Source organism: Condylostylus longicornis, unplaced genomic scaffold (genome assembly GCF_029603195.1).
Source record: "Condylostylus longicornis isolate FDR11 unplaced genomic scaffold, ASM2960319v2 ptg000100l, whole genome shotgun sequence".
Classification (NCBI taxonomy): Eukaryota; Metazoa; Arthropoda; class Insecta; order Diptera; family Dolichopodidae; genus Condylostylus; species Condylostylus longicornis.
In genome coordinates, this window is record NW_026578068.1 from 4,207,673 (window position 1) to 4,314,210 (window position 106,538).

Genomic DNA, 106,538 nt, shown 5'->3' on the forward strand with positions numbered 1-106,538 from the left:
TCAGGGCGCCACACTTTTAATACAAAATACATCTTCATTGTATATAGAATAATACAACAGTTTTGTATAGAATAGTATATACTAACATACATGTCTAAGCACATACTATAATTTAATTTGTGAAATAAAATGATTTTGTTTATACTTATTACAATAAATTTTACTTTATTCGTTTTCTCAACTTATGAACATAATTTACATATGTTAGCTTCTATTCATTGTGTAGATATAATGAGGATATTACTTGTAATAGCAATTTCATTTTCTAAATTGTATCTCTACTTAGAATAATTTCATACATTGAATTCCAGAATTTGTGGTGAAGTCGTAAATTTATTGAATTATGAGTGATTTTTGTTTATGATTGTTTTTTCGTGTTTTTGTTTTTGACATTTCACGTGATATTTGTCATTAATGTCAACATTGAATCGATTTAGTTTTTTCATAATACTTAACGATATTGAAAGACAAGCTGCCAAACAACATTTTTTGAAGTTTTATACGTAAAATTTGTTAATAATATAAGAATACATTCAGCAAGCAAACAGCTTAACGTCTTAGATCTATCAATTATCCGTCAAGATTATGCGATTTGATGCTCCTTGAGGGTAAGTGAAATATATTGTTCACATCGAGCTTTCGACGTTTTTAACCAACGTGTAACTTCATAATTATGTGCAGTATAAGGTATGTTCATGTTAAAATTGCAATTTAAAAATAAATTTTGTCTAATGTAAGAATGTCTGTATTTTTCAATGTGTAATTTTTTCTAAAGTTAATAAAAAATTTATTCATAATTTAATTTCAAAATAATTATTTTCGATAAAGATCATATGACACCATATTTAAATTAATGTAAAATAAGTATTGTTATTTTTAAGCACATACTATAGCAGTTATCTACATTAATAAACACTCTAAAACTATTTACATATGTAGTATTTAAGTTAATAAAAAAAAATATTAAAAATTAAAATAGAACAACCACAAATTGTAGCTCAAATTGCGTCATAATAATTATTAAAACATAACATTTACAAAAGAAAAACAAATAAAAATAAAAAGTATAGAAAACCAAAAAAAAAATCTTGTTTTTTATTTTGTTTAAGTGGAAATTACTTGACTGACACTCTGCTAACAACTAGCTGACAATATTCTTTTATGTATACTTATATAAATTTCACACAGCAATTAATGAGCATATTATATAAAGAGAATGCGTTGATATTCGCAATTTAATTTTTGAATAAGTACAACCATTTTGTGAGAACTCTAATAACGCAACTAGTGTGTTTTAGTTATGAGAGCCAACAAAACGAAAAACATAAAAACGCATCTCACATGTTTACATTATTTAAGTAAAATAAATAAAACAAAATGTGCACTTATTTTCGCAATTAATCTTTTCTAATTCCCATTGGTTTCATTAAGATAGTACGAGCATTGCTTTGCTCGTATCTCTATGATATTAAAGAATAATAAGAATCTTTGAATATCTATGTAAGTTGTACATGTGCATATGAACGCAAAAGTAGATAATGACATAAAATTAAGTGACATTTTTTTATTACATGAGTACACATGTAGTACAAACAAATATTTTGTGGGTATAATAATCGTGAAAAAATTTAATATTTTATGAAAAAACGACAAAGAATATAAGTGTTATACAATTAAAAAAAAAAAAGAAATTACACCATGATGTTTGAGTATAAAATTAAGGGAATCTTATAAAATTCCATGTTTTAAAAAATCGAGTAATTTTAGGCAGGATAATTTCATTGGTATTCACATTTAATTTAACAACAATAAGCTAAGTAACCAATTAAAAAATAACCCAAAATAGCAAATTTTAATAAATTATTATAGTATATGTGTGTTTACATTGAACATGTAATTAATTTGTTTAGAGTGTTTAGACATTCACAGTACTTACACTTCTAGTTTTTAAATTTCTATTTCTCTTCACTTACCTACCTTTTACGCTTTGTAAATTTTTTAGATAAACTAAGACGATTTTTTTTTGTTTGATTTTTGTAATTCAATATTCTTATACTTACATACGTTGGAATTAAAGTTGGAAAAAAAGTATATGAAATAAATTTTGTTAGACTACCGCAATACTATTAAAACAGGTTTCCTTTTAAAAGGTTTTAATTATGTAATGCAACGTCAAACAAATCTATAATGAGGTTTCTTCCATCAGGTGATTCACATTCATATAAAGCTGAGTAATTATCTAAATGTAGCTAGTCAGGTGACCTTGAAAATAAATGTAAGAAGTAAAAAAACAAATCATTTCACGATTCATAAATAAGAAGTCCTTCAACATCCAAATTGGCAGCATATTTTAATTCTTAAATTTTGTCACAATAAAGTGTTCGCTCAATTTAAATTCGGTAACCTACTATGTCAAAAAATCCTTTATTTAACACTTATTCAAACAGAAACGCTATTTTTAATTCTCAGTTTCAAATAAGAACCATAAATTTCAAGAAAAAATATTTTTGTATGCTTGCAGCAATTAGTAATTTTGTACTTTATTAGTTTAACTAGTAAAATTAAAAAAAAAAAAAATTTTTTTTTATTAATAATAAATTTCTAAAGTTTTTCTCATGTTAATCAAAACCAAAACCCCTGCGAAAAGAACACTTTTTTCTTTATATTTATTAATTATATTAATGACGGCGGAATCTGAAACGATAACGTTTAGCTGTTCTATAACGATATCCATCATTTGATAATGACGCTGATTGATCTCCATTAACTGGTGGCAAATATTCAACTGGCGGTAAATATTCAGAAGAAGGTGTATTATCGGCACTACGACGATGACGATATCTGTATCTAATACGACGAACTTTTCTATATTCATAACCATTTTCACCTAATTTATGAGCCGGTGCCGGTTCTGGAGCCATTGGCGTTGATTCATCTGATGATGATGGACCAGAAGATTGATCTGGTGGTAAATAATCAAGATTTGGCATATCAGGAGCTTCACGACGATGACGGTGTCTATATCTGTATCTTTTGACTGTACGATATCTATAACCACTATTATCTAAAGGTGCTGAAGGAGGAGGAGGTGGTGGAGGTGGTGCATCATCTGATGGAGGTAAATATTCTGAATTAGGTAATTCTGAAACGTCACGACGATGTCGATATCTTAGACGACGAATTGTTCTATATCTGTAGCCATCTGCACCTAAGGGACTTGAATTTGATTCATCTGATGGTGGTAAATATTCTGAAGATATTTCTTCTTGTGCAGTTACATATGCAGTAAACGTTAAAACCAATAGTAGCAGAAATTTCTAAAATTTTTAAATCAAATAATAAAATTTTATTGAAAGGCATAATATGAATATATTCAAGATTAAAATCACTTACCATTATTTTTACAAAATTTTTCTCTTTTAATTTGATTAGATAATTTTAAATTGAAAATCAAATTGCTTGTGATTAAATTTAAGGATTTTCGCAGTATTTATTCTAAAATCTTGCTCTAATATAACTATAAAAAAAATTAATTTAGTTAAAACATAAGTACATACTTTAATTTTGCTATCCAAAAAAAATGAACTACTTAGCTTTTAACTGACCAGCAAAACAAAAATAACGTATAAACCATTTTGTTTTAACTTTCTTAAGTGTCATTTATCAAATTATTTATGTAATTGATTTATCTTTTTTTGTGTATAATCCAAATAATAAATCCGGAAATTTAAAAATCATATATGTTTCTATATATTGTATATGTACATACATACAAAATTATATGTACGGCCAATATAACATGTTAAAGCGGCGCCAAATTAGTATGATGAGTCAGATTTATAATAGTACTTAAGCTACATAAAAATAATTGAAACTAATTTGAAATATTCTTCTAATATTCATTATTATTTATTTATCAACAATTCATTCCTATTAAATGTAACAAAAAATTATTTATAAATTTTCAATTTACATATGTATATATACATTTCATTATTTTTAGAGCACTATATTTGAAGCTGTATCATTCAGAATATTTTGCATAAAAGTTTAAGGTTTACACATTAAGTTTATAATAATATTTAATGTAAAATCTAAAAAGTATCTAAATGGGTAATGTAATCATTATACAAATTTTCTATCAAACATTGTCAGTTCACCAAATCCTGGAGAAAGTACGTTGTTGTCCTGTGACTAGTACTCGAACACATTTTTTACATTCAAACCGAATACATTCATATCAAATATCAGGTACATACTTACAAATATTAATAAATTCATAATAGATTTATTTCGACACTTAAATCATGACAAAAAATATTAAGAAATTAAACTCAAATATTATGTAATAATTTAAATGAGTCTGTAACTGTGTTAATAATTTTTAATATTGCAATAATAATAATCACAATAAATACAAGAAGCATTAATAACCAATATTTTCCGTTCCAATAATTAATTTACAGTTTCGAAATATTTAAATTATTATAAAAGATTAATTTTTATATGAGTACTTAAGTATACATGCACATATATCTTTCTACTTCTGTTAATATATATGCAAATTATATACCCACATAAGTGTTTGACTTATTTTGAAATAAATAATATCGCTGAACTTTACTGCCAAGTATTAGATATCATATAAAAATTATCACTTACGTCTTATATAAACTTGACATTGCATCAAAAAAAAGAAACAGTAAGCTTAATATTTTCATATAGCTCTAGTATAGATCAAAGCCACAACAAAAACAAAAATTGTATAATAAAAACGGAAAGTGAGCGCAAAACAGTAGCATATAAAAAATACCTTTTTATATTTTTAGTTTGATTAACAATATAATAACATTATGGCTTCAAATTACATAATTGACACCAACCATACATAATTTTAAAAACACTGAAATATATTGAAAAGCAAAAATGCATTAAGCAAAAGCTTTTTATTGGAATATAGAATATTAAGATTATAGGTACTTAAACTACTTGGATATTTTCTGAGATAATAATGACAAAAAAAGAAAAAGAATTAATGTGCATGGCTGCTATCATATTTCAGGTGTGGGTGAAGTTTTGATTTTATTTATATTTTTTTCTTTTATTTTTGTGGCAATTGGCAATGACGTTGTGTAGTTTTAAAATACAATAAAAATATTATACTTTTGTTATCTTAAATAATAAATTACGTTGCAAATTTTTCATTTTTTACTAGATAAATTTTGTATATGCATATATATTTAAGTATAAGTAATTGTATACCTTAAAATTTTTCAAATATACTCGTATTCTTATAAGAATTCGAAATTAGCTTAAATATGAGTTTAATAAGAACTTCTGTGTGGGTCATATTTCATTTGCATTTCAAATCAAAATTGAAATTTAAATAAATCAAGAATAAGTCAAAAATTATCAAATCGTATCGAATATAAGAGTATTGATAGCTACTTATTTAAAATTTCACAAGTTTTCTATATATGGACATTTTTGTAAGTTGAGTTTTCTTATCAGTATAACATTAAATATTTAAATAATTCGAGAAAATGTGGCTAAAAACACTTAATTGTGCCCACAACTATAATACGTTTTTTATAATAAATCAGGTGTATAAACCAATATACAGGTGTATGAATCTTATCAACATTAATAGATGGCAAATTACTTAATTAAATTATAAAAGTTTTTTTTTTATGGGTGTTATTTATTTGTGAACGCGCAGGTGGTTGCCATTTAACGAAATAGCAATCCCACTTTTTTGTTTGTTTTATGAATGAATTCAAAATAAGTGTTCTCTTTTTTTTTATATTTACATACTCATGAATATGGAATGTATTTTGTTTTCCTTTCTACCTGCATATATTATTATTCAAACAGGTGCATAAATAGAAATTAATTATTTGGGTTGAAAATTACGCTACTTTTTGTTTTAGAATTTGATTGTAAAATTTGATTAATTATAAAATAAATTCAATTTTGCTTTATTTGAAATTGTTTTTGAATTTTCGTGACTATTTAAAGACAACTGTCTAAAATACCTTTATCTTAATTTTAATGTTTCATATTCGAAAATATTTTAAGTTACTTTCAGTAAAATTTAATTGAAGGAATTACTAAAAAAGAGCACCTAGAAACTGTTTACTTATTAAGAAAAATAATAATTTTGATCGATTTTGCGGTTTTTCGAAAAAAAAAATTTAACAAATCCCATTTGAGCTTAATGATTACTTGTTTCTGTTTTTTTTTTTTTCAAAGGTAAAATAATTTTTTTCTTCATAAAGTAAAATAAATCAAAGGTGGTTTCTTCATTTATCATGCACAAGTCATGTCATAATATTATTATACGAAGTATATACTTGTACAATCTTGTATAATATTATAAATATGAAAAAATATAGCTAGTAAAATAAAATATCAAATTTCATCCTTTTAAATCCTTACAAAAAAAAAAAAAACTGAAATTCTTATAAGTACTTATAGTTATTGTATTTATTTTAAAAAGTGGGTATTAGTTTTTTTCCAAAGTAAAACTAAAAAAAAAAACATTTTAGGGTTAATAACATTTTAGGAAAGAAATTGGAATTTAAGTCCGAACATGTTATCTATAATAAAATTTGTTAAAACGTGAGAGAATTACATAGCGTCTGCAATCTTAAAGTTTGAAAAGAATAAACCGAATGTTTATATTTTGTATAAATTTTTAAATCATATTAAACAAGAGTTATTTGTGGACGTATGGTACAATAATTTTGTATTATGGAAATTGTAAGTTTACTTCATATAAATATGATATTGTACTCTATACCCAAAAGTTAAACATATTCTATTTATTTGAAATATAAGTAATATATTTGGTACTTACGTTTTAAAGTAATTTATCTAGCACACGTAAGCCATTTTTCATTATGAAAATTCTCTGTTTAGAAATTCTCAGTTCTCAGTTCTCAGTTCTCTTAAAAGAAGATTTAATTCACATTTTAACAGCTTTCCTATTAATAGCTTTAATATTTAAATATTTTCAGTTGGTGCTGGCGCACTAATGAATAAGATGAGCAAAAAAATCCTTTTTTGCTGGAATTAAAGTGACATACTTATTATAATATGATATATAAGTTTTTGCTTATGTATTACAATACTCCAGTTTTAATCCAAAAATAAAAGAGAAATTTGAGACTTTTAATAAAAGCTGCTTTAATGTGTGTACATATATAAATGCAATCTAACAATTTCTGCAACAATTTTTAAAACTATAAATCTAAGATACTCTTAAACTTATTCATTTGAAAATATGATAGTCTTTAAACTTATATTTAAGCTAATATTTATAAAAATTTACGTTTAAGATGAATAGAGCTTGTGAGAATGGTGTTGCTATTTGTAACATGGAACCCAAGGATATGGAAAAGTTAAATATTAAGAGTTAAAGACCTGCTTCAAGATATTATTACAATAATTTTTAATATTCCTGTTATGTTATTCATCTTTTTTCTCCTTTTTTTTATAAGTATTCGATAAACCTACTAACTTTTTGACTCTTCCTTTTATGATTTGGTTTTCTATATAAAAATTTATATACATCTATGTATGTATGTATATTACTAATATGTTAATATGCACATTATGTTTAATAAAAAATGTAACATAATTCTTTTTCAATAAGAAGGAAATGCTTTATAAAGGATTCTAAAGCAAAAAGGAATAAACGTACACATAAACTTAATATGAAGATGAAAATAATTTTAAATGTGAATATCCTTTGAAATATATTGTAATATTATATATTTGACATTACACACTTTTCATAATAGAATTCAAGTACAATTCCTTAAGACTGAAAATGTTGCATGTCTCAAATTTGTCATTTGTTACTACTTAATGATAAAATTGTAGCAGTTAATCAAAATGTATTCAAATGTAAATTAGAGTTGAACAGTTTTAACTTGAATATGAAGCATTAAAAAAGATTCCTTTTGATAACGAGAATGCTGACAATTATATTTAGAACTACGAAAATGAAAAGAATTCAAAAAATTTCTAGTTTGAAATTAACTTAAATTTTATGATTCAAAATGAGTATTTATCTTTGAGTTTTACAATAATTTTCATGAGCTTATACTAAGATTAAAAATTCGTTTGTCAAGTAATTTTCGTCAAAAACCAAAAAAAATATTCTTATCCGACATTAACATTAAAGTACACACTGTTCTTGGACTAAAGTCTGTGTTACAGACTTACATACTCTCTTACATACGTACATATATATACATTTGCATTTATTTCTTATTGAATTATAAATATGCATACATGATATTTTCTTCCTTGGTTGCAATTATTTGTATAAGTTACATTTACCCATAAAATATTTAATCCTTAAGAAATAGCAAAAAAAAAATTTTTTTTTGTTTTTTTTTTTTTTGAAATATTAGAACGAATAGTAAATATTTCAGGGAGTTATGTATATATATTATGAATTATTATAAATATTGAATTTTATGTCCTTCGTTAGTTAAAAAATTTACAGTAGACATGAAGGTTGCAAATTTTCCAAAAAAAAAAATCTAAAAATAAAATAATCGATTGTGAATACAATTAAGTTTTTTGCCAAAATTAAATAAAAATTAAATTTCATAAAATTTTCTTAAATTAATGAAAGAGTTTTACTTACGTGATTATACCTAAGTATATACATGTATTTGTTATACGAGTTGCTTTTAAAATTAATAAATTTTAAAAATAGAGAAGAAAATGTGATGAAAAATGAATATTTAATTATTCATTTAACAGTGAATAAGTAATTTTGCTATTATGGAATTTTCATAATATTAATTATAGAAAAGAAAAATGGATACAGTAATTTTAAGGAAAGCAAAATCAAATCGTGATACGGAAAATTACGATGATCCAGGTAATCGTATAACTTAATTAAAGAGTAAATTTTACTTTTTTAATTTTAAATATAAGTTTTTCAATTCAGTTTTTAACTTAAATTTTCCAATTCGTTTAGACCCCATTATATAACACTGTAATTTTTACATTATGTAAAACAGTGGTTTTCAGCATTTCCAAGAATTTTCAACAATTATTGTTGTAGCAAACTTTAAATAGGAGTAGGAGTGTTCTTTTTTTTACAAAATTAATTTTTTAATAATTTTAACGTTATTTTTCATTTCCCATACATATATGTATATATATATATATGTATAACAGAATAACACAATTCAACAATCCCAGTACTTAACTGTAATTTTTAATAAAATTATTACTTTTTTTTTTGTAATAAGGAAATTCCCTAAGATTTTTTTTCTATTTCTTTTAAGTACTTATTTTGTATGTGTTTAGAATTATTTTTTCTCTTTAATTTTTATATTATCTAAGTAATAAATCAATTTAATAACTTTTCTCTTTAGACGTGTAAGAAAAATTCACATTTCTAAGTAAGTAGTTAAAATTTAATTTTTGCTTACATACTCGTACTTACTTATTGTTGCCTGTTTAAATGTATTCATAATCTGTTAAGAAAATGCACAAAGGTGTGCAATAAAATAATTTCAAGTTATTTAACAAAAGCAATTTATTTCCGAACAATGGCATATTACGTAACAATGTCGCGTATGCAGTGTCCAAAAGACAGAAAACGAAAAATTCTAAATAAAGAAAGAAGACGTAAAGAAAAAAAGAAATACATAGGTAGTATGTATAAAATAAAAGACAAAATTGAATAGACATTCTATTTTATAAGATAATTCAAAAAATATTGTTATTCAAACATATTCAATAAAATTAATAAAAAATTGATCTATTGCAACAAAATTATATAATGTACATATAGAACCATAAATTTTAAATAATGAAATATTAAAATTACTAAAAAAAAAACTTTAGAGTGAGTATAGTCTAAGTATGGCATAATCTATTTATACTTTATGTATTCATATACATAATGTACGTAGACAATATTTTCAATGAATATTTCAATAACTAAGTATTATAATAGGAATGGCATGGCGAAAAATTAATAATAGAAAATACAACCTGTACTATAATGGGACAAGACAATGGCCAAGATCTTGACAATAAAAAAGGTTAATGACATATTTATTATACATCTAGATACTTGCGATTAGAAATGCAAAACTTTTTACGATTACTAAAAGAATTGTCGTAAAAGTATAATGTAATTTTTATAGATTTTATAAAAGAAAAAGAATTGAATTTTAAGATGACCTTCCCTTCTATTATGTGAATGTATTTTATTATAATAAGAGCAATAAAGGGTTAAAATAATATTACAAACTGGAATATATACTTAAGTAATAAAATTTTTAAATTTTAGATTTTCGTAAAGTTTTCTTAAGTTGCCACTGAAACCTCCATTTATTTGAAATATTGAAATTCAATTTTAGATATAAATGGTATAGTTTTCAATGGAATTATTAAATATTTAGATTAATAGTGATTAAAAGTTTAATTGGAATATTTACGGGAAAATGGTGAGCAATTCACAATTCTAAAATGTTTAAAAGAATACAAGAATAAATATAAGCCTAGTCCAAAAATTTTAAACAAATCATCTTACTTAGAATGCATTAAAAGATATTGGCAAACAAATTCATAGTAAAAATCCTGATTACTTATTATTCAATTAAACGGAGGTAGATCTAAAAATTTGAAATTTTTTTTTATTTCTATTCGTTTTTTAAAGAGCAAAAAATCATAAATTGTTCATTCCGAAACACAAAAAAAAAAAGTTTATTAGTACTATGTTGCATTCATAAGTAATAAGGCCGCCTTATTTCATTTTAAAAATTCTCATAAATTTTTTCATTTTGAAAATTCTCTTTCCATAAATGAAGAGATTGAAATTTTCTAGAGAAAAGAAAAAACCTAATTTATAGTTAAATAAATAATAAATCATTTTAAAAATTAAGAAAAAAAAAATGAAAATCATTTTCACTTCTAATTTCTTTGCTAAAACTTTTCCGGGCTATTGAGTAAACTAATCAATGCATATCTGTTAAGAAGAAAATCTGTTAGAAAAAAGGAATGACTGAAAACATGCAATCATTTGTTATATTTGTTTAATGCTTCATCATAAATTTGGTATTATTTGAATAATGCGGCAAATTTCAACATAAATCGAAAAATTTTAAATAAACGCGAATAATATGTGTGTAGTAGGTACATTTATGTTGAAAGTATAGAAGTTCATTGAATCTATTGATTACTATTCTATTCGGTTGAATTTTAAAAAATGGAAAATAAGGAAATTATATTTAATAAATATTTATAGTTACAATGTATATAATGTGAACCTTATAGTTAATTCTGTTAACTCAAAACGATTTGTTCGATTCATTTAAGTTATCATTTAAGTAAGATTAGAGAGGTTCAATAAATTTTATTCAAAAAAAATTTAAATGTGGATTAGTTGAATTTGTAATTTTGATTTAAATCCATTACCCAAATGATTTAATGACGGTGATTTTAATTTGAGTTTTTATTTACATTTTGTAAATACTTAATTACATATAAAATGAGACTACCATTTAAAGAACGAATGTATTTTTGAGACAGAAGCACATCTAAAATCTCAAAATAAAAATGATTAATGTTTTCTTTCCCTGAAAATATAAATAATTAATAATTAAAAAAAATTTCAAATTCAAGTATAATTTAACTTTTAATAGTATTAAACTTCATTAATTTACTTAATATTCTAAATTGGTTACAAGCCAAGAGGTATATTTATACTAATTGGAAAATATAATTGGCTTTCATTAAGTTCATTATGAAAGTATTTAGATTCAATTTGTTTCAGAAGTATATTGTATTTCCTCTTACTTATTTCTAAAGATTGGATATTTTTCGGTTCAGAATATTTGTATTCTGATCACTGGCTTATTAGTATATTTTTTTATTACATGCTCTTAGTATATTACTTCAGAATATTTACTACCCGGCAGTTCTAATTATCTCCATCAAATAGTTATGGCTTAACATAAGGTACGTACTTTAAAATGCTTAAGTAGTTAAACTTGAGTGAATCATATTATAAAAAAATTCCTTAAGCTATGTAATCAATTAATCAAATATTTGCGTTTCTCCGAATAAATCGCTAATTTTACATTATGTATTTACCTAAACAATCTAAGTTTTGTTAATTCGCTAATTTTAAATCTCACATTTCGACACTATCTATCTAAGTGTGTGATTAGAAAGAAAGTTTGAAATTAAAATCAATTTGAAAAAATTTTGTTAAACTACTTGTTTGTATGCCAATGATTGTATTTAAAGAAGTAAATCGAATCTTGTTAAAAATAAAAAAAAAAATATTTTTTTTCTACGAATGGTGAACGTTTATAGTCCATCATCAATCAAATTTTAGGAAATTTTTCTATAGGCAATGATATTCACCTATATATAGGATAATTTAATTTTAAATAAAACCGGTTTTTGATTTGTTCGCTTTTACTTGCTGAGGAAAAAGTGAACAAAATAAAAAAATTGGCAAATTGTTAATACAAAATCTTTAAAGGCATAATAATATTAAAGCTTTGATACATTGGCGAATTTTAGCGAATGAAAATTTTATTTTGTAGATATTTAAGTATGTACGTATATGTAACTACATATTTCACTTGTGCAAAGGTAATTTATGAGTTCATTAAACATTTTATTATTCTGTTAACTATTTCATATATGTATGAACTTAATGCTTAAGGTTAATTTAAATTAAACTCAAGATGCAAGCATTTTATATAGTTAGAGTTTAGTCTAAACATTTACTTTGTATAAGTAGTATATTTCATTAAGTACATACCTACGTATCAACTCATTTTTGAATTGAAACAAGTAGTATTAATCTAGCATAAAGCGGAAAAGTATGAATTGATTTTGGAGTAAAATTTTCTTTCAATAATTTTAAAATTTCAAAGCAGTATAAAAATTCATTTTAAAAATATTATACAGTAATTTAATATGTATGTAATATTTGTTTTTTTTGTACACATTATAAGTCACTCTCGTACACATACATAAGTACCTATACGAAAACATGATTGCTATAATAGAAATTCCCCAGAACGTGACCTTATTCCTTTTATTAACAATTTTCCAATATAATGAGTAAATTAATGGGATGAGTGACCTAATTTTAAATTTTATTCTTTTGTTATGAATTAAATTACCGATAGTGATGATTGTTCTATTGATGATCTATGTAATTAAAGCTGTATATATATATATATATATATATATATGTGTACCATTATATAACAAATGATGTAATCTTTATTACATAGAGTATCACACAAATTAAATGTGGAATTACGCAAAATGTATATGTATATTCAATATATTTATAATAACAATAGTTGTAAAATTTAAACTGTAATACTGTTCTAAAAATAGATATCATGGGAATTTGAAAAAAAAAAAATCACCATATTCATTAAATGACAAAATAAATTTTAGAACATTTTGTAACTAAATGAAATACTATGTATATAACTAATAGTGGTCTCTTGAAAAGTGAAATGAATTTCAAATTATACGTAAGTACATATGTATGTATGTATGTATATGAATTTTAATTCAATGGTATATCGAGGTAAATGATATTCAATTCAAAGGGAAATTTGATTCAGTAATTGATTTAAAAGATTTGTTTATGAAAATTTAAAAAAAAAAAATAAGGTTGTTTTAATAACTTGAAATTTTTTAATTAAATAGAATAGTTATATAACAGTAATTAAGTATTCAGATGTACACGAGTACTTTACTGTGTCAATAATGATATTAATTGGGATGTGGTATAAGTGTTGCAGTTATTTAGTCAAATTTTTTAAGTAGAAAATTACTTGTTTATGAAACTTTAATTTGATAAAAGGAAACCTGGTTAAAATTTGGTACAGTTCGTTATTTCGAATATTTCCCATACAAAGATCTAAAAAATCTAAAGAAGAACCCAAAGAACCTAAATCAAAGAAAATGTCATCTGAAATTACAATTTTCTACATTTACTGTTTTAGTGTTATCTAATAAGTAATGCTATGTAACATAAGAATATATGTATAAGAATATATGTATATGTATACGTACGTTGACTTATCTAAAAATCATATACTTAAAAGAAATTATTTTTTAGCCGCGATCATAATTACGTATTTTTATTTTGCAATTCACATAATTGTACGTACATACATATATATACATGTATGCATATTCTACATAAATTATAGGGTAGTATACCTATAAACTTTAATATAAGTAATATGTAAGTAAAGTTAATTATGGGAATGAAAATTTCAATTTTACTTGCATATTCACACATAAGTGTGTATGTACATATACATGTATAAGTATGTATAAGTTACAATATAAATTTTGTAACAAAATTTAATATAATAAGTAAGAAATAATTGCATATAATGTGCGTATTTTCTACACACAAACTAATTATACATATGCACACATTTATGTACATACTATGCAAGTAATATAGTAAAAAATATATCCACTCTAAATAATTGAGTACAATGAACGGCGCGAAAATATTTATATTTAACTCGGCACATTATTTCTGAACGCATATGTGCATATACTTACATTTACATATATATCAAATAAATGTATGTCATATAATATTCAAGTTTATTTATGTATTATTCTTTTATGTTTTTACAATTCCCGCCATAATAATCACTAATTTAAAGTGACATTAATTTGATGATCTCGTAAAATATCGTTAAAATAATATACATATATATATGTACACATGTGTAGGAATATAATCTATGTTTTGATATCTTTTGTCGGCTATTCACTTCATTTATAAATGCATACAAACATTCACATATACATTGTATACGTAAAAATTATAATGTCTATATGTTTACGTTTAATAAAAGTTTATTGGTTTGAATAGGTACAAAAAGAAAAGAAAAACATTAAAATAAGAAAATTTAAATGTTTTAAGGCTATTTTACAATTTTATAATGGATTTTCGATTTTTAAGTTCGAAATCAAATCAAAAGTGGCATTTATATAAATAATAGCATTGGAAATCACTTTAAAATGTTCGATTCCAAAATAAACAATTTAGAAAAAAGAAAAATAATAAAAAAATTTAACAAAAACTACATAGATACTTATACACAAATGAATTAATAATCAAAGAAGATTATTTTAATCAGGGGTTGCCAATTCATCAAAATTTCTTTTAAATGAATTGATTTTAGTGAATACGGCAAAAGTTGCGTGTTTAGTAAAAAAACTAATAAAAATTTAAAGTGGATATCGAAACATCCGTACTTATTGTATTGTTGTACTTGTAACCCAATCCATAATAGAAAGTAGAAAATTTGGGCAGCTTATAAAAGATGCATGTCCTCTACAATAACTTCCTTGACACCCTATTGGAAAAATGAAGTAATTCTAACTTTTTTTACTATAGTTGTTTGCGCTTTTCATTTAATACGGGTGGTAGCCTTTTTTTATACAACCAATAGTAAAAAAAAAAGCAAATTTTATTGAACAAGAAAAGAAAATTCTTCTGTTTTTTTGTTTTTAATCACTGGTAAACGCTGCATAAACATAAATTTCAATGAAATTTATTGAAAGAGTATTAAAAATAAAGGTTTATAAATTAACAGAAAAAAAAATATTTTTGTCATTTTGTGTACATATATTTTTTTTTATACGTAAACTCTAAATTTATGTTTAAATACGATTTTTATTAAATTACTACTTAATTTAATTGATTTTTCTTATAAGAGTTTTTCTTAACACAAGTATGTGCGGTCATGTGTGTTCGTAAATTTAAGTTGTTACAACTCTTTAATACTCAAAATGTTGCAGCTTCACTTCAGTTACATTTACCATTAGTGTAAAAAAATATACATACATACATATGTACATATTTAATTAAATGTTTTTCTTTTAGTGAGAATAAAGTTTGTTGCTTATATTTGTTTATTAAGCGTTTTTACATTGATTTGATTTTAAAAATTGTAACTGCCAGGCAATTGAATAAAAAATTTAAAATAAGTAATTTCTATATGGATATATATGTATATAGTATGAGTTTTTATATAAACTAATATCTAATTCCTTGTATTGCACAATAATGTGCGAAACATAAAATAAATTCGCTTTGTAGAAGAAATTTTTTTTTACAACGAAAATTTTCAAATTTTCAATTTTAAGTCATTTACAAGTTTTATTCAATATGTTTTCTATTTTGTTAGAAGTTTTAAGTTAAAATTTAAATTTAAATAATTACTTTTTTAAAAATTTTAAAGCATTTCCATGGTTTTTCAAATAGTTTTTAAATATGTACGCACTGAAAAATTTCCAGAGCATCGACTAATAAGTAAGCTGAATTTTATATGAATTTTTAATAGCGATTAAATTTATAAAATGAATTTTTCATTTTCAGTACCTTTAAAATAAGAACCGGCTTGAAATATTTTAATAAATATGTTTGAGTGAACGTATGAAAAATTAATTTTAGAAGTTAAATTTTTAATAAAGCATGCGTAAAATTATCAGAATCACTATTTTAAGTATAAATAAAAGTCGTCAAAAGTAAATAAAACAAAAGGTACCCCTAAGTATAAGTAATGTTAGAAATATTTTATACACATACTCGTGTATACTTATTTACTTGATTATGTAAGTACTTAGTAATAAATGATTTTTATTGCCAGTTTTTCCTTATCGCTATATTTGGTAAAATTTAATCTATTATAAAAAATTAGATATCATTTTATTTTAATCTGCTACCATAATTTAAATTTCACAATATTTACAAAAAGCAAAATTATAATTAATTAAATATTAAATGGAAATTTTTGATTTTTCGTCCATTAATCACGTTTGAACTTAAAACTTTTATATTAGATATGCACGTATTTTGATTAATCATTTTGTAATAAATATGCAACATTTTAGAAAAGCTTATTGAGTACTGAAACTGAAAAATTTTTGAAATTAAATCTAAGTAGAATTCTTATATTATTTTTGAAATTTTTATTTTAAGATAATTTAAAATACAAGCATACCAAATAATTATGTGTATATATAAATACTTTTCCTCTTTTACTTACTATTTTAGTATACGGTGATAATTAATCTTAATTTTTACATCAATATGTAACATTCAGATATTCCAGTAATATACCATGAATGTCGTCTTTCGATGCATTATAATTAAGTTTAAAATATATAAAACTTGTCTGTCCGTTATTAAATTTGAAATAAAACTTGTCTCCTATGCATATTCATATACATTATACGACTTATGAATAATTAGTTTGTCTAAATAAGTTTGAATATATGCTGACAGATTATTAGAATATCAGTACTCAATCGGTACATTTACATTTACGTAAATACCAGTACTTACAATACACATACATTTTGCGTAATATAATCAGTTGCCCATAGTCCTGAATTAACAGAGTGAATAAGTACTGAAGATTACTGAAAATTATAGCTGATGCTGTTATTGTTATACTAAATTGTAAGAGAAATTGTAGTGGAAATAAGCCATTGAATTATATTAAATTTCGGCCAAAAAAATCAAAAAGAAATTGTATGAAAGGTATTATAGCCAATTTATGCCAAAAACCATTTTATTGCCACAATGGGATTTTCATACCACATTTATCGCCACATTTTCTCATAATTTAACTGTAATGCACAATATAATTCTAATATAAATTTATACTTATACACAGATTGTATAAATTAGTAGTTACTTGTATACTATCATACGACTTAAGTATATAAAAATGTAAACTATAAGAAATGCATCTAAATTTAATTAACATCTTTTGTAACTCTTTATTTTTATTGTTATAAATATACATATGTATATATACACATGTATTAAAATTACCTACTTCATAAGTTTCAATTCAATTTTTGCTCTTATATAAAATAAGCTACATTAAAAAGGTATTATAAATATTATATTCCATTTGGAGCAATTATTTATTCCTGTAGGTATTTTTTGAATGATACTAGTAAGTAATAAGAAACATTATTTTCATACAAGTAAAGTTTTACCAATATTTCGAATGAAGTATACTTACGAAAATCTAGACTGCAGAATCGATTCCAAATATTTTGTGATTGTAAACTAGCTTTTCGACTCGATGAAAAATGAAAAGTTATTAATACTCGCAATGAGAAAAGCCTTCATATTCCGACCCTTTACATCCCAGATTTTTGCTTTTATTTATTCTTAAATTATGAACCATAACATTTTAATTGTGCCGAAATTGTTTGATTATTGAAATGGGTGCCCTATAAGGCTAAGAAAAATTCAATCACTTTATAGTTTTTATGTTTTTTTAATTTAATTTGTTAATTAAGTATAGAATACTTACATACGTTATATATACTTATATGTATGTATACTTACTTAAATGTGACGAGAGAAGATGCTGGAAAAGTTAAATATTCAGTTGCTCTCCCTTAATATCGGTATATATCGGTTAGCAACTTGTAATAAATAACTATGTAAGTACATATATTGTATCTTTCTCTCAGCTTGTTTTTGTTGGTCATGATCTCATAACTGGTACAATTCATAGTTTTTTTTTATTACTTTGCAACTCAGTTGTCATTTATCCGGTGGCTTATGTAGCCCGCCTCTATTAAAAAACTTTTTAAGTGCATTTAAAATAAAAATTATTATTTTATTGTTTAAATTTTTTGCTTTTTTTTTGCGTTTTCAACTCTTTCTTGATCTTTTTGACACAATAAATTGTTTACAAAAAAAAAACAAAAATAGGAATAAAAATTTATTAAGTTTTTTGTTTTTAATGAGATCTACATCTCGGTTGTCGCTTTGTCTTTTTTTTTGTTTTTGTCAGGAAGATTACCAAAAAAAAAAATTAATTTTTTTTTGTTATGGAAAAACTTAACTAGGGACAACAAAAATCTTCAATTTTATTTCCATATGTGGTTTTAAGTTCTTAAATTTTATTTTCCCCCAATATTTTACAAAAAAAAATTTTCGTTTACAACACAGTTTTATCATTTTTGCTTAAATTATTTTTATTATAAGAATTTCTAATAAACCGATTCAATTATTGCCTAATTCGAGTCTTATATTGTATTAAAAATTTCTAAAAAAAAAAATTTCAAAATTTTGTATGAAAAAACGGGGATGAAAGGGCGTGAAAAGATTAAACCGTAACATTCGTATTATTTGTGTATCGTGTCAATATTTCTCATATACATAGATGGTGTTGTGCTATTTTTGTCATATCGTTTCAACGACATTTTTATATTATGTACATACTTACTTAACACAAAGTGTCAAATTAAGATCTGATCACACGAAACTTACTTTATTTCAAATTAAACGCTTAATAAAAATAGAAAATATATACAATGTAATTCTACATTGTTATAATTAGTATATATGTATCTATACATGTATGAGCATTTTCATATATGCTTAAGTACATAATAATTCGGTGCATAAAAAAAGTATATGTATGTATTTTAAAATTTAACACGATTATGCCGTCAGAAATCGAAGTTGTAAAATTATTTTTAAGGCCAATATCAGAGGGTGAGTAAAAGAATGAATTTTCTCTTGAAGAATTTGGTAAGAAAAATCTTTAAGAGTTCATTGTTTTATAAGCATATGTATATGTATATCTATATGTGTATATGCATGTACATATGTACTTATGCATAGTCAAATACTTTTTGATAAATTATTAAAAATATGTACATATTCGTTTTATTTTACGAACGAACAGATGTGCAGTTTTATATTATTTGTACAAATTTGAGAATTGATGTGTCTTAAATACAGCAATGTTTTTACGAATACCTAGATTGCCTTTTTATGTCAATTTTGTTTCCATATGATTAAAATTTAAAAAGAATAAACATTTTGTCATGAAACAGGCATTCTTGGTTTATTGAAGAAAATTAACAGAGAATCTTTGTTATATTTGTAAAAAGTCTCCAAATTCAAAATCACATTAACTAACTACTTATTAATAAACAATCCCGCATTTGCAATTCATAAGCTTTTTGGATTAAATAAAACATAGACTGAACTGAAAAGAGATTTGAAGAATGTGAATTTAGAATAAAAATATAAATTACCACATTCGATTTAATAATTTTTTTGTTGTTATTTAACGATTAAAAGAAATAATGCAATTAATGCCATGAATTCACTCAATAGTGTCTTGTTTAAATCGGAATAATGTCTAGTTATGTATGTATGTATAAGTAATCATATTGATTCCCCGAAAACAAAAATTTTCGTTTTTTACTTGTGAGTTATAATTTTTTGAATGTTTAAGAAATCATTTACGATACAAACTTGCTTGCGCCTTCTTGCTCAATTAATTTTTGATTAGTAAATATTTGAAAAAAAAAAATTCAACATTACACAAAAATATAATCATGCTCTATATAAATTTTAGTGTAAATAGTTTCGAATTAAAACACTTTTTTTATTTTTTTCCAATTTCAGATGAACGTCAGGATATACAGAAGAAAACCTTTACAAAATGGATTAATTCACAATTAACAAAAACAAAAACACCATTAGTTAAAGATTTATTTCAAGATTTACGTGATGGGCATCGTTTACTTGTATTACTTGGTACATTAACAAATAGCCAATTAAAACCAGAAAAAGGTCGTATGCGAGTCCATCATATTAATAATTTGAATAAATGTCTTCAAGTAATACAAGAACATGGTATACGTTTAGTAAATATATCAAGTGATGATATCTGTGAAGGAAATCCAAAATTAACATTAGGTTTAATATGGCTAATAGCTTTAGCATTTAATGGACAAAATCTAGTCAGTTCACAGGCAAGTAATGGTGTTGAAAAATCATTACTTTCCTGGGTTAATCAATTTACTGAACCGAATGGTTTAAAAATTAATGATTTTTCATCAAGTTGGTCTGACGGTCGTGCATTTTTATATATATTAAATAGTAGCATACCAGCACAAGTAGATTTACAAGCTAGTTTGAAAAGGCATCCAAATGCAAGATTAAAATTAGCATTCGATTTAGCACATAAATATTTAAATATTGAAAAACTACTGGATCCGGAAGATGTAAATACAAGTAAACCAGATAAAAAATCAATTTTAATGTATGTAATGTGTTTATATCATTCAATTGGTAATGTTAAGAAACCAGATGAATATGGTGGAAGTAATAGTAGTAGAGATGAAAATGATGAAAATAAAAAAATGATTTCACAAATAGAAACAAATTTAACGGTTGAGCATAGTGTAAGTGTAGAAGATATTATAAAATTAGATTCATCGTTAGAAAATGAAAATAATAGTAATAGGAATAATCATCAGAATAATAATAGAGCTACTGAACAACCAGATGGAAATATTCAAAATAAAAGTGTACGAGATAAGAATTTGAAATTAGAAATTATACATCCAGGTGATGCTTCAGATTTAGAAGAAATTTCACTGGGTAGTAGTAATGTTATTGTTACAACAGTAAGTGGCGATTCACCATTGAGTCTGACAAGAAGTTCAACATTTACTATTGCAAAGGGTGATAATACGTTACAATTAATGGATGTTAGTATAGATGATCCGAAAATACCAGATTTACTTGGTGTAAACGATAACACGAAACGTATATCACGTCCTTTGTCAACTGCAACAAACGCTTCTATAGAAATCAATAATTATCAAACAGCTCTAGAAGCTGTACTAGCTTTACTTTTAGAAGATGAAGAAACTCTATCGAAAGATATCCCAGATCCAATAAATTTTGCTACAGCAAAAGAACAATTTCACGATAATGAAGATTTTATGCTCAAATTAACTGAACACCAACAATTTGTAGGTGAAGCATTGGAAGAGGGTTCCAGTTTAATAAGTGAATCCCAAAGAACCTCTGGATTGTCAGCGGAAGATCAAAATGAAATACGACAGCAGATGGTATTGTTAAATGAACGATGGGAAACTTTAAGACTTCGTGCACTTGACGTTCAATCGAAAATTTTAGCTAGACTAGCTGAATTTCAGACTGAGCAAATTGAAAAATTACGTTTGTTTCTTTCTAATGCTGAAGATAGAATATCTCGTATGTCAGATATTGGTCCAACGTTAAATGATTTAGACAAACAGCAAAAAGACTTAGATCAATTGAGGAATGATTTAAAAGAACAACAAGGTCTTGTTGATAGTTTAAGTAATATGGTTGTTATTATAAATGATGAATCAGGTTAGTATAAATTAATTTAATTATATTTCAATAAATTTTTTTAATTAAAAATTGTTCATTTTAGGCAATTTTAGTGACCTTGAAGATAAATTATCAGCGTTAGGTGAAAGATGGGCTCATGTCATTAAATGGAATGAAACACGCGCTGAAAAACTTCATCAATATAAAATTATAACAAAATGGTTAGACGCTCGGGAACATGATCTTAAAACAATGGAAACAGTAGAACTTCAAGAATTGGGCACGATAACAAGACGTATGAATGACTTACGCTATTGTCAATCCGATTTGGAAGAGGTTGAACGGTATCTTCAAGATCTAAGACAAATGGTTGAAACATCAATGCAAGAAGGACAACAAACTCAAAATGTTTTACAACAGCTTGAAGGTTTAGAAGATCGTCTTGATGCTCTTAAACATTTGGTTGAAGTGCAAATTGTACGGATTGAAGAAATGGGTTTCAAATTTCCACAAAAAACTGAAGAACGTCGTATTGAACGTCCTGGTTCCTGGATTGACTATCAAATGATTATTAAATTTGGAGAAAGCTCTGATGATACAGAATTGTCACCACAGTCGAATAAAAAAAGAAAATTACATAAAACCGAAAAAATGTATTTACTTGAGGGTAAAATTCTTGAATCATTTAATTATTTAGAAAATTTGGAAGTTCGACTAAACAATATTAAACATCACAGTTTGAGAAATCAAAATGAAGCGTTAGAAAATGTTGAACGTGATATTAAAGAAAGAGATAGCTTAGTAAGAGATTTAAAAGAACTGTTAACACATTGTGTTGTTGAAGCAGATATGAGCGGTCATAATTTAAGTTTAGAAGAATCACAAGTTAAACAAATCGCTGACCGTTACGATAGTGTACTAAGAAAATTAGATCATCAAAGGATTGATACACAACACATGATTTCCCGTGATAAATTTTATAAAAGTTTAACTGGTTTTAAATTAGTTTTAGCAGATTCAAGAGATTGGTATCAACAGCATGCGAATACAGCGACAAAACATGAATTGGAGACACGTTTAAGTGATATGAATTCATTATCGAAAGAAATTTCTGAAGCTAAAGCAGCTACAGCAAATTTAACTGATGATTTAAAAGAATGGAAAGATGATTTCAATATATTTTATGATAGTTGGATGGATATGAAAAAAGCAATTTCAAGATTAATACAAGAGAAAGGTGGTTCAGAAGAAACTAATGAAAAATTATTTTTGTTGCAAGAGTTTGTTGCTGAAATTGATGATTTAAAAGTTTATGTTAGCGATTTATCCAAAATGAATTCAAATCTTGATAAATTAAATAAATTTAAAGTAAGACGATTAAATTTACAACCAGAATTTGAATATATTCTTGATCAAATCGATCCAAATTCAATTAAAGATTTTATTGATGTATGGGCTAAATTACCTGATTGTATTAATGAACGTATAATTAAACAGAATACTGCTATTGAAAATTTAAATCATTTCAATAATGAATATCAAAATATTATGAAAATTTTACAAAAAATGGAAACATCATTAAAGTCTAATCAATTTGTCATCGGTGAATTGAAAATGTTACAAAAGCAGAGTATTTCGTATGAAGAATATGCAAATGAATTGAAAAAAATTCATGTTGATGTAATAAGTATAAAGAATTTCAGTGAATTAATAACACAAACTGCTGATATTGAATATCATAATGAACTAAAAATCTTAATAAAAAATTTAGATGATTATTACGTAAAATTAAATAATTTACATCAAGATAATTTAAAAAAATTAAATGATATTTTACAAAAAACTGAAGACATTTTAAATAAAGTTAATAAAACTGAATCCTGGTTGAATGATTTAGAAAAGAATACACCAAAAAATAAAAATGAAGAAATATTAAATTCTAATGAATTATTTCAAATAAAATCAAAATTTCAAGGATTAAAAGAAATGTGTGAAAAGGAAACAATAAATTTTTGTGAATTAAATGAAATTGGTAGTGATCTATTATTACAAATCGATGAATTAATACCAAAATCAAAAGATCAAAAATATACATATTTGGCAAGAAAATTTACACGTTTAAATGCACGTTGGAATGATGTTACAGCATTGGTATATAATAGAACAGCAGTATTGGAGCATATGTCAAATCAATTGGGTGAATTTAAAAAATTGATAGCTAGTGAAACTGGTTATTTAGATAAATTAGAGAAAAAATTACGTGAAAGTCCTGAAAATGCAGCTGATGCCGAAGAAATTATTGAAGAATTAGATGACTTAGAGAATAATATACGTAATCATTCAGATGAAAGATTAGAAAAAATTCAAGAAATTGGTGCTGAACTATCTGAATTACAATTTATGAAGGATACAATTGAAGAAGAAGTTAATAATTTAGTAGATAGATGGAATCAATTAGAACATAAGGTGAGGAAAATTTTCTATGCGTTTAATTTTTATTTGTATAAATTTTATTTTTTATTATTTTTTATGTAACTAACACGATAAATATTTTGTATGTTTAAAAAAAATTCTATAATATAATATATATATGTATATAAGTATATTATATTTATATTTTATAATTATGATTAATAATATAAATGAATATGCGTACATGTTATATAATTGATTGTACTTACGAGTATAAGATTTTTATTAATGCATGATTTATTTTTACTTACCTTAATTTTTTTTTCTTTTTTTCTTTTTTTTTTAATTAAAATTCATGTCATATATCCACTTTTTGCATAAAAATTAATTTAAACACGCACACATGCATATAATTATTATCCTTTTTTTTATCGTAATCATACTCTTATTCATACATTCATATTATCTATTTCGCCTCTTAAATTTTGTTCATCATTTTGCCTTTTTTCAACATTTTTCTTTTTTTACTCTATTTTCAAATTTCTTTTATTTTACATTTTTTTTATTTTGCACCATTTCATTATTCATGTGTATAAAAATCAAAATTATTAAAAATTCACTTAAAATATAAAAATCCAAAATCTGTAAATCCGATCATCACAAAAAAAAAAAAAAAAACTACGGAATCAAACGAATTAATCGATTTCAAACAAATGTTCTTCGAAAAAAAAATTAAATACCTTATTGAAAATTTGGAATAGGCTAAAAAACGTACAGAAATATTGGAGCTGGAAGTCACCGAGGCTGAAAGATCCGAAGAATGTGTTTCTAAATTAGAAAAATGGTTAAGTCGCGTCGATGAAATATTAAGCGAACATTTAGAAAATGATGTTACAATTGAAGATTTACCGCACGATTTTCAGGTGAGTTTTTATTTCTAATTTTTTCTTATGTTGTTCTTGTTGTTTTTGTTTTCGACGTATTTAACTATGTGTAGGTGCAGTTTTTATTTTATATTTAAATGTTATAGATACTACTATAAGTATTAATTTAATTAATACAACAAGTATCAATTTGCGAGCAATATGAATAATTAAGTAAAATTTTTGAAAATGTTAAAAAAATCGTTCCTTTTTCGGGAAGTTTAACATATTAAGTACGAATTCAGGACTTTTATTAAAACTTTATTAAAAGATTTAATTTTATAAAAATTTAAAGCCTTTAAATAATTAAATTAAATCAAATTGTTTAATTTAGTAACGTTTTTTAAATTAAATGTAAATTATTAAAAAATTTACAATTTCAAGTAGTGTTTGTGTATATACATACAAACATGTATAATATATTTTCAAAATTATAATTTATTCGATCCGGTTTTCCTACTCCTTACTGTTGTACGTAGTAATATAATATTATGTTATTCAAATGTTTAATCTTAAAAAGGATATTCCAAGGATTTGTTATTTAGCATGTTCTATATTATATTATACATACATACATTCATAAATATATTTAGCTCTCAGCATTCATTCTGCACATAATTTTCCTCTGAATCTATTTGCTTAAATTTTATTGCATGTCCTTCAGAATTTCCATTTTAATTATAAGTGTTATGAAATTCTATAGTGTTATAAAATTTGTATATTTTGTACTAAAATTATATGTACATAGGAATTATCAATTTATTTGAACTAGGTATGTTAAATATAAATTATTTTATATATTTTTTAGATCGCCGCTGCGTCACTATTCCTAGTAAAAAAATTTTTATTTTAAATTTAGCAAAACATTTAAAAATCTTTCAATATGGTAATGCTTACCGTAATTTTGCTAAATTTGAATTGTTTCGTGTCTGAAGATTGTGTACTTAATTTCAGTAAATACTGCAACCAGAAAAATATGATTTTTAGCAAATGTTTCAATCATTTGATTTCATTGAGTTATTTATCGAAGTCACGAACCATATAAAATTCCACCACAATAAGAAATTAATTTTTATGAAAATGGTTCGTGAATTTGATTAGAATTTCTAAATAATATTGCAGACACATGAAATTTTCTGTTTTTAATAATAAGTTAAAAATTTGTTTTGAAATTATAACTCACATATATAAAAATAATTTTATATCCGTATATATCCAAAGAATTTTGAAGTTAATTTGTGTCGTTTTGAAAGGAGAGCAGTTTAGCACTCCCCTTGACAAGGATGGACACATAAATGGTCAGATGAGGCACAGACAAATATCTGGCCTAATTTTTTTTTTATTTTGAGTATTTATTTAATTTATTTCCTTTATAATTTTTATTCTATTAAAAATTAAAACTACTTTCGGAAATTTAGTTTTGTGTTTATAAGATTCATTCCGGTCCCATTTATGGTTTAAATTTGCTTGTTAAGGTAGAAGGTTATATGAGCTAAATTACTTAATTAATTAATTTATTCCATGAGAATAATTCTAGTGGCTTGATATCTCAACTTTCTTTTAAATTTTAAAAAATTTTTATTAAGTCAAAGTCGTATAAGTCAAGGTAAGGACATGATTGTTTTAAGTTTTTAATACAATGTGCTTCCAAAAAACGAGAAATATGTTTTTGTTTATATTAAAATTTTAAATCAAATAAGAATGATTAAATAATTCTTTAATTTTCTAATTTTTATATAGCGGCTTGCTGAAGAATTCAGAGATTGTGAGAAAACACTTCACGAAGTACGTGAATTAATTCAACATTATATGAAAAAAGGTAAAACAGAAGCCGCAAATCGTTTGCGTGAACAATATGCTTTACTTGAATCCCGTTTCAAGAATTGTCAAATGAAAATGAATAAATGTACAGCACCACAAGCTGCTTACGAATCCCGATTAAGTCGTGCTTTAGCTGAATTACGTAATGTTGAAAGAACAACTTTGGTACTAGATGTTGCTTCAGCTGGTCCATCATCAGTTCATGATCAATATTCACATTGTTTAAAAACTTATCGTACATTATCAGAAATTAAAAGTGATATTGAGACAACAATAAAAACTGGTCGTAAAGTATGTGAAGATAAATTTACAAAAGATCCAAAACATTTAAGTCAAAGAATTGATGCTTTAAAACATTTATATAATGCATTGGGCGAAAATGTTACACAATCAAAAGTGGCACTCGAAGGAATGATAAAGTTAGCAAAACAATTACAAAATCAATTTGAATTAACTGAACAGTCATTAAGAGCGCTAGAAATACAATCGGATAAAGCAGATAAAAATGCAAAATTCCAAGAAATTGAAGAGTCATTAGGTAAATGTGATGATATTTATGATAAATATAGTGAAACATGTGAACCAGTCTATATGGAAGATGTTCGACAAAGAATTGATATGCTAAAAAAGAAATATTTTAAATTATCAAGTGCTGATGTTATTAAACGATTAAATGAGATGAAAAGCACTTTACAGAATCTGGATAATATTTCATTGGAGACATTAAGGTGAATTTCAGAAAATATGTTTTTTTTTTCTTTTCTAAATTTTATTAATTTTAGGACGATGGAAAGTGATTTGCAACAAATAAATGTATCAGATCCAGCTATTGAAGAGCTGCATACTCAAGTAATTGGAATTGTAAAGGCAAGAAAGACATTAACATAAATTGCATATTTTTTTTTCATTTCAATCAACCACACTATATTTAATGTTAGAATTAGAATGTAAACTATGTTTGCCCAATAAAATATCTAAAGTTATTTGTAGATTTATCTAATTATGTAAACGTTGAACAAGATTTCTTTAATGTACTCTAATACTTAGCTGCAATTTTTTTAACATCCTTGGTCATTTTTTTTGTATAAAATGTGTAAATCATGTTATTTTGTGTTTGTTATGTATGTATGTACCAAATAGAATATAAACATTCATGCTTAAATCAATTTAAATATTAAAAAGATAGTTTTAAATATTAGTTATTCAATTACTACTAATAAAAGTGTTCACCAATAAGTGCATAACGATAGAAACAATACAAATCGCTTGTTTTTTATGTTTAAATTCATTTGTATGTTAAACCATTAATATTACTAAAAGTTCATTCATATTTTGAAAGTAATGTCGATTATTTTTTATCTTAATCATTTATTTATTAATTTTTTTACATTTTGTGATTGAATTTCAGTTAAAGTTTAATTAAGTAAACATGAATCTCTATTTAGATTTTCTGTGAAAGTATCTGAAAGTACATATAAGCTTTAAAATGCAAATCAAAATGTACATAAAATGAAGTTAAATACAAAATACAATTTATTTTATATAAAATATGAAAACTATTGAAATTACCTGATTATCAAAAATTATAAAATTAGTATAATATTTACCCATATAAAATTTTTGATACAATCACATTATTTAGAAAAATAAAATATGTACTAGAAAAACATGATATTTTACAGATAAATTTTTGTTAGTCACAGCTTCGCAATCAAAATAATATTAAGTATTAAAAAAAATTGTTATATTTAGAACATTTCCTTTAATTTTCTATGCACACATAAGTTTAAGTTCAATTAAATTCCACAATTTTATTTTTTTTATACCTATTTTTATGAAATAAGAATTGGAAAAGGATTGACTCTGAGTTGTAAATAATTTTCGAATCAAACTTCCATGTTGAGCCTTTTTATTAGAATGAACTTATTTCAATTTTATTTCCTTTGTTTCTCAATTTTAATCTTAACCTGTAAATAAATTTAATTTTTATATTAATAGTGTGAAATTTAATCTTAAATTGCATATTTACAATTGTTACTAACATTAAATTAATTTTTTTATTTTAGAAAAATTCACCTTTTTATAGACATATATTTTTAGTTTTAGTTAAGCAATTCAAAAAACATTTGATAATCTGGGTATATAAAGTTCATTAAAAAAACATTACATTACTTTGCTATTTTTGTAATTTTAAAATTGGAAAAGTGAAAAAAAATATTGAAAAATTCATCCCTCCACAAAACCTTTTAGGAACATGTAAAAAGAAAAAAAAATATATATATATAAATATAATGGTTATGGAAAACACAAGTAGGAAAAAAATAAACACTTCAGAAAAAAATAAAAAAAAAAATTCATCCTTTTTCTAACACATTTTACAACTTTAACACAGTCAAAAAATTAGCAAATAAAAAATAAAGTACAGTTGAATGGATCCTACCGGAGATTGGATGTTTTTTTTGTACACATTTTCATCATTGGGCTTCGCTGTTCTTTCATTTTGTCCTACATTTTTTTTTATTTATTTTTATTTTTAATTTTTTTATTACGTACTTTAAATTTATAATATTGATGGTGATTGTTTCAATGGTTCTCTTAATAAAAGTAATTTTCGTAATACAAAATTTTTCGTAAAATAATAATTTTAATAGAAAAAAATATCCTAGTAAACTTTCGAAAATTTCTAATATTTTATTTAAAATTGATAATTTTTTTTTTTATTTTGGTTAACGGGTTACCATTCCATTTCCTTTCAATCTGTTTTCATTTCATTTAATAAAAAATTTATTCATATGAAAAACACCAAAATAAAAGAAATAAAAAAAAATTTAAAATTTATAAAAAATTATTGATACCTAAATATATAGGATACTATCAATACAAGAACAGCACCACAAACTCCAACAACGATAACAGATCCTCAGGATCCTGATACTGAAATTGTAATTGTTAGCGATACGGTAAGGCAACGTCGTGCTAGAACTCCATCTTCATCAACCGTTGATTCGAATTCAAATAAAACTCCCGATCGATTATCAGCTTCGTCAACAACTAATTATAATGAAAATAATGAAATTCCAGCAAAGGAATCGGATTCAACACAAATATCAAATGCAGAATCAAATGCTGATTGTGACAAAAACATTGATTCTGATTCCGATCAAAATGGTAATGTAATGCCAGATTTATTACCAAAAACCTTCCATTTAGCTGAATCGAGTGCATTATTTTCACAAATATCAAGTGGGCAAAATATTCAGGAAATGCAACAGAATAAATTTGATCCGAAAGAAATTGAGAATTCAGTTCAGCAACGTCAACAACAGCAGCAACAACAGAATGTTGCTATTGTTGAAGTAGTCGAAAAAGATTTACAACATCATAAAATGTCAGTTTTGGCAAATGTTGTACAAATAGATTCATCTACATTAGAAAATGATGAGAACAGTGATAATGATGCAAAAGATAATGATAATAGTAAAAAGCAGGAAACTGTTTTATTAGAAACAGTTAATACTCTAGAGGTGGAATTTGTTGAAACAGTTGATCTATCTGATGGTAATTCTGATACAGATTCATCAATAAAATTGGAAGGTGGTGCTGCTAGCAGGAGTAAAACAAGTTTAGAAAATAGTTTAATTGAATATGATTCAGAGAAGGAATTAGAAGAGGCTTTCAATAACAATAATAATGATATTGAAATGAGAGAGGGTAATAATCAAGACGGTATTCTAAAAATTGAGCGTCAACGTATTAGTTATGATGAAAAGGAACATCAAAGTACTGATAACGAACGAGATATTTTAAGAGATTCTGAAGATGATGAATTTGTTTTAGTTATGGAAGTTTCAAATGAATTGGTAGCTGCACCAATATCAGCTGAACATGATTCAATTGAAACGTCATTTACACCTGTACATCGAAGTCCAAAAACACCAAAAAAACCGAAGAGGCTTAAATTATGTAATAATAGCATTAATAATATTAATAACAATAAAAATAATAGTAGTAGTAAGAAAAATAATGAGAAAGGTAATAATGAGCGTGATAGCTTTTATAATTCTGAAGAAAATTTAGATGAACCGCTTGTGTTTTCTGATGATGAAGATATACCCAGATTTTCATTTGAAATGCCAACTGGATCAGATAGTGATATGGTAATGTTATAATATTAATTATTTGCATATTATTAAATTGTGTAGTAAACTTTTTAACATGAACTTAATTAAATTTTATTAATACATTATATTATGATAAAATAAAAATGCATGTAGTAACTTTTTATTATCCACTATATTTGTTTAACTGAATTATTTAACAACGAACATGCATATTTACTTATTGATATGATATAAATTATAATTTTAATTATTGTTGATCTATTTTAGAGTCGTATTGAAACACCAAAATCAAAAAGTTCAAATATTAAATTTACAACAGCACCACAATCCCCATCATTAAATACTAATATCGGTGTTAATAGAGGTAATAATAACAATAGTAGTAGTAGTAGTCGTAATAACGATAATCATGATAATTCGAATATAACGTTAACGTGGCCACGTTATGAGCTTTATAGAAGTTCCACCTCTTTGGAACAAAGAGTACAGGAATTTGATAAAACTGCTAAATATATGATACGAAAGCTGGAAGCAACCAAAGAGAAAATTGATGCCAGCAACGATAACGAAAGGTATTCAATTATTAAAATTAACTTCATTTTTCATTCAGTTACTTTTCAAAAACAATTAACTTAAGTTAAATGGTTTTAAACAACACTTTGAATTAAATGCTTTTGTTAAGATACATTGTAATTTTTCTAATTGATACCATGAGACAGAATTAAATGTGTATAGTGAAATAATATGTATATCCATTTTTAAATTTAAAAATGCTAATGGTCATAATTTTGGTTCTATAAGTTGTGCTCGTAAATGCTTATTTATAATTAGTCGTACGTCGAAGTAGTGACATTACGACCTCAAACGGATCGTAAAATATACATACATATGTGAACATATTATGTATGGCATATATAAACTTGGGATGAAAATGATTGTTTTTGAAATATTGTTAAGTGAAAATTCAAATAACACTAAGACTTTTTTTTATCGTTTCTATAATTTTTTTTGATTCATATTTTCTTTTTTTTTTTTTTATTTAGTGTGATTGAAAATTTAAAATTATTAATTGCACCTGATGCAGCTACATTAATATCACAGGGTGATACATTAGTTTTAGAAACTCACGGTAAACCTGGTGGACTATCACAAATTGTTTTGAAAGCTCAAACAATTTTACGTGAAAAATTCCGTGAAGTTCAACAATCAAAGTAAGTCGTTTGCGAATCTACCTTCAGTATGATATATATACATATGTATATCAATTTTATTTTTATAGCATATATTTACTGAAATGTAATCGAAAATTTAATGAATAATTTTTGTAATTTTATGAAACAGAACTCCAAAATTATCAACCAGTGCGGAAGCGATAAAAGATATTTCAGAAGATCGTAATGATTTACAATCAAGCCCTATTGGAATAAAAGTTTCCAATGAAGAAATTAATATTGATGAATTAGTAGCAAAAGGATGTAAGAGAATTTATGATCTAATTGATAAACCATTAGACCGCAAATCGGAATCTGATCTGAAAAGAAGGATTTTTGAAATTAATGTAAGTTTCTTTATTTAAAAAATTTGTAAGGAAAAGATACACAAGAATTATTTCATAGTTTATTAAAGTTTGGCTCGAAAATGAATCAAACCAATGGTCAAAATTTTTAAATGAAGCTCTTTATGGAAAAAGTAAAGAAAAACAATTTAATATTGAATATAGTTAATATCTTTTTTGATAAATTAATGCTAAACTATTTCCTTGTTCATTAATTTTTCTTCTTCGAAATCCTTGACATTTTTGAATTTTTGTTTTCCCTTGCTGGAATTGTTGATTGCTTTTCACATTGTTGACTTGAATAACAATCTTTTGGACTTTTTGTTCACTATTATTACCGATTGGTAAAAACCCATTTGAATCTGTTATATTAGTTGCTTTACCACAGATTCGGCATCGAATGCGTCCACTATTCAATTTTTCCAATTTATCTGTGGACGGTTCCAATAGTCCTCTCCCATTTATTTTGAAAATAAATTCACAAACATGTTCAATTGGAATTTCTTCTTTATACATTCCAAGTCTTTTATTGAGTGTATATTTACTTAGAACATTAAAACAATCTTCGGCATTATTCAAACGAAATTTGTTCAAATCAGCAATTTGATCATCTTGCAACGATGTCAAAAATATGGCAGGATTATTAAAGTAGTCTGATAAAAGAAAATTTCTGGTTAGACATTCTTGTTGCGCTCTCCAAAATTGTTCTTTTGATAATTCATACCATTCACGTTGGCCGGTATGATTAATGGCATAAAATGGTGAATTTGTACCATCGTTAGAATATTTATTTGGTGGAGTTTTAATGAAATCATCTTTATAATTTGATACATTTGAAATTTTTGATACTGGAGTAGAACGTCGAGTTTGATTTGTATTAGTTTTACTGCCGCTATTATAACTGCAGCTACTTGAGCTTAATGATTTTAAACCAGAATATTGAAGACGGTCACATTTTGGACGTAACTGTCCATTTTCATTACGTATTTTAATAAATTTATTAATTGGGTTAGTAATAGTTTTGGGTGATAATTTGGTTATTGTCCTCGGTGCAGGTTTATTATATGAGTTCATATCACACCAACAATTTGAATAACAATAACATCGATTAACTCGATTCGGATTTAATTTTGGAATTTTACGAAAATCCATACTCTGTATATTTTTGTTTGCGTTAAATTTTCAAGAAAATCTTGTTTCACATTGAAGAATCCTTAGAACACTAAATGAGCAAAAAAAAATTGTTTCCCACAACAATTATTATTGTTATAATTTTACTTGGTAGTTATTGAAAAGTTTTGGTTTTCTGTTTTTGGTTTAAATAATTTTTATGTTGTCTTTTATTTATTTGTTTTAATAATTTTTTGTTTTGGCGTCAAACATTTTCAACAAGTTGTCATGGATATTAACTTTTAAACATTTTTTGTTGTTTGGGAAAAATATTGTAATGTATTATTAGTGAAAGTTTTCATGTTACAACAATTAAAGTTAAACATTTTTTGGTTAACATTTACATGATTTTTAAGGTGTAACGATATTTGTACAGGCAACAAAGCATAGAAATTATAAGAGTATTAAAAGGAAATGAAGGATATATGCGCCAGTGTATGATTACTATAGTAATGCCCCAATCATAAATGTACATACATACATTTATAAACCTTTTCTTATATATTTATAAACCTTTTCTTTTTGTAGTTCTTTTGTGCTTGAAAAAATTAAAAGTAAATTTTATTTCATGTGTCGAAAGCTATTGTTTACTTGATTTCCATTTTCTCCTTTTTCATTGACTAAGTCGTAATTATGTTAATGTATTTTAGGTTGCTAGATACGTGTTAAATATGTTTATTATAATTTAATTTATTTAAAAGTAAAAGTATTGAAATTTTTTGCTTGTATTATTAATTAATTTTAAAATAGTTTTAATAATTAAATTATCTAATGTAAAATTGTATAGTAAAAACGGTTTTTTAATGAAATAAGATAGGTATTTTAAAACCAGATATTTTTTTCAAACGGTATCATAGCTTTAAATTTTTGAGAATGTTCAGGAGACATTAAAATCTGTTTAATTAAATTATCACATATGTGTGTTTGTAAGTATAAATTTCTAGAATTTCATAATCAGAAAGTATATTCTGTTTCAATGCATGTCCTAATGGGTTTTAAAATACATCTAGAGTTTTCTATCAGAAAATAAACGATCCTTCACTGCTTTTTTTTGGTTGAAAGCTTAATTTTAAATAGCCATACAAAAAATATTCAATAAAAATAATTGCTAATTAGCCGCACATATTTTAAGCTTTCTAGGTGTCACTTAATGTATAAATTTCTAAAAGTTATTAATAATAATTTTATTTTACGCGTCTCTAAACGATATTTAAACAAAAATAAAATATAAAAATGCTTCATTTAATATCTCTAAAAATAAATATTTCAAAAATATTAGACAAAAAATTATTGAAAATGAGCAAAAAAAAAATTTTATTAATCACTACAGCCTTAGGAACTTTTCAAAATAATTGATATTCAATTAATTCTGTAGAAAGAATTACAAATCAGTATTTTTGGCTAAATTGATTTCACTTAGAAGGAATGTATTCAATGGAGCCTGAATAGTATCAGTACGTTTTGTTGACTTATGAATTTAAAGTAATCTAGAAGCATATATTTAATGTTTTAGAGAAATTTTAATTACTTAGATAATGTTAGATTAATGCAGTATTTAGACCAATATCTTAATGGGCTAACGTTATTAATGACAAAAATATAATTTAAGAATGAGAAGATTGATTACTTTTTAAAATAAACTAAAAAGTTTTCGATCTATTTTCGTACTACTTAGTGTTATAAACATCAGTCGCTGACTGGATCTAATTTTGTCCTGAATAAAGAAAGTTTTGTTTAAAAAGCATTATGAAATAAATATCATTCGCATAACAAGTAAAAAATTTGTGCTAAAATATTTGTATAATAAATTTAAAGAGTATTTTAAAATAAGAAAAATTTCAAATATTTTTTTTTATCTTTGGGTTAAGAGTAAAAATATTTATTTGAATTTTTACTCAAGACATTTTGTTTTTTGGGAGGAAAAACAAAAGAATTGGCCTTTGTTTTCTCCTTTAATATCATTTTTTTTCTTGCTTTTTATATTCTTCTAATATAATTATGGAGAATTCCAATTATTTACGTTGATACCTTGATAGTGAAAAAAATATATTTCATAAAATTTTAATTTTTAGTATAAATTTATATCGTGATCGGAACAAAACGCGTATTTTCGCGTATATTTTTAATTATTTGATTATTTCCAAGTTGTATAACACCTGATTTTAGTACGATTCAATATTAAAAAGAGAAGACTATCGTTGTGATTAACAATTTCAAATAAAATTAAATAAAAAAAAATACCAAAATGTTTTTATCTAATGCAATTAAATCTTTGGATGTTAGCGGTTCAAAATCTCGCTTATCAACAACTAAATCATTAGAGGTTCCTACAAGTCATAAGTCGCATCGTGCACGTCGACCTACTCCAATTTATGTTAGTGTTTTCGAAGTTTTATAAGTTAAAAAAAATTTCTTTCCTGACTTCCTCTTTTTGTCTCTTATACTTCTATTTATTATCAAATATTATCTATCTCTTTCTTTTATTATCACTTTATGTGTAAAATTTATAGTGCTTAAAGGTTTATTCACACTTTTTTCTCGTTTGTATTAATAAATGACGTCATCAATGTTTACTCGCGGTTTTTGTTTTTTTTTTCTTTTTTATTTACAAAAAAATTCTAAATTTAAAATGTTTTTGTTACTTGTAGTTTTTTTTTGTTACTATTTTTAAAATTTTCTTTTCTTTTTTCATGTACATACAACTTGCGTATATTATGAGTTTCTTTGAATGGTGGTTTATGAAAATATTTTTATTTTTTTTTATTAAAAATAATTGTTTTATGATGAAATGGCATGCAAATTGGTAATTTTCGTATAATGATGAGTGATTTTCTTTTGAAATTATAATAAAGAATATAAATTTATTTTATTATAACGGATATAAAGAATGTTGTAATGTGTGTACCAAAAAATGTATATATAACAATAATGCAAAACATAAAAGAGAAACTATTTGATTTATTTTCCAATTTGTTAAAAGGACTGATTTGTGCAGATTGTTAATAGTATAAATAACTGCTTATATTCTTAATTTGCAGTTGATTCGCATTATAGCATATAGATGCTTAATTAACAAATTTGATGCAGCTAGCTTTATTTCGTTTATAATAGCCACCCTAACCAGGATATATATAAGACAAAATTGAACATATGTCTGCTTAAATTTATTAAACCACTAAGATGTAGGATATAAAAATATTTTGTTACAAATTTCCATCTCTAATTTTAGATCATAAAGCATTTTTTTAAAATTAAAAAATTTTCTATACTTATAAATCATCGTAAAAATACTTATTACTTAAAAAAAAAATTTCTCACGTTTATAAATTTAGAATTTTTTTATGTCTCTGTTTTAAAGCTTTGGAATGAGCCATGGATGAAAACTATATTTAGTCTGAAAATGAATGAAGTTCTAAAATGTAGTTTATTTTTTTCTAACAATTTTCAAATATTGTAACATACTTGTAAAATACTTGAAGATGGTCTATTGCGGTATTGTAAAAGAAATATTCCAATGTAATTTTCTTAAATAGTTAAATTTAAATAATTTAATTTAAGTTAAATTATCAATAATTATTTTCTTAAATAGTTAAAAATGTTAATAAACAATAATTGAATAGTATTTTTAATCCTGATGAAGGTAATCATCGCTTTTAAATCAAAATAATATTTATTGTAGTTAGTTGAGTGATAGTTAAAATTAACAATGACCAATCATTCATATTTAAAAAAAAAAATTTAATCTAAATCCTAATCAAATAAATTTTTCTTTATAAACAAATTAAATTTTAAATATAGTAATCAATTAATCTCTAACAAAAGAAAGTCATAAATTTCCTAAACTATAAGTGAAAATTCCTGTTTTTTTTTTTTGAAAAAATTTTTGCATATATTTGGGCTGAGACAATTTTAATTTTTCGTTTCCAGTAATTCTTTTTTATTTAGTATTATTAATTTTTCTTGCTTTATGAAATTTTTGATTTTCTTATTTTTGATCACCTGTAAGAAAAATTATTCTGTATGTATGTATGTGTGAGTACGATATATGTATTTTAGAGAAAATTTTTTTCTTCCAGAAAATCTTTTATTCATATTTGTTTTAAAGCATAGTAAAAAAAAAACGTTTTTTTTTTTTTTTTGGCAAATTTTCAAGATTATCTTTCATTAGTATGTCAATCATATGGTTGACCAAGTTGATAATAAATTTTATTTAAATTTGAAAAAAAGAACAATATTATTATCTCTTCAGTTAAAAATTATTAAAATTTTCCTTTCCTTCTAAAATATTTGGTTGAGAACATTCGTTCTTCCTTCTTCAAATTTAATTTATTAAGATCATTTTTTATTTTGTTTGAAAATAAAAAAATGTGTCATACATATATAAGAATGCTATCATTTATAATTTTTTGTTCTTTGAACAATCAAAAAAATTTTCACGTGCAAAAAATGATGAAAATATGGGTTACGAGTGAAATATTTTTATTCCGAAAATTAATAAATTCTAAAATATTTGATATAATAAATTAAATTTGAAAAAAAAATTGAATTTTATGTACATTGCTGTGTAATTATACACGCTTATACATTTGTACATTTGTATACTATTTATACATACATACTTATAGTGTGTGTATAAAAAAAATTAAAAATTTAAAAAAAAAACATCTGGAAATCAATGAAATTTTGAAATTTTAAAATGTTTTTAATATTTTTTATTTTTCAATTTTTTAGAGTTGTCAAAATGAGCATTCAAAGTTAAAACAGAAATGTCAATCAATCATATTATGCGTATATTATGTAGCTATATTAAATATAAATTGAATTTGGTTTGGCGGGTATTGGTTTTGAAAGTATTTAAAATATGTTTTTTTTTTTATATTTAAAGTGTTTTGACTTAATTGTGTTTTTAAAAAAAAATTTGAAATTTGTAGTCGATAGATTAGTATTTTTGATTAAATTTATTAAAATATTTCAAAATATCATACACATTTTATATTTTACATATGTGTATGTATGTATATGTAAATTTTAATTTTTTTTTACATTATGCAAATGGATGTTAAAATACTTTAAAATTTTCCTAGATTTTATTTTCTTTTTTTAAAAAAGTTCATTCAATTCATATTATCTATAAATCTGCGTTGAAACTTCTATATTTACTTTTCAAGTATATATTGAAGAACTTATTCAACTGTGGCATTTTTTAAACGTTAATACGCAGTATAATTTATTTATCCTGCTCCAAAAGAAAATTATAGAAAAGTTAAAATACTTTTAGAAAAAGAAAATATTAAAAAGTTAAAAATCTTCCATTTTCACATAGAAGTTTCATTTATTTATTGCCTTTTTTTCATTTATCTATCCTCAATGTGAAATTTAGCCTCAATATATAACAAAATTCATTATAGTATGTTTAGTTGGTAACACCCTTCTGTTTATATTATAAAATAATATATATAAAATATACAAAATAATATGAAAAAATGATGAGTGGGAATCAGGGAAAATAAAATGAAATCAAATACAATTGCTTCAATCATCCTAAGGAGAAAGCTATATTTATAGTGACCCATATATAAACATACATACATATATGTACATATATTTTTATTATAAAATGTTTGATGTCCCTAAGCTTTAATTTTAATCTGTTTAAAAATTTTTAATTTTCACAATTTTTTTTTATAAATATGAATAAATTTTCCATATTCTGACAAAAGAAATATATATTTATATATGTATATATTCATATATATATTTTTAATAAAAATAAAGCAGTTGTTCTGACATAAATCCATTAAAATGCTAAAGACTATGTCTAAAATTAAACATAAAATTAAATTTTTTGTTTCATATAAGAATTTCGAATTATATTTTTAGTTTTTATTATGAAAAAATATTAATTTAATTTATGATTTATTTATAATTAAAAAACAACACATTTTTCGGGTGGTCGTGTGCTTTATTCTCTACTTCCTATAATTTTAAAATAATAAAATTTGGTTAACATTATTTAGGTTTTATCAATTTTGTATTCGATATTTTGTACATGTACGTGTTTACACACATTAATAATATGTTTCTGTTTTTGGAACAAAACCAAAATTTATATGATAAGCTATTTTAAGTAATAAAAATTTTTTTTCTTTTAATTTTTAAACATACTTTATGTTCATATTTTATTTTTAATTTATTACTTTAAATTATTAAATTATTTTATGAGTGAAAATTTTGGTTTTAGTATCGCGGTTTTTATTATGTTTACTTTTTTCTTAAAATGAAAGATCCAATTGCATATTAAAAGTAATAATAATCACCATCGTTTAAATACATATATGTTAAAAATATTAAAATTAAATTCATTTTATAGTGCAATGTAAAATTAGGGCAATGTAACATTTTCGGGTTTTATAAGAAAAAAAGTCGAACAAGCGAATTGATTTATATTTTGTGACGTTTTATTTTTGAATGGCACGAGAAATTTTTATTGAATACCATTTCTTACGTTGAACACATTAAAATAAAGAAGTTTTCAAAATTAATTTAAAAATGCGAATAATATGTGGCAAACTTCTTTCTCAAATCAGCCATTATAACTGTTTATTAAAGTATTTCACCATTCTTTATGTAATTTCTTCCTCTAAAACAGTGTGCCATTTAATTTCTAATATAACAAGGTTTTTTTTTGGATAGAATAAAATTTTAACATCTTACCTCGAAACAACTTTGCGAATATTTTTTCCTTGTCTAAAAGTTCGCTATATTTTGAAAGTATATTTATAAAAATCCTGTGTCTCATAGGTTCATGTAAACAAATGTTTTCCTTACTCTACACAACTTTTTATACAGTCGACTTTGTTACAAAATAAATTTAATTTTTAATTGTAATTGTAATGTAGTTGTAAATTGAACGGCGTTGATATTGTCTATATGTTCAGTTTTGGACAATGATCGCCGATAACATTTCCCGGTTCGTCGAATTGAAAAATCATCAGTACGTTCGAACTGTATCCACATACAACAAACAATTTCAAATTTGATTTTGAAGGCGAACGATCTGATACATGTTAATTTTTCGATTTAGCAATTTGTATACTTATTTTCTAGTTTTGCAAATGAATTTTTAATTGAACACTTTAATTTTAACTTTAATTTCAAGAAATTCCATTATATCGAGTAAAATATTGTTAGTTATTCTTTACGTTTTCCTTTCTCAGAATTACAAAATTTTATCGATAACTTAACAAACACTTTGCGCTTCATGTTAATTAATTTTTAAAATTCTTAAATTTTTTGAAGATTTATTTCATTATAATTAAAATAATTTTAATTTAATTCTGATTTTAAATTTTTTAAATCCTCTTATTAAATTATTACCCTCCTGTTGTTTTGGTAATAAAATGTATTTTAAAATAATTAATTTTAATTTTTGTAAAATAATTTTTGCTTTCGGGAATTTTTATATTTTAATTGTTCCCGAGTAGACATTAAATTAGACTGCGATGACAATCACACGAAAAGAAATATAAAAAAAAAATTTATGATTTTATTTTCAGCGATGTCTAAAATCTTTCCACCCGCTGCCACTCATTTTAAGAGGATTTTGAAAAATTCTTTAATTCTGTCGTTTTTCATCATTTTTTTTTTATTTTTTCGTTTGTATTATTTTACGTGATGACCTTTCTTTTTATATAATTTATTGAATTTTCGTTAAGAAATTAATCGAATATTGTTAAAATATACTGAGAAATTATTCCTTAAAATAGAATTGAAACAACAAAAGACTTAAGAAGTACAAAAAAAAAAAAGAATAAAAAAACAAAACAAGTGATTTCGGAAAATTATTTTTCAGTCAAGAAATTGAAAAGTTAAGTGAAAGTTTAAAAATAAACTTTCTTTCAGTGTGAATAAATTTAAAACAAAGGCAAATTCGTTAATGTACAATATATGCATAGCCAAAATATTGGAAATGTTGGAACAGATTAAGTTCCAAAATCTAAAACTTTCAGAATTTTTGTCTTCTACAATTACAACTCATTAATTGAATTCAAATCAAATTATGACATTATTCGTAGTGGTTAAGTGAATCTAATTTGATTTCGGCACCGATGTACTTAATGTAAATGTTGTCGTTTTATAAAACTTATAAACGTTGTAGGATCCAATAATATAGATGAGATTTTAATAGTGGTTTTCAAAAGCCCATCATATTTTATTTGGATATGGTTTTTCAGAAATTATATACAGAGGCGTATTACAAAATAAAATGCCAATTCATTTTATTTGGATATGATTATAAGTAATTAAGGAAAGGAGTCAAATTAGAAAAAAAAAAAATTGAATACGGAGCGAATGTTTTAAATTGCATATTAGTTTGTAATCAATTGCCATTTACCAGAATTTATCTAATGTTGAAATCAAATTTCAACTTATTTGAAAATATTACTGGGTGCAGTAGTGTAGCTACTTCAACTGTGATTCTACAGAAGAAAATTTTTACAATCAAATAATGTAAAAGGTTTTACTAATAAACAATTTTCTTCAAACCTTCAGTACATTTTAAATTACAAAATTATCCAAAAATTTTACCACAAAGTATTTGTGTAAAAAAACAAAAAAATATGAATAAAATAATGAAAAAAAAAAAAATTTTTTTTTACAACCCTACTCAAATTTTTGTATTGAACTCAAATTTTTTATTTGATTTTTGCATGATAAAATGTCATTTAGTTTTATGTACATATATAATTTTTATAAATATTAAATTTACATTTGACTGAATTGAAATTATGTTTTTTTGATTAAATTAATCAATATAGCTTTAAGTTAAATCAATATAATCAACCCTTCGTATATTGTTATTAAAATGTTCAAGTTCAATTTGAATTAAAATTAAAGTTATATTTTGTGTATACAAGAGGGTAAAATTAAATGTGAGAAGATTGTATTAAAGGCAATATTATTGAATAAATTATATAAGCATAATTTATTCATTTATGAAATCTTATAACAATTTTCGAATTAAAAATTTAATAATTTTTTTAATTATAATTTAGTGTGCAATATGCAATGTGTACATATTTATGTAAATATGTGGTAAATTTTAAAATACACTTAGATAATAACAGTTTTGATGTCTTCATTTACTTTGACCCATTTTAAATTGTAATATTACATTTATAATATTATTGTTGATTATATTTTTTCATACATATGTATGTATGTATATTTTCGACTTTAATCACTAAGTCATTATATAGTAAATCATCAACTATTTTACATAATACAAACATAGACTTTTATATTGACTACAAGATTTATATTACTTGTGGCTATATGAAATTTTCCTTTTCTTAAATTCTTATATACATAATATGCATAAGTTTTCTTAAATCGCGGAAATTCTTTTAAAGATTTTCTCCACATTTTTTTTTAAATCGGACAAAGAAAAAAACCAAAAACACAGAACTCTTCTGTTTTTTTTTTTTTTTGTTGTTTTTTCAAAATAATTTTTAGAATAGAAGAGGAAAAACAAAATTAAAAAAAAACTGAATTTCAAAAAAAAATTTTTTTTTTTTTGGTTTACAGACGATTCACTTATTTAGTCAGTTTATGCCGAATTTTCCTCTTAAAAGCGTGTAAAGTCGCGACCTCACTGAAAAATTTTCAATTTTGTGTCTCGGGAACGACAAGAAAAAAACAAAAAAAAAAAAAAACAAGAAAAAAGCGAATGAAATAAATAAAAACAATTGAAAGAAAATTGAGAATAAATTTATTGTGTATATAAGAATAAAGTGAAAGTGTGTAGAGTTTTTAAAAATATATTTTAAAAGAAACGCGATTGTCTAAATAAATAAAGAAAAACTATATACATGCAAGTGCGGGTGTTACACTTCTATTTTGTTTTCTTTTTCCTATTTTTATTTACATATTTCCATGTCGCTAACATATAATTATTTTGTATTGTAAAATTTATTTTAATAATATATTGATTTCGTATTCAAATTAAATTTTTTGATCATTTGAGATCATTTAGAGTTGTTGTTAGAATTTTCTTATATTTAAAGTAGAGTACATTTGAAGTTGATTGAATTTTAGTAAATTTCAAGTTTTAATAAAGCAATGCTATGTACAAAAATTAGGTAAGCATTTAAATCAAATAAAATTTAAACAAATTGTTGAATGATAGACACGGTTCTGTAGGTATCATTTATGTGTACGACAACTTTAAAATGGTGGGTACGTAAATCCAATACTAATTTGATATTTAATGCAAATTAATGAAAACTTATTTAATGCTTGATAATGCTGAAAACTTGATTTTTTTTAAGTTTATTTGCAGTTTGCTCTGAATTTTTTCTTATATAAAATTAAAATTGTATTTAACAGTAGGGATAAAAAAAAGGTGCGTTAGAGTTGCATAAATTTAAAATTTAAGAAAATAGAAAAACAGTAGAATCTATCTGTCAGACGGAATTTAATTCTGTAATCTTATAGAGATTCTATTTCTGTATTATAGACACTTTTGAAGGGGAGATTTATTAAAAAGGTTGAAAACAAGAAATCCACTTGTCTCAAAAACTGTGGAAATTGCTCATAATACCCACAGTTCAAATATTCAATCAAATCAACTTTGTATTTATGTGTTCTTGTAGTTCATGAATTGGAACATACAAACATATCTATAAATTATTCACTTCAGCAATTGTCCATTAAATAAAAGATGTAAATGAAAATCTTTAAGTGATTTTTTATTTACTTTCTTACCTTTTCAATTATTTTGTGTATTTTTATAGTTTTACATGAAGTAAAAACTAGAAATCCACTTATCTCGAAAACTGTTGGAATTGTTAATTTTCATTTGAAGAATTGAAATTGTTTTTTGTCTTATTGCTTTCTCCGTAAAATTTTATAATTTAAATTTTTAACTTTGTTAAAATTTTAAAAATTTGTTATTTATTTAATTTATTTTTATTTTTCTTTTTATTTTTGGGGAAAATTCAAAAATTTAAAGGATCGTCGAGACGATTTAAAATTGGCATTTAATGCTGTTGGAAAATCAAAAAATTCAACAACAAAAAATAAAAAAGCTTATGACGCTTTGGAAAAGGTAAGTTTATTTAATTTAATTTTTTTTTATTTTTGTGTTTTAATAGAAATTTTTGGTATTAATGTTAAAATGTTTATTTATTTTAAAAAATCGTTTAAACTATTGAACATCTGGTTATATAAAATTTAATTTTTTTCTATTTTTTCTATTTCGAAGTGAGCTAATTTTTTATGTATAGAACTCTTGAAAATACACAAAAATATTATACAAAGAAATAATTAAATTTTTTTATTGTACTAAGAAAAAATGTGTGTTTTGTAATAATTTTTATATATGTACAAAGATATTAGAAATACAAAGTATATAAATACCATTTATTACATAAACTAATTCATGCATATTGTGTATTTCATTTGATTTTTTATGAAAATATTAATTTATTTTTGTAAACTTACTTAATATTACTTACTTATTTCTGTATACTTACTTAATTAAGATTTTTACAATAATATAAAATATGTAGTGGAATTAAATGTTTATTTAATTATTTAGAGCAATTATTTTTAGTTGATTCAATCAAATTTAACACAAAAATTAAGAAACAAGTATAATTACTTAGTTAGATACTAATATTTTTATATGTTATTATATACATCATAATATATTTATTTTATTTCGTCCAAAAAATTTAATATCTTTAAAATATTATTTCAAAAATATTTATTATTTCAAAATTTTTATTTAATTATTGTAATAATTTGATTTTTTTATTTAAAATTATAAGGCAAAAAGAGATTTAGCAATACATTCAGATTCTGTTGAAACTTCATTAGCAAATTTACAATACGAACACGAAATCGAAGAAGATCAAAGATTTGAAAAACAATTAACTGAAGGTGAATTAATATTAAATGCTATGAATATATCATCAAAACCGTCATCATCATCATTAAAAGAAATGGATCATGTAACATCAGCAAGAAGAAGTAAGTACACAATTAAATTTTCCAAAATTGCATAATTTTAGGAAAAAATCCATTTTAATTTCAAATTTCAATTAAATTTTTATTAGTTTTTCTTATTATCATATTAACCCTCTCAGTACCGACTTACAAATAACTTGTTACGAAAATTTGTGTGATTTTTGAAAAAATCAAAATATTCGCTTTAATACGCTATTTTTCGCGTACAGAAGTATTTCTCTCACTCTTTCAATTCTGTTATTCGTTCTTTCTTCTGTTCAGTGAATTAAAAATGAACCGCGTTTGTTTAAGTACTTGTATTTTAATAATTTAATTAATTTTAAATAATTTGTTCAAAATAATCACAATAAACTGTCAAATTGCTTCAAATAGCTACGAAAACGTTTCTTATACTCAAAAACCAAGACTGGTGATTAATATTAAAAACTATTCACTACTATCTGAAAAATCAAAAATTTATAGGTGTGTGTATATAGAATTTAAAGTGACTTTCTCTAACAAATATTCTATTTTTTTTATTTTGATTTTACATACACAATATACAATGGAAGCAATAATAAAAACTATAGTATTCACCCTGCCTTTAAATAAATACAACAGAAAATTTATTTCGTGTTCTGGTGCAATGTATTTTATTTTGATAATGACCAGTCAGGTGAGATTTTGTTTTTTTTTTTTGTATTTTTCCTATCTGAGATTGATGTATCCCAATAAAATTTTCTAACATTTTATATCGTTTTTCTTTTTAATTTTTATTCAACTACTTCAAGTTTTGGGGTGGGTACTTTTCTATTTACGGTGTATATATTAAACGTAAAAGGTTTAATTACTTAACAAATATCATTCTTAAAGCTTTAATAGTTTGTCTAATATAATGCAGTATCGTATTATGTTGATGAGTTTTTATAATATCTGTACATTATATACAAATGTGTAATATAATCTAACAAAAGAGGAAAATTTTTTTAAAAGCAGGGGAGAGTTTCTTTCTTTTTTTTTCCAAATTTTTATTGATGATAGAAATAAAAAGTGAATAAGGAAGAAAAACATTAATAAATTTGCTGGCCGACACATAAAATTTCGTTATTTCTATTATACTTTCCTATGTTATAAATAAATATATATGTATGTATATATTATGTAAAAGTAAAATTAACAGATTACCTTGATAAAAATTTAGAAAGTAGAAAAAAAAAATGAAATTATTCACATATTATTGATTTTTATTACACGCCCTTATAACTCGATAGTGTATACACATACTTTCTATTCTTCTAAGTGAATATTTGAAAATTATCAAATGATAATTAAACTATTATATTCACTTACGTTAGTTTGTAGAAGTCATGAATAAAGGTTATTTAGTTAGAGATATTTAAGTAGTTAAATTGTTCGAAACAATGTAATAAAAATGGATATTAAAACGAACTGGTACGAAATAATATAAAAATCGTATATATAGAGCGCAAATTAAAGTTTAAGTAAAGAAAGTCGAGAATTGGCACCAAATATTTTCGAAAAATTTCATAAAATTTATTATTTAAGATTGTTCGTAAAACCAAAGCTCGTTCGCAATAAAATTTAAAAACAAGACATGTACAACATTAATAAGAACCCAGTTAATTTTATTTTGGGAAAAGGAATTTCAAAATAAAATTTTATTTACAATCCTACATTCAATTAGAAACTCTAAAATTTATAAAGAAAAGATAAGATATTTTACACGCTATCGTTCCATATTTTTATATGAACTAAAAACTTAAATATTACGTTGTTTATCATGGTATTAAAATTAATGGAAATAATATAAAGTAAACAATAAATAGTTGGGAATTTTGCATTAGAAATTTTATCGAAAGAAAATTTTAAATTTTCTTTTATTAGAATTTAATTAATTGCTACATGTTTTATAGAAGACATGTCCTTCTTTATAAATAAATGAATATTTGTAAAATATATTAAAATAACGTTAAATGATGTGATTATAACTGTGTGAAAAATATTACGAACCTCTCTCTATAATTCGAATGCTATTTTAATGCAATATTCTATATAAAAAATTTTCCTCTTGTTGAAATGAAAATATTTCTAATATATTTAAAAAATTTTAGGCTTGAATTTATTTTTAAAAGTAGGGCTCACTGTTACATATAATTTTTAATTATTGCAAATTAGATTTATATTTTTAATGACAAAATATTTATGCAATTATTGTGAAAAGAATTCGACAATATAAATATTGAGAAATTATGTAAGTCATTGTTTTGAAAGAGATCTTTCATATAAACAAAAGTAGTTCAACAAGTAATAGGCAATAGTTTTCAACTTTTTTAATTATTTCATAAATTGATTGCAGTTTTTGTTCTAATGGAGGTTATTTTATTCAACCATACAGATATTCCCGTTAAAAAAAATTTTTTTTTTTTTTACTAAAACTACAATTAAATTTAGAAAAATTCAGTTCAGAAATTTTTCCAACTATCTTTAACATCTTAAATTTTCATTGTACTCTTTAATTTTTACAAAAAAAAAATCATTTAATTTACATAATATCATGTTTGTTTGTGTAATTATACCATTTAAAATTTTTTACAGCAAAGTTACTCTTTTCAATCGTAAACCTATTAAAATTATATAACTGTTATAATAACATTATTATAGCATGTATATTTGTAATATCAAGATGTAGTAGTATTAAGATATAGCAAAGTTTTTAAATACTATAAAAATTATTAAAAAGTTTCAAAAAAAAAAAATCCTTTAAAACTATTTTGTTAAAATTAGTATAACATGAAGAACTTTAATAATTTGCAAACATATTTTCATTTTTAATCTTTTTGATACAATTTTTATGTCATTTTCTTCTACATTCAATTATACATGTATATAAATATGTAATTTCCCTCTTGTCTTTTATAGACTACGACTTTGTCTTTTATTTCATTCAAAATATTGTAAAGAATAAGTACAGAAAAGATATAGAAACAAGAGCTGAAAAAATCCTTTTACTAAAATGTTTTGTTTCAACATTTTTTTTTTGATTTCTTGTCTTTTTTTCTCCTATATTATAAAACATTAATTTTCACCTATTCTTGCAGTCAATGTTTTTATAATGTTTTTTAACTCCTTTAGTATAGTGTGTGCTAGTATGTACATACCATCTTACCTTTAATAAAAAAAGAAAATTTTCTGTTTTTATTTTTTTAATTTTCTTTTTTTTTTTTACTATTAGTAAATGCGGGAAAATTCTTTTTGATTCAAGTTGAGTAGGTGTTGTTGTATTTGATGACAAATAAACAAAAAAAGAAATTTTTTTATTATGTTTTTTAAAATGGGAAAAAAATTTGAGCCATTCCCGTCAGTTTTAAGAAAAACAAGATAAAAAGGAGATTCAATTATTTTTTTTTTTTTGTTTTCAGATTTTAAGTGATTTCTAGCGCTTGACATACTAACTTTTATCTAATGGAATCGGAAAATTTTTACTATTATTTTAATTTAAAGTAAATTATTAAAAATATATAATGGACCTTATAATGTGAGAATGCAATTATAGGGGTTAGTTAATCAAGTATAACTTGATATTAATATTTCCTATTTCTAAGGAAATAAAATCAATCCGAACTGCTTTTATAGAGGCCAGATGTAAAAACTCATATAATCAGTCTAGCAAACTACACTAACACTTCAGAAAATAGGGGCATACATATATTATGTAAGAATATTGCGGAAGGCAAAATTTACTATTCCTTTATACAGTGTATAACATACTTAATATGGTGTTCTTATATAAAGAAATGGAAATTCAGATCTATATATAATAAGAATAATGTTACAAATTTTTTTTTTTTAAATCTTCATAGTAAATCCTTTCTTTTCTCTGTATTTAACGAATAATTACCTAACCTGTTTGGTTTTTCTTTTTCTATACTATACATATTATGTAAATAATAGTTTCAATATAAAAATGAGAGCTTGAAAAAACTTTAATGAAATCCATATATACCCTATGATGTATATTTATTAAAAAAACCTAAAGAATTTATACATAATGTGTATATATATGAAAAACTTGTTTTAAATTTGCATATACAAACGTAATAGTGTGTTGTGTATAGATATTACATGTAATATAAGTACTACTAAAACAAATTGTTTTTGCAGTTTATATAATATGTGTGTTTATATAGATAAGGACATTTGAATAGTATAGAAAATAAAAATAAGCCACTGCAAAAAAAATAGTATACATTACACTACATCACATGTCCTTATAAAGTTTATATATATATACATAATATACATAATATAAATATATTCTCGTACTTGTTATAATACTTTGAATTCTAGTGGTGCTATACCATCATATTAAAGTCCTTAACCGTTCGTTTTGTGTTAATGGCATATGAACTTATATAAAAATCACTTGAATGCAATCTAAGAACTAAAATGTTTAAATATATGCATACAAATTGTATGTTTGTGTACGTAATATTATGTTAATGCATAGTATTTTTTTCTTTCAAGTAAAAAATAATCACTTATATATACAAAATATCGAAAAAATGACTACAAAACTTCAGTTTTCATTTAAAATCATTTAAAAATTGTTTTATTTTTAGTTCGTGTATTATAATTAATACGTGTATTAAAGGATTCTTACTAAAATTAAAAAAGAATAACCAAGTTAAAGAGTTAAGATCTATGTAGTATGCTACAATATGTTAAACTTAAACTTCTTTAGAAGCTAGTTTACTTGTAAATTTTCGAAACTCTGCTTCAATATGATGCTTTCTTAATCTTTCTTAATAAGTTATTTTTTACTATCAGTTTTTAGTTAATAAAGTTTTGTATTTTAGAGAACTTAAGACCACATTTATTTATGTATATATTTAAGGCTTTTACAAATTGTTTATATAATGTCCTATTAAGTAACCTTATTTAGTTCCGAATTTGTCTAAATAAGCTAAAATTTCTATAAACTAAAGCATTAAAACAATTAAAATTGAAAAAAGCTTACTTTTTATGAGTCCCATCGCAAAATTCTATAATACTTCTGACCATTGATTAATTAAAAATTTATATATGTAAGTATATGAAAACAGAAGGTAAATTATTTTAATTTCTCTATAATTGGTGTGTTACTATATAACAAAAAATTACATTGTAAAATACATATTAATCTCAATATGGGAAAGTTTCTTAAAACTTTTCTAGTTTTTTAGATACAAAATTTTAGAATTCATAAAGTTTTTCCAAAATAATAGTATATGAGGTACCATGACTCCTTGTGTTGAGTTAACAGTACACAAATTTTATATGAAATTTATGTAAAGTAATTGAACATAACAATTTACTACCGTTATTGTATTGCTCTAGAACATTGTACAAAAAGTAAAAGTAAGAGTATGTATACGTATGTCAATATTTTATACTCACAGAAAATATAGTTTGTGTATATAGTGTTAATATGTATATGTATTATATAAAATTCTTTCTAAAAGTTGTTACCTTCCAAAAAATTGTTTAAGATCTCTTTATTTTTTCATATTAAAGTCATAAAAATTAAATTTTTAATAAAAATTTTATTTCCGTGACTTTTTATACCAGTTTTCAGTAACTTCATCTTTAATTGTTCGAAACATGAGCATAAAATTGAATTTTTTAGGTTCTCCCTCAATTTTTTTTCATCTTTTGTATATGAGTAGTCTTTTTTTCCTAAAGAAAAGAAAAAATTACGAAGAGAAAAATAACTAAACAAGTAATACAATAAAATACCATACCTATTTACATACATATATACGTAATATGAAAATGAAAATGCGCCAAAAAATAATTTTCACTTGTACTTCTCACTTATTTCCTTTTTTACGCTTTTAATTCAGACAGGATTTTTAACTGTTTATTATAATATATAATAGTTATTTTTTCTTTTTAAAAACGTTAATTTTCTATATAAAATATATATACACACATATGTACATATATGCAGACATAATATACATATGAATCACTGCTATACACAATATTTAAACGCCTTTTTTTTATTCCCACATACTTCTATATTAAGGAAGTAAAATTGCAAATTGTTTGAATTGTAAATTTCCGACTTTATATAATAAAGCTGTATTTTTTTCGGTTTTTGGTTTTTGTATCACCCAAAAGGTCTTTTGTCAAAACAAAATAAAAAATTCAAATTTGTATAAGGTTATGTATAACTGTTTTTATATAATCATTTTGTAGAAAGAGAGAGAGAAAATATTATTAAAGTTTCCAAGGATATCTGCAATTGATAGTTTATAAAATTTATTGTTGTTTGAAATAAAAGAGTATAATAGAGAGGTGTTGTACATAATACGAATAAAATTTAAGAATTCAAGGACATTAATATTAAATTTAATTTATTATTCTCTCACTAATAATTTTTAGTATATTTTACCGACTGTATTGCATAAAATAAAGGGAGTATATTTGATCGCACCATGTCGAAATGCACTTATTTTAAAAGAAATTGGTATTTTTACAGGTGTGCAGATGTCGTTGCTTGCGCACTTTTCTATCTTAATTTCGGTTAAAATGATTTCAATGAAAACTTGTATCGAAATTTTATTAGTGGGTTCGAAGGATTGGGTTCAATATAATAGCAGAATCTTTTCTTGATGCAAATTAAACCTTTTGAACTATCTAGTACAACAATATGAATGGATGAATGTTTTGTTAGCCTTTGTACGCCTGAATTCCTTTTTTGTTATCCCAGTTAATTAAGGCAATGAAGTAGAATTGTTTTGGGTAATTTGACTTAGTTAATGAACTGTTCTTTGAATTTTGCTTTCTACCATATTTTTTCAATTTTATAAATTTTATATACATAATATATATTTTATATGTACACGTATATGTGTTACATAATTGTTTTTTGCACAATGATGAACATTTCCCGGATCATTTCATTATGCTTTGGCTTAGATTAAGTCTAATTATCTTTTGTTGTTTAAGTAATTTATTTATAATTAAATTTACGAGAATTAACTAAATTTTTATTTTTAAAACTTCGCTAATTGTTATCACTTGATTATCAATAGAAAAAAGGCAAACACTAAAATCAATGATTAAAGATACTTTTGGATTTTCTTTCTGTTTTCTTTTATTTACCATGAATGTTTTTCTAATTAGGTGGAATTAATCCCAGACATATAGCAAATAAATGTGAAACTATTAAGTAAATTTCAAGTTTGTTTACTTTAAAAAAATTTTAAGAAATTTTTGTAATTTGAAATCACAGAAAACATAATATTTACTTGCAATTGCAACATTACACTTCAATAGACTTTAATTTCATTGATTATTATGCGAATTAGTCTTATTTTTATGTAATCTATTCGAAATTATAAATTTTCTTTATTGGTACAAACTACATACTCGTATTAATCGTTTACGAAGTTTAAAGTTGATTTAAAATTTAGGAGTTTCTTTATTTCAATTGTTTTTCTACTTGCCTTATGTTATAAACAGTTGTTTCTAATAAGTAAAGGAAAATACTACTTAATGATTAATGCAACCAAAATTTCAATTAGGTTCACTATAATTCATGATTAGCTCAAATTATCCTAAATATATTTTCAACTTAATTGTTCACTTTGCAATTATAGTGTTTGCTTTCATACATATGTATACATATAGTTTATATTTTGTATGCATATAATTAAATTTTCCGCTTCGAAAGTTTTTAGAAAACTATTATTAACGACTGATGTTTGTTTTTACGAAATTTTAATTTTGCAATTTTGTTATAGCAATTTTTTTGTGTATTTCGTATATTCTTTAAATAACTATTACGTTGTATGATGAATATTTCACACCAAATCATATACATAAAATAATATGCATGTGAGTGCTGGGGAATCAATCAAAACTTTCCAAATTATATACATATTATGTATGTAATATAAAATTTTTAGTGAAAGATAAATAGAACATTTTGAGATCAAAGTAAATGACTAAGGAAATAAATGAACAATCAAGAAATTTTCATATTATTTATTAATGGTTTCATAAATGGTTTAGATTTTTAATGTTGATAATTGAATGTGTTCCTTGTGTTCATAGTAATCGTAACTTATGGTGCTATAGATAGACGAAAATAATTTAGTTTTTGAATACGTATTTCTATTTTAAATATTGTTGTCCTTCCATCGGATTTGCATTTTCAGTTTGTTATAATTTATTTTTAATTAAAAATTCCGAATTTCATTACAAGAAGTTTATGTTAATTTTCCCGTAAATTTGATCAAATAGCATTCTTTTAATATTTCATTGGTTTAACAATCATTTTAATATTTTCTTCCAACAATACCTTGCTTGCTATTTTTATTTACTGAAATCAATTTCAGCTTTTTTTGAAATTTTTGTTCAGAAAAATTTAAATATTTTCTAAACTTTTTAAAATTGAAAATTCTATTTAATTTTTTTTTACATTTTTAAAGAGTTTTATAAAATATTGAAGTGAGATAAATAATTGCACTGAACTACAACTTATTGAATAGTTCAATATTGTCATAGCCAGATTAAAAATAAGAAAAATAATAGAACCTATAGTACTGTATGCAATTGGTGCAAAATAATGAAAACTTTCATAAATTTTATTTCATTTTATTAGTTTTATATACATTGTATATCTATATGAAATTTGTAGATGCATTGTAGGGGGGGTGAAATTACATCTCCTTAAGAAAATTTTTTCACATATCTAATAAATAATATGAATTTTCAGTTTCTACGTTATTATTCAAAAAGATGAAAAAATTAAAAAAAAAAAAAAGAAATTAAATGATCGTTTGTGTATATATAAGTATGTAAAAATATGTATACGAATTATAAAATATTTTAATGTGTGTAAAACCATATTCAATATTCATGCATTGCAGCATTTAAAGATATTTCTGCAATAAAATTTTTCATATATTAATACCTTAAATTCATATATTAATATTATATATACATATATATATATTCATGTATATATCATTAGTATATAGCCCTATTACATAAACGTTTATATAGAAAATTTTTTGGATTATAATTTGTGTACACAAGTATACAGAGAAGTAGATGCAATATAACACTCTAGCCTTGAATATTTTTCTGGCAATCATCCATATATTATAAAAATGTTATATATACTTGCTTGAATATACGAAAATTATGTACTGTACCAATATTGTACAATTTTTATTTTACCTATGTTTAAATATATCTATAGCATATACTTCTACATTTCCGCATACACAGGTATACACGGCTAATCTTGCACATTTATAGTCCTCATTGCATGTTTCAATATTAAAGAAAATATAAAAGTTTTCATAATGTTGGCACATTTGTGTGAATAAAATTCATGGTAATAATAATTATTATAGTGTTGTTGATAATCATAATTTAGCTGTATATATAATATGTATATACTTATACGTATATATATATATATGTATGTAAATGGTGTTTATTTTTGTTATTTTTCCTTTATAATTGAAAGGATTTCGGTGATATTTTTTTTTATTTTTGTGATGCAGTTTAAAATTCTGTTTTGATAGTATAATTAAAAAGTATAACGAATACTTTATATACTTTATATACAGTTTTATAGTTCTTGAAATTTTTTTTTGTTTGAAAAGTATATGTACACAATTCGTTCAAACTTTATAAATACTTTTAGTTGATGACTTAGAAGTTATAAGATGACTTAGAAGTTATATTAAAATTTTGAAAATTTTGTAAAAAATCTTAATAATTAATAAAAAAGTTATTTGTGTTTCATTTGTAATTTTTAGTACCTTTCAGAAATTTATTATTTTCTATTTTTTTTTACGTATTTTTAATTTTAAACCCTTGTTAGCCTTTATTGTTTAAAAACGAATTCTGATTATGAGTATCGATTGAATATCGATGTACGTACATATTTTGAGATATTTTTATGGTTTTTCAAGCACAAGTTTTGCCGATCAACAACGGAAAGTCTATCGGCTGGTAATTATTGTTACATCTTCAACAATTTTCAAAAAATTTTTTAATTTACCATTCGGTATATAAATTATTTAAAAATTTTATTGTAATATGCTTGAAAACTTTTAATGTTTTTTCAATCTTTTAACCTAAAGTTAGTAGATCTTTGATTTTGCATGTAGCTACTATATTATACAAAATTGTTAAAAATAAAATTGTAAAGAGATAACTTTGTCAACCATGACACCTTAGAAATAATTAAAAACCCAAACAAGTGCTATGTTTAACTTTAGTTACCCGAATTCTTAATTTTACAATAACGAAATTTCTTTAGTAATTCTAAATGCAACAGTAACTCTTTTGAACCTCATCAATATTAATTCATTAATTTTGAAGTATATTTGTAATGGTTTTGTAATGCAAAACATATTTTCCCTTATACAGGTATTTGACAACTTTTTTATGAAAAATTAAAAAAAAAAAATTCTTTTTTACACAAGAATTTGTTTGCATACTTGTGATGTACAAACCAAAATAAAAAGGGAAAACCACCAGCTTAAGCGAAAAATAGTAAATAACTATTTCAGTATATTTTTGAATATATACATATATATATTAATTTAAACTCAATTTATATGTGCATATACAGTCTGTATATATGTATGTGTATTAATAAATATTTATGTAAAAACAAACTTCTATAGTAAAAATCTAAAAACTTTTCCTTTTAATTTTGATATATTCACAATTTTGGGAGTATGTATCTATATTTGGTAACTCTACACACGTGCACGTGTATATAGTAAAAGTTTAAAAGTGTGCAGGTATGCCATGAAAATATACATATTTATATACAAATTTTAAGGTTGCCAGATATTCACTAATATATTATTATTTAGTTTATGTAAAATTCAATTGTAGTTTTGTTTGTAGTGGGTTTTAATTTATGTGTTTTTTGTTAATACTTTATAAACTTTTAAAAAACTTGTATATAAAATTTTATATTTGTCATCGATAATAAATTTTTTTCCCAAACCTAAAAATTTTACTCATTAACTTTGCTATTTTTGAATAATTTCTATTTTAGCTTATAAAATTTTTTAATACTCCTTTAGGCTCTTCATCATTTTCATTACTTGAATCTGGTAATTCTAATTGAAAAGTTTTCAAAACATTGAGAATTTAAAATCATTTTTCACAATATTATCTAAATATGTATATATGTGTGTGTGTGTATTTATGTGTATTAATAATATCTACATCTATACGTATGCACGTCTATAAATTATAATAAAATTTTATAAATATTTATGTACATAATATTTTCTTAGTAAAAAGAAGCAACAAAAGCAGAAACTTTTACAGCTCAGCTGATATTTTTACAATAATAAAGAAAAATCGTCTATTTTTTTGCACGTTTCCAAATAAAAGTTTCATTTGTTTTCAACTAACACATGAAAAATTCTTGTTTGTTGTTATAAAATTTTATTTTTGCTTTCTTCTTAGATATTTTAAAAAAGCTCTCGGATTACTTGTTTTTTGTTTTTTTAATTTTTCTTTCTTCGTATTCTTTTTCATTTTTGTTTTTACTCGGTGAAAGTCCTTGTTTTTTTTTTATATGAAATTTTTCGATGTTTGTTTTTATTTTAAAACATACAGCCGGTATAAGGGATTTTTCCGTTATAAAAGAAAAAAAAAAGAAAAATTAAAAAGAGCACAAAGTAAAATTCGAAAAAGTTTTTAAAAGAAAATGAGTTTATAATTTTACATACATAAATATGTATGTATATATATATATATTGGTATAAATGTACTTGCATGTTTCTACAGAATTTTATCCTGTTCATATTTATAAGTAAGAACCGTTATAATAATACAAAAATAACAACAGAATACGGTGTTATACTAAATACTTTACAATACTATAAACGTGCTTTTGCATTATATTGTATTTTATATACACTTCTTATATTCATAAGTAAGTGTGTATGTATGTAAGATATGCTTATATGTATTGTATATAGATATAAAGTGAAAATAATGATAATGGTTAGACATTATGAATATTTTATTTAAAGTCTGGTGGTTAGTTTAGCGTGGCACTTTCAGCTGATAACATTAACATCAGCAAAATAAAAAGAGAAGTAAAAAAAAAATCATTTAAAAAGTTTGATAAAGAAAGTAATATTTTGCCATTATAAGGAACGGCGGCGGTATAATCGGCAATTTACGATAAAATAATAAGAAAAATTTTTTTTTGTTATTTAATTTTTAAATTTGTATATTTAATGTAAAAAAAAAAATAAATTGATTTTCATCTTAAACAAGAGAAAGAGAAAGTGCGGGAAGTGCTAATATTTTTTTTTCTGTTTATTTAAATAAAAGGAAAGGAAATATAAGATCCTTTTTGTTTGTTCTAAAAATATAATAATAATAATTTTTTCTTGTAAAAGTAACGCGGTTTCATAAAAATTGTTCGTTTTATTTTTATATTTTTTCATCATTATTGTGATATTCACCGACAAAGTGAAACCAGGAAAAAAAAGCAAAGAGAATACTTAAATTTACTTCTGTTACTTTAATTTCTCTTTAGTTTTAATATTGTAAAACAAAAAAATATAGAAAATTATTCCGGAAGTTTAAAGGAAAATTCAAAAAAAAAAAAAAAAAAAATCCTATCAAAGTCCTGAGGGGCTCAAGAAGTGTTTTATGGTTTTGTTTTCCTTCCTATTTTGGTTGCATCGTTTTATTTTTAAAAAAATAAAAATGTGGAACAATATTCAAATCCTAAAATAAAAAAAAAATTAAAATTGAAAATCCCCCATAAGTTGAATTAATTCGGGAAGAATTCTTGTAAAACAAGGAATTTTTGAATAAGAAATTGTTATTTTTTTGTTTTCTACTCCCAATTTATTTTAAGTTTTTTTGATTACAAAGAAATTTCAACAAATGTTGGTTGTAATTAATAAAAGGTAATAATAAAAAAAAAGTATTTTTACGTTATCTTTTTTTTACAGGTGTTTGTTAGGTAAAAAATTTATTTTGGAATCGCAAATAAAATCGCAATGGTTTTGATTGTGATCCACTAGAAAATAGAAATAATAGTTAGTAGGAAATTGAAAATTAAATTTAAAACAAAACCGGGAAGCTTTACTTTGTGAGGTTTTACCGTAAGTCGTATTTTACTTATTAAAACAACCACTTTAAAATCACTTTTTTAATATGTATATTATTTGAGTATTACCCAAAATATGCGATGCTATACACGTTTAATGTCAATTACTGCAAATTAATGGTTTTATTTTTTAGAAACAACCCTTTATAAACAAATTCTTTCATCTGCAACCAAATTTCAGTATTTATTAAATGTTGAAAATTTTAGATTATATAACAAAATTTATTATATTAGAGGTTCTATTTTCTAACAATTGAATTATATTTCCAGTATGTCTTTCAGTATTTATCAGTACTATCGGATTAATTCTTATTTAAGAAATAGATTTATCAGTATTGATCGTTATTTTTTGATTTATTTTAAATACGTATTATTAAAATGAAGGAATTAATCATATTAATATTGAGAAATATGAAAATTTCAAATATTTTAATTTTCTTTTTGTGTTAAAATTTTAGAAATTTCCATTTACACACATACTCACACACATATTCATATTCAAATGATTAATCTAAATCTCATATTAAAGAGCACGCATACGACACAAAATACGTTGTTTTCCCATTTGTATTTTTCTTTTTTAAAAATCAAAAACAATTAATATTATGATAACCTCTACAATAAATTAATAAGAACGGACCCTTGGAAACTGGATATTTTTTTATATGTTTAGTGTGTATAGAATAAAATAAAGACTGCGAAATTGAAAATTATATATGCGAAAATATTCAATATGTTGTATATTTGTTATATGTCAAATATTTTCGATAATTTATTGTACATATTCCAAAATAATTAATATTCATTATACCTTAAATAATTTATCCTGAAACCTGCCAAAAAATATTTTTTGGCATGTTCAAAAACAAGAAAAAATAAATATACATATACATACAAGAAAAATTTCCTAATTATATTTTGGACTAAATTACAATCAAATTCATGCAAATGAACAGTTAACTACTATGAATATAAGTACATATACATATATTTGGTATATTAATAATGTTTTATAAGGATAATTTAAGGATAATAATATTCATAACAAAAACAATGATAGGAATAATAATGAAATAATGAAATCATAATAATAAACATAGAATATGAGACAGACAGGAATAAGGATAATACAAAAATGAGGAGAAGAATAATTAAAAAAAAAAGTTCTTGTTTGATTCTACCACAATCCCGGTACTCTTGATGTTTTTTTTTTTTTTGTTCAATTCATTATCCTGGAAGAAAATATCCTAACTTTCGTAATTTCATTTTGATAACAAAAAAAAAACTGTTTTGCATAATATTTTTTTCATCGTATTCTATTTGATTTGTTTGTTTAATTATTATTTTTTGATTAATTTTCTATCACTATCACATCAAGGTAAATTATATTAAAAAAAAACAGATGAAATGAGAAGGCTTATTATTATTATAAATTCATTTTTTCTGAAAATGAATTTCGATATCAAATTTGAAGCGGTATAAAGAAATCAAAAGAGAAAAATTAAGTATTGAGTTCAAAAAAGGATTCGTTCTGTAGGAATTCAAAGTAATTTTGATTTTGTTTTTCTTCCTTTTATTTTTTTTTAATATTGGGTTAACTTTTAATTAAACATTAAGATTCAATAAAGGTATAAGAGAAGGCTGTTTTTCTTTTTTTTATTATTGTAAGGATAATATAAACATTATGAATAAATAAGGGTTCAATATTATAATAATGAATAAATAGAATTAATTAAAAATTATACTTTGGAATTATAATTATTGAACTTTGCGGAATTTGATATTTTATAGGAAGTTTCTTAATTAAGTGTGGTTATAAGATGGCATTTTAATTACTAAAAAAGAATCGTTTATATTTTATTCTGAAAAAAAAATTATTAAGAAAACGGAATAAATTTTATGCCGTAAAGAACGTATTATACCGTATTGTGATTATTTGTAATTATAAATTTGGATCTGTATAAGCACTATAATGTATCACGTAACTGAAACAAGTGTAGTTTTATTTAATAGTGTCATAAAATTAAGTAATTTTCAAGAGTAAATCACATTTGTATACAAAAATATGTATATGTCTATTTTCGAAAATTAAAATTTTTTTCAGTGTTTTCACTATAAAGTAAACCAAACATAAAATAAATAATGTTATCAATTGCTCTAATCATATTAGAAAGCTGGTTGTGTCCCGGAGAAAATAAAAATTTGTGATTTAAGTATTTGTATTTTTTATCCTATAGATTCCAGTAAATAATTCAATTTGTTTGAATTTTCTTCCGAAATTACAGTTTCAAAATTTTGTAAACAATTTTGTAAACAATTTACTTTTACATAATTATTGCAATAAATTTTACAATAATAATAGGACTGACAATAATATTTTATATAAACCTACATAAAACATGCAATAAAATACATATATACTTATTTACTTCTTGTATTAAATTTAAGAAATCTACACAAGAATAAATTTAATAATTTTTTTACATTGTACCTAAATAACAACTGATTAATGTACCCTATTTCGCTACTTCTAATGACAATTGATCATTCATGGAAAAACCTCATTTGAGCACTCATTTCATACTATTCTTCATACTATTTTATGTATCAAATATATGTAACAATATAATAATTGCATGCATTTTATTATATAAAAAATAAAATACATATGTATAATGATTCTTTTTGTATATACATACATTATTGTTATAGAAAATAAGCCATTTTAATATTTAAAAAAAAAACTATTTTAATTTTTTAAGGAAAAGGAGCATAAAGAGTATATTTCTACTAGTATACTAGTATATTTCTTTATTTTTTAAGTGTACATGTTATAATTGGTTCCATATATACCGGATATGTATATGTACGTATGTATATACTTATAAAATATATTATTAAGTCATTTATTTTATTTTCTTTAAAAAAATTTTTTTTTAAATAGCTAGCAATTTTTTCAAATTAATTTTCAAGAAATTTTTACACTCTATTTAACTTCTTTAATTTTTAAGTATATATGTATAAAATAAATAATATAAAAAATATAGCATACTTCTAGGATATACAAGTTTATAATTTTCTTGAAGATGATTTTAACAGACGCATATATAAATTATAAAGTTTTATTTAATCATCTCGAGTATATCGAATTAAATAGTGAAAACATGAGAGTTTTTTTTTTTTTTCATTATTTTATGCTCTATTTAATATTCTTCATAAAGTAATTACTCACATTTTTAAAGAAATTGAGACATTGCACTAAATTTTTCTTAAAGTACAATGAAATAATTTTTTAATTATGTTATACTTATGCTATATAATGTTATATAATATATTTAGAAAATAAATGGCACTAAATCATTTTGTATATTGATATATTTATTAACAAGAATTGTGAATGTATATAAGTATATCAATTTAGAATATGAAAGCATTATTTGAAATTTTAATCGAATTACATAGAAAATATCAAATGTTATTTTATCAATATATAATAGAAATTAGTGCTATTAGACATAGTAAATATAGAGTAATTTTTTTTTTATATCACATTAAAAATCTCATTAAATGCATTCAATTTAAATTTCATTTGAAAACTGTAATTTTAATAGAAATTCCAGAACTGTTTATTTCTAAAATTTCCTAACTGATGGATTAGTTATATTGAAATTCTATTTAAATTTAATTTATAACAACAAATTTACACCTAATACATACATTATATGATAAAATTATCGTTCGACAATTTAATATTAAAAATTGAATTTTATTATAAAAGAATTCTTAATTTCCTAATTGATTTAATAATTAATTTTAATTTGCCCATTTCAGATATGTAATTTTTTTTTTCAATTTTATATCAATTATATTTAATATAAAACTTTCACTTTCTCTTTGGTAAATAGAAAAAGGACATTCAGTTAAGTGAAAACAAACACAAACAAGAAAAATTTAAACTAAAATAAATAATTGTATTAAAGTCTGAATTCACAGGATATTTTCTATTAAAATGTTATTATTTTTTATACTCTAACGTACATGTTTTATATATATCAAGATATAGATGTTCGTTTATGTTTATGTGTATATGTATTCACATATGCATATGTTCCTTTTGAATTCCCTCTACGACTTGTGTGTTTTTTTTTTTTTTAATTTCCTTTCTCTTTCTAAATTATAATGCGATATAAAAGTCGTCTGGAATTTTATATCCCATGAGGAACTTTTTTACTTTTGTACATTTTATAGTTTATTGTTTTTATAATGTAGGAACTTTGTTCAATTCTTAACTTAAACTAGGACTGCAATTTTTTTTTTTACTTTATATTATATTTAAGTAATTTTTGCAAAAGTATAAAGGAAAAGAAGGAATACAATACAAAGCTTTATATAAAAACGCTGAAAATTGAAATAAAAAGCGACGAGAAAGCAACAAAGTGAACAGAAAAAAAAATTATTTCCAACTCAGAAAATTTTATTATCACTCTCTAGGTAACCATAAATTTTTAATCTTCGAATGTTTAATAAAAAAAAAAAGAACAAATAAACTGTTCACTTAATTTCGATTAACCTGTTCTGACCGTTACCCAGAATAATTATTTTACATATATTAGAACTGTAAATTCAATAAAAGCAGAAATATGATAACTTACTATTTAAAAATCATAAGTGAATGTCAGGGTGTTGAAAGAACACTGTAAATTGACTGTCAGAAGATGAAAAATTCATTTGTAATTTTTAAATTTATTTTTCTATAATATTTTATAGAAGGAATTATATTTTATTCGAATACAATTTTTTCTATTAAATTGTCTTGAGGAAGGAAAGTTATCCAATATTCGCATCTTGGGCACTATAAGTTTTTTAAGAATTTTTTTAAATTCTGGTTTTAAAATTTGACCTCAATGTATAGGTATACAATGTTATATAGTGATAAGACATTTTTTTTTTGGCAGCCGTTGATACTGACCACTATACTACCGAGGAAATGATGATAAGAGAATTATTTCAATATGACATTGTGTTCTTTATTTAGAACTAGAACTTTGTAATCAACAAGTTCCTGACTTAATTTCTTAAAAATTATGCGGGTTTCGATAGACCGATTTTTTTTTTAATTAAATCAGTCGACGACTTTAATTTTGTAACAAAGTGTAAAACAAAAGAGGGTTAATGATTTACTGTCAAAACTTGAGTAACAAAAGTAAACAATCATTTTTAAAAGGTTTTTTATATTCTTACAATAAATTTAAATATATAATATTACTCTACACATACATATATCTCTTTGTTAGGTATTTGAGAGGTAAAAATTAACTTTTTGTTAATGTGTATTTATACTTAAGATATATACTTACTCATAAACTACAGGTACTTACAGTTTAATTCTTTTATAATGTTAACGTAAGAGAACCATAGTACAAAATTTTTGTAAATTTACTAATTTTCGTACAAAATGAAGAGAATTTAACAGTATTTATTACCCTATATATATAATATTATGATGTCTGGTCTGGTTTACTCCTATATCATTATTTTAAAGAATATTTGTTTTTTCTCTATGTTTTCCCTTTAGTTTTTGATTTTAATATTTGGCTACTTATTCCCATACATATCCATTAAGTTTATTTCATTTTGTCTCTCTGTTGTTAATATTTATAAAGATGTATGTATATATATAGTAGTAGATTTACCAGATTCAAAAGTAATGGGTCAAAAAAATATATATATATAAATATATAAATAAATGAATTAATATAATTTGTTAAGTGGAGTGCTACATAAGATGACAATAAGGATTTGTTGTTGATGACTTTTGTATAAAAAAGTATAAATGATAGCATTATATAGTACATATAGCACTGGAGATGGTTTTATTCTCTTTGTATGGAATAATGTAGGAGGAGTTCAAAAATATTTGAAAGTGTATGGGGTGGAAAATTAAAATTTGTCGTCCCTCTATACAGCTTTTTATATTTTTTTTTTCTTTGTGAATAAAATGTTTTAGATATACGAAATTATATAATATTAAAAACAAAAAAATAAGGAGAAAAGAGCAAGGAAAATATTTTTATGATGATGAACATCCGGCAATAAATTTCAATGAAGAGAAATTTTATTATAAATATTTTACTTAATTTTTGTTTTATACATGTATATCATAGATATTTCAGTTTATTAAAAAATAAGCTTATTTTATAGACTGCAGTTTTTAATAGAATAGTTTAAAGAAAATATTAAATGAAGTAAAATAGAATACATAAGATTTTTAAAATTTCATTTTTCAAACAATTGCTACAAATATAGATAAAATATGGTTTCTTTTTACACACTAGGTGTAGAGGCATTAAAAGAATTACTTTTACTTTTAATTAATGAACCGTTAGATAAATAATTTTACAATTCTTAATTCGTTGTACTTATTTAAATGTTTGTACGTAAATGTGTAGGATGTATGAATTTCAAAAGGAAAACCGAAGAAAATAAAGCCAAATATGGTATAATTTGGTTTTATACTTAATCATAGCCTTCTCTGCCTCCTCTTTTATTATAATTTTCTTTATTTTCATTATATTTATTATTATTATGGTGTATTAATGTCATTAGAAAATAAAAAGGATATTAACCCTTGTAAATAAATTTCATTATTACGAAGAAAATTTTATTCTCTTGTTTTTTGGTTTTTTTTTTCTATTTTTTTTTTTTTTTGTTGCTTAACCGGTATCCTTATATTCTGTTTTTTTGTTTTGTTTTGCTTCATCATTTCTTTTTACATTGATATACTTTGTTTATGATGGTTTTTCTCTATTCACATTGTTTATACTTTCGTTACACTTTTATGTAATATTCTTTAAATCTTCATCTTGCACTATTGTATGTACTCCAATTTTTTCAACTTTTCTTTCTCCGTTCTTCATTTTTTCTTCTTTTTTATATTTAATATTATGATATAATGATTTTTGATCAGCATTGCTGTGAACTTTCTCACCACCTTCCCTGCACACACATAATATCTATTAAAAAAATTATTATGATTGCATATTATATGTATAACATTAAAATGATGGTGGGAGAAAAGTTGACTGAAAAAAAAAATATGTACACATAAAATTCTAAATATGAAAAGTCGAATGAATGGAGAAGTTGTTGGATATTATGTTGAATGTCAATCATTGTAAATATGTTTTGAAAACATTTCAAGATTGAGAGTTGAAGAAAGGTGCATTATACATATGACGAGTATAAAGAAAAAATTTTTGTTTTTTTTTTTTGAAAAAAAAAAAAAAGAATAAGTAAAAAGGCATTGTGTTTGTGTGTAAAAGGAGAAAAAGAAAGAGAAAACAAACTGTAATATTTTTATGTTTTTGTTTTTTTGCTTTGTGTACGAAAATGTACACAAGCACTTAAATGAATAAAAGTAATTGGAACTTATTGTAAATGTAATGGAAAATTTTTCTTTAAGATGGACTGAAAATTTTTGTCGTACATATTCAACATTTGGCAAGAATTTTACTTATAAAATTTCCCACAAAAACTCATCTAGTCGATTGCATATTAATTTCTCTTTGTGTGTAATTAAATACTGACCAAGAAAATCGAAAATTTATTTGTGAAATTATACACGTTTTATAAATACATATGACTATAAAGAATACTAGTTTTAAATTCTTAATTATAATTCCTTAATTTGCCCTGTTTGCATATGGAGTTGCAAATAAAAGATGTATTCTTTCTTTTAAAAAATGAATCTTAACTTTCGCCAAATATAATTTTTCGGCTTTATCAAATTTTCAACCACAACAACAAATTGAGCTATACGTACAAATTTTTAAAATTTCGTTATTTGATTTCATGCCATCCTTGAGCTAGTTTTTTAGTTTCCTCGTTCATGTTTTCTTATTAAAAATTATTTATTCGTTTATATTTTCCTCTCCTTCGTTTTCCTTCCTCATATTTGCTTTTAAATAACTTCTCCATTCATAATAAGACAACCTGAGAACTTTTGCAAGTCGGTTCAATATACCAAAAGCGTTGGTACCTTCTTTTGTTGAAACAACAAATTTAAAAAGTTGATAGTAAAAGCAAGAGACAAAAACATAAATAAACAAATAAACTTAAAGGTGTTGATTTTTTTTTGTTTTTCTTGTTTGCTAAAAAAAAAGTCATTTTATTTATATTTTTAAGTTTAAGCAGCACAATAAACTCACAAACAAGCAAAAGAAAAGCAACCTCTTTTATATCTTTTTTTATACTATTCATTCTATATTAAAATTTAAAACAAAACTTTTATAAAAAGAAGGTGAAACAAAAAGTAGAAAGTTGAAAAGAAAGAGGAATAAGTATTTTCTTGAAAATCTTATCAGCCGTACTATGCGTGTCCTGTGTTAATTTTAAAATTTGTTTTATTCATTCACTCGCTTTATACAAACCGCATTACATACAATAAGAAAGGTTATGTTTTGGCAGCAAATTTCATATGTCGGTTATTCGGTAGGAACGCACTTCTCCATAATAGGGAAACTATTTTTAGAGAGATATCAGTCTGTCTGACTATCAGTATGTCTGTGCAGATCTGTATCTCAATTACGGCTGAACCTTTTCACGAAAATTCATATCCGAATTTATTTTGATTTTGTCACGATTTGACAAACTTTTGAGATATATCAGCTCTCGGACACCTTTGGTATGGACCTTTGGATTTCTACGGACCGATTTTATATTTGTGGTGATTGTTAAAAAAGTATACCAAAGATTTTTTTGAAATTTTATTTCACTTAGCTCGAGAAACGACCAAACTTTTAGAAAAAATCAGGTGTTGGCGACTAGATTTTCACTATGGGTCAAATTTACATTTTGCTAAGTATGTTGAATAATAAGTTAGTTCTTTTCAATTTGACAGAATTATATAAAGAGCATTTTTATAAGCTGTGCAACACTTTTACTAAACTAGAATATACCCTTTGCGTTTGGTTTATTTGCTAATCAGTCAAGAATAGCAAAATAACAAAATACTTCGAGTGAATTATTAGTAGATTACAAACGAGTACCTTACCTTTTTTCTGTACCTGAGATGTTACATAAATTGTTGCCATGGAAAAAAAGGTACGTGAGAGAAATCTTTAAAATGAACAAAATATGAGATTATCGGAAGAACTTATTCCTGCATACTGAATAAATGACTCCGCTACATAAACGACATATTTTTTATAAAATCTTCTAAAACTAATCAGCTATATAATTAATTTTTATATATTAATCAACCGACATGATTTAGAACAGGCTCTTTTCCATAAATTTAAAGAAAAAATATCAAACATTTTAAATTATAAAACCACATATGGTTCTGATTCTGTTAACTTCTTTTAAAATTGAAATAAAAAAATTACGCCAAATAATATGCAATTTTACGCACGAGTTTATCTAAAATTCATGTCTTTTTGTCTCGAACTTTATTTATAGCCTGCATAAAAGAATTCGTTTTCAAAATAACAAAATTTTTCTTGGTATTCGAAGTTTAAAATTAGTTTTGGGTGTACTATCCCGATTCCATATAAAAAATGACTTTATAATAGCTATTAATTTCACAGAAAAATCTTTTTCAGGTGTATTGAATAGACAAATTGCGATTTTTATATAGGTTTGAGTAAGAATAAAATATGGTTATAGTATTTGTACCATAAAACAAAACTAAAAAACAATGAAAAACTTGAAAATCAGAGAAAGAAAATAAGAAGATAAAACAGATACGAGATATAGTTTTTCTCATAAAGCTACATGGAATTAAATGGTATTGAAACGATTTTCTTTCACTTTTCTTTACTGATAAGAATATTTGTAAATAGTATATATTCTGATACATACCAACATATATTACATATATGTACAAAACTTCTAATTTATTACGGGATGTAAGTGAAAATAAAATAGGGTTCAAGAAATTAAATACTATATTTATAGGCATTTTTATAGAGAAAAGAAAAGTTAAAATTTGAAAAGAGTTGAGAAAGTGAAAGGAAAATTGTTATAGGTTGAAAAAAAAATTTATAAAAAAGTAGATAAAAATATATTATGCTTTCATGTAAAAGCATAATGAGTAAATGTGAGAAAAGTACAGGGAATGATATAAGATGTTGTTATATGTCTAAGTTGCATAATAGAGACATGAAAAAAAAAAATTTAAATCAAAAAAATCATTTTAAAGTAAGCTTATAATCATTTTTTTCAACTACCCTATTTATTATCGTATAAACTTTACTAGGTTTTGCTAACACCTCAAGGTAAATAACTTGGAGTGTGCTAACAAATTGCTTGGAAATTTTAAAAAAGATTTTAATTTAGATTTTCTTTTTAGAATCAAATAAATCTATATGCCTTGTCTTAAACTACTTTTGATTAAATTTTCAATTTTCATTTTAGATATTATTTAGATCTTAGAACTCTTTTGTACAATCACTGATTAATATAATGATCAGTTCATATTATATTTTTACTCCCTATTAAGTATCAAAACAAAGTTTATAGTGCAAATGTGAAAAGAAAAATAACTTCCCTAATTTAAAGATTAAATAACCCACGTATATTATGAAAATAATTTAAATGTTTTTTGAACTTTCGTTAATTGTTCACATTTTGAAACTACGACTATGTTAGAAATTCTTTATGTATTTATGCTCTTACTATGCCTACTTAATTGCATTTTAAATAAATTTTCAGGTCAAATCTTGGAACTATGTTGAGCTTTCTTTGTGGTTTACCTAAAGAGACTTTGAATTTAAAAATGTTAAACACAATTTCTTTTGAATGAAAAATGCTTTTGAAAAGTTTCTGCTTTGAAAATATCTTAATACGGTCTGTAGAAAAAAAATCGTTTCGTTATTAAAATTTGTGGTTCACTCATTAATTTTAATGTATGCTAAATAAATAAATGATAGATAAAAGTAGGAATCCAATGAGTTCCCAATTAATTATGAAACCTGAAGCACTTTATCCATGAATTTTTTGGGTTACTCCTCACACAACAAAATTCCCTGAAAACTCTACTATTTTCTTATTATTGTTCTAGTTACATTTTTATAGAAGCTGTTAGAGTGTCGCAGTACTTTTACTTTTTACTCACGTTTCCTGGGTCACCATAAAGTTTTCGATCTAACACTGTATAACTTCCCGGCGAACACTGTATAACTTCCCGGTATAAGACCGGCTCTCAAATACTATAAAATTCGGATTCCGGACAAAGACACTTTTCCAGATGTTAGTTAGAAAAACTTATCTACGTTTATTAATTTTAGTAAGTGGAAATTAAAAACACAATAATACTTTTTCATTTTGTTAATGTTGAAGTCAAATTGTACTCTTCCATTATTTTCTATTTTATAATCGATATCCGTCTACAAAATCTATTTTATTAATATATTTCATATTGACCACATAAAAAATGTTTATATTTACATAGTTCTGGGTAAATTAAAGAAATATTACTAGACTTGAACTAACTGTTGTTCATATGTGCTATTTTCATTTCAATAGTCATTTCAATAATAAATTTCATGGTTTCATTCCAAATTTAATAATCAAATTATTCCTCTATTACAAAAACACACATTTTCCAAAAAAAAAATGTGATTTAATATTTCAATTAATCAAAATTTTACATAATTCTGTATTGATTCAATTGAATTGAATCACCGCGAGACCATAGTTTCTGTTCTAAATAACGTTGATTTTCATTAAATTTTTTTTCAGTTTGGTTACTAGAAATCAATCTATTTTTAACAATAATCAATTATTTTTTCCTAATCAAAATTCTTTGTTTCTGTTAAATAAAATTTTCTTCGTAGTTGAGCGAAACTAGAAATAATGCAGAACTTTCTGAGAATTTAAGAAATTCACTTCGACTAAATTATTTTATATTTTTATATCAGATTCTCATATGATGAAATATTTGGATAAAAACATCAAAATAACAAAATTTTTCTCTATTTCGATTTAATGTCCAGTAGTTCGGCATTAAAAATTTAACATTGAAACCTTAATGTTTTGGCTTTAAGACAATTTTATGGTTTGGAAATTTTTACCACTTTTTATTTTTTTGTTTTTGTGCTTCTAGAATTTATTCAATTGAAGTAAAAAGATTTGATTTATTTATTTATTTTTTTTTTCAGAAATAAAAGAGATCCTTTAAATACGTCGAAAAATATAAATTTCCTATTTTTGCTTTGTTTTCTTACTTAACATAATTTAGAACAAAGTCACATACGTACAAACTAACATACATGAATTTATGTATTATTTATTATATATTTTTGTACGAAACAAAGAAGAAAAATATGTAAGTGAAAATTTTAGTTATTTTTAGAGAGTGAGGGTGAAAATTCATAAAGAAAATGGAAATAAAGGACAATAGGGATAACTATATTTCATATTGATGATGGATATGGTGAAAAAAATTGCCAAATTATATGCTTTTTAGGTTATTTATGATATAAAAAATTTTCTTTATTTCTTATTTCGTAAGATTTTTACAGATTTTTATTTATATCTTTTGGTATCTTCACAATATTTTGTTTTGTGTTCGTTAACACAAATAAGTATATAGAAAAATGTATTGTATTATATATAAGTATATATTTTTATATATACATATATTTTGTGGTAAGGCAATTGTAAGGTTCATTTTCTCCTACGCTTGAATAAAATGGAATTTATGTTTTATAAGTGACAACGGTTACGTGACTGTCTATAACAAATTGGTTTTTAGTTCATAATTCTTTAGTTTGTCACTTAGTTAATGGATATATAATAATCTAGTTAGATAACTATAAATTAGATAGGTTTGGTAAATTACATATATTTAATTTTTATATTATTTATATTGCTCTTTGGTCAGCTGAGCTTTGTTGAGCAAAGTTGCATCAATGTCAATGTGGTAAAGGCCAAAGTTATAATACTAATTGTATGTACTAATAACTATAACTATACTATACACATTATACCCATAATACCTGAAAGTCTTAAAAAATATAAATTGATTCTCTTTTCTCTTGTGCAGAATGTTGTGTCTTCTGATAATCTAAACCTATTGCATAATTTTCCATATTAAGCTTATTAAATATTTAAGTTTACATTTTCTAAAATTTTATTTTTTCATTCTCTCACTCATTATGTAAAAATATTATTTATAGTTATATAATAAAGTAAATTTTTTAAATTTTTAATTCAATTAAGATTTTAGAATTTGGCATTTTATCTATACATATTTCAAAATTAAATTTTTTTTCCAATGGATCCTATATAAATATGAATTTTTCAATTTTCTTAAAAAAGAGTTTTTCATAATTTTCTTTTATACTTTACGGGTTCTCAATTTATTTATATTTTGTGAATAAATTTAATCTCATTATATATACAATGTGTACGTGAATGTGATACATTGAAATCACGTATTCTTAAAAAACAATATTAGTATGGTGTGTATGTATATATTAAATATATGCATATTATTATAAATAAACATTCTTATATAATATACACATACATATATAATATCAACATCAATTTGTTGGAGTGGTCAAGGATATTTGATCACAAGGGATAATGACATAGAATCAGAGATTTTGGTTTTCTTACTAATATTTTTTTTTTTTGAAATATTTTGGGAAAATTTGAAATTTTGGTAATGTTTTTTTTGCTTTTTCATTTTAATACTTTTTTATTATCCTTATAACTAATATTTTGTAAGAGAAAAAAAAATGAAGGAAAAATTTTCGGCTTCTTAATATAAAGAAAAAGAAAAAAGGAATCTGGAAAAAAATTTTTTTTTTCAAATTTTAAAATTCTTTTAGATTTTCTTTTTGGCTGTTAAAGTTTTTTTTTTAGTCGTTTATTATTGTTTAGCAACAATGTTGCGATAAAAATGGAAATTTTGTATTCCTTTTTATAATTTAATTTGTATGCAAAGTACAAAAATTTATTTTTATGTGTTTGAAATGCGGGCGTAATATTATTTTTGTTTGGTTAGTTTTTTTTTTTTTTTTTGATAAAAAAATATAAAAAATGTTAAGTATTTTTATGTGTTTTATTCTTTTTTTTTTTGGAAATTTAATTTTAAGGTAATCTGTTGATGGTTTAGCTGGTGTTTTTTTTTGATACTCTTTCGATGATAATTTTTAGTGTAAGGGAGAAAAAATTCGGGAAAATATTACATATACATACAACTATACGTATTGAACTGTTCAGTAATAATAAAACGTGTCTGCGCTATGAAAATATTTTGGAAATGATAAACCAAAAGCAAATTTGTAGCACAAAGTTTGTCATATAAGTATTTTAAATTTCAACAACAACAATTTGTTGAACTGAGATTTTTGTTGAGGATAAATTTTAAGATTTTTCTATTATTATGGATTCAAATTTTTATATAAGAAGTTTTAAAAGAAGATCAAGGTTAAATTATTTTCAAAATTTAAAACAATTATGTGAAATTATTCCAATTCCGTGGTAAAGTATACACTAATTACCAGTTTCATAAACATTTTTTTGAATTATGTATGTATGTATGTGTACAACATTTATGAGGTCCTACAATGGACTTTTTAAAATTGGGTTAAAAAATTCATTTCAATGTTAATTAACCCTTTAAATTTCAGAGTCATGCCCAATTCCGAAACGAACATATATGTACTAAATTTCTTACAACTTTTTCTTAAAAAATTTCGCATAACCATGAAAATTTCAATGAAAAATTCGAATTGCAAAATTTTTTTTATAATTTCAAATTTTATAAATGTTACTTCCTATGGATATTTTTAATACCATTTGTAAAATGGGTGTAATTCGAAAGGATAATATTTTAACAAATTTTATTGAATTTTTAAAAATAAAATTTAGGCAAGCAAAATTTTACTAACATAAAAGCTAATTTTAAGATTTAATTTAAGATACAAAAATTGCCATATTTTTACTATTTTGAATATTTTTATTTTATTTAGTAAGCATTTTTTAATGTATTTAAGCCCTTTGTGTATTTATGTATATATTTATAAAAAATTTTGTAAAATAATTTGATAAATCCTTTTTAATGAGGACATCTTAATAGATTTGTATTCGTAGATACTTTAATATTAGAAAAAAACCTGAAGCTTGAACATGAGGTTTATTTAAATCGACTATTTTTCGAATTATGTTTTTATTATTTAATAAATTTTGCACACAAGACTTTTACAATTTTTTTAAGTATATTCTATTATTTTATTTTATGTTAGAGAAGTAGAATTGTATACTAAAGTAAAAATTGTGTTAAATTTTATAAATTATTTCATTCCGATTTCTATTTGCTCTTGGAAGTGAATTATTTGTACAATTCAATACAATTAATAAAAGTTTTAATATAAATATTACAATTGCTGTTAATAAAAATTCTTGATTTTCAATTATTCATTGATAAATTGTCATATTTTTATAAATGAAAGTCATAGGAATAACAGAAATCTTGCCCTTCTCCAAACCTAAGAAAATATTATCTGAAAATACAAAGAAATATTAGTATGAAAAACCTAAAATAAGTATATGAAATGTTACAATATCCTGATTGCATAACTTCTAATGATTATTTAATGGGAATATAATTAAATCAAAAATATATGTTTACACGAACGTATCCCTACGGGTATGCTTCAACATATTATATATATATATATATATATATATATATTACATAGGTATAAAAGTTTCATATAGTATTCCGAGCTTATAATAACTTAAAGTTTCTAAATTTTATTTATATATTTTTCATAGTTTATGTTAATTTCCTAAATGATTTAACACTTCAATTATTGTAGTAAATGCGAAAATTATTATTTTTTTATTTATTTAATATTAAATAGCTCTGTAAATATTACGTTACTGTTATGTATGATTACATACAAATAAATCATTTATTGAGATCTACATGTAAGCTCAGTAGGAGATTATTAAAATTTGGAAGGGTGTAATTTATTTCGAATACATTTTATTAGTATATATTTTTTTTTTTTAATTTACATTGTAAGTGTCGGAAAGGTTGAAATTTCAAATGGTTCAATGCCCTCGATATCCGCCACATATGACACATGGATCTTGCAGTTGCATCACTAAAATATTTCTATAAATTTATAAAAAATTTACTTTTACATTTACATTAAGGTAATTGTTACATTTAAGATAACATTAAGCTTTAAACTCATAAAAACAATGCGACAAAGAAGAGTTATACTGGCAAAGAAGTTAAAGTGGCATGGTATAATAAAGTATTACGAATATCAATAAGATTCTTTAAATTTTTTTGTCTTAGGGATTACAAAAATAAGGAAATAAAATTTTCAAAAATAACATTTGTCGGACGCAACATTGCTTCCTAATAGACAGTGTTAATTAGTTGAATATTATATAAAATATTTCATAATCTGTCATCTTTTTAAATATAGAATCTTATAGTTGTTTTGAACTGAGAAGCTTTGAAAAAATATACGAATTTTTATTAATGCTTATTTAAAAGTATTATACAGAATATGCATTACATATATACATATGGACACATTTAATTTTACTTACATACATATATATGTACACCGAATTATAAGAAGTTTATATTTTAACACTCCTTTATTTCATTCAAGCGAAAAAAATTCTTTTACCAATTTTATACCGTTTGCTTACCATTTACAACTACATATTCATTGCTACATATGTAAACGCACATATTTTAATATACACATGCTACATAGTAGTTAGTATGTATATTTATGTACTGTATATTAAAATATGAAGTATATACATACAATGTATTATAGCCATTAAATATAATTTTGTGTTTTTTCTCCTATTTTTTTTTTTTTTGGTAATTTTTAATGTTTTTTTTTTGAAATATTTGTTTTATATACATATAATATGGAAAATGTTAAGAAATTATATCGTGAGATTATTATATGTAATTGTACGTGTTCATTAATATGTTTTTTATTTTATTTTACAAATGATTTTCATTTACATTATGTATATTATAATAATGATGATAATACCAAAGGTAGACTACATTAAATACAGGAAATATTAATTTTTACATTGTGTATACGTGAATACGTATATGATGTATAAGAAAACAAGAAAAACAATAATAACAAGATAAACAAAATGTAAGGAGAAATGTAAAATATCCATTTGATATAAAAATTATACAAAATAATAAAGGAAAGCATTTAATTTTAAATCTTTAAAAAGTCTAAAGGAAGCATATTGTTCGTTATTTCTTTGGTTTTAACCTCATACTTATACACATAATATGTACATAATTTTAAAATAGAATCTGCTATATAGAATAAAAATTGAATTGAAATTATGTACACACTAATGTTACTAAAGTTTTCATACGCTTTCCTTTTAACTTTCAATTGTGTCACTTTCATATTTTTTTATCACATGTATTCTTTCTGTCTTTGGTATAGCAATATTTTTTTTATCGTTTCTTTTATAAATTTTAGTTCACTCACCCAAACCTTATAAGTTATATATTTTTTTATTCATATTAAATATTTTGTAAACAGAAGAAACAAAAAGGAAAATAAATGAAAAAAAAAACTAGAATTCTTTAAAAATTTCACTTAAAATAAGTATTCAAGTTGAAGAAGGATCGTCTTCGAAATTAACCCTGCATATGTTTACTCATATGTTGTACATATTTCTGTACATAAATATATGAAAGCTAAATTTTAAAAATGTACTTGAAAGTACAGTGAAATTTAAAAAATAAAAAAGAAAAGTGGAAAAAATGAAAAAAAAAATTTTTTTTTTTGTATCGTAATTTTCTTTTACCTTTTTGTATTCAAGGATGGGAAAAAGATTGAAAAGAGAAAAGAATAAAAAACGCAACAAAAGTGTATATAGAAAAAAAAGCACATAATGTTATTATTGTAACCAAAGAAGCCTTAAGTTATTGCATATTAAAAAGGACGAGTGGAACGCGAACACTGAACCACAAAAAAAAAGAAGAACAAAGAACAAAAAGAAAATATAATATGAAAAGAATGTTGGTTTATTACATACTTTTAGGGGTTTTTTTTATTTTCTTTTTTTTCATTTCATTCTTCTTTCTTAAGTTTTCTTATTGCTTTTTGTGAATTTTTTTTGTGTGCCCAGTAACCGCGACGCTGCTTTATTTCTTTATTGTTAAGTTTATTTGGTTAACAGTTCAACTGCACGTTTATTTTAAATTTTAAAAATTCTTTTTCTTTAATGTTTTATAAATTTTAATATAAAAGTCTAAAAGGATGTTCGAATACAACAATATTGGTTTATTTATAGTACTCTAATAATGCTTGCAATAACTTGATTGTATAACAAGTAATATTTTATACAATATAAATTTTATAAATTAAAGTTTTCTCCGTTTACTAAAGAAAAAAAAATGTCAGGGAAAATTAAAAATATTTTTAATTATAAGAACAAAAAAGCACTTTAAGAAATGTATAACAATAGTTTTGAAATACTATACAATGAAATTTGATACAAAAATAGATTTAAATGATTTATAAAGTTCTTATTAAATTAGATTTTACAAGAAACATGGATCTTATGTGCTTTCATAATGTGCATAGATATACATGCTTTCCGGCATTAATTTACATTTATTTGTCAATATTTAGAATTAATGTTAACAATTTCTAATTGAAAATACGAAATTCCTTAAGAATTTCATTATGAAACTCTTATGAGAAACATAAAAAAATTTTTGAAAAAAAAAAGAAAATTTTAAGTTTGAGAGAATTTCAGAAGAAAAACTTAAGCAAAGAGAATTTTGAACAACTGTAGGTACAATATAAACACCTTCATCTCTGTCTGAATAATTTTTTCTACACTAGGAATTTAAAAATTAAGCTTCAAGCTTAAGCCTAATTTCCATTTAGAAAGAAAGTATAATCATAAATAATAAAATTAATTGTTTACGCCGCAGTGTCCTCGGATTAGCATACATACATAATTCTTAAACACTTGTTTGTCTATTTACTTTGAAGGTTTCTCTAATATTTTTAAAGTCGCAAATATTTGTCCAATTTTTTTTTTTCGTTGTAATGTAGAAGAAATTTTTTGGTTTTTAAAAAAATTCTTTTGTTATTTTTGTATATTAAAAGTTAAAAATGTTTCAAGGTAGGAAGTTGCAAAATAATTTCTGGTACTTTTACATGATTTTGAAAAGCATTTCTTTTTTTTCTATTTTCTCTGAATGTATATCCTTAAATAATTGAAATTCAAGGTGAAGGTTTGCCGTATGTTAGTAGATATAGATCTGAGTAGGTTTTTAAAATAGGAAAACACTTTTTAATATTTTTAATATTTTTGTGTTTTTATTCGTCATAGCTATTTTCCCTTTTTTTACAATTTACTTAATGTTATACTTTTTATAAGCAATCAACAAAGAAGTAAAAAAAAACCATAATACATTCGTATGAGCTTGTGATTAAAATGTTAAAAGTATATTGTATGTACACATGCTTCACTTTTTTCACATCTTATTTTTAAGTACATTTGAGTACTTTTTTTTTGTTATTTGTTTTTGTTAGAAATTTTTCCTTGTTCCATGAAAAGTGTTCTGAACGCGATTCTTTTCGTTTTTTTTTTTTTTTGTTCGTTTTCCATTTCTATTTTTATCCGCGCATATACGAGTACATAAATATGCATAAAACATATTTTGACAATCTGTAGCGCCTTTATTTTCTTTTCTCATTTTTTATTTCTTATATATTTATTTACTTTTCTTTGCGTTATTTTGTTGAATACGAAAAGTTCAATCATAAAAAGTTTTCTTCATATACAATTGAATTTAATATTTTAAGCCATGGGTACACATAATAATAATAGTATGAAATATTTTTCATAAATTTTATTTTCCTGAAATTTATTCTGGAAAAACGTCTTGAAGAATGAAAATTTGATTTCATATTAAATATAGTGATTGTTGAAATGAGAATTTAAGCAAATTTGAACTGAAAATACTGAAACAATAAATCGATTCCATTCCTATTTAAAATAAACTATCTTAATGTTTATTCAGCAGTCATTAAATTTTCAAAAAAAAAATATTAAACTTAGTTTATTTCATTTAAGCTTCATTGTAGAATATCCCGCTTGAGGTTTGTTTTGCTTTTGAAAGGAGTAAAATATTATAAACTTCAAGTTTTTGTCTTTTTATAACATTTTTCTTTTAAATATGAAAGTATGTTATACACAATTTATTTGTATAGGTATATAAATCTTTCTTTTTGTTATAAGACGATTTGAATTTTTTGATAAGATAAGAATTTGTAATATACATATATTTAGAAAAAAGGGACCAACAAAAATAAAAAGTTCATAGCGTGCACCAAATTATTTAATGTTACCTATATATACTTTTATTATACCCATATAATTATCCGGCCTGATTACATTTTTATTCACAATTTTTTATTAAAAGAATTTGCTTTTCCAAAATATTCTTTTAATTCCATTTTATAGCACAGTATTCACAGATTTCAACACTTTCCATATTATGCTGTTTTTTTTTTATTATACACTGACGTAATTACATATAACACATATATATTATCTTTGTTTGTTTTACAAATTTTCTTGTGTAAAATTATCGCACCTATAAAATAACACTGAAATAATATGACATATGAAAAAATATACAAAGAAATAGTGAGCACCTAAACTGTGGGAATTGTTGGTATCGCCAGCCTCACGGCAATCTACACGGAACACTGGCCTTTTATGTAAATGCGGCTAGGATGAGGTTGCTTTTCAACACAACATGTCGTAGTTTGCGGGAAAGGAACAAGAAGGAGACCATTTTTCATTATCTCTGCGAGTTTCCGGCTCTGTACCTGCCATATCAACCAACCAATCGAACTTTTTCCCACTATGGAACATATTTAGGTTGGGCTTGCAATTAAAATTACGAAGCCATATTACCCCAAGGTCAGTCGCTAAGAGTACTCCAAATTAGAATGCTTATTTCTGAACCATAATTAATATGCTTATGTCCAAATCATTCTCTAAATGCAAACAATACTTTTTAGAAATCATACTGTGCAAGTGTTCAAGTTTTAAAGCTATCAATAGTAAGTCACCTAGTCTAATTCCACAAATAAGCTTTAATTATATAAATATATATGATATTATTATTCTGTAGGTGCCTTATGTTCTATGAAATTAAAGTCTTAGTACAAAATGTTGGTGAAAATTATTTTACTAAAGAAATAAAAGTGAAATGAATTTTTTTTTATTTCCTTAAACTCTCATACTATTTAAAAACATATAGACTGCTGTTTTTTTTTCAATGGGGCAAAAAAAAAAAAAAAAAACATTTCGAAATTCTAAGAGATTCCACAGTTGAAAAAGTTGATGGACATTTATGAAAATTAACGTCAAAAATATTTTTCATTAAAATTTCCTTTTTTAACTTTAATAATCTTTGAATGTTAAAAGAAAATAAGAAGGGTTGCAAAAACATAAAAAATATCATTATAGAAGAAAATATAACGTGCAAAAGTGGGTTACTTTAACACCGGGAATGTTATGCTAAGCAACATTTTTATTTTAAATTAAATTTTGCATTATTTTTACAATGTAAATTTTTTGTTTAAATATTATAATAAAAAATATCATTCCATTTGTAATGCTAAAACATGTGTAGGCAGTGATGTGCAATTTTATTATTTTTGATAGGAAAAAAAATTCTATTAGAATATTTTTTATTATTAGATATTGAGGGCAGTTACTGAACAATTTTAGCTTTTAGGATACAGATAATAATTTAGAAAAGGATATGAAGGATGAATGTAAGTTCTGCGATGTAGATTGGTTTGCATTAAAACTATACTGTAAACACTGCTATAAAAAAATTATGAGAAAGGTATTATGAATGTTATACGTGAACTATTTAGTATTTAGAAAATTTTGGTAAATTCATTTTTTTATTTGTTTATTTTTATTCGTCCAATAATATTTAAAAATGAAAATTTTTTTCTTTATTTATTTTTAATACCTTTCAGCTCCTTAGTATCAACGAACTTTAGACTTTATAATGATGAGGAGCAAAAATAAAAAGTAAAATTATTTCTATTTTAGAATTGTAGATTTCAATTTGTATTAGGACTATAAAAAAGTATCCTTTTTCTATTTCTAGAATACACATGTATCAACAAACTTTTAATATACATGTTAATATTATGTTATATGCTTCTACATATACATACATAAATATATAATATAACAACTTAAAGAAAAATTTTTTCTCTTCTTTTTTTTTAATTTTATTTTTAAAGAAAACAGAAATAAAAACTTTCTCTTTTTGACTTCTTCGCCTTCATTCTACAATGTAATTTTATTTATTTTTGTTTCTTTGGTATTGGGTGCGGTTTATTTTAAGAGATAAGTTATGACGTGAATAGAAAATTCTTTTGAAACGTAAATTATCCCTTTTTATTCTTGGTTATCATTCTTTCTTGCCCTATTATAATAAACATTAGATATTTTTACTTTTATATATTATGATGTGTACAAATATGTATGTGTGAATTGGTTTTCTTATCCTTAACCTTTGGCAGTAGAATCTTAAAATAAAATACAAAGAAAAAAAAAACAACCGAAGACTTGTCGACCTTTTTTTATTATTGCTCTGAAGAATATCTTTGATATGGTATGTTGAATTTGTGAAATTTATTTATAGTTGAAAATTATTTCAAAGATATACCTACTATATGGTCTTATTTAGAAATCTAGCAAGAAAAATATTTACGCCTAGTCGATATGCAATTTTTTTGTTTTCTTGTGTAAAGGTATTCGGCAATATTGCTTTAACACTGATGTCATTTAATACGATTATTTTGGTAAATTTTAATGTACAAATCGTTGGTGCGGATTTTTTTTTGACATATATACCAAAGTGACATTTAACAGTACGTAATGGACAAGTGATTTTGTGAGTAATGAATGATGAAATATTATATTGGAAACCATATTACCTGCGTATAGGCAAAAAATTTATCTTTTTAATAAATTCACCTTTCGTTGAATGATATCACCTAATATCTAGTAAAATGAAATGACATGTAACACATTCATATGTACAATTTTAGAATTTCTTCGTCAGTCATCGTATATATACGAGTATATACATAGTTGGTTCTAGTACAGATTAAGGCTAAAATCATAAGCCTTTTGATGTATTTGCTGAATAATATTTTCTTTAATAACTATTTGAAATTTATTTATTGTGAATGGCAAAGTCTTTTACGGTATAATTATTTCCAGTCATAAACTTTCATTTTCTCAAAAAACGTATAACAGAATGGTTTTTTTTTTCTTATTAATTTGTTTTTCTTATTTTCTCTTATATATATGTATATGGTAATATTTTAAAAGATTGTAAAAAAATTCATTTTTTCTTTCTACCGATCGCATTGCATACAATAAAAAGGAGGTGATATGATGGTATCAAAATTCGTATGTCGAGTTTTCGGTGGAAATACACTTTTCAATGAAAGGGAAATGTAAATTAATTTCAATTTGATCCAAACCGATTATGATGAAATTTTGTATCTGGATTTATATTAGTATCTGAAACTTGAATTTTAAGACAATATTCAATGGATTAACTTGAAATTCAAAATATAAGCTTCTTCTGACAATTCGGCAAACCACCTATTTGCAGCTTTTCGAGGAAACTCGGTGGTATAAAGTAAATTTATACTATCTGAATTAAAGGTATATAAGCGTCCATGAAAATTTGAAATATGTGTTTAAATGGCATTCTCGTAATATCGTGCAAAATCTTTACTGGACCAAAAAATATACTTTGCGTTCGATTATGTGCTGATCACCTCAGAGTTTTTATTTTATTATAATTTTTGTACATTCCAAAAATTTGAGTTCACGCACAAGTATATTTTAAATTTTTGTTAGTGTTATCGGGAAATTACAATAGGTAGTTGAAAAAAAATTTTTTATTTACACTTTGAGATGAGGTAGTTACGATAAAGTTTAGATGAAAGAGAGTTTAAAATTGCAATTCGTATAATAAGTAACACTCTTCAGTTCGACAGTATCATAAACAACACATGAAATCTTCAATTACAAATAACTTACAGTATTTTGTTCTATTATACAAAAGTTATATATGTGTTGTATTTACAATTGAGTGTAGTAATTTAACTATAAACTTAATAAAAAAGTCCATACTTTATTTTATTGCATCACAATCCATTTACTAAATTATCTTTTTCTATTTATATTTGATATATTTTTGCATGTTTATTTTATATAGTCGAAAAACAAAATAATTTTAAATTCTAAGAAGCGTAAAATTGGGTTTAGGTCAAAGGATAAGTAAAGTCTGAATATTTCAGGTATTCTAAATCATAACATTATATTACACAATTTTGTAGGCACATTAATATACGAGTATACAGGTATATACCATTCTCCACTTAGACTGCGATAACATTTAGATGGGAGAGGATATATGAATAACAGCCTAAGGGATAATTGTTATTTATTTTTCTCTACGACTGTTCTATAACCCAGTCAGTGATTTGTTATTTTATTGATTTTTAAATGATCAGAATGATGAACTGAATATATTGTGAAAATTTTCAAATTTTTTCAATTCATTTTGGAGTTTTTTCTTTTTTGTACTCGTTCTTTTGTTCTGTAACTTTTTTTTCATTTTCTAGATAATTTTTAAATTGACATTTTAACAATCATCAATTAGGAAAGGCAGTCGACTGAGTCCCAACATTGTTTAGGTTATCGTCTTTTTTTTTATATTTTTTTTATGCTTTTGGGTGTAATTTTGTTGAAAAAAAAAAATTGTTTTTTTTTTTATTATTTTGCTTTGTGCTTTTTAAAGATGTATTTTTGCTTTTGGTCCTTAAATTGTTTAAACATTTCATTTAAAATATTTTGCGATAAATCATTAACGAACATAATGAAATTTAATTTAATTTTGGATCTGGAAATTAATTCGAAAAATATTTTAACTTTTTTAATATATTACTATGTAAAAAGTTATAAATCAAATAAGCGTAAAAAATTTTTATTTGGAAAATTTTTTTTAAATAAAAATTTTAAATCAATGTAATCTCGATAGTAAGGAAGGTCAAATTTTAAATTTAATGAAGAAATATTTCAAAAACTTTTTAATTTAGAAAAACCAAAAACCTTTAATTTTAACTATATTAATAAATTTTTGGGAATGGGATCGCCATCTTGTCATAAATGTGATTGCGTTTCTGTTAAATAAAAATTTCCTAATATGACCCTCACTTGGTTTTAAATTTATCACCAAAATAACACACCGAGTACATACAAAGCTGCATACCAATCCACACTGTTGTGTCGGAGGAAAAATTACCTATCATTTAGCATATAAATGGAAAAACGCCTAAAATACTTAAATTTCATTCTAATTTAAAGTTTTATTCCCGAAAACTAAGGTAAAAATACTCAGAACAAAAAATTAGATTGGCTTTGACCATCATATAAATCTTAGAAAAACTTTTCCTTATTAATTTTGATTTAACGAAAAAAAAAAGATAAACTAAACTTTTTAATTTAATTTTTTCTTATTATTTAGCTTAGCAAAAAAAAAAATAACAAGTTCTGTACAGGTACCAAGGACAAAAAAAAAAAGATAATCTAAAAAATTGTAATTTGGTATAACAGGAGAAAAAAGTTTTTCCTTTTAATATGCAATTGTGATCTAAAGAAATCCGAAATTCTCATTAAGAAGGAAAGTAAATAATAAATACAAAAACAAAATTACATACCGAAAATTTTTTTGTAAATTTTATTATTATACGTCCTCCAAAAATTATCACAATCTCAAATATCTTAAAGGTAATACAGAGTAAAAGTATTTATAGGAGGGGGCCAGCAGCACGTTGTAATATTTATTAAAAATTTCATTGTATTTTATCTTTAATTTTAATTGCTTATTTGAAAGTTTTTTAATTAATCGCTTATTTAAATTTTTCAGCGACATTGTTTTCAGATTTTTAAAGGGCATATCAATAAATTATTAATGATAATTTCGAATTTTCCAGAGATCTGATAAATTTTTTTAAAGACGTTTCCTTGTTTTTTTTTTAAATTTTTCTGTAAACAATTATTTGCGGATAACTCCACAATTCCATATTGAAAATGATAATTAAATAAATTATTACTATTTTTGTGTTCCCTATATATTTTTATACTTCAACTCGATTAAACAGAGAATTTTGTTCACTTTGAATCATTAGTTTCTGGGTTTCATGGTTTCATGGTTTCATTCAATGAATTTAATTAAAGTTCTATATTAGAAGTGGTTTTTGGTTGAAAAAAAGTTATACATTTTGCAACAAAGTTTTCCTTTACAAAAAAATGTGCAGGAATGTTTTTAACCTATAATGTAAAACTTTAGTTTTTATGAAAAATCGTAACTTAGTATAATCATATATTTGAAGTGTATAATGTATTACAAAATTTATGTCTGCGTTTCCGTGTTGGTTGGATTTTTGAAGACCATCGAATGGCTATAAGGGTGACTGTGTATGCGGTTTTATTGTCATATTGCCATATTGATTTCGAGAAAATTTCCCAGAATTAAGTTGAGGTGCAAGGCTTGTTGAGTGAAAACAGATACGTGCCGGGCCATAATGACCTTTTAATCGTACAGAAGTGATATAAATAAACGGTTTTTATCGACGCATAGTAGGAATGATATGGGCTGGCTGAAGTTTGCTCTAACGGAGGATGTGAAATTGTCGTCCTATATCGATATTTCAAATGAATTAAAAAAAAATTTTTATAACAGTTCTAGTAAGCGCTTACTTATTAAAGAAATCTGTAATAAAAAAGAGTATCCTTCAACCACAGTGTTATCCTTATTACGATATTAATTTACAATGTAAAAAATGAATGTTGATTCATCATTCGTCTGTTAATCAAATTTGTGCTAAAATCTAAGTAAACCTCAAATATATTGAACATAAGTTGTATACGTATATTATTATCGTTATGACTTTTATACTTACTCTATTTATAACACTGAAATTTTCTCTTTTTATTATGTAAGTACATACAGTTTATTAAATATATGTATATATTAGCTGAGGGTACGTTTTCTTAAAATTTCAAATATTTTTTTTCTTATTGTAAAAAAAAAGCCATTGAATACCACTTTTGTGTAACGGTTGTTTGTTCTTATTTTGTTTTTGTTATTGTTTTCTTTTGAGCATTATTTCAATTATTTTGCACAAAGCTACTTATAACGATTTCCCACTTGAAAAAAGAAATTGATTTTTGCACTTTCTATAAAAATATTTTTGAAAAAAAAAAAGTCAACTTTTGTTTTTCGGATTTTTGCTTTAAAAACTTCTCTTTTACCATTGTTTTTTTGCAGTTTTACTACTTTTCCTACGGACTTCTCCAGACATTGTTTTTTTTTTTGTATTCTTTCTTGCTCCCAATATTTTAACATTCTCTACAAGATATTATTGCCTGTGACGACTACTACAAGTATAGCGCATTGCCGTCAAAATATTTTTCGGATTCTTTTTGGATCTTTTCTTCTTATTTTTAAATTTTTTGTTGTTACCTTCTTTTCTCTTCTCTTCTTTTCATTTCTCAAAATAATTTTCTCTCTATTTTACTCACTTACTTCATACACGAAACGAACTAAAACTTTTCCTTGGCAAAAAATTGGAGAAAAAGATCAAAACAAAATAAAAATTTCGTTCTATTTCATTTTATTTGCACACAGTCTGACACTGAAAAGAATCTCAAAACCAATATTTAGTAGATACAAAATATGTAAAAAAAAAAAAAACAAATAAAATCATCAGTAAAAGCAACACCAAAAAAAAAAGAGATACGAAGCTAACAATAAAATCAGAAAATAAGCGAAAAAAAAAGAGATTAAAGCCTCATAAAGGATATTGATAGGCATGATTTTTGTTTTTTAGTAGATTCTCAACTCTACATACACAAGTGTATGTTTACTTGTTGTACATAAATTGGTAGTTTCATCGCAGATTTTTTTAATGTTTATTTTTAAGGTTTCTTTAACAGTTTACAGTTGTTTATAACGGTAAAAATAACATAAGTAATAAAAAATGAAAAAAAAAAAAATCGTAAGACGTTAGGAGGGGTGAAAATCGAATCTAATCGTATATATTGTAAAGAATGAAAAAAAACATAGAGAAAATATAAGGAAACTGGCAATTTGCTTATATGATTTTTTTTTTTGTTGTCGTTATGGATTGTTAAGAAGGTAAAATTAGAAAAAATGTCGGTAATCTTTTTCGCAAAATAATCCTCATAATTTAGAGTTCAGGTAATTTATCTACGTGTACACATTTTTACATAACTACGAGTATATATGTATTTAAGAGTATTAAACAAAAGTCCGAAGAACACTATGTGCTATGAACATTATGAATTGAATGTTTCGCATTTACAATGTTAATAGAAAGAATATATGAGTTATTTTGAAAATAGTATTTGGTTCTAGGTTCCTTATAACGTTATAAATTTTAAAATGTTGGGGCTGTTTAGTCATACTTTTTTCAAGAATTTCAAAAGAATTTTCTTGTTTTAAATGGATGGCGTAGTACGTTAATTCGACCCTAATGCCGACTAAACTTGTCTCAATTTTTTTTTTCAAATGTTCATCCTAGTTATATGCAAAGAAAAAAGTAATTAAAGAATAATTTTGAAGTAATATGGTTTTCCTTAGTATTTTATAGTTTCGAAAATAGTTTTTACACTTTTTCTTTTTAAAAAAATAATTTCATGTCGGGTTTATCAACTTTTGAAAAGAATTTCATTTTGGTTGGATTTTCCTAATGAAAGAAACTCGAAAATATCTCTTGAAAGACGGGAACAATTTTAAAAAATTTCAAATAAAAATTTTTTCTATAACATTTGGAAGAATGTACGAAACATAAGATGTTAAAAAATAGGCTATTTTTTTCTTCTTGAATTCTAGAGAATTTAAATGAAATCATTACAAAAGGGATAACATCTGGGCCGCCTAAATTAAAATATATTTTCATAGTTTTCATTCAGATTTTTCTATATACTTTTTCTTTTATGTTTATTAGCATATAACAACATTCCAAATATATAAAAAAATACAAGATAGTGAAGAAAAGTAAGGCAGAAGAGGTTTGTTTGTTCCTTGAAAAACCATTTTTGTATTATATAGAGGTGGGTAAAACATGGATTAATGTTTGGAATGAGTGGAAAAGAAATGCAATAAAATTTATGATAGACTGAATAATGAAAAAAGGCAAATATTTTTTAGCGTTTTATTGTAATATTTTTTTTTTAGTTCATTTACAGAAACAATTTTTAATAATATAGAAATTGTTACTATTTGGTGTGCTATTTAGACAGTATGCTATTTTTAAATAAGCTTACAATTTATATGGTATATAAATATGTATGTAGATACAAATACGTACATATACAAACGGAATATTTTCTTTTTGGCTATTGTAGAGTAAATGTCAAAAATCTTGAATTCTTGTTATTATTTTATGCTTTGTTTGTACTATATTTTTTGTTTTTCATGTTTCCCGTAGTATTCACTTATAAATACCATAAAAAATATTTAATAGATCTGAAGAAAATTGAATAATATTTAACACAGTATCCTTGATCTTATTACTACGGCTACGCCTGAAGTATATACATGTAAAGTTCACATATCAACTTACATAAAGGAAAATTAAATATAAATTAGATAGTAATTTTAATATATGTAGGTACATATGAAAATAGATACGTATATGTATGTATATATATAATGCTGTATTTACGCATATTTCGAAATGTGTTACGTTTTGGTAAAGAAAAATACAAGGATACAAACAAAATAAGGAAGAAATTTATACATGTATATGAAAAAAAAGTTGCTTGATTAAGCGAAATTTTTTGATTCTTCATTATTTTTATTAAGAAACAGAAATGATTTACGACTTAATATTTTCTGTTAAACTTGTAGCTTATTAAAATGATTGTGTCATTTTGAGGGAAGGAAAATTTTTATGAAACTTTTTTTGTTTTCTTCATTTTTCACTTTTTCCTTTTTTTTTTTTTTTTGATACGTGACAAAATTTTACGTAAAGATTTTTTTAAGATTTTCGGAATTAAGAATGTGTAATAAAACACAATTTGACAGCTTGTTGGTAATCATTAATAAATATAATAAAAATATAAGAAAGAAAATATGAAAACGATAAGTTTGAAGCTTATGAAACTTTTAAATCTTTATAATTTTTCATACTTTTTTATACTTTTTTAGAGACTTACATATCTAATTGCAATATGGCTTTTCTTCTATATACTCATAGCTTCCTAAATTTATTTATGACAGTTAAAGAATTAAAATAATTTTTATAATTTAATATTTAGGAAATATTTTCATAGATTACATAGGATGTTTTAACATTATGAAGGTGTTTAAGATTTAAAGTGCTTATTTTCATTATTTCACTTTTATTATTATGAAAATAAATTAATATCATTCAAATAAATTACTTACCTAGATTCTAATTGTTTTACTCTTAAAAATAAAAATATTTCAATTTATTATTGATCGAAGCATATTTTTACTGTATGTATGCAAGGTTCTTGTAACGTATTTAGTTTGGTCATTTATAAAGTATATATTAAAAGTTTATTTTTAATTAAATTGAAATTTAGGTCATTCCTTTTATACGAATAAAACAAAAGAATTTATTCCTGTTCTCTTTATAAAAAGAAAAACGAAAATAAATAAGTGAAAATTGAAATGAATCATTTTTGTTTTTCAAAAGTCCTGCATAAAATTTGAAGCAAAAATTAATTAAAAAACTATTTTTGCCGTACAAAAAACCCAAATGTATAAACAAATACTTTTTGTTTTATTTGTATGATTATTATCTAAATGTAAAAATATATATATTAAACAGAAATGGCAAACAATTAATTTAATATAAATATACAGATAAATATACTTATGTATACTTGTACTAGAGCATTGTTATAATTATATACATAAAATACGAATATAATTTAAATGAAAATCTTCAATAAAATCTACTATTCTGCTTAATAAACCTCTAGAAACCCACCCTATTCTTTATGTTTTTTGCCTTTAAGGGAAAATCAAGAAGATATTTTATCATTTTTTTGGAATTTAAACAAGATAATTGAAATAAATTGTTAAGGTTTTTAATCGGTTTTAAATACTTGATAGTTGAAACTCAGTTATTTTTATTCTACTAAAATATTGTTGACGTTTTGAATGAATTTGGGTAATTTTGAAATAAGCGTATGCTGGTGAAGTTTTATCGGCGGGCCTATAGTCCTAATATAACACGAATAAATGCCGTATAAGGGATTTAAGTAGTTTCAAATTTTGGTATGAGAAAATGTTGTAAAATTTTAAACTATTTATATTGTGGTAATTTAGCGTCTTCTATAGATAATAGATTTAGGTGAGTGAAATAAATTCGTATACGTTCTGCTGTCAATTTGACCACAATAAAATTTGTTACCTTTGAGACTTTTTTTTTCTATCGTTCCACTAACATTTAATGAAACTCAATGTTTAAACAAAAAATTCATAGAGCAAAAATTAAAAGTTATCTAAAGTTGAAAAAAATGGTCTGTTCTTTCGATTTCATTTGCTCTACATTTGAATATATCTTTTGTTCATTGAAGAGAGAATAAATTTGAGCGTATTATCAAATCAACTTTTTTCAATTTAAAATAAGTATGCATTGTTATGTTTGTATAAATATAGTACTAATATATTCCATAGGATAGTGGACATATAATATATGTATATAGAAAGCTCGTGTAGGAGTATTTTTCATTTAAATTTTAATTAACATAGGGAAAATAAACCACAACATTATGAGCTTTCGTGGTTTTGTGATAAATGTAAATAATTTAATTTAAATTTATAATATGCAGATTAAATATATTAATATAAGGATTTTGAAAAATTAGAAAGGGAATACCCAAAATTTGCAGTAGAAATAAATTTAATTTGAGATGGTATAATTGTTGGTCGGGGATTAAAAGTGCATGTTTAGTATTAAATATAAAATTCTTGTAACAATTGTAAATTAAATTATAAAGATGTTAAATTTTATTTCGTGGCATTTTAGTTTTATTGTGTTAGAAACAATAAATTTTTCATAAATATTTAGATAAATTATTATTTATAGGTTTCTGGGAAAGTAAAGAAAAATTAATTTAGATTTTTTAAAATATCTGGGCTAATTTAAGAGTGAGTAATTTTTAAATATTAAGACTAATTTAGCGAAATTTAGAAATAAAGGTAAGAAAAAACGAATCTTTAAAAATTTAAATTTCTATAATATGTAATTACATGAATGGAAGGGCATGAAATTTCAGAATATTTTTCGATTAACAATTAAAATTATGAGGAGATATTTAAATTTATTTTCGATATATTTTAAATTTTTATAACTAAGGTATGTATTTATAAAATATGAAAATGACGACAATTAGTCAGAATTGAAAGTTGCTTTGGTACTCCTAATTTCTGTTTAAACTATTTTATTTAATAATATTTAAAAATATCCGAAACGAAATCCTATTTTAACAATATCTTAAAAATATAATTTGAACACTTCAATTCGAACTGTAATATTTTATTTTAAACTGCCATATATTTTTGTAGATTTGTAGATTTGAAATATCGGGGTAACACTGCACCGCGAACACATAAAAGGATCTAACGAGCATTTTGAGAGGCACGTAGGACTGCCACTCTGCCGCCGAGTGAACAGAGTCCCCAGTGTTTCCCTTCTTATTCATAGAACCTGCAAGTGCCTTCACTTCCCAAGCCCAGTCTGCTGAAGTGCCCTATAACTTTGCCCCAATGAGAATTTTCACTTGATTCTTGCCCGCCCCTATAGTTTTCTTAAATTCTTACAGTCTCCTTCTCCTTCACCGCTCCGACTGCCTCCACTTTGATTTCTTTCTTAGTCCCCAATAAATAGTTGTTGTGTATTTAAAAATTTGAATTATCCTCTATATCAAAATTTACTCTTTATCCTTGTCATATTTTATTTACCCATGAAATTAAGCAGCCCTTTAGATGTGTGAATAAAAAAATTTTCTTTCCTCTGATTAAATAAGGTTACAAATTTCTATTTCATTTCATATTCACATTAATATAAGAGACCTTGAGACTATCAATAAAACAAAATGTGTCTGAAAATATATTTTTACATTTTAAATATGCAAGATATAAACATGTGTACATTAATTATCAAGTAAAAATCTATTTTTTTTTTGCCAAAAAAAAAAATGCATATTCGGAACAAATTTAATACTTTTAAAAAATTTGATTATTTTTTCAATAGTACCCAGTCATTGGCAAGCGATTGAATAATAATGGAAAATCCCTCGGTTTCGATTATTCGACACATATAGGTCATAATATTTTTTAGCCTTCCTTATTCAATTGGAAATATTAATCTTTTCCTCATACTGATTGCTGACGAATGCGTTATTTGCTTATTGGGGTATTTAGGAATATTTGAGTTATTTTTAGTTTCCTAGCCCTTAACAAACTCATAACCAAGTATTTTTTTTCCTGATACCTGGTCATAAATGTTTGCTTATGATTCAAAATTTTTTTTAGTTTTTATTCTTTGGACTATAAATAGAGTTTATAAATTCGCAAAAAAAAAAAATGTATTGGGTTTCATATGTCGTTAAAAATAATTACGAAATGCATAAGGTTTTTATAACTCGTAAAATGGTAACTTTCGTCTTTTTAAAGAATAAAAGATCACAATGTCATTATTTCGCTTTTCTCTTTTTGTTTGCTCATATTACATTTCCACCTCGTTAATTATTTATAAAGGACATATTCTTTGTTTTGTGATTTTTATATACATACATAGAAATTATTATTCAGGAAAAAAAAATATCCATTTTAAACAAATATTTAATAAGGATGCTGTATATAAAGTGTTCAACATATCCTTGTCTTTCTCTTATTATAAACGCATATACCTAGATATTTTTTTAATCATAAGTTTTCAATAGAGTTCCTATATGAGTACATATGAGTATATAGATGGAATGCATCATACTTGTACATTTTTATAATGTGTTTATTGTTAAATGCTTAGTAGAAGGAATGTATTGTGATGGTTAAAAGGGGGGGGGGGGGGCAATAGAGCTTTACATTTAAGTTTGTTCATACGTTTTTTAGTTTTTGTGTGTTGGTTGTTTGGTTTTTATCGTTATTGTTGTCCTTATTTTTGTTATATTGAAAATCATTTTCATTTATATTTATTCTTTCATGTTTTTTTCTTTTTTACCATTGTCCTCTTTTATTTTTATTGTATTTTGGCCTAAATATTTCTTGACTCACAAAATGGAAAAAAAAAAGTTCAAATGAATTTTCAATTATTAAGAAAAAGAAAAAAAAGAAAATAATATAATATCGTTTTTATGCATCCGGAGCATCTAATATAGGGTACATGGAACATACAATTTAAAGGTTCTAATATAGCTTGCAAGAAGATCAAAATAATATTCTAAATATAGTATCTATTTGTATATATGTATGTATATGTAATAAATAATTTTTTTTTATTCTTACATATCGTGCGGTTGCTGCGATTTAAGTGTGTTAACTCCAAGAAGACGGTTTCAAGAAAATTCTGTAAATAATATATAAATCAATGTGCATCATCAAATCAGTTAACAAACAAATTTTTCAAATCCCAAAAATCACATTTTTTGAGTTAGCACATATTCATTTCAGGATATGTTCGATATATATAAATACTCTTATGAATATGAGTTTTTATTCTTCTATTACTCTTATTTAAGTCAAAAGTAATATGGAAGTGAGCCAATTTTTTTTTGATATTTTTAGTAGCTAGATACATATATAGAGAGAAATAAAAAAAAAGCAATTTATATATTGTGTCAGAAAATTTAGTGTATTAAAATATGTACATGTAGAATATTCTGCAGGTTTATGCACCATAAAAATTATTACATGCATTTAATGAAAATTTCGCACATGAGGGAAATGGTAATATTCAAATCATAATTTTGGAGACAATTAAGTGTCTTTGTATAAAAGATGCTATAAAAAAAGTAGCTGCGAATCATTTTAAATTTAATTTTCTTTTTATTCTTATATTACTTAACACTATTCGGAACTTGAATCCGAAAAATTATTACATGGAAAATTAATACCCCGAAAGCGGTAAATTATTTTTTTATTAATCAAAAGATTGTTAAAGATAGATTAATAGCTTGCAAAGTTATTGAAATGAGTTCTAAAAAGAATCTAGATTTATTGTGTTAGAAAAGGCGTAAGATGTCTATTTATTTTAGAGATATAGTTTTATTATTGCTTTAAAATCTCATCTCTTCTATCTACAATTTTAATAGCCTATTTTATATTTACCATTTTAATTGTTAAAATTACATGTGTATATATAAAAGTTTCTGAAGGAATAATAATACAAATTCTTTCAAGTGTGAGCTTTTTTAACCTACATACTTATGAGCTATGTATATAAATTCCCTAAAGTAAATGTTTATAAAAAAAAAACATTTCTGCAAATTTCTTTTCATCTACTAAATTTTAAAATTTTTAATGTTGCTGTACTCATTTTTTCTCATGTGATTGTAAAATGTGTTTTTTTTTTTTTTATGTATATAAAAGAGGTGTTGTGCACTATTAAAATCAAAAGAATTTTTGCATAAACCAGACATACAAAATACAAAGTACACTTTAATGCGCATATATTTGTTATCTTTATGGGTTTATTAAAAAATAAAACCAAAATGTTGTAACACCAGCAAGCTCTATTTAATATTTATTCTTTCCATGAAAATAAATTAAATAGATAATAAAAGCCAAATTATATGACATGAAAAAATATGCAAATTGAATATGTCGTTTTAACAGTTCAACCGAAAAAATATAAAATAATTAAAAATGTAAAATAGAATTTCTAATTAAAAAAATTCGACATTTAATAAAATTGAGAAAATGAACTTGCTCAAATATATCTTGTATCAAAGCCTTTCCAACAATTTGTTTGTAACCAAAACACCAAGAATCCGTGTTATGTGTTTTACATTAAAATTATTTTCGAATTTTACGATTGTATTCTCTTAAATCTTTTAAATAATTCTCTTAAATTATCTCTTAAATTTTTTTTTATAATTTAAATTCATTTATAAATTTCTACATTTTTCATTTTTATTTTATAGGTCCTAAACCAAAGGAATCATCATCTTCCTATGTACCAGGATCATTTTCAGCAAAACAACAACCATCGAAATCAATTAAACTTTCACCTTCAAATTTAACTGCTACTTTTGATAAATCCGTTTTACAGGTAAGTAATAAAAATCTTTCATGTCAAGTAAATATTTTTTTTTCTTCTTATTTTTTAAATGTAAATATTAAGTACACACTCGGGTCGTAAACAAACGAACAAAAAAAAAATCATGAAAATTTTATTTATATTTTTTTTGACAAATATCGTAAACATCATAATAATATTTCATCAGATTTGCTTGTAAAATAGATGAATGTGGTTAAAAAACATATTTAAATAGATAAATAGGGATGCTTCTTAGATAAATAGCGGCTCTATGACATATTAATTGATTTGCCAGTGTTCGGATAGGTTTTAAAGAAGACCTGAATTTTTAATTAGTAACTTTAGAGTTTATTATTTGAACACTTCACATTTAATTATTGTTAAATTAATGAACTCTAAATTAGTAACTTTAAATTAACTTATATCTGGTTTACTAACGGTTCGAAATGGTCTCTTCCAAAAATAAAAGTAATTAAAATTACAAAAAGGTCTTTTTTGCCATTTCCATGGCATTTGGTAGATAAAAGCCTGTCATCATAAAGCTTATCATTAAAATCATTTTAATAATTATTTAAGAAAAATTTCTTGGCTAAGTTTTAATCTCGTCTGTTTTGTGGCACATTACGTTCTTTAATACCGTAATACAAATAAATCATTTAAGAAGTTTATTTTCGAACTGAATCCATTTGTCTAAGTTGACTTGAATTTTAGAATTCCATCCTGAAACGTGAAAATCAAGAGGACTGTGTCGCTTCTTCTTATAAAATGTATCTATGTATAGAAAATGATTTTTACTTTACATTGTAAATTATTTTATATCTCAATTAAATTAAGTAATTCCAGATAATGTTGCGAACACAAATGCCATCTTCATAATAACTCAGCCAATATTTCAATGTTGATTTAGAATATTTTTACAATGCTCATTCTGTTTTTGTGTTGATATTGTGAATCTTATGAAATATTTAAAAAAATCTTTTGTCGTTTATTTTTATAGGAAAATAATATTATCTTACATCTAAGGTCTTGTGATCATTGTACTCTGTGTTTACTAAAATTTATGTTTTACATCTGATACACTTTTCTCTTTTGTATTTGTCTAAACAAAATAAGTATTCACAAATCAACTGATTCTTAACTCCTGTGATTCTCAATAAAAGGAACAAAAACAAATATATATATATATATAAATTTTTATAACAGCCCAAAGCAGTATAAATAAAAAAGGAAACTTTGTACAAAGAATTTTCCGTAAAAAATAAGCAGCGCAAAACCAAGAAATATTTTTATGTTTCAAAGTGAGATAATAAAAAGATGTTAAAGGATAGGATATGCTTTGTAAATTGTTGGGGTCTTCATACTCATGCAAAAATAATCAGCAATAAGTTAAAAAGACATTAGAGAATGATATTTTGTTTTTTCTTCTTCTTTTTGTCCTTTTATTTTTCTTAATTTGTGAAGTATTAATTCCTAAGATGTAATCAAAGGATTTTTCGTCTCTCTTTTTGGTTAAAATTTGATAGTTTTTGAAAATTTCCGATTACATTAATGATTTAAATTAGAAAGAAAAGTTACAAACATTAAATAAAATATTGGTGAATTTATTCTTTAGAATTTTATCTTATTAGTTAAAGAGTTTTACTCTTTATAGTTTTAATTTTTTAAAACTATAAAATTTATAGAAAAGAAGAAATTATATTTAACGTTTTGCTAAAATGAAGGCTGTGTAAGTTGAAATAAGTCAAAAAGTTACTTTTCTGCTCATACTTTTCCAACATGTTTTTGTAGATATATTTAAGAAAATTAGTTAACGTCGAAATATATGCAATTTTTCATCATTTTTTTAGTTCAAATTAATCGTTTATTAATCCACGCTCGAAGGTTTTCGAAAAGAGGCTTTGAAATTAAAGCTTTTGAAAGAAAATTTGACTTTTAAAAGAAAATTCGTTTAATAATGTAATAGTAATTGTTTTCAAATTTATTCAATTAATAGTGTTTTTAATTCAAAATTAAAATATAAATTTTTAGGCATTATACAACAGATTTTTTAACTAATGTGAATAGATTAAAATTTTATATGAAATAAAAATAAAAGAAATTTACTTCAATTCTACTTTCAAGTCTTGAAAATCTAAAAATTCAATTTTTATTTAAAAATATAAATGAATTTTTTACAAAAAATATTGATGTAACAAAAAAATAAAAATTCTTATAACGTATTGAATGGGAAAGCTTATTGTATTGAAAAATGGTTGTGGCTGCTGATTCAATTCATTCAGGAATGTTCTCTTTGATGTATTTTTTTTTGTGCAAAATCATATTACCACAACACCATTTTAATTTTATAATATTGTATACATTATTTGGGTACAATTGATATGTTTACATCATAAATGTTCTCTGTCTGCATTTGAAAAAAATAATACTAAAAAATGTAAAGAATTTGGGCTTATTTTAATTTTATTCTATGTAAAAATGAATTGTGAATTGTAGTGATTTGTTTGATAGTAGAAATACATAGATTATAAAAATAATGAAAATCGCATTAAGCATATTTTCAAATTTAAATTTTTTCTTTATGAGCTCATTTGAGATAATGTTAATTGTTGAAAGCTACTTATAATATTTAATGAAGGAAAAAATTTATCAAAAACCTTTACATGTGTAGTTATTTCAATAAATTTTCAATAAAGTTGATGATTTCTTTTACAAAAAAATTAAAAATATTATAAATTCTATAGTATTTTGTAAAAAAAACAATTAAGCTTTGTTTTTAATGTGTTTGATGATTAGTGAATATTTAGGATATTGGGCAATATTTCTACGTTTCTTATACAATCTATTATAAGTTTTAAATTTATATTATTGATTTACTCTTCAAAAATTACTTTTAAGAATTCTGAATTTCTCTAGTTAAAAAAATTAAGCTCTTATTTTGTAATTATATGAAAAAAACTTGAAAACACTTTTACAATTAAAAAAAAAATTAAAATAACTTTCGATTCCTTTAAATTTTTTCCTATCACGAAATCTTTTTGTGTTTTCTGTTGTTAAATTAAATGTTATCGTTTTTTTATATTTCTTTTTATTTTTTTCGTCCTTTTTAAGTTTCCTTTTCTCTTTTTCGCTTTGTTTATTTTATTTATTATTGGTGCTCATCTTTCAACCACGTTTTCTACTACTTTCACTATATTTGCGTGCTTTTTCATTTTTAGTTTCTTTTTTTGGGATAATTGTTGAAGAGACAGAGACACAATGTTATTATCAAAAGAAATCTTTCATATCTATTATTTCATTTTCACCATTATCGTCATTAAAGTTTTGTTTATATATTGGTCCTTTTTAGCGCTCTCTTTCTGTACCAATTGTATTAGGATTTCAGAAATAAGTTAGCTCTCATCCAACAAAATTTTTTAAATTATTTTTTTTTTTTTAAGTTTCCCGCACTCATCATTCTTTATACTCTTCTTTACATTTATTCGCTCTTTCTCTTTCTCTATTTCTTTACGTGTTTCCATTCCATCTTTCCATCTTTTTTCTCCTTATATTGCAAACATTCTTTCTTTCATGTGTGCAAAAAAATTTGAAGAAACAAAGAAAAAATATAACAAATATTTAAGGGAAAAAATTAACACAAGAATATAAATTTTAATAATACAAGAAAAAAGAAAAAAGAAGAAAAAAGGAAAAGTAAAAATTGAAAATGAGAAAAAATGAAAATAGAAAAATAAAAATCTGTGACCTAAAGCGCCTTAAGGAAATTATTTCTCATTGTATATGAACGTGATATAAACAGGATTGTAACAGGATAAATGTTTAGAAATTGTGTATGAACAAGGAGTAAAAGAGAAATTAAATGCTAAAGAGAGAGTTAGAGAGAAAGAAAGTATATGACAAGTTTTTATCAGGATAATTAGATAAATGTTGTTATGTTTGTTGTTTTTTGATTACGCCTATTTTATTTGTTTTTTTTTGTTTTTTTTTTGTCTTCTTTTTGTTCATTGCTCATTTATATAAAAAATCAGGATGTGTTATAAATTCGTAGAAGATATTAAAATCAAAAATTAAGAACAAAGAAAAAGAGAAATACAAAAATGGAAAAAAAATTGAATTTATCCTTGAATATTCATCGGCATTTTTATATTATAATCACATATATATGTATGAATGCTTATTATATATGTACATATTATTTTATGGATTTATAATATGGTGATATGAGTATAATATTCAATTACGAAAATACCCTTAGAGGTTATTTTTAGCATTTTTTTATATATGTATATGTATATAATATTTTGTCTTACATAATAAGGAAAAAATAAGATATTCTTATTTAATTTTGTGTGATTATATAAAATTTTCATTATTATTACATAATATTACATTATTTAATTTTTTTTATTATTATTATTATTATTATTATTATTATTTATGTTGATTATGTATGTGATATTGATTGTATATTCTCTTATAGATATCAGATTGGTTGACATTAGAACGGAATATGATCAAAAGTCAGAGCATTCCAGTTGGTGATATTGATGCGATTCGGATAGCTATTGAAAAGCAAAAGGTATGTATCAATTACTTAAATATGAACGTAATTTGAAAATAATAAATTCTAAAAATAAAATAGATAATCTTAAGTTTTAAAACTATTTCTTCAGGCATATGCTTCATTAGAAGTGTTTTTCTTCTCGATTTTGAACCTTTTTTATTGCCTTATTAACGAAAGCTTTGAGGTGAAAGTGAAATGCTTATAGTAAATTAAAAATATTATCCTTTTTTGTAATAAACAGTTATTTTGAAATTTTTTCATGAAAAAAAAGCTTTTGATTTTCATACATACTTTTGTATTACTTTTAGTTTGGACACAAACCTCAGATAATAATTTTATAGTGTTTCGTATAAATTAAATTAATAAAATTTTAACGAAAAGAAAATTTGAACGAGAGGATAATAAGTGGTAACGAATTTTATATTTTTTAATAATTCGAAAATTTGAATTTATAAGTTCAAAAATTTAAATATTTATTTTAAGTAAGAATGTGTATAAGACATTTAATAAAATTGTAAATCATACATAGTACAAATTTAGTGAGGATTTTTTACAAGCAAAACTAATTATTTCAAATGTTCAAAAAAATCAAGTATTTTATAATAATATTAAGTTGTGTTTAAATTTATGTGGAATTTGAAAGTCAAATTCAGAAATTGTTGTGGCTCGTAATTGGTCTTTTGTTAAAAAATGTTAATTCGTCATATTGAAGTCGTAAAATTGATCAGTTCATGCTATAAATTCTTCTTCAATTAAATATATAATTATTTTACTACAATAAACTGGTAGTATGCTTTTGTATTTTTTGTTTTGAAAAAGAAAAATTCTTTTTGATCCAAACTTACTTTCTCTTATTCACATTCCAATATTCAATGGAATTATGTAAAAATTTTGTTTTTCAATTTCTTCTCTATAAAATACATAATATGGTATATTTTGAAGTGTTACATCACTTATTATTTCAAAGTTTGACTTTAATTTATTTGTAAAACAAAATAAACACGAATATGTGCTTGTGTACGATGAATATAACAAGAATGTGCAGATGTACTTGTATTAATGTAGATATACCCATTTTACTTTTTCAAATTTATAACGCAAAAGTGAAATTTTTATCACATTTTCTAATTGATTTAACAATAATTATCAAATATAGAACTCGACATATACAAACATAAGAAAAATACCCACATAAGTAAAATATAAAACAATAAAGGATTTCTATTTTGCAAGTAAGTCATTAAAATCTCATTAGAAGTATAAAATCAAATATGGATTTATTGTGTTGTTTTTCTTATGCGTATGCCAGTTACAAAAAGGCATAGATAAATTTATTTTAAATGATCAAATACACATACGTATATTTTTCACGGAACATAATTTTTTAGAAAACTTTCCAGACATTTGATCTAATATTTGCATTGTTAATGTAAATATCAACATAAATATTGAAATGTACACTCATACTATGGCATACGTTAATGAAAATTTATTGACATAAAAGCAGTTTTTTTAAATGAAAATGTAAGAACCTCTTTTTCAAAGGCACACATAACTTTATTTATTCAAGAGATTTATTTCAGTTTTCATAAACTTACTTTTATTTACTGATAAATGTGGCGACATTGTGTTGAAAACATTTACGTAATACGCACATAATGCATACATATTATGTAGCTTCGTCAACTATTTTCAAATTTAGTTTATAGAAATATGCAAATTAGTTTATTTTTTATTAGTCTTTAGTGCAGAACAAGTATTTTAATTATTGTAGGTTCAACCATGTGTTTTTCAATTAGTAAAATAAATTGAGTATAAAAATTTTTATATCAAAAAACTAGTTAATTTTAAAACAAAATGCTTTTTGATTTTCTTCATATAATGCAATTTTTATAAATTTTTTTGTTCCAGAATGTTTTACGAGAACTAGAAGTAAAGAAACCGCAATTAAATGAACTTGTCCATACAGCTGAAACACTCAAAACTGATGTTAATCGGCAACAATTACAAGAAAAAGGTAAGTGAGTTAAAATTTTTATAAAATATTAATCTATTTCACAAAAATCGAATAAAACGTATTTTTCTATCATTGAGAGAAGGATTAAAATGCTTTAACAATATCATATGAACTTTATTCTATATAATTGAAAAAATCTTATAAAGAAAGAAATTAATTCCTCATTATTCAGAAATAAGAAATCACTAACTACAGTGTAAGTTCTATAGATAATTTAAAGGTGCCATATGGAATAGGTGAGACATTAAAAGCCCTGTGAGTACTGATAATCCGATTAAAAAAGTGAAATAAGCAAATTGAAGCAAAAACAAGTAAAAACTTTCAGTCAGTATAAACCGGTTGAATTATACCCTGCACCTTTCAAATGTTCAGATGTTACAAATTTTCAAGTATATGTAGAATTCGATTGGATATACCCTTACAAAATTTGATATTAATATCGCTAGTTTTGGAAATATCTAAAATAACCTCTTTGATTTGTATGGCAGCTACCCGAACCCGTTGTTTGAATTGGTCCAATTACAATAGCGGTCGTCCTTGGCATCTTGTAGGTCCAATTACAATAACAGTCGTCCTTGGTATCTTGTAGAAGTATAGGGTCGATTGCATTATTCGTTTTTGAGTTATCATACGATCGGACGGACGAGCATGTCTAAATAAATGCAGAATTTTGCGCTAAGCAAGAATATATATAAATGTTCGTTGGGCGGATGACTCTTTCAAGTGGTTACACACTCAATACCAAAAGGAACATACCCTTCACGAAGATGCAAGGTATAAAAATAATAGAGAAGAAAAAAAAATTCAATTTAGTTTTTTTTCTTACTATCATTTATTAAGTTTTAACATTATTGACTTAATCGGTCAGTAGGTTCTGAATCTTTGACCAAATAATCTAAGCATAAGGTTAAATAAAAATAAAATAAATTTTATATATAAATAAATATAGATAGTTTAAATGAAAGTGAAAGTTTTCCCTCTAAATTATTTAATTTTAAAAGCCAACCAACTTTTCTAAAAACAACGTTATTTGGAAAATGTTGAAGGGCATTAACAATAGAAAAGAACAACAAAATTAGAAAAATTTTCTAGTATGAAAAATAAATCGTGTAACGTGCATATGCACTAATAATATCGTTAACAGCTCCTTAACCTAAATATCCTTAATCAAAATTGTTATGTAGAAAAAGAAATTTTTATTTTCATGGGTAATTAATTTGATTGATTGAGTATTTAACTGATTTGGTTATTTTGAGGCAGTACCTATTGACAATACTTATTGTTCTAGAAATTTAGATTAATGAATTCATGTAAATTATGTAAAACATTGAATTTTCGGAATATTTACTTTAATTATATTTTTTAGGTGGAATTTTAATTTAGGTGGAATTCGGAATATTTACTTTAATTATATTTTTTAGGTGGAAAATAATTTCAAAAAGCAATTTTAAGATTTTTCATAAATTCTTGGACGAATTCACTCAACAATTAAACTTTTACTAGGAGGGTTAATAATATAACCTTAACGCGTTATTTTATCTTCAACATTGCTGGGTTCCTGTTACTCAACATAACTTTCGAAAGTTGAACACGTAATAATTTTATTAGAAATAAAAATATCCAAGCAATTTACTTTTTCACAATACATATATCTATTCCTAGTAAATACATACAAACAGAAATGAATTAAAGATAGCAATTAGAATGCTTATATATTGAGGTTGACATGCAAGGTCGATTTGTAGATTGTAGATTAGATTTTGACTAATGGAACGTCCTGATGGCTCCATGACTGAGAACGGAAGGCAGACGTTGGAGCTTATGGCGTCAACGCACTTTCCTGACTCGGAGATTCTTCGGAATCACTCAAATGCAGTCATCGAACCGGGGGCACCCTGGCCCAGGAGGGATGACTGGCTACGATCCCGTCTAGTCTTCACGATGGGCAGGATTAGATGGGCTGTTTTCTCTTTCAGGCCCTTCAAATCTCCAGGTGATGACGGGATATATCCTGCATTTTTGCAGAGGGGTTTCCAACATATCGCTAGAGCACTGTTGGGAATTTTTCGCGCCAGCTATGCGTGGGGTTACATCCCTCAGGCATGGAGGGTGGCTAAAGTGACGTATATTCCGAAGGTGGGTAAGCGACCAAGCAACCACCCAAGGTCTTTCCGTCCAATCAGCCTTACTTCTTTTCTATTGAAAGCAATGGAAAAAGTGATTGATAGATTTATACGGGACGGTGCACTGGGAAGCAATCCCTTGCATGAATCTCAATACGCCTATCAGTCGGGAAGGTCTACTGTACTCGCTCTGCAGAGTCTGGTGGGGGTCCTTGAAAACTCACTGGAAGTGCGGGAGGTAGCAGTTGGCTGCTTCCTTGATATAGAGGGAGCTTTTGACAACACCCCATATCATGTCATCTGTGAGTCGTTGCACAAACGAGGGATTGATGCGACGACTAGCAGATGGGTCAATCGGATGCTACAGGATAGGATTATTAAGTCCACCATAGCTGACGATATACTCTTCATCTCCGCTGCAAAAGGATGTCCGCAGGGCGGGGTTCTTTCGCCCCTCCTGTGGTCCATTGTAGTGGATGATCTAATAGCTGCTCTCAGGGGCTCCGGGGCGCGTGTCTGGGGATACGCTGACGATGTGGCCTTCGTCGTGCGGGGAAAATTTGAGAGCACTATTTCTGATCTTCTACAGCAAAATTTACGTGTTGTGGAAAGGTGGTGCAAAGGCGTTGAGTTAAATATAAATCCAAGCAAGAGCACTTTGGTCGCCTTCACCAGACGCAGAAGCAGGGACAGATTAACGAGCCCAATTCTGTTTGGTGAACGTATTAGTTACTCGAGGGAGGTGAAGTATCTGGGGGTAACTCTGGATGATCGTCTCTCTTGGAATACCCATATCGATAGAGTTATCGGGAGAGCTACGGCGGCCTTGTGGACGTGTAGGAGCTTCATCGGGGGGACCTGGGGAATTAGTCCCAGAATAGCACTGTGGCTATATACGGCCCTTGCTAGGCCCATCGTCACCTATGCGTCGATTGTATGGTGCCGTAAAGCTCAGCAGGCGGGTGTGCGGGCCAAGCTGGAAAAGCTACAGAGGCTGGCCTGCCTGGGAGTGACCGGGGCGATGCGGACGGCTCCCACCGCTGCATTGGAGGTAATGATCGGATTGCCGCCACTGCACCTCCATATATTGAAGGAAGCTCGGCTGGTGACTTACCGACTTCTCTCTGGCGAGGACGGGGCAGGGCTAAAGTTGGCCCACAGAACTCACAGAGACTTCATTGAGGGCGATCCGATTCTAAGGATAACCATGTCAGATACCTGTCTGCCGCGGTACAACTTCGACCACAAGTACAGGGTTCTGTTTCCTGATCGATGGACGTGGGATCGGGGTGGTCCGGTACTTAGGTCGGGTTCGAGCGTGTGGTATGCGGACGGATCCAAAACGGAGTCGGGTGTGGGCTCGGGCGTATACGGTGTCCGCCCGGACACGCGTGTATATGCAACCCTTGACCCGTATTGCACAGTGTTCCAGGCCGAAATACATGCAATAGAGATCTGTCTGAGAATCAATTTGGAAAGGGGGTATAGAAACCGCACCATCTATGTGTTCTCAGACAGCAGGGCTGCACTGCTGGCGCTCCGTTCAGCTCAGGTTACATCCAAGCTGGTCTGGAGCTGCCTTGCTGCACTTATGGAATTGGCATCGGAAAACAGAGTGATGCTCATTTGGGTGCCGGGCCATAGTGGCCATGCGGGCAACGAAGTTGCCGATGAGTTGGCGCGGAGGGGATCTGGGACTGCCTTTGTGCAGCCGCTGCCTTTCTGTGGTCTGCCTTCTTCCGCCGTGGGGGCCAGGCTTGCCTGCCTACTCGCGGCGGAATGCAGTCGTCACTGGCGGGACACGAAAGGGTGCCGTCATGCGAAGGTGTTTGTTCCGGCGTGCTCCGGCGGATTCGCTGCGGAGTTGCTGGGGATGAGCAGGAGCCGGGTTCGCACTATTGCGAATTTCTTCACAGGGCACTGCCCGGTGAAATACCACCTGCACAGGCTGGGGAAGTCGGGCTCC

At 24.3% G+C, this 106,538-nt stretch overlaps 2 protein-coding genes and 1 non-coding gene across 3 annotated transcripts; 2 read left to right on the plus strand and 1 right to left on the minus strand.

Moving 5' to 3' along the window:
- Nucleotides 1-2,678: 2,678 nt before the first annotated feature.
- On the minus strand, nucleotides 2,679-7,381 carry LOC129614069 (uncharacterized). The gene is made up of 2 exons (XM_055528457.1): nucleotides 7,334-7,381; nucleotides 2,679-3,317 (listed from the first exon to the last, which is right to left on the minus strand). Exons 1-2 carry the CDS (start codon nucleotides 7,379-7,381, stop codon nucleotides 2,679-2,681), a joined length of 687 nt encoding a protein of 228 aa, XP_055384432.1.
- A 1,457-nt stretch (nucleotides 7,382-8,838) lies between these two features.
- On the plus strand, nucleotides 8,839-103,493 carry LOC129614070 (dystrophin, isoforms A/C/F/G/H-like). The gene is made up of 18 exons (XM_055528458.1): nucleotides 8,839-8,902; nucleotides 20,513-21,214; nucleotides 21,446-22,255; nucleotides 22,320-23,699; nucleotides 24,081-24,682; nucleotides 25,390-25,551; nucleotides 27,292-28,100; nucleotides 28,155-28,239; nucleotides 30,240-31,529; nucleotides 31,761-32,065; nucleotides 32,537-32,704; nucleotides 32,835-33,051; nucleotides 45,233-45,328; nucleotides 46,053-46,254; nucleotides 95,756-95,883; nucleotides 100,349-100,447; nucleotides 102,344-102,449; nucleotides 103,399-103,493. The coding sequence occupies exons 1-18, from the start codon at nucleotides 8,839-8,841 to the stop codon at nucleotides 103,491-103,493; spliced, it is 7,320 nt and encodes a 2,439-aa protein (XP_055384433.1).
- Nucleotides 26,790-26,889, plus strand: LOC129614103 (U6atac minor spliceosomal RNA). Its single transcript, XR_008697356.1, has one exon. It is a non-coding gene; the product is annotated as a U6atac minor spliceosomal RNA (small nuclear RNA).
- Nucleotides 103,494-106,538: the final 3,045 nt, after the last annotated feature.

What these genes read in the sequence shown, in the direction of transcription:
- LOC129614069 (XM_055528457.1), bottom strand. Translation starts at nt 7,381, where the DNA reads ATGTTACAAATAGCAACACCATTCTCACAAGCTCTATTCATCTTAAAC. An exon ending in AAGCTCTATTCATCTTAAAC is followed by an intron (nt 3,318 to 7,333) that starts GTAAATTTTTAT and finishes TAAAAATTTTAG; the next exon opens with AAATTTCTGCTACTATTGGT.
- LOC129614070 (XM_055528458.1), top strand. Translation starts at nt 8,839, where the DNA reads ATGGATACAGTAATTTTAAGGAAAGCAAAATCAAATCGTGATACGGAA. An exon ending in ATTTACCGCACGATTTTCAG is followed by an intron (nt 25,552 to 27,291) that starts GTGAGTTTTTAT and finishes ATTTTTATATAG; the next exon opens with CGGCTTGCTGAAGAATTCAG. An exon ending in TTGATAAATCCGTTTTACAG is followed by an intron (nt 95,884 to 100,348) that starts GTAAGTAATAAA and finishes ATTCTCTTATAG; the next exon opens with ATATCAGATTGGTTGACATT.